The sequence below is a fragment of the Enoplosus armatus genome, chromosome 22 (genome assembly GCF_043641665.1).
Source record: "Enoplosus armatus isolate fEnoArm2 chromosome 22, fEnoArm2.hap1, whole genome shotgun sequence".
Taxonomy (NCBI): domain Eukaryota; kingdom Metazoa; phylum Chordata; class Actinopteri; order Centrarchiformes; family Enoplosidae; genus Enoplosus; species Enoplosus armatus.
Genome location: NC_092201.1, coordinates 6038014 through 6179666, shown reverse-complemented (window position 1 = coordinate 6179666; position 141653 = coordinate 6038014). Strand labels below are relative to the sequence as shown.

The window sequence follows — 141653 nt, the reverse complement described above, 5'->3', positions numbered from 1 at the left end:
TATTCTTCTGGCCCATCATTAATCTCCACACTATCCACCACTGAGTGCCATGTGATGTTTCCAGCAGTTTCTCAGTTTACTTTAATGTATTGTTGTTTGTGGCATTGACCAAAGTGTTTTGACACTTGTTTGTTTGGCTGTAACTCATATGGAAGTGCATTCCTCAAGCTACTTTTGTGAGTGTGTTAGTTTTATACAAGTGAATCAGATTTGTAATGCTTACATAAAGACAAGGGGTTGAGTGAGGGGTAGGCAGAAAATTTAGAAGTTGTTTGCTTCATATTTCTATCATCATATAACGTCAGTGGAAAAGATTATGATTTGCTGCATTAATTTGTTCCTTTTTTCTCTTTGTTTAGCTTTCTTTCTTTCTTTTTTTTCTTTCCCTGTGGCGCTTGGGCAGTCTACAAGCAAATGAGGGGGAGAAAAGCTGAAACAACAATGAGGATTTCTTTGTGTTGGTTCAGCCCATTATTGCTTGTCAAGACTTTGATTTGGAAAAGTTGTTTCTGCTGATTCTCACACTTTCCATTTCAGCAGTTCATTTGAGACTGCAGCCAGACCGTTTTAACCCCAATCTCTTATCTGTCTGCTCTGTCGGCCTGCTTCTTCTCAACGTGAACCGTCTCTGCCCACCTTGGCGTTGGCTGCTGTGTTTTCACAGGAGCAGAACAGGACCCAAATTGCTAGGGGCAACTTAAAGTGAGAGGCTTTGAAGAGGAGATGAAAAAAAGCTGTACCTGGCAACGCACAGTGCCATTAATCCCGTAATGGTACAGCTTCCTCTATCAAAGAGAGGTCTGAAGGCTTCCCGGCAAGCCACCACACAACTCTCAGCTAACTCATTACATCCTTTTTGCCAACAGGGAAAAAAACCTAATAAGGCTCAGCTGCACTGAATTGCATTGAAAGGAGTGAAACTGAACAAGGGGAAAAACTGAGACAAACAAAATAGAATGAAAAGTGGGGCTTATATTAGAATAGAGGCTAAAAGAGGCATAAATGCTGTACTAAAATGCAATGCCGTAAAAGTACTTCACCAGTTCATATTTTTGATTTGAGCTGAGCAGATGTTTAACATTTGAACCAGGAATGAGTGAACGGAAGGTTTGGAGGAGACAAGGCCCAGATTTGCACTCTGGGGCTACATTTTTTCCATCTGGACTTCAACTCTCCAGGTCAAAAAGAGCAAAAGAACAATGGAACTGAATGGACATCAGCCATGAAGCCCCCCCCCCCCCCCCCTTTTGCTCACTGAAATACCAGAAAGTTCCACATGTCAGTCTTTCTGGCCAAAGTTTTAAGGGTCAGACAGAGAAAGAAAATAACTTAAGCTATGGAAGAGGAGCTGGGGAAGGAAGGAAGGAAGGAAAGAGCGCAAAAAGGGAGGAGAAGATGGAAAGAGAAGAAAGGGAGAGAAGGTTGGGCAGTTTGTCCACGTCTGTGCAGTGCAGACTGTTGATAATGGGACTGAGGTTGATGGCAGGCCGACAGCTCTTCTCATGGAACAGCTGAAATGTGGTTTAACCACTCGCTGGCTTTCTCATGCTATGGCTCCAGACAACAGGCATGCTTTAGAGACCCTAAAATGATCTTTCAATAATAGCCATGGCTGGCCATGACACTTTCTTTAATTTTTTCTGCATAAAGACACGATATTGATTGTAGTGGTCAAAAAAGTGTCTTGGGCATTCTTGAAGCCAAAAATGCAGACATAGTTGGGAGCATGGACGGCTCTTTTCCAGACAAGACTAATTTGGCCCACCTCCTATTACAACATTTTGGCTCTGAAATTGTTTGTTGGCCGTGTCTTTGCATATTTTCAGATACACATGTTCTCACTCATAAAATCCCCTGATATATCAGAAATTTGTTGACGACCACCAACTTCTCACACCATTGCCAAAGGAAGAGCTCATGAGATCAGTCTTTTTTTCTTTTTTTTTTTTACATCACAGCATTATTATCGATCATGCTTATGTGTCCGAGCACATGTGTGCATGTAACCACGTGGAAGGGGAGCTCACATTCATTTGCTCATGGGTTAAAAAGGCCACACATGTTTTAAACGTCCTGTGGCCTTGTAAATACCGACCAGTGATTCATTACTGACAGACGCTCTGCAGAGGCTTACGGCCTGTGGAGAGTTAGAGGGGAGGTGGGGGAGGTAGTGGACAGGGGTGGAGGGTGGTAGTTTGTTTCTGCTTTATATTGCTTCCTTCATTGCAACACGATTTGATTTGCTAAAATCATGACACCATGGCGCTTAATATTCAAGTCTGTTCCTTTCATGCTGCAGAAGTTGCAGAAGTTCTAGGGGTGTCTCATTGATTTCATAAGCTAGAAAGTTTCAATGAAAGGCAATGACAAAGAGGAGAAAGTGACAAAGCAAAGGAGGGAAAATTACTTTACTCCCTCATGCGAGCTCTGCTTCCTGTCTGGGAATCATTAGTAATGCTGGGGCCAGACTTGGGGGAGAATGGAGGCAGGGAAGAGAGAGAGATGAGACAAAAGAGGGACGCGGGAGAATTGACAAGGATGCCGCCGCCACAGGAAATGTCAACCTCCACCCCTTTCTTCTTGGTCAGACACGGCATGATGAATCCCAGGTTTCAGAGACACGAGAGAAGAAGATAGAGATGGGTAGTGTACCATTTACCACATGTCCCTTTTCTGGGATGTGGTGGATTGTAAATCTTTTGAAAATACAGGCTAATCTTTTCTAGCTACCATCGTTCCATGTTCAGTACTTCAACAGGCATCTGCTGATCATTCAAAGCCCTTTCAAACCCTTTTCAGATGCATCCTCCTCCAATGAGATACTGTGGGGTGAATGTCTCATCAACGCTGTGTGTTCATTGTCTTTTTACCTCAGGATGACGTCTTTTGTTGTCCTTGTGCGTCAGATTTTGCATTTGTTTGAAGGTTTTTACAGCGACAGTCTGTCTCGCATGGTCCTAAAAGGTCTATTAGTAGGAAACTAGGTTGTGTACCAAGTTTTGCCACATTTGCACTGATTAGTGTCAGTCTACTTCTTGTGAATAAAGCCTGTCCCATTTTCATCTTGTAAGCTGGCATACAGCCGCACCACAATGCGATACTGGCCATGTTCCCCGATTGAAGCCACACTGACTTGATACTTTATGAAAAGACCTTTGGAGAGAATAGTTTACAATGCAATTAATACAGATGGTTGCAAGTAGAGATACAAACAAAAACCAACAGCAAAAATATATGAAAGAGTCATCTCAGCAAAAGGTCATAAAAAGTCACATCATGTTTTCCAAGCTGCAGGGCACTACATGAAACCTTTTCTAACATCAAGGTTGGATTTCCAGCTTGGTGTGATCACTAGGATTCCTCTGTGAAGTGAAAATGATAAGGGGAATACCTTTTCATCCCATAAAAGTTGCAAGTTGCATCTTCTTTGAGGGGATCAGAAATGCTGACACTGATGATGTAGAGTTTGCATGGTCAAGTCATGTTCCAGCATGCTCTGTTGGCAGCCCTCTGGGTTTAGCATGCGCAAACACACACAAGTGTGTTGTTTTAGGAGCCTGTGTCGTGTGTTCAGTAGATTCTTCAGGTGTGTATTTGTGTGTGTGCCTGTATAGAGGTGGGGGCATCTTCTTACAGCAGGCCGTCCTGCAGGGCCTGTGGACGAATCTGAGCAGACTGGTGAAAGAACCGACGCCTGGGGCACAGCAGGTTGTCTCATGCATCATCTTCAGAGGCTAATAGCAGCTGCGAGAGCTGTGAAAAGCCTTGAATTTCAACTTTTTAAAAAAGGCTGCATTTGACCGTAATTATTTTTTTGACCTTCATGTTCACAGACAGATCTTGGTTGACCATGTACCCATTATTTCACCACTCATGTTGACACATAGCAATAAATCTCCACAATGTACAGCCCTGCATCTCCAAATCCCAAATCCCCTAACTTAATAATAATAATAATACCACTTATAGTAGTTTATTCTGCAGCTGTGGTCACAAATTGTGAGTTAAGGTCCCAAACAAAAATCCCTGAAAATCTCTTATATTCCTTTTTCCTGGTTTTATTTCAAAATCTCATCACCAACAACTTCTGGACCTGATTATGACTCACAAAGTAGCAGTAATTCTTGTCTTTACAGTAATGCTGAAGCCATTAAATGCTCATAGAGCTTAGTTTGAGATTGCTCTCTTCTTCTTCTTTTTGCCTGTCTGGCTCACATTAAAAGCTGCTGAAGCGTTTATGGACAAAGGTTGATGGATTGATGGCAGGACACATGGGCTGTCTGAAATCCTGCACCAGTGCACATCTGCATGTATATCTGTTTATGTGCTTGTGGCCATGGGTCAAAGCAGGGAGATAAGGTTCAATAATCAGCAGTGAAACCTCTGTTATTTTGTGTTCATTGCTGTTCCTTTAAGCAGAGCTGGTACACTGGCTTTGTAGATAACTGAATGTTCCAGCCTGAAAGATGTGCCAGATGTGAGGAGTTCACAAGTACCTCTATGAAAAGTGATAAACTGACTTTCAGATATTTTTCCAGCATTGGCAATTAATGTATCATACTACGAGACAAGCCCAACCCACCTGGCAAACGGATAAAACAAACAATCAAAGGCATCTACAAGCACTATTTGACCCAGGAGTGCTTTACATCTCTAAATCCAAGACGACGGCAGAGCGCTGCTGCCAAGTCTGCAGACAAGGTTTTCGTTGGATTGAGCTTTCAGCTGCGCTTAGATAAGAGAGCCTGACATAGCCAAGATTACTCAGTCTGTCGAAGGCTGGAACAACGTGTCCTCTGGATCTACTGTATGTTCAGAACGGAGCTCTTTGTTTCAATGCCTCCCGCTACAGTATGTTTCCATGTTTCCAAGTGAGACAAAATGGCAGAAGTTTTGAATGGAAAACTGCATCTAGACATTAAACATTGTGTGACACCATTCCCGGCTCTAAGTGCAGACTTATGAAATCACCCTTTTGATTGTTTTTCATGTTTTTCCACCTCATAGCAACAGAACAAGAGTAAAAAAGAAACATTAAGAGGCAGAGTTGTCTCATCCAACTCAATTCCCTTTTGAATGGAAGTGATTTCAAGCTTGGTCATACTGTATGCAAGCACTGTAACCACTGGACTGAAGCTGTACAGTGTGTCAAAGTGGTGGCTGTTTTGTGGACAGGGACTATAATTACTGCTTGTGTTGAGAGTCCCTCTGAGCCGTGATCTTTGTGACCTGACGTAACCCTAATCTAGATTTACACTACATCAGCACATCTCTTTCTCTTGCGCACTGGTGGAAACCTTTGAAATTTAAACCTGCGCATTTATTACTTTTACTCACAGATACAGTATGTACACACATAAAGGCACACATGCAACTAGTGCACTTGCTTTAATACACTTAAAAACTGTTATATTCACACCTAAAAACGTGCAAAAATGCACTCAAATAACAGAAAGCAAACATACACAAGCACATAGACCGTATAAACCAGGCCAGAGTCACTCTCAGCTCTGGCCAACTGATGGTTTTGGGTCAGTTTCATCATCCTGGTCATGATGTTCAGGTCAAGGTCCGCTTCAGACCAGCTGCTCCCAAATCATTTGTTAGCAACTGCGGCTCAAATCCGCCCTTCAATTATTGTGGCACCAAGAGGGAAGGAGCAACGTTTGGCTATACGCATAACAAGCAGATTGCTGGGTCTCTGAGACTGTGTGTGTGTGTGTTATGTTGTGTAAAAGGTCAGGGAGTTTGTGTGGATCTCCACAGTGTTTGAGCTTGAGAGAAAGTGTGTATGTGTCAACTGGGTTGTGGTTGTGTTAAATAGAAGACTACATAAGGCAGCAGGATTCTCCCAGTGACTCCACCAGTGCAGTAGATACATGCTCCTCCATTGTAATTTTGACGCACATTGTTGATACTTTAATGGCAAACAAATGATCACTGTTACTTTTGAATAGTAAATGTCATGAAGTTTCCCATGATGCATCCCCTGTGTATTACTGTGAAAGCAAATGCAGATGTTGCTTTAGCAGCAGCCAATATATATTCTTTCACTGCTGCAAATTACATAGGCACATTGTATAATGCTATCCAGATCATTTCGAAGGAAAACAAAACCTTAAATGGTGAGCCAACAGCAAAACATTCACGTTCACTGTTTAATCTCATAGTACAGTGGTTCCCAAAACAGGGGTACTTCTCCAGCTGCAGGAGGTGGAGGTGCAAAGATTATGTAGCTCACCTGATTTTGAAAAAAATATACAATTTGATTAAAAAATACATCCACATAAAATGAATAAATAGTTATGTATTAATATTTAAAAGTTATGGATAAATGGTTGAAACATCCATCTTCTGCCACTCCAAGTGGTAATAACGCCAACTGGCCTAAATATTGACAATTCAAGTGTATAAAAACAGTGTAACAATATTCAGTTTTATATAATTAATAGTGTTAAATTCCAGTTTTTACACATTTGGAGCATGATGTTATTTATGAAGCAGAAACTCTTGGAAACCACTGTTATAGTAGCTATTCCATCGGCAGAATTTCATTTTTCAGACTTATTATATTGAATGGGTCTTTTTTGTTTGCTCTCTATTCATTACTAACGTCGACATTAGGTATCTCTAAGGCTTTTCCCTTCAAAGTAATTGTGTAATTTTCTTGCTCTTTCACCTTTCACCTTCTGCCTAAAACTGACTGGTTAAATAGCTTATTTGACCAAGCTCACTAAATTGTTACACCCACGTGTTTAACCCTCTAGCCCTCCACCTCTCACCTTTGCCTCTCTGGACTTCAGTCAATGTCTCTTCTTCTGTCTTTCTCACACTGCGTCATTCTCTGCGCCTTTGATTCACTGCCACAGTGAAAATCTATTTTCTCTCAGAGTATAGCCGTTTTAAAAACTAATCATAGACAGACTGTTTTTGAAAGTGTATCCACCCAAACCTTTGAACTGTGTCCTCTCGTCCTCCAGGCTCCCTGCTAGCAGCACCATGAGGTCAGCCTGTCTCTCTCTGCTCCTGGTCACTGCCTGCTGGGCTCTGCCCTTCCGCCAGTCTGGCTTCCTAGACTTCATGATGGAGGATGAGGCGGGATCAGGTCTTGCTACCGTCCCCCCTTCCATGCCGGAAGGACCCAGGTGCCCCTTCAGATGCCAGTGCCACCTGCGTGTGATCCAGTGCTCTGACCTCGGTAAGACAAGACACCTCCCACTGATGGTTATTAACACCTATAATTAAAAGTTCAATGTGGAGCATTTTAGCATTAATGAATCATTAACCATCAACTGATTCTGAGGCAAAGATGTAATTACTGGAAACAAAAACTAGCTTAAACCCCATTTATTTTGTGTGTTCCCAGATTGAATTTCATAGTTTTATTGTTTTCAGCATACAAGGGAACAGATGGCAGCATCCTGTGTGATACATAAAGCCCCCAATTATAAATGTGTATCAAGGTATAATGGTAGTAAATCATCTGAGTCCACAGTCTCAGAACTTATACACACACCTATTCAAAATATCAAACAAAAGTTTTTTACAATTGCCCAAGTCAGTATTTATGAATAGAAGACTAGCACTGCATTGTCCTGTAATATATTGTTGCATATTTAACAATTCATTATTATTATTTTTACCTGAATATATTAGGGCTGGAGCTATGCCGATTTCTTTCCTGATTAATCAATCAATAATTTTTCCAGTAAAATGTCATAATATAGAGAAAAATGCCCATCACAATTTCCCAGAGCACAAAGTGACATCTTCAAATTGTTAGTTTTGTCCAACCATCGGTCCAAAACCCAAAGATATTCACTTGCACAATGATATAAAACAGGGAAAAGCAACTGGAAAGACTGATCACTTCAGCTCTAGAATATATATAACTACTAAGATTACAGCCTCAAAAATCTGCTGCTGGTGATTTGCAACTATAATACATACATTAATGTGCTTTTAATATTAATATTATAATATTAATATTATTTAAGAAAAAAATATGTACTGATGCTACATGTCACCCACAATCCCTAAAATGAATCTGAGTGCCTCGATTTGAATTATAATGTTGAGGCTAAATGTAACAAGCCTCATTTTCTTTGTCCACTCCTCCATTTGGGTGTTCTGGCCTGGATTCCTAACAAATGAGCTCACTTTGATGGATCAGATGCTGAGGTCAGATGGGTGTCTGCAGCAGTTTTACTGTACTTTTATTGTGCTGAGTGACATTGCTGGTTTTTAAGAGCAGAAAAAGTCACTGGCTTTACAAGCTCGGCTGTCTCCACCACACACCCAAACCCACAGGGTCAGTCGAGGGGTATACTATATCCTCCAGAGAACATGACACCAATGTTGATACCTTAAACGCTCACAGATGCTATTCTCCTTATTTCACTTCCTGTAACAATTACATTATTTGCCCTTTCTGGGCAAATTGTTTGTAGAGATTACAGGTTAGTCACGGCATAGGAAAGTCCTGAACAAATCCGAAATGTTCCAAAACTTGTTTCTCAATCTAAAGCTTACTCACCAAGGTTGAAAGACTACAATTACTTAGTCTGGTTTTTAATTGAGCACAGTCACAACAATTTACTCAATTGTCATCTTCGTTGTTTGGAGCTTATCCAATCTGTTTGTCAAATCTGATGTATAGCATATACAACAGTTTGAGTGACCTCACAAACTTTGTCATAGAAAGTCCCTGACCTCATTTATTCTTGTATATTACATAAAAGTGCTTCGCTGCGCAGTTGGGTTTGATTTGGTTTTTTGGCTCTGCCTTTGTTTGGAAAGGAAGGGGAGCGAGCTTAAAGGAGACAGATGAAGGAGAGGGGGAGTTACACAGATGGACAAGCTGGGAGGATAAAATGAAAAGAGGAGTAGACAGACATAACCAGCTCATAACCACTTTGGTTTGGTAAGCTTAAGAGGTGCAGGGTGGAGACGGTGAAATGAAACAGCGTTTACAGATCTAGGACAACAGTCACAGAAAGTGTGAAGTGTAAGCAGAGCATGCAGATAGACAGGCAGACCCAGATAGGTAGGTGGCTCAACAATGAGAGCGACAGACAGTTGGAGTGATGTTCAGGAAAAGGCCGGTTCCATTACATCAGTCCTCCAGCCGAGGCCCCAGTCAGCAGCAGCACTTTCCCCCGGAGACGCATCTCCATGGCTAGATTCTCAACTCCTGCATCAGCACTGTTGGCTCCGAGCCTCCATCTGTTCCCCAGACCTGCTGGCATGAGTGCAAACACACACTCACACATTTAGACACACACAAGATTAAAACTTATATGTATATACTTGGACACACACACAGGCTTGGGCAAGAATGAGCAGTCTGCTCACCATCCCAAAGCACCCTTTCGCTTTTGTAGGTTTTTCTCTGTGAGTTTGCAGCTGGCAGGATGACAGCTAAAACATTCAGCAGAGAAAAAATTAGCCTCGGGTTCAAATGAGTTGTGATTATATTTGCCAACACTGTCAGAAAGAGGTTTTTCCAATCCATAGACTGGTACAACAGCCTTTTGTTCTTGGTTACAAGTATTCAGATTTACCCAACTGCACAATCAGCAGCCTGTCGGATTAAAAACACATCTTTTATAAACAGTGATTGTGTAAGGTGTGTAGTTGGTGGGCATGCACATAAAATCTACCCACACTTCTACATGGCCTACCAAAAAAATCCAAAGTTACTCAAAACCCATGAAGCAGTCAGTCCTTTGCTGATGCAGCCAGATCAATCCCAGCCACAGCACCAGACAAGAAGAGAACATTACATAAACACTGGCACTAATGCTTGGAAGTGTTGACAATGAGTACAGTCCAGTCCAAAGCAACCATATGGTTGATATCTCAATCACCACGAGGCGTGTGGAGTGATTAATAGTGACTATGACAGTTGGGGCGAGGCTTAGAATACAATTAATTACAAATTTTCTTGTTAATTTCCTGCCAAGTAGCTATCAGCTGAAAAAGTGAGATGCTGACCGAAACATGACATTCAAATAATTCATATGCACAAGTCAGTTCCTGTTATTGTCATCATCACACTGATTTTCATTACAGTGCGAATCATTTTGTTTCATATGAAGTATTCGTCTGAAAAGATGTAGTGTTGCAGTAAACGGATGTCACTCAGCGCATCAAAAGATTCCATCCTCTCTGTAGTACCAGTATCAGGGGAGGTTTTTGACTAGCTGGTTGTATTTTCAGTTTTTTATTTTAAAACGTCTGAACTGCTTATATTAAAAATGACTTTGCAGTGGAAACATTTTTTTTCACTTATTTTAAGATATTCTGGTGTATAATCAATTGCTCATTTGTGTGTTCCACCTATTTTTCCCCTCATTTTCTGTTACAAGAAGCATTTTTCGAGAGAAAAATATCTCAGTTAACTGTAAATAGTTGTGAAGAGGAAATGCAACAAATTGGAAGCAAGAGGTGTGAAAAATCAGCTTTAAGGCATATTCTTTTTTAAAAATCTGTAAAAACTGCCTTTCATATGGATTTATGACACATCGAGACATGTTTTACTTTGACAGACCCATTTTAAAGTGTTTACAATGGCAAGAAAAAATCTTTTGAAAGGGCATCCAGCTATTTAGTTTTGCATTTCCATCAAGTTTGGGGGCTCTCAAAAAAAAAAAGGAATATTCGAAATTGAGGCAGCAAAGGCTGAGATAGTCTGACTTTTAGAGAAGACCAATAAAAAAGAATGTGTGCAAGTATGGAGGTATACAGTGTGGTGCTGTAATGATGGTGGTGACCACAAACAGCTGTGATGGTTTGTGGGTCATCCAAGCTGACAGAAAAGCAAGCCTAGCTGGAAGTAATGTTTGGGTGAGCCGAACAGAAGTCGTCACAAGCTTTTAGGACAAAATGTGTCCAGACACACGTATGTGGACTGGAGATACAGAGTGCAAGCCTCTTTGTTAAACAGTTTATTCTACGCCTCTTCCTTTGAAATGTAAACTGCCCATTATGAATGGATTTTCTGTGTTACACAATAACTCCCAGCTGTCTTCGCTCAGTTTTTTCTTTTTTTTTTAAACAGTCCACTCAAACAGACAGTCTTTCACTATAGAAGCCATTTTCTGTGTCACATCAGCCATGACGTGCCACGATAAAGTCCAAGCAAAACGATTTAGCTTGAGCTCAGTGTCCAGGTATGCATTGGCTTACTTAGTCCAAAGGAAATTTGTTTTAAGGTCCATTTCCACCATGTGTGCCTCGGAGCACATCAAACAGTTATTCGGTCCCTTTGGAATGTCACCGTAAAACCCACTCTGCTATCCCATCATTGAGACTTTATGTTGCATGCCACGTTGAGAAAGCAGACTTTGTTATTTCAGCATGTCGCTACCGTAAACTCGGTTACTCTTTCCTGCTCATCCAGGTTTGATTCTCTGTCTCTATGTGTGTGTGCAGCAACATAACAGTCCATAACAGTTCTTAAAGCCCCAGGTAACCTGGTACTACTCTACTCAGATTTGGCGGACAGTGCCAGCAGCATAAACAAACAACCAAACAACTGTCATCAGATTTTGATTTAGATGTTGCAAAACTCTGATTGGTATAAACGGTATTGGTTTAAATATGTGACATCACCTTTTTCCAACTGAACCCTGCCCACTTCAAAACTAATAAGAAAAGTAAGAACTGCTCCTTTGGCAGGAAATTTTGTGTTCATTGCTTAAAACAAGAAACTTAATGTGGGCCTTTAACTACAATAGACCTGCTCCAACCATGGCAGTGGAGACGAGTAGGTAGCCATTTTGTATCCATTTCCTGTTGAGGTCAGAGTGTGGTTAACCTCCCGTCTCCGCCTCACCAAGTCAGTTTTCCATCATCCATCATTGTGATGGATTTATTGCATGTGTATGCCTCTAACCTTCACCCCCTACATCTAATTAAACAATGTCTCATAAAATATTCACCATCAGGTATGAAGACAGTTCCTGCGGACATCCCAGACGACACCACCCTGCTGGACCTGCAGAACAACAAGATCACTGAGATCAAGGAGAATGACTTCAAGAACCTCAAAGGACTGCATGTAAGAGACATTTTACTTCCATCTGTAGAGCCTCATTCCTAATATTATGTAATGTGTTCTTATGTAACACTAAGTCCAGCCCTTCTCCAACATGAACCCTTAAGGATCCCCAGGGGGAAACATCTTGTTTTTAAATGATTCATTCATTATCAGGTCGTTCCTGATTCGTTCCCCACTCGATCCTTAGTCACACAATTGTGTGTACCATTACTAATGCATTAATAATAACAAAAGCAATTTCCCATTCCAAAACATGGTCCCCACGTCACCTCCCGTCCTAAAACTCACTTCATCCTCCTTCATATAGCCACCCATAGCACTCTTTTCCTCCCACCATTACCATCATTTCACCACCACCACTCCCCCAGTCACCAGGTGCATGGAAACTATTCACCCGTAGGCCTTATGCCTTATGCTAACCCTCACGCCTTCAAACTCCTGTAGCTCTCTTGCTCGCAATAAATACCTCTGTCTGACGTCCGGAGCTGTTTCCACTGTAATGTAAGTGGCCTCTTAAGGGAACGGACCACATACCTCATGTTGCCTTGTGTGTGCTTACATGAGAGTGGAGCAGCAGGAGTGTGAGTCCTCTGAAAATGCATTAGGAATAACTCCAGAGTGGACTTGAACTTAGCCCTCCATCTTAACAGCACAGGCCCCGGGTTGGAGTATCTATCTGTGGTGGATTTGTAGCAGCAGAGTGGAGAAAAAAAAACAGTAAAAGTTTCATATACAAGTTCAAATTCCATAATAACAGAACTGATGTGAATTTAAACAAGAACAGACTGGATTTGGAAAAAATGTGGCAGACTGAATTCCTTGAATCTTTTGATGCAGTGTTCACGTATTGAGGAGGTACTGGTGAAACCTCTACTACACCATGCAGCAAGAATAAAAGTGAATATTTAACACTAGTATCTCATCTCCCTGCTATTCTTCCTCATAGGCTCTGATCCTGGTGAACAACAAAATCACTATTATCCACGCCAAGGCCCTCAGCCCTCTGACCAAGCTGCAGCGTCTCTACCTGTCTAAGAACGTGCTAAAGGACATCCCCGCCAACATGCCCAAGAGCCTGCAGGAGCTGCGCATCCACGAGAACGAGATCACCAAGATCAAAAAGGCCTCCTTCCAGGGCTTGTCCCATATGGTCGTCATGGGTATGACAATAAAAACACTTTCTGATTTGTTTAAAAATGCAGATATATATTTGGGGGTACGACAGTGGATGGCACATATTTTTCAGCGATAGGTCACATCTTTGGAGGTTATGTCCGTGATCTATCTCCAGAAACAAATTGAGGATTATTTGAGGATTTATTGAAATATACACCTCTACATATATTCTGTAGTGCTCCAAACCCACTCGAATGGTGAAAGTAAGTGTATGCAAACACTTATTTTCTTATTTTCATCTTTAATAGCTGAAGCTGTGGCCTTCACTGGGAAGTCATTTTATCCAGTCGTTTTATTTATTGTTCATGTAGGGACTTGCGTGGGAATGGTAAATTAGATTTTCATTTGGAAAGGAAAGACAAGACCAGAAGGAAAGTTTGCTTCTTGGCATTGCAGTGTTGCGACAAGATTTACACGTCACAGTCTGGAAGTGATGAGAGTGCTACAGACTGTGGTAGCCTGTTAATGCATGATTACACGGCATATGTTTTTGTTTTGTATTTTCATAAGAGATTATTTGTCCTTTATCCTCCTTCCCCTTCTTTTGCTTCACTTGTCACTTTGATAACTCATCTCCGACATGTAAAACTTCCACAAATTAGAAAGTGTCGTTCTGTGATTACTCAACTAAAGCTCACAGTTTGGATTCGATCACTTAAAATGCAATGATATGTGAATTCTGATCCGTGACAAATCAGGGAATCTGGCGTGGAGAAAGGCTGCCTTGCAAACACAAGCTTTTCTCTTGCCCAAGACTTTGTTTACTCATGACTCAGCTCTATGTTCCCGTAACACACCAAGAGAGGAATTAACTTCATAGACGTGATCCATTACTGCTGTTCACTCTTTCTTTATGTGCTCTCAATTGTTTCTGTTTTTTCAGAGCTCGGATCCAACCCTCTAAAGAGCGCAGGAGTCGATGCCGGTGCTTTTGCTGACCTGAAAAGGGTCTCCTACATTCGCATTGCAGACACTAACATTACAGAGATCCCCAAAGGTAAAGCTTTAATATCTATTTCCACAAATAGTTCCTAAATTAGGGAATTTGGCTTATCCTGTCAGGCTCAGCCAAAAACAACCATCTTCTGTCAAAAGAATGCAAGCTTGGATTTAAGTCCACAGCAAAACAATGGGCTCAATGTGAAAAACTAGCCTATCTCAGTGTGGGAACATGTCTAGTAAAATGATACATGGAATAAGGATTTAATAGGCTTGGAAACAGCCATTCCTTGATAGTTGATCTGCATTTTCTCAGCTGAAATTTAATGTTGCAAATTTTAAAAGTGGCCTCATAATGTCATATAAGCTTGCAAAGTGGATGATACATAAGTCATCACTTTGTTTATGGTGGTAATCCCTGTTTTGTGGGTTGTCAGGTCTGCCCAGCTCCCTCTCTGAGCTCCACCTGGATGGAAACAAGATCACCAAGGTGACGGCTGGCAACCTCCAGGGCCTGAAGAACCTGGCCAAGTAATAAGAATCATAATTCTTGTTAACCTTATCATGTTTTTTATGACTTTAAGATTTAAAGCAAGACTATGTAACTATTGCTGAACAGCAGCCACTGTGGCCACAAATGGCAATTACAATGTAATTGTGCATTGAATTTCCCTTCAAATTATATATGAGTCATGTCTCCTTGTGACTTACTTCTTGTTTTACTTTTGTTATATTTTGTTATATAACCATTTAAATGCTTATCTGTAACATACGTGTCACAAGTAGAGAGTCATAAAGTCATCAAATTGATTGAATAATGTCAGTCACACAGCTCTATCTATCTATCTAACATTTGCTAATATTAGCTAATATTAGCCAACATAAACGACTACAAGACCAAGAGAGGTTGTAGCGGTTGAGTTTTATTTCTAATGAATTCAGCTTTTCATTTGTAAGAGGAAGATTGTGATCTTTCATATTTCAAAAGTTACACAGTCTTGCTTTAAAACTCCCCTTTGGAAACATGAGAACATGCATTTCATTTCTTCTTTCTGTTCATGTTATCTCGGTTTTTCATGCTATCTCATGTTTTCATTCTCTGGTTTACATTAGCTTTACTTGGAACGCTAGTTCTTGTATTACCGTTTATGATTTACTTCATGACAAAACCAAAAACAGTAGTTTTTGGATAATGAAAATAACTGGTTTGCTCATAGAATTTGGATACACTGTGTTTATAAGATCACTGCTCAGATTGTGCCAAAGATGGCATACCAAACTGGAACAAAGAGCGCTTTTATGATGGAGAGGATTTGAGCCAAGGATGGTTTTTATTTTCCATTCGCTCATATTTAAGAAACTTGGGAAGTGATGGCCTCAATGTCAGGTGTAGATTCTTTTCAGTATCCTCATTTCCTCAGCTCATCACTGTATTATTAGTTAATAAGTTTGGCAGCCGGAGACAAGCGCTGATGTCACTATCTTGGTTTCTCCACTCGTGCTATTTGTGCTCTTGTGTTCCTTGTTCTTCTACACATTTTGCACATTTCCATGTCTCATCTACTTGCTGATTTTCCCTGCAGGCTGGGTCTGAGCTTCAATGACATCAGCTCTGTGGAAAATGGTACACTGACTAACGTCCCCCACCTGCGAGAGCTGCACCTCGACAACAACGCTCTGACCAGTGTTCCTCCTGGCCTGTCCGACCACAAGTACATCCAGGTACATACTGGTTTGATTAACGTTATAATTACGGCACTTGTACATTTCAGCATTATTAATCCACAACATGATCACAGGAAGATTGTTTTTGTAAGCATTTAGTTCCAGCAAATTAACTCTGCTTGAGCAGTGTATAGTTATGTTTCTCATTTTCTTACAGTGTGATCACACACAGCTCATTTTCTCTGATCTTTTCCATACTGGAAAAGTTTACTCTGTTGCATTTTTGCATTTGGTTTGTTTAGGTTCACACTGCCCGATTATATGTCAACCTAGGCTTCCATAACAAAAGTCACATGGATTCATTTAGCTTGTTTATTGAGTAGAGTGTTGGTAGCCTGTCATACTATAATGTTATATGTTTTAGCAGTAGGAGGGAGTGTAAACAGACCTGATTCCAGGCCTTTTAACTTTAGTATGGCTTCAGTTTATGACACCATTTCAATAGGCTTCCCAAGCCTGAGTAGCTGCCGCATCAATCCCATCCCCATAAAAATCTGTTTGAGGTGATTTCCTGTTGTTGGTTGGGATTATATACTCACTCCTAATGAACAGCAGCACTGAACACCTGTCAACCATCTTTTGGCTGTTATTTTGTGAGCGCCCAAGTTTTAATGGCATTATTCTCAGCAGCCATAACAAACCAAACTATGGGAAGAAATGACCTGGACGTTTGGATAAATGGCTCCCAACAAGCTGTTGTGTTAAATTGAGGTTTCTCAATTTGAATATAACAACTACTTCATGACGTGCTTTTTTTTATATTTTTAGTTCTTTTTGTTCTTTGTCTTCTGTCCTTTGCATGTTTCATTGCATATGATGGCAATTGTAATTCATTACAACCTTTTCTCCGTGTTTTTGGATCTAGCAGCTTTTGGAATCTGTAATTAGCGTTATATTGTCTGTCCCAGTGAGTTTGTGGCACTTCCCTCCTTTTGTTCTTGTTTCTAGGATCCTTCTCATCCCCTCAGTGCTGAATGATGAGGGTTACTCTGCTCAAAACACAGTGCTTAGCTGCATGATCGTTCTTAGCCACTCTAATGTTCATATATGCTTTTTATTCTGTTTTTAATATGCATATACAAGCCGTGCTTGCTCTCAAGCATCAAGCAGCATCAACTCTTTGTTATTTTGGAGTATGTTCATGCAGGAAGTCCTTTTCCTACTGTTTTTAGTTAAACAGAGAGAAAAGAGAAAAAAATCTATTTTGCATTCTTGAGCCGTTATTATTCATTTGGTGACTTATCATTATCTTCTTTATCTGCTTTATTTTGGAAAAATGATTGCCATGCACGTCCCACTCAGTGACTGAGGGTTGTCATTATTTAAATCCCTTCTCTAGGTGGTCTACCTCCATGCCAACAAGATTGCTGCTGTTGGAACAGGGGACTTCTGTCCTCCTGGCCTCAACAGCAAGAAGGCCATGTACTCTGGCATCAGCCTGTTCAGCAACCCTGTGCCTTACTGGGAAGTTCAGCCGATCACCTTCCGCTGCGTCTTCGACCGCTCCGCCATCCAGCTCGGCAACTACAGGAAGAAGTAGAGCGTCCTGCGCGCCTCTGCGAGGAAATGTGTGTTTGTAAATGAGTGTGTGAAAGTTTTGTAAGCGTGCGTGTTTGACCACAGCCCCACAACACTGACCCCCTACCAACACTGCCTCCCCACAAATGGTGATTAATCCACGCACTCATTTCAAAACTTAAGTGGACATGGACCTCAAACACAACATAACATATTCATTATTTAGCTTCAAGGTTGGTGCAACAGTAGTACACACAGCTTACAGCAAACACCAGCATACTATGGTGATGCTCTCACACACAGCACATCATACATAGAAGCAGTTAGGCAAGCATTAACATTAAAAATATGCTCTCACATACATGCTGTAACAATTTGCATGATACGTGCAATTCATTCAGTGGACAAATTGAAATTCAGAGGTGATCCCTAACCAAAAAGATCTGAAATCTCACTCAGTGGAAAATGTTATAAATCCCAGTTTAACAAACCTTTTAGCCATTGTATGAATTATAAGAGAGCTGGCCTGTAGAGCAGGCAGCAAGGGGTTAACTTGTGTTTTACAATACCTTTAACAACTGGTATACTAGAATGTACTAGATATTACCTGTGTACTAGGAATAGCATTAAGAGTGTAACATTACCTCGCTGCACTCCTTGAAAGAACTCCGAGTTTCTATTTGTATTGTACTCAATTCAAGTAGAGATAAAAGCAACCGTGACTTCTATCACATTGTGATTTCTTGTGCTTACTTCAGTGTTGATTTAGTTCTTTTTCGTCATCACATTTCATCCCTTGTTCCTCTCCTAGTGTATGTCGTTCCATCCATAAAAAAAAAAAACAAGGTGAAAATAGCTTCTAAAAAAATGTAGAATAAACCATATATGTTTTAAACAGAAGCCATTCCCAAAGATTTATATGCATGCTCTTATTTTTTTCTTTTCAACTTGAACCTGGTGCTTTCTGGAATCTCTTGTTAATGCGTGTATGTATTTCTCTCCATGTTTCCCTGCCCTTTATTTCCTTTTTTTTAAGAGTCAAGAAAAATTGGAGGGTGTATGTGGACTGGTATGCCCACTGCAACCATGTTGGTGTGAATGTTGTATGTATAGACGCTGTATATAAATGCTGTATAAAAACCTCTCATTGCTTAAAGGCACAAGCACTTACCATAGCTCAGACTTAATATATCAGCTACAAAGGTGTTCCTCTTTTTTTCCGGAGCAGGGGCTCCAGCTAAGGTGTCCTAAACAAAATAAAAATACTAATGGAAAAAGTAGCTGTTTTTGATGGCTGTAATGACCAGAAATTGCATTATTATTATTATTAATAATAATAATGTGCATGGAGATTTGTGCTCCCAGTCACTGGATGGCGCTGCAATAACTACAGCACAAATACAAAGAGGGTAAGCGGCTTCCTGGCGAACAAGGTCAAGAGGAGGTACAGGTAAAATGTACTGAAAAACAGGTGAGACACCTTCACCAATATGTATACACAACAAACACACACATTAGGTGAAAGGGCTTCAGGCACATATTAATGATAGAAAACCTTGACAAAGGCTTGAAATGTCCAATAAGGTCGCCTTGTTGACTCAAAGATATTCAAATGTTTAGAAAATGTGCTATTTCTATGGGATATTAGTGCATTTATTGTTTCGTAAAATGCACCAGAACAACATCCATACAGTAGATTTCTTTCCACATTTGAACAGATATTTCATAAGGTGTGTGCCCAGCAGACGACTGCTTTTTGAAATACAAATACACTTAAAAAGAAAAAGAAATCTGGCCTCAAACACATTTCGGCCTCATGGGCACAAAGTTAATTAGACACTTTATCCGGCTTCTTGTCATCTGGTAACAATAAGTTGCACTACAGATGTTACAAAACACCATCGAGACTAGACTGTCAAAGAGAAAATATGAGTCGGTTTCTTCTTCTAAGTCCAACATGAACAAAAAAAGTATAACATGGGGGCCATTCATCAAGTTCAGTCACTCAGGATATTAATTTCATGGAGCTGCAAGTATTAGTCTTGTAGGAATAGGTGTGTCTTAGCTACTTTTTTGGCTTTAATTAAAACGGCATTGTAAATTAAATCAATGACAGCGTCCTGTTATAGAGCAAAGTTTTGCAAACTAAGCTGAAAAATAAACTTTTTTTAACAGTTCATGTAGTCCCATTGAGCTTTTGAGAACTATTTTTCATTTTTTTTAAAAGTGAATTATATTACCAAAGGGTGACATACAGTACTTGTTCCAAGTGCAGTTTTTCTATGTTCCTTTATCCTGTGCAGAGTTCAGGGGGCTGGAGCCATTCCCAGCAGGTATTGGCCAAGAGTCAGGGTACACTCCATCACAAGGAGTACTGTATACATTTACAGGACACATATGCATCTATATATACAAATAGACAGACAACGCATTCAATTTAGAGTCTCCAGTCCACCGTGTCTATGGATTGTGGGAAGAAACGTTAGCTCCCTGAGGAAATCAAACTGGCACAGGGAGATCATGCAAACTCCACACAGGCCAGCAGGTTCGAAAATAGACTTTCTTGCTGTGGGGAAACAATGTGAATCACTGAGCCACCGTATCAACACATCCAGGTCCCATCGAGAGTGAAAACAGTTTGGTGGAGAGTCTAAAGAAAGTAAAAACTTATGGTAGATTCATTTGCCTCTAGCTAAATCTGAAACTTATATTGATGGGTTTTGTGGACTGAGGCAAAAAAAAATATTTGCACAAGGACCATTTCTGGCCTCTGAGCCACCAGTGATTTATAATCCCTCAGTCATTTTAGAGACTGTAATGGGAATATTTAGGTTAAAGAAAAAAGAAATGTAACTCCCTTGAGATGTGTAGTGGTTAGACTCTTTCCTCTGCAGGCAGGTTGTACGGTGTCTAAAGTGACAAATATCAATAACATGCTATCTAAGTTAAATCAATAAGCTATATGTATTTTTTAATTTACACCCAGAAACTAAGGTAAAATACAATATCAGCATGTTTCTGTCCGCTCTTAGACTCTTTGCTTTTCTTGGTCCCACCACATGATTAATCATTTATCTATGTGACAGTTTTGTCTTTTTAATTGAGCAGTATCAGTGCATTACTGCCACCAACTGTTTACTTTTAACTTATATTTGCTTTTCTTTTTGCTTTCCTTTCCATTTTGCTTTTTCTCATTCACAACTTATGTTATACACACACCTAGATCAATCAAGCAATTCTCATTATCATATTAGCAACAACAAAATTGGGAAATGTGAGATAAAGTGGAAATGTGGGGAGGGAAATGGGGAGAATAAAAACGCATGGGTAAAATAGATTAATGATTGAATGTGTGCTAGAATGGAAAAAGTATGATTGAGTTTTCATTTATTTTATCAACTTAATTAATGATAAAATAAACAGTGAAAGTTGTCACTTTTGGGACTCCACAGAAAACTTTGTAGAGTTGAATTACTAATAATGCAAACGGCCTACCCCAAAAAAAGAAGCTATGGAAAAAAAAAAAGAACATTTAAGAGTTATGACTGGCTCAAAATCCTCCCCCTCTGATATGACTTGGGTCTTTGGGGGTTTTTTCAGACAGGGACAGACTGAAAAGCATCAGTGTTTGAGTGCTGGCGCTCATCCCAGCACCTCAGACTCAGAGTTCAATACAACAACATGAATGTACTTCAATCTGTTGCCCCCATGTGGTAGTTATTAGTACAGCACTTTCTATTCTTGTCGCCCCCCCCCCACAAAAACACACACATGCATGAGCACGGTGCAACCTGATCTCCTGAACAGACGTCTATCTTCTAGACCATAGGCACTTAGACTTGTTGCTTTAGGCCCACTGCCAGTATTTATGTGTGTAGGTGCATGTGGTTTGAGATGTATGTGTGTCTGCAAGGTTTCAATTAATGGATATAAAACTTGAGATGAATAGATAAATAGTTCGGAGAAAATCACTTCAAATCACGCAAATATGTTTCCATGGACTTAATTCAGAGCATATTTGCACATACGCTCATTGCTTAGTGTGTTTTCACGCGCACATGTGAGTGAGTGTGTGTGTGTAGGTGAAGTGCCTGCCTTGTGGTGCTTATGCAACCAAAGTAACCTAAGTTGCTTCACCATGTCAAAAGCAAAGAAGGGTGATATCCTGCCGAAAAAGCAGATGTGTCACAGATATATGCAGACGGTTTGCTCAATCTGCAAATCCAAACTACATTAATCAAATGTGGCCTACACACAAACACCTGGGCTTATACCTGTCTGACTACCTGCAATATGACACTTTATTCCTCAATCAAATCCTCTTATCAACACCTCAGCAATGTGTTAAACCCTGTAATTACTGTGCATGAGACATTTTATATGAAAACTAGTGATTACAAGACTGGTTCTTTTAACCCCCATAGCTCCAGCTGGGAGATGTTCGCTATGTGCCACAAGCTCTCTTAACGCTTAGCCGACACGAACCTTTTTAAGAAATGGTTTTAAATATCCATGCTGTATTTTATGCTCTGTATTAACAATTTCACTCTCCTCCTCCATGTTTTCTTGTCATTCTCTTCTTCTGGGCGGTTGGCAAACCAGCTTAGAAGTGCATTATCACCACTAACTGTCACTCTCACGTCACATGAGAACGTCGCAAGCTGCTAAAATCACATTACCTTGTGAGGCAGCTGCATTCGCAAGATCACCCAAGAATCCAGCCCTGATTTGCTACATAGTCAGCCTTGAATATATAGCAGCAGGATAGCTCCTGCGGTGTAAGCGCTATTGGCAAATCTCTACCACCATATATATATACCACCATCTCTACCACCATATATATATATATATATATATATATATATACTGTCATGTCACCGAGTCCTAGTACTTTACGGCTGGGTCTGTCTCTGAGCAGCAGCTCTCACTCGTTCTCCAGCTTGATGTGTGCAGAACGAATGAGTTAACTTCCGAGTCGGAACAACGATTCGTTCATGAATCTAACATCACTAATGAAAACAATACACTTGGCCTGTGTAATTTACACTATATCCCTTAATTTGGGGATTGTAAGGAAATTATAAGGTGGTTTTGTGATACAGGTAGGTGATTTAAACACACAGAGGTCTGTTGTGTTAAGCTTGATCTTGTCATCTGATTTTAGTGCTGATTCACTCTTGCAGCACATGTGAGCCCATGAGAGACAAGGTGAGAGAATCACTTGGCCTGCCAGGGGATGAGTCTCTCTGTTTTAAGCGCAGTGCTTACCACATGGCCACATGGTAGGAACAGAAGGTGTGTCTGGGTGCTGTCTGAGATTTTATTAGAAGCCTCTGTGTGTCTGTGCCAGAGTCTAAGAATATCCCTGTTTGCTAATATGCTTGCTTGGATCTCCATCTGTGTACCTCTGTCAGAGCATGTGCATGTGTATCTTAGTTGTAAAGTTTTACGTATCTGTGAATGTGTCCGTGTGTGGTGTTGACAAGGAATAAAAATGCAGGGAAGATAGTTTGCACAGTTACTAATCCTGCAAATCAGCTGCTGGGAGGCAAGTGTTTTTTTACTAGAAAGAAAATCAAACCTTAAAGTTAAAATCATCGTAGGTAAGGTAATTTTGTTTAAAGAACGCCTTTGAATGCAGAAAAGATAAAGGTTCATATCAACAACTGACTGTATAACTGACTGCATGGCCTTATGAGATATAGTTTAGTACTGCATAGCGTCAGTGTGCTAAATAAAAGCTATAGCCCCCACTGTATGACAGTATAAACATCAGATCAGACTGTTGCTTGTTTCAAACAGTATATTTTCACTTTTAACACTACAAGAAAAATGGCTTTTATGATGAGGACTAACCGATGTGACTGGCGAGCGTAACGCTATATATGATGTTGCTGGAGTGTAAAACTTCCCCAAATTCAAAAGCAGCTGCTAACATTAGCTCAAACTGTGATGAACATCCACAGAGTAGGGAAATACTATGCAGTGGATGTGCTAGTCTTGACAGAGGTTTTTTATAATATATATATGGACCTTACACAAAAAAAATTGTATTGGACCATTTATACCAAAAGTGCTTTGGTGTGAACATAATTCTTTATCTGTGCAGAGAGAATGGCAGTAATCAGACTTGAAATATGAGTGGGTTTATAACTGTTCATAAAGGAAATTACTGTAATAGGACAAATAAATCATGAGGAAAAACAGTGATAAAAACCAGTGAGAACACATTTAAGGGGAGGAAGCCGACTAAGCGAAATGTCACAGTGTGTGTTCCCCAGCCTCCACAATAAGATCAGCTTGGAACAGCCTCACTCTGGTTCACAAAAACACTGACGGGAACACAGTTAAAGGCAACCCAACCCTCAAAGAAACAAACATTCTGGGCAAGTTACAGATGAAGGGCACAGTGTTGGTTGTGTGTACACTAGTGGAAAGCACCTCTCTTTTTTCCTTTATCTGAGGGCTTTTGTCTATAGTCTCTCTCTTGGAGAGATAAATACATATCAACTGCCATTTCATTGCACCCATACAAATGTCATAAAAAAGTACATAAGTATGAACAGTTTCCAATCAGTCTTGTCCAATTCCCCAAATTTAGGATGAATCCATTTCAAAACGTTCAAATCAATACTCCATTTGTATTTAGTTAAAATGAAATAATATCCTTTAAAGAACACACCGTTACTACACTCAAAAACTGTCCAAGCACCACTAATGACTTTCATGCATTTCCTGCTTTGTTGATGATTATCAAATTATGGTCAGAAGTTGTGGAAAGAATTGTGCACACCATTTTTCTGAACTGGAAAAGAAAGAGAAAACTCTCTCCAGATCACTGAACCTAAAAACAGGACACCAGATGAGAAAAACTGCCTGTGTTTTGTTTACAATACACTGTTTGGCACACACTTTACCTCAGCTGTCCACCATTCACATTATGCTCGTAACGCAAAGTTAGCTTTGTAGATCATGACCATGGAGCTGACTTTAAAAACTGATTGTGCAATTGCATGGTCAGCATCTAAAACTCTAGACCAGTAAACTAAGACTGGAAGCAGTTTAAAGTTGCACAGAGCTGCAGACTGAAATGTAGATTGTCAATCTCAGCAGCACTACCCTTTCCACGTTCACAGTCATTTGATTCAATATAAAAATATGTTGCTTAATGTAGCTTTTAAGCATTGCAGTCTTGCTTGGGGAAGTGCAGGCCTTCTTTAACATGTCAATGCAACAACTACTTGCAACCAATAAACACACGGAGGTCAACAGAAAGAAAAGAAGAGGGGCTGCAAACTGATTATGTTGAATATCAAAAGAAAATAAATACAAAAATGAATAAAAAGTGGTGGATCAACTCTATCTGGGTCTTCCTATGTATGTTTTTGTTTTGCTGTACTGTATACTGTATGTTTTCTGTCCATCCTACATATACTGTAAGTAAGAAAACGTGATTGAAGAAATCCTAAGACAATGTCCGTAGTATCCATTCATTTATGTTCCAATATAATTCATTACTTGGCATTACTACAGTGAATAAGACAAGTTACAGTTGTGTGAAAACAAAGTATGAGGAAAACAGTGTTGAAAGCCAATGTCTGCCATCTGGCCTAATGGAAAGGATATGAGAGCATAAGGCAGACATCAACACATTCAAGGAGAAGAAGCACAGTGACTAAGCACAATGACAAAATGTCTGTTTTCCATCCTCCACTCTGCAAACAGTCTGGAACAGCTTGTCTGGGTTCACACAAAAAACTCTGCCAGTAACAGAGGTAAAAACACACCAACCTCAAAGAAATAAATATTTTGGGCAGTTTCCTGATGAAGGGCACAAATGTGAACTGTGTCTGGACCAATAGAAAGCTGTTTTTATTTAGTATCTGAGGGCTTTGTCCTTTCTTTGCCCTTTGAAATGTACCTTGATCATGATGATCAATGATCATTTATGTGTCTCCTATAGAGAAAGTGGCTTCAATCAATAGTTTGACAACAATGGATTAAATGTGTACTTTGAAAGGCGTTGCTCATAGTGACGAACCCACAGAGAATTACCACCCAACTCTGCAGTTTTAAGCTCATTGTTTTAGTTTTATGGCCCATAGCTTTACTGTTTTGGTTCAGTCTCACTGTTCTCATCAACTCTGTTTCCAACAGCAGTAAACAGCTTTTTTAGCAACAAAAAAAAAAGAAACTACACAGCCTGCCTAGCACTAAACAACAAACAGACAAAGTTAGCAACTGGCTGGAGAACACTGTGGAGAACTGCAGCTAAAGAGCTAGATAGGATAGTGAATATTGGACATACATTGGCCCAGTGGCCAGAAATGCGAACTCAAAATGAATGCTAATGGTGGTCTGTGTCTGCCGAATGTGCAAATTGGCAACTGCTCAACATTCACCACCATCACCAACAACTTTATAAGGTGATAATAGGTCAGTGCAGTATTCGCATCTAGTTGTGCTGTTCCCAGGTGGCCAAATAATCTATAAATGCAGGTTTAAACGAACAATTTGTGTGTTCAAATTTAAAATCGGTTGCCTAATTCCTAAAACTGGCGTCACTGCAGTATTAACTCTTACTGGTTGGTTGGGGCGTCTGCAGGGAGTGCACGATAGCATGTAAGATAACAGGTACAACCTCGAGAAAAGAGAGAAATAATTGCTTCAAAAGAACCTTAATGAGCCACCTGTGCTGTATGGGCCTATATGACACCAGCTGTGGCTCATTCGCTATATGAAAGACTAGCCACACATTTAACTTGGCCCTTTGCACTGGGCAAGTAGCATATTACTGTATAGGTGTATATCAAGGTAGAGAATCAAGCATTGGATCTTTGAAAGTGCAGCCTTCTTTTTCCTGAATTTGGAGGACATAATTAAACAAAAATGCATCCTTTGCAGCCCTCATTATCCCACAGTCCATTGTGCAGCAGTCAGTTCTTTAACAGAGAGTTCAGCAAATCTTTGTCAGCTCTTAAATTCAGGAAATAATACATGACTATTTCATATCAGGAGTTTGTATCAATATACATATAGAGTATCTCTAGAGTTAGACTAAATCCAGTGCAAGTTGTAGATAACAGAAGGCATGAACTTTACTGTTCTTTCTGTTCAAGCACAACATTTTCCTGAATAGGGACACAGCAAAGTAACCTTGGAAAGCTTGTGGCCTGAGATTGACCTTCATATGGTTTTATTACTCAGCACTGTTTTAGTTGCCAGAGACCAGCAATTTAAACTGAGTGAAAGCTGCAGAATGGGGTGTTGATTCTTAGTGGAAATAATAATACAATCCATCCCTGTACCTGACAGACAACCATATGATTAATAATGATTTATTTGTGTGTTTCCAAAATATTGCTTATGTAGAAAATAACTTTACACTGGAGTTTGCTTTCTAATGTTTGACAGATCTTCAATACACTGACTGTCAGTTATAAACAGGTTTCAACTCAAGGTTTAGAATTCACTCTTTCGTTTACATTTTTCTCACAGATTGTGTCAGTGGCTAACTAGAACCAATAATCAGCAGGGCAATGGTACTCAAGGATCTCCACTGTAAGAAACTGTGATTAATGCATGTAGATTAAAATAAACCCAATATCACTACACCGGTTTGTTTTGTTCAAATGAAAACAGAAAACATTTAAAGAATATGATTATATTCAGGACTTGATAAAATGAGATTCTATAAAGTTTTTGATACATGTTAAACACCTTCATTGCTTCTCGGTTGATTGTGTACATGTGTTAAAATACCTTTAAAGGGTTCTAAACTATTGACCCAACAGTACTAATGACTTGCTCATATGGTCTTTGGGGCATCTACTATGACTCTAAAGTCATCTGTCACTGAATTCCAGTAGAGACACACATGTAAAAAGTCAAAAGAGGGGGTCATCTCATGTGTATTATTCATAACAGAAGTTCAGAAGTTCTGAAGATAAAGAGAAATAACTCAGAAAAAGAAATACAGATGGGGAAAAATAATAAATAAATATAAGGCTTCATTGAATGCTGCAGAGAGAGGAAATAGTTATACATAATTTTTTTACCTTCTCACAACAAAAACCTGAGATGCTTTAAGTTTGCTTAGATGACTAACTGTTGGAAATTACCACTTGCTTTCTCATTATGGAGGTTTTGAGATACTTTGTGTACTTAAGTGACAGGTTGTTTTGGTCTTCATTCTGTTTCCAACCACTTTTCCCATGTTTGAAAAGTTCACCATCTACATTAAAGGAACACTCACAGTTTGTGCAATCAATCCTATAATTTCTAACATTTTACTCAGCAGATTTTGGAGATGCATGGGAGTCTGCTAAACACAGTTTTACAACAGCACCCTTTGGTTCAAACAACACAAGGTTAAACCCTTCCCTTCATGCCTCATTCCTCTTCCATTTTGTTATACTCTGTGTAACAGCATGAACTATTGTGAGTGTTATCAGAGGCAAATCGCCAAAGCTAGGCAATTCAAACCTAAACAGAAAACAAAATGTTTTTCTTTTAAATCACAGACCGCTCAAAATGGTGTTTTTAGATCTGTGAGATTGATGATGGTATTTCTTACAAATGCATAAGTCAATGAAAAAGATGATTCGAGTGACACAAATCTTTACATACACAGATTGATTTTCTGCTGTGGGAGAAAAAGAAAAGCATGCAAAATGAGCACATGCATATTTTTCTTTCATATCTTGGGAAATCAGATATCTTGAGTTAGAATGTGAGTTATGAAAGTTTTCCACACACAAGAAATGCGTCCAAGAAGGTCTCTTAGAATGGTATGTGAGTAGAGTAACAGACCGCACTGCGACCAATTAAATCCAGGCGTCAATTCCCGGTTTACTCTGGCGGTGTGATGGACGTCCACCAACAAATGGGAGAAACATTTGGCCATTTATCTCCCCCACCCCCTTCCTCAACTGCACCTATCAGATAAGTGGAACACCACCTTGGGTCCATTTTGTTCATTTGTCTCTCTATTTGTATATACAGATATAATACAGAGGATGATGGGCTTGTGGAGAAGAAAAATGTGGGAGTATAAGAATGAAAAGTGGAAGAATTCATAGCATATGGGATCAATTGGATCTGCTTTAACCTACAGTTACAGTGCCATGCCTTGAGTCAAAAACAGAGGAGAAGAAATGTTTGCGTCAAGTGTTATGCAAGACTTCTCTGGCCGTCTCATAACCTTTCTTGTCAGATTTTCCAAAGCCTTATTCACAGCTCGAGAGGTACAGCTGAATTTCTTCTTCTTCATAACCAGCGTCTGGGTTAAATGGCTGCCAGAGATCGTTTTCACATTTTTCCACACATAGCTCTTTAGACTTTTCCACAAACAGCCTACCCCAACTTCAACCTCAGTTTTTGCTTGCGCACACTTTGGGGTGGCTGTTTGGAGGACAATTACTAGAAGTGGGCAGTTTGTAAAGGTGATAAAAGGTGGAAAAGGTAATATTAGGAGCATCATACATTTTTTACCTTTTTTTGTAGTGTAATATTCCGGTTCCTTATTGCACCTGCTCTTGGTTAGTTAACAGCAGTTTCTGGATGATGCTCCACCAGACATTCATACTGATGACATCTTCAATTAATATGACGACCTGACTCCAGTTTGCTGAAGAGCTCCCCCCCTCCTTTTTTCCCTCTCTGTCTCTCCATCTACCCTTCTCTCTCTCTCCTCCCCCTCTCTCCTTCTTTCTCTCTGTGTTTTTCTCCAGAGACTTCCAGTTTTTGAACACCACACTGTTCTTACCTACTGGCCCTCCACCCCACGCACACGAACAGAGAGAACCACAGGTAAGCTTGCATATGGAGGCATGGATTTGTGATTTCCTGTTTGATTATTCCACTTTATTTCTGTTTTCCGGATGGGATTATCAGCTGTCACTGCTAGGCTTTTTGGGCAGTGGCTAGTGCTGCAACAGAGAAGGCAAGAATACCAGTGAATGGAACAAAAAATAAGTGGTAGAAGTTTGATGATTTGCATATTGTTTTAGGAAAATCAACAACAGTGTATTAGCCTAGATCTTGCATGTTTATATAGATCTACAGTGCATTTTTAGGACTGTTTCTTAGATTTTGGTGACTTTAGACTTGGACTGGAAAACAAGCTGTTGCACTTGGATCCAGTTTCTGTCTGCATTTTTCATGGGTCTGGAATGAATCATTCTGGTTTTGCATTGGCTGCAGTGTTGCTTTTGTAGTCACGATCCTACACTAGTTATGCCTGTTCCTTGTTCACTGTATTTGCTAAATTGTTAATACACTTAACAACGGGCAAAAATCACTTTTTTGTGTTTCACACATAAAACATATGTTGACGATTGGTGTAGTTTATACATCTATTGTGTGCTCTTCGCTAATCTGTGTTGCATTATTGCTCCCATGGCTGGTTTACGTAGTAATATATCAAGTTGATAGATTAAGTGGTGCTGGGAGCAATGCAGTTTGGTTCAAGCTGCAGCTGTAATGATGTGGCTCGACACAGACAATTGAATCAAGGAATCTAGGACTCATTGGTCTCGAATCGGTTGACATGAACTCTTGACCAATTATATAACACTCTATTATACTCTGGGGAGTGGGTGTGGCAATATGGTGTATGTAGAGAGGAAGGGGATTGACATCTTTTTAGTATTATAGTTTAGAAGTTCTAGTTTTGTTTTATATTTCTTTTGTCCTTCAATTTTCTTTATTTTGTAATAAAATAATTGTCAAAATCCCAATTTTCCACCAGAATTCTTACCATGAAACTGGCTTTAACAAAACAAATCCATTTATGTCTCATTTTGTGTTTATGGTTATTAGTTTACATTTTGTTGCTCTTGATCCCTCTAACCTTCCTATTTTATTCCCTGCCTCCCCTTCCTGTCTTTCTATTGGATCCCCAGAAGCCATGTTTCCTCTCCGTGTACCCCTGTTGGTCGCAATGGTCAGCATGGCCCTGTGCCAGTATTATGACTACGACTACCAGCCTGTTTCCATGCTAGGACCCTCAGGGCCCAACTGTAATCAAGAATGCGATTGCCCAATCAGCTTCCCCAGCGCCATGTATTGTGACAGCCGCAAGCTCAAGTTTGTTCCTATAGTCCCAACAGGGATCAAGTACCTGTACCTCCAGAACAACCTGATAGAAGAGATCAAGGCAGGTGTGTTTGATAATATTACTGATGGACTTCGCTGGCTGGTACTTGACAACAATCAGATTACCAATGCTAAGATAGCAAAGGGCACAATCGACAAACTCACAGGCCTGGAGAAGCTATTCTTCAGCAACAACAACCTGACAGAGCCAGTCATCCCTCCCTCAAAGTCCCTTGATGAGCTGAAGATGATGCACAACAAGTTGTCCAAGTTCCCCTCTGGACTCTTGACCGACAAGGAGAATTTGACCTCAATCAACCTTCAGCACAATCAGCTCACCTCTGATGCTATCACGGGCGCATTCAAAGGGCCGAAGAAGCTGCTGTCCCTGGATGTCAGCCACAACAAGCTGAAGAAGCTGCCAGCCGGAGTCCCCAGTTCACTAGAAATCCTCTATGCTGACTACAACGACATTGACAGTGTCGGAGCAGGATACCTGAGCAAGCTGCCCTCACTGCAGTACCTGAGGATCTCCCACAACAAGCTGGTGGACTCCGGACTCCCTGCTGGAGTGTTCAATGTGACATCGCTGGTGGAGCTGGACCTGTCTTTCAACAAACTGCAGTCCATCCCTGAGATCAATGAGCAGCTGGAGCAACTCTACCTCCAGGCCAACGAGATCAACAGTGAGTGGCAATCTTTACTTATTGGTATTTTATGATACTCTCTGAAAAGCATTGTTCAACTCTAAATGTCTTTAAGTTATGTTTACATTTAGCATGTCTCACCAAAATGCCCTGTGTGTATCCTTTAGGTCCAACAAAAGTGTTGAATGCATTTCCGTCCTCATAAAACATAACATGAACATAAAACATAAAACAAGCCTACTTTTTGAATATTTTAAATTCTGCATTGTTTGCATCCATGTTTGCTAGCTTGCAGTCTTCTTCTTCATTGCCTTTGCATTGCTATGCTTCTTTGTGTGTCATTGCCACCAACTGTCGATTAGCAGAATGGCGTATAACCACAGTACACATGCACAGTAAAAACAAAACAGGGACGCATTAGTAAAAAACAGTGCTCAGTAGTGCTACTAGAGGTCCCCCCAGTATAAGGGGGTTAAAATGCATATTATTTGTATATATATAACTTTTGAGTCTTTTGTTGTTCTACCAACTTCTATAATTTTCTCTCTATTTTTGATTCTCTGTAGAGTTTGACCTGGCAAGTTTCTGCAAGTACGTTACACCCTCCAACTTTTCCCACCTGAAGCATCTGCGTCTGGACGCCAACAACGTCACACATAACAGCATGCCTCCTGAGTCCTCCAACTGCCTGCGCGTTGCTTCAGATATCATGTTTGAATAAGGAGGGAGGTCCTTGTTTAATCCATGGCCTCTCCATGACCCACTTATCTAACTGCCATGGCACAGCTCAGCCCATTTTAATGTCATAGTATCCCTCCTTTCATAGTACTCACATGTCCTTGCACATAAGTAGTATGCAAACCAGGGGTACTGTAATGGCCTCTTCATCAATTAAATATATATCTTGAGTAAATCAAGAGCTGGGCAAATTTGAGATACACTAGATGGCAAGACAAGTCATCAACAATTTAGCAAATCAATTTAGCAAATCTTACATATAAACATATCTCGCAAAATATGCATCAAACGAACGTTTCAAATATTTGGCTCTAGATATGAAGGAATATTCTCATTGTTGAAGTAAACATTAAGGAGAAAAAAAGGGGAAAAAAATAAAAATATAAAGAGTTAATGACCAAAAGTTCTATGAATAAAAATGAATTCATAGTAAAACACACACTTTAAACATTCCATTGCATTTGATTGTATTGAATACAGACACAATGGAGTAAACAATGTTTCCAATGTCTCAATTCAATCGTAGTGTAATTTTGTTGTCTGTCTTGTATGTTCTAATGTTTAGCATGTATTATATAATGTGGGTACAATAATTCATCCATTGCTGTGCAAAGGACCAGCAAATAAGGACTGCGTACTCAGATTACAGTGTATAATGCCTAATGTGAGAAATGATGAACAAATGTAAAATAGCAGTTACACAGCAGTCACATTTTCAACATCTTGAATGAATCAAAGTGGTTTTAAGGAAAATAACAGTGCTGTTTCCTCGTGTCTGCCATTGTCTTCAAATTCAAATGGAGCCTTGATGCAAATAGTATGATGTCTTTTTACTTTGCTCAGTTAAACCTTGAGATGATAGGATGATGTTTTCTTGAAATCACGAGTCAAATTGTTTCTTTACCTAATTCCTAGCTGTCCACTGTCATGCGCATTGCTGATTTGTATACAACATTTGCATTACTTGCATGCAACCAATGGTACCATTCTTTGATAATAAACTACAGCTTTTGCAGTTAAGGTGCTTTCATTGTTACGTTGTTGTTTGCCATGTTTGATAAATGCTTCTTACCAATACAAAGTCGACTTGACAGTAGTGTCATGTTGATTGAAGTTATGTTATTAGAATATCACATTTTGTTTAGGTCATTTTTCATTTCATCGTGATTTCTTTTGTGGCCTTTGACTCAGTAACTGCTCTTGGATTTACTGTGAGGAAACCAAACACAGTTGAATAAACTCTATTTCCAACATATTTGTATGATATCGCTTTTTAAGCCTGCTGTAATTAATCTCTAGCATGTACGGAAACAAATTGATAAAGCCATCTTATTTGACTCGGCATAAAGGTAAGGATTGCCTTCTATATTGCTGAGAGGAACATTGTGCTTAAAAAGGTAATTTCTGTACCACTTTTCAACTTTGCAACTAATGGTTTATTAATTGTTAAATCCTACATTCACTATTTATAAATCTGTAATCTGCCACCAGTGAAGACAGTTTTGTTTGGTTGTTGTCATAAAACCATTAGTTCCACAGTATAAAGTGTTTATAAGTGTGCCTTATTTTAAAGTGGTACCTGTTACGGTATGCTGTAAATGAAGTTTGGGTATTCTTTGCAAATCTTGCATTGACGTCGCTGACAGTGAATTTACTGTACCCAAACATAGGATGCTAATGTTATTTCTCTATAATGGTTCCAAACAAAAATAGTAAACATTAGAAATTCCTCCTTAAAGTCTTGTTTAAGGAACAAGCTGAAGCCAAGTGAAAGGAGCCAACAAACAAACAAAATAACAATCTACAGTCAGTTTTGTCGACGGAGATAATACAATATATCAAGCAGTCAAGATATATTGTACCAGATTTCACCTGAGCATTACGACAGGGCATGATTAGTTGCACATTACTGCTTACTCTGTGGAGTGTGCTGGCTTTTTTGGCAGCTTCCTTTCTGGCTTAAATCTTTGGGATGAAGTCATAATGTCTTCCGTGATTTTTGAAGATGAAGATCCAGATATTTATTCTCTGAGGCCTGTTGGTGTGTTTCCGATATACTGTTTACATTCATGGCCCAGATGTTTTCAAGGAGCCGTACATTGTGTTCTTCATCTGTCTCTTGTATTCCTCACACTCCACTCTGTGTCTCTCATTAATTCACAGAACTTACATCTTTGTTCTCTTACGTTTCAAATAAGCTGCAGAGTGAAACAAAAGAAATGCTGGTCCTGGAGGGATGCAGGGGTTGCAGGGTTTTGCTTGAAACCGCAGCTTTAAGATATTTTCTGTGTAAATCTACCCTTCCAACTGTCTCAGACACAAACCACAAATGTCCCATGACGATTTCAAAGTATTTAAATTTTTCAGTGAAGCTTCCCTGTGGAGCTTCAATATGAACAGCTAAAGTTTCCTTAAGAGAGCACTGTCCTAGTGTACTGTTTCCAGTACGATACATTTTAGTTTGCATATTTGGCTTGTCAGGGGATCCTCCCTGTGCGCGTTGCCACCACTTGTGGTCAAAAGTGTTACAATTGTTGTCATTTCTCTAAAACCCTAAAGTTTTCTTTAGCAAGTTCATGAAAAGGTTTTGCATCAGCATGGCTACTTTCCTGCAGAGAAAACCAAAGCTAAACATTTTTGCTCCACTGTTTGTTTTGCATCTCAACAGGTCACTTCAAAACAATTAGAGAGGAATAAGAATTCTGGGGAATTCTGTTCAGGTTTTTGTCTGAAAAATGTGTGTTTCATGTTCTGCCAGAGGAAAATAAAACATGGTTTTAAAATCAGCACATTCCTTTTGGTTTCAGCACCATCTCTCAAAAAGGCAACATTCATTTTACCATTAAGAAGTCTTTATATGAATTGATGTGAGTATATTTTGGCTTAAGTCATTTATTTATTTGAGCACATTAACAGATGTAAATTAGAAACTTTTTAATATTTATAACTTGTATGTTGTGGACACTGATTCTTACTTTGGGAATTAAGTGCAGCTCAAAACAAGCTATTGTGCATGCAGTGTTGTATCATTTAGCCACTAAACTGGACCAAATTGTGCCTACATCATCAAAAAAAGACTCTGGATACTGTCAAAGCCTAAAAAATCTGCTATTCATTATCAGTTAATGTGTTCCAAAAAAGTATCAGTGTCCAGAAAGTCTGCAAGCCACAGCAGACCGTTCTCCAGTTGCACTCTTTTTGGAATCATAAGATTTGAAATAATGACAGATATTTTGCACCCACCCCCTCCCTCCACTGTGTATAGAGACAATTAAGACAAATAACTGTCATCACTGCTGGAGATGACAGAAAAAATATGTTCCCTTGAAACTACTTCCCCCCCGGGGATCAAGTTTTTCTGATTCTGATTTTGACTCTGATGGTCTCACTTACTTTTTACAGTATCAATATTGCCTTTGCAGAGCTGTGCACTAACTGTTACAACACCAATAATCCTGGCTGATGTGCACCACATGTGCTGGAACTACTAGTTTCTTCGAAGAGCATTATTAGAGCAGACACTATTTAAAGGTAGGTTAGTTGATTAGATACGTGGCAAGTTATTATGTAAATGGACTCCAGATGTCCCATTTGATTCCTGCTAGGTGCTTGTAATAAGTTCCAGCTGTGAAGTTCATTTATACTTCAGATTTGACCCACTTATATGAATGAAAGTCAGCAGTAGTCTGTGAGTAGGTGCTGGGAGATCATTTAAACACTTTCCTATGCCATCCAATACAAGTCGAGAGGTAACAGTATTCACAGTATACTCACTGCCATTACCAATACAATGTAACATGTTATTTTTAACAACTTTTTTCACATTTCACATGTTTTTGTACGGCCCTTTGTACCAATTCCCAATCTAGGACAATTTCCTCCTCTTCCTCGCGAATCCCCCTTATTTAAGTCCTGAGTGGAGCTCCTGCTGCCCGAGTCTAGACAATAAAGTCATTTATAAACCCTTAAGCCTCACATCCTCCTGCTTGGGACTGTAAGTGAAAGTATAATCAGCTGTTGCAGCCCAACTCCACAGTCCACAGTCATCCTTCAGTCCAGACCCTCTCCAGCTGTTCTGTATCTCTTTATCTCTGTTTTTATTCATATTCTGTGTCCACCCAATAATACCCTGATCTGGTCTCTAACTTTTCTCTACAGATTTTCACTCAACTTTTCAGCTCTCGCCTGATTGTTGTTGGATATTTCCCTTCACTCTTTTATGTCAAGCCCTCTCGCCATCTCATGTACATTTCTTTTTTTCTCACTCTTGTCCCCAAACTGTAGACATGGGCCCCAGATGTCCCATCGGTGGCGTTAACGCAGACACGCACACAGCTGAGCTGAGAAACAGGGTAAGACATGCATGCTCTCAACCAGTTTGACTCTTGTGTGCATGCTCTAAAAGGCCCAAAAACTTGGACCAGTGAGGAAGCCTATAGCCAGTAAGCAACTTTCATAGGAGTGAATGGGGCACCATTTGAACACAGTATCCAGTTCTTCTTAATGCACCCATGTTGGGAAGCCAGTGAGGGATAACATCCTTGCATTGTTGCATGAGTGACTCCTACTTGAAGCTCTGAGTCAACAGTTACATTAGCAGTAACAAGGGTTGTGTGTATAGGGAACTGAATATTCAAAGTAGCATAAAACATAAGAAAAGAACACCTACAGGAGTATCAGTTGATATATTTGATCCTTATTACTCACCTGTACATATAACAACAAGACTAAGAGTCTGCAGCCAGATTGTGTATGGTTTACTGGAATTACAATTTTCCATGATATCTTAGGGGTGAGCCACTAGAAACATAATAAAGTTTAACTTTTACTTCCAAATATGTGGTTAACTTTAATTGTGGTCTGGGGCTCCTGCTCAACCCAATAGACTGTGTTGTATTGTGAAGCTGTTTCTGGCAATGACCCTGTGTAAAAAATTCTCTACGGTGACGTCAGTGAGTAATATATTATCACTGATAGGCATGATGGGAAAAACTACAAAAAGAAGACTGGGGTTGTTAAAAAAAAAAAAAGGGAATTTTCCTGTAAAAAGTTGGGTGTGAATGTCTGAGTGCAAACCCCTCTAAGCTCCTCTCTACCCTCACCTGACAGCCTAGTAAACACACCCCAAGGCCTGTGAGCTGAAATGAGCCATAAAATGGTCGTGCACCCATCCCCCAGAGTAATGGGTAAAAAGCAAATCCTCCATTGCAAACCAAATGGTTGAGTTGGGTGGAGTGACAGCAGTTTAACCCTCAACAGACTGATGACTTCAATTTCTTCAAAAAAGAGGAGACAAACGAAAGAGGCGGAAAAAACTGCTGGGCTGGCACAAAAGTAGGCAACACACAAACTCTGAAAGGACATCCCAACTCACACACAGTCGTCCTCCCACCAACAACACATGCTCCATCCACTCAGTTCAACCGGTGCATGTCCGAAGTGCAGCCTTGGGGGAATCAAACCAACAACAATACATCTAACTGGGCTGGCTTGCAGCACTAACCGTATCACAGCCACTGACACTGCGGACAATTATCATAGCTAATCACTGGAGAAGCAGAGGAACCAAATCTCACCTGGCTGCATCCACTCACACCAGTTGGAGTTGCAGGTAAAGATGACTTGTCTTTCTTTAGTAATGAATCAGTTTGAGAGGAGTGAAAGTCTTGTACAAAGATGTATTTTTACAAAGGTGTATTTTTCAGTTGGTTTACATCTGATTGAAGTTATCTTTACATTTGATGTGGTGCACCTTGCCACCCTCTGTTACAGAACTTATAGGTAATATGTAAAAGTGGTTTTAAATTTTATGATTTAGGATGCTTAATCAGTCAGGATCAAGATAGATTGGTTGATTGATTGATAGACATGTTTGTAATTAGTCAGTTTAAACAGTTCTGCAATCAAGCTTACACCTGGAAATGAATGAATGATGATGAAGTGTGGCTGTTCAAAGTTTGCAAATTACACACATCTTGGAAAGTCACAGTCAAACCTGTTTTTTTCTACATAATAATTATCCATAAAGACAATTACCTTCTCAGCTCTGGATGCAGTAAGCCATGCAAACTCTTCCAAATGTTTAAAAGTCATGAAGTGGATTTCAACAAAGCCATCAACTGGAACTGATCCCGCAAAACCCATGCAGTGCAAATACAACCCGTTGTGTAATTAACATAGCTGGCTCAGACACAAAGTCCCTGGCAGGAAATTAGCATTATCATATTCCTCTGCATGTGTTTCTCCTTAGTCCTCTCAGGCAGATTGTAGACAACATTTGTTTTCAGTAATATATGCTCCATTTTGCAGAGCTCTGTGAAGCCCTGACTCATCAACAGTTGGGATATTTAATTGTAAATCTGGACACACATTATAAATGACTATTGTATTGGGATGACAATGGAAGGGTACCCATCTGTTGTGTGTGCAAGTCAGTTTCAGTTAAACCAAACAAAAAAACAAAGACTATGTAAGTATGGTTCAGTTCTTCACACGCCATTAATTGTATCTTTAAACTTTATTGACATTTCTAGCACATTGAATAAGTGTCTGGTTACTCACTTTTCCAGTGCCTGTAAAAAGACAGATGTGTCTACCGTTGATCCAACTGTTGCACTAAATCCTTATCATATGGACAATTTGACTGATTCTTGACTTTATCCCAAACCTTTTTATAAGGGTGCCGTAGTAGTAGAAAGGCTGTAAGCAAATTCTTAGTGTAGAGGTTATAAGCTGGCTGTCCTGTTGCTTAACAGACTTGCATGCCAAGTAATTTTAAGGTCAGTTGTCTCTGCAGTCTGACAGCAAACTTCATCGTAATCTCAGAGACAGAGGACATTTGTCTTTTTCAGTTTACTATGAGCTCAAAAAGCCATTATATGCCTTTTACTTCAGGATCAAGGATCAGGCACATTTGTAAATAACGTCATGTTGTCATTAAAAGATAAAGGTGTAGAGAATGGTACGCAAAGAAGAGAAGTCACCTTAGGCTAACCAGATTGGTGTAAACGTGTCAATTCATCTAGTTAGTAATTTGTCTTTGACGTACAGTTCCTGTAAATGTGCTCGGCACTAACTTATGGATTTGTAATTGATCATACAAGATTACAAACATGTGTAGAAGAATGATCGCTGTTCACAAACACACCTTGGCAAACACAGGATGCGCTCTAATGGGATTGCGGGGCTGATCGTGGCTAAGTGTTGCTCCTATCTTCACACAACTCAACTAGGATTATCCCGCTGCATTCAAGCCTTTGCCGTCATCACTGGAAATTAGCGCAATCGCATGCTGGCATGTTGAGAGGTCACCAATCCTGGCACAGGCTAGCTTCTACAAAAACAATTTGCCTGGCCAGCTTGCAGTAAAATCCCCTCAGATTAAGCCTGACCTCCCTCCCAGAACACCATTACATCTCATGTCTGCAGACAATGTTTTGTACTTAAGGACAGTGCATCATCTTTGTGCTGGATGCTTTAGCAGTAGAGCCCAGAACAACGTGCCTTCCCTTCTAATAATGTAAGCTGAGTTACTCATCAAAATCCTCATAATTTACCATAAAACAGAAATACATTATCTAATGTATCTAATAGTCAATTACACTTACTGTATTGCACTTACTATATCGGGCACAGATTTCCCACCAGGACTACCTTGAGAACACTCTCTATGCTCTATGTCGACTTCATAGCATCTTGCAGTTCTTGTAGATGTTTCAGCCAAATATTAATGATGCTCCTAACCCTATCTCAAAAGTGTTTTGGAGTAAATTGACACCATTGAGTTCATAGAGCTGCCTTCAACTTGCTTCAAGCAGTAGCATCCTGCAACTATTTGAAATAAGTTAAACTGTGGCCACAAGACCCGCAGGCCAACAAATAATGCTTAAATATGCTGTAGCATTCAAATTATCTGTCATTATGGGTCAGTATTATGGGATCTAATGTGTGCCAAGAAAACTGCACAAATCTGACCCAAGATTTACCAGACCAAGACAACATCCTCCCATGTTAAAATTGCTGGCACCACTTGAAAATCCAGTGACTTGGAATCATCCATACATCACAATTATACTGAGCTGTATTTGTGTACTTTTTGTTTGTCCCATGTTCTGTGTTGACACCAAACACCGTAAGACTATATAATTCGCATAAAGCAGATTAATTAATCCTGATGGCACCACGGACGACAGCAGTACAAAATTAGCACGAAGGTCAGCAAAGGACTCTAAGGGATTTGTGAGTGGAGTTAAAAAGAGGGACGAAGGGTTGTACATGTGGAAGTCAGCAAACAAAGAACATGCAGGCTTGCGTTAGCCTGTTTCTAAATGGGCCATGTCCCAAGTGCTGAAAAGGCTTACCACACTATAGGTTTATGACCTTTGATCCTGGGAGATTCTGATTGGCCAAGAGAAGCTTTGGTGTCCTCATGAGCGACAGGCTGGCACGCAGTGAATGAAAAAGCTAGTGGTACAAATAGAGGGAAGTGAGAGGTAGAGCCTCATCACTTGGGACTACGCTTGATAACTTGCAGAGGAAGGACAGAGGCAAGAAGGAACTTACAGAGTTTAAGGTAAGAAACTGATACACCTGGATGACAGCTTTGATAGATATTCTTCTTTCAACTTTAGTGATTGGTTTTCATCTTTATGGAAGTATGGATCACGCTTTTATCAATTGTGCCACACGTCGTACCCCAAAGCTGGGTCAAGAAGCTTTTGCCCCTGTACAGTGAGAAAGCAGGGGCACATCTCTCAAAACAGGTGTGACGGCTTTGTCTTTGAAGTGCGCCCATGCCTGGAAAAGCATGGCCTACCCAAAATGAGTTCCAGACAAACGTGGAGTGCATCAAGAATTTAAACAAGCACCAGATGGCAGCTGTGAGGAATCAAGTCGAGGCCCAAGAGATGGGTGGATTGAAGATGGTAGAGCTGACTTCAATTTTTGTTTGTTTCACCTCTCTTTTGTTTTTGCGCTTCTCTGTTACATAGCATTGATTGTGTCCAACCTTTTGCATCACAGTTTTTCTCCTTTGCCCCTATAAGTGGTTAGTACCTGGCTATCTGCTCTATCAGGGGGAAGAATTCAGTTCTCCTCAAGTGAATGTGTCATTTGCATACATCATTTTGTCAGCTGTACAATCCAAAGCAAATGGACTTAAGAGATGTGTAGTGGGCTTAGCCATACATGTTGCAATCAAAGCCTGATAAACAGTGTGCATCTTACAACTGGCACGCAAACTCTTCAAGTCTGAGCTTTAGGTTGTCCTAATGCAATTAAAGTTGACCTGGCTCTGCATCCTGTCTTTGGAGCTTTACCTGTCATTGGCAGGACAAGTAATGACCCGGAAAGAGCAGGTTACCTTGCTCTGTCGCCAGCTGCCATTGGAATTTAACGATAATGACGTTAGTTGTAGAGTAGATATATGCTGGTGGTGGCTAATTTGGGCCAGAGTTTTAACGAGTGTGTAACAAGTATTTTAAGTGACTGAATGTTAAATTTCTAGATTGTGGAAAGCCTTACCAAGACTGTTTTTGGATGACGTAACAGACACACAGGTTCTCAAATGCAATCAACTGTATGGGTCATCGGTTACAGTGTGATCCTAATTCCTCAAATCCTTTACAAATTATAACATCTCACCTGAGCCTCTTCACCTTGGACGTCTAGAGCATTCAGATGTCTCTTTGCCTTATTCTGTCTTAAGGCCTGTGTAACACAGTGGAGCACATTACATAACTGTCTATAATATTGTTTTGTCTCCCTTTCCATTATAGGTTGGGAAGCGAAATGGCATTTCTCCTGAGCCTTCTCTGCATCTTGTGTCTGGTTGGGCCAGTTCTCGGCCAGGACATGCCTTATGAGGAATATATGGCCCAGATCCAAGCCTGCCCTAAGGAGTGTACCTGCCCCCCCAACTTCCCTCGTGCTGTCTATTGTGACAATAAAGGCCTGAAGAGCATCCCCAAAATACCTCCACACACATGGTATCTCTACCTGCAGAACAATCTAATTGAAGTGCTGTCAGCAGATGCCCTGCGTAATGCCACATCGCTGCGCTGGCTGAACATAAACCGTAACAAAATCACAAGTGAGGGAGTGGAAGAAGGTGTCCTAAATGCAATGTCTCAACTGGTGCACCTCTACATGGATGACAACCTTTTGTCTTCTGTGCCATCTCCCCTGCCAGCCAGCCTGGAGCATCTACGTCTTTCTCGCAATCGCATCTCCAAGATTCCTGCTGGTGTTTTCATTGGTCTGGATAAGCTTAACCTCTTGGACCTCCAGGGGAACAAGCTGATGGATGATGCTGTGACCGAAGTGAGCCTGAAGGGTCTAAACAACCTAGTACAGATCAATCTAGCCAAGAACCAGCTGAGTAGCATGCCCCTTGGCTTGCCACCCACCACCACCCAGCTTTTCCTTGATGGCAACAACATTGAGAAGATCCCAGCTGGCTACTTCAAAGGTTTGCCCAAAGTGGCATTTCTGAGGCTCAACCACAACAAGCTTGGCAGCAGTGGAGTTCCCAAAAATGTGTTTAATGTCTCCAGCATTTTGGACTTGCAGTTGTCCCACAACCAGCTGACTGAGGTTCCCCTCATTCCCTCAGGCCTTGAACACCTTCACCTGGACCACAACAATATCAAAAGTAAGTCTGTGACATTTCCCCAATCGACCGACTGCTTTTTTTAATTTCTGTTTTTTATGCATCTACTGAATAGGATTGTTTGTCGGAGAGGGATTCTCTAATGCTATTGTCAGTCTTATAACGTTTCCTTTGTGTATTTATAGGTGTGAGTGGCTCCAGCGTCTGTCCTGTTGCCGTTGAGGCTGTGGACGACTCCGTCAATGAAAGTGTTCCTCGACTGCGCTACCTCAGACTTGATGGCAATGACATTAAGCCACCAATTCCCAGGGATGTCATTCTGTGCTTCCGTCTCCTGAGGTCCATTGTCATCTAAAAAAAAACAATCATCAGCATGTTGTAGGCTAATTCTAATTTCCCACAAATGATGACTTGGTAATGTGGATGCTGATCTGATAAACGACATCTGTGCATCCATGCAACAAAAATGGAGACATGAGTAATGTTTGCATGTTCAACTCAAATATTTGACACTAGTTTGCATCAACTTTTATTGCTGTAACTTAGGGAAAAGTTCATTTCAGTTCCAGAAGATGTGGAATTTGAAAAGAGAGTACAAAATTGATGAGGAACTGATGGGTTAGAAGCTTTATTGAGGCTGCAAACTGTTGACCACTAGTTGTGCCTTATGTTGGTATAAACATCTGCATGTACAATTCAGAATGAAAATCTGATTATAATTTAGCATGACAGTGATTTAGACAAGGAGGACAATATGTATTAATGGCATGTGGAGATCTTTGAGGACTCTTTGTCATTATGCTTCTTGAGCAGGAGGAAAAGCTCATGAATGCGTAGGCAAAATATCACTTAAATTTTTTCTATTGTTCAGGAAAACCTTTGCTTTATATCTGTAGACTTGAAGCCAAATGAATGGTCTTGTGTTCTAGGTTTGTGGTCTTATTTACTTTTTTAACTCTATTGCTCTATTCTACAAATATGCATATTTACTGTAGGTAATTTATTTTTATTTAATATTGGAGAAAAATAAGTAGAAACCTGACAGTCCTGTGAATATTCATGGCCAATATTCCTTAATGTTTTGTATACAAAAAGAAATGTGATTTTAAAAAGTGTTTTTAAAAAATGCCAACACACTTTTTAATTCTGATCATTCTTTTTTCTGAATAAGCTGAGCAAGAGATTTCATTTTAATTGTCTTCAATTTGAATAAAACTTCTGAAAATGACATGTGCCTTGGTGTAATTTTGTAATTTTTTTATAACAGCACACAGTAAATATTTGCCACAATAACCATGATAATATTTGTGGTAGCCCGCAATTTTCATTTGCTATTTTATTGAGCTTTTCCACCAAATTTGATTCAGAATATATGATAACTTTAGGGAACTGATCGTATCATTAGAAAGGGAACATACAGTAGATCATCATCTACATAACATCTTTTGCCAATCAACCAAGTAACAGTAGATTCCCATTAGATGAACTGTGTAGCTATAAAACACATTTTGTGTATCTTGAATGACTTGTTCATACAATTCTGAGCTATGACATTACATTACTGTGAAATAACATGCATGGATCAGTACTTCCTACCCCCTATCATTTGTTCTTCTCCCCAAATATTTGAAGGCTCCAGATAGGGCTTACGTGATAAATACATATTCTTTTTTAGGGCTTCATTTGCAGTTAAGCAAGAATGATAAAAAATAAAAAAAACCTGCCAGGCTGTCATCATTATGCATTTTCAAAAAATACAGGTTATCCCATACCGCTATGGACTATCAAAACCCCCTCAAACATAGTCCATGTTTATGCTAGCATAAAATTTCCATCTCACTGTCAATTACTATGTAAATGCTTCTCCAGAGTGGACCAACTCTGCAGGACTTCTCAGGCTCTTTACAATACACTCTGTCATATGCTGTGGGCATCAATCATTGTGTCAAGATATTTTGGCCAAAATTTCATTCAGTTCTTTGCCTTTTTAGAATGCTTGGCAGAAGAAAAGCCCTGGATATAAATCCCAGCTTATATGGCAGGTGCAGAAGGATTTCTGGCATTCTCACTACGTCCTTTTTTCTCTCACTCATCAAAAGGTCTAGAGTTACCATGGGAGTCAGTGAGAGAGAGAGCGAGAGGTGGGCATGTTGAGACAAAATCAAGGCCAAATATAGCTGACAAGGTAAAGCTAGCCAGTAGCATCCTGTTATTTGTTTTAACGATGGACACTGAAGACAGTCCATGAGTGTATGTAGCCTCTCTTTGAACACACACTGACATCAGTGAGATCAGCTCATTCTCCGTCAAGTCAGACTGTTATGGTATCCAATGACTGAGCTGAGATCTGTAGTTAAGGCAGAACGTTTACCGAGTGACGGTGCAAAGAGAAAGCAGCTTGAACCAAAAGGGAGGGCAGAGGCCTTCCTCCAAGCGGGGACTTCCTCTCAGCACCATGCTAACAGGGGCTCCTCACAGAGGTCCCATTGTGTACAAGGGCCCCGCAGATCCCCCCCATACATGAAAGCAACACATGCCAGAGTTTCACCTCAGGAAAAGGCGGACAAATATTTCAGTCTGATTGAGCCACACTCTTAGAAAAATAAAGGATACTCTTGTAAAGGATAAAAAGGTATTTTGCCATTGGGGGGCCTTTGCTCTCTCTTTCTCTGTGTGTCTGGTGTCTGTATATGTGTGTGTGTGTGGTGTTCGAGAGGGTCGTGCATGTGGGTGTGGGGTGGGTGCACTCCGAGTGACCAAAAGCAATCTGCTCTTGTCCAATCAGTCTCAGTGCCTACCTTCACACATAAGCGGCAGGGCACTCAGGTCTGCCATAGCGCACAGACCTATACACACACACACACACACACACACACACCTACACACTTGTCACATTCACACACACACACACACACACACACACACACACCTTTCACACACTTAACACACCCACCCTCCCTCTTCAAGGCACCCTGCGCGACCTCTCACCATTGGCCAAGTCCCGGAGCCCTCAGCATCTCCATCACGGCTGAAGGGACCATTCGGGAAAGCAGGAGACAGAGGTAAGCGTTCTTGGTGCTATCTATCATGTTGGCTCAATGGCTCACTGGTGCAGGGGTTTAGGCAGGCAGAGTGGCTCGACTTGCCCCTCCAAAAACACTGCTATTCAGGGCTTGCACAGGAGCCACTAATTGGTTGGTGGTGCAGCTGCTTTATGATTTGCTTTGGGAGCTTTGCAGGTGACTGAAATGTGGATGTCTTTGTTGTCCTTTGGCAATCTTGGTGGTTGTGATACGTTGGCTGGTAGTTTTTTGAGCTTTTAGATGTGATTCAGGTATGAGTGATCAACAGGAGTTTTTTTGATTAGTGACAACCTTGGTGATACTGACTTATTTTGCAGTTTTCTTTTGATGCAATATCTAATCACACTAGATAAAACTTGCCTCTAGAGATTTAACGATCCTTGAACTTTTTTGTCCCTTTTTGGTAAAAAAAAATACCTCCCTCCGATTTCAGAAACTGTGTTGAGAATCTTATTTGTTGTTTTGCATAATTTTTACACGTTCTTTCTCAGAACAAAATTATGTGCATATATTATTTTTTTACTTTAAATTTTTGTCACCTGCTTGATTGAGCACTTCCAAGTTCCTTTTACCTTTTTGTGGTACAAATATACAAGTTACCAGTTTGTTCTGCAACCCGTAGCAAAGGTACGCCTGTCAAGTTTGTTTATGGCTTTTGAGGAAAAAAGGTAGAATCACTGGATATCAGGAATGCCCAACGCAGAGCCAAGCATAACACAGAGGTAGTCTGGAGGCTACACTCATACACAGTTTCCACACACTGCACAGTGTGATGGCCTGTATAAAAGCACACCTCTGTCTTTAGTATAGTCCCTCTTTCAGTGTAAAGATGCTGGATTTCATAGCCTCATGACAGAAAGTCTATTTCAGTGGGGATGCTGACCAGTCAGCACACCTTTTCTCAATAGGGTGCACTCAGTTCATTTCCAAGAGAAAATGAAGGGTTTGATTTGCATAATCAGTCTATCCCTCTGATATCAACAAAGATTAGATTCATGACTCAAATAACCCGTGAAGGTGCGTTTTTTTTTTGTTTTATATCTGTCCTCATCCCAAAAATAGCAGCAGAGGTTTCACAATTTTCTCTCTGTGAAAGATATGTGTGTTAAGAGAGAGTGTGCATCTGTGAGAGGATGTGTCTCTCCAAGTGTGTGTGTGTGTGTGTGTGTATATGTATGTTTGTGTGTGTGTGTGTGTGTTTGAGCACCTTCACTGCTGAATGAAGCTTTTCCTTGCAGCCGTAACTCACTGCCATCCTGTCCACAAACCTCGGAGGAATTTGGAGTTTGAGTGCTGAGACAGGCAGCGACCGGGCCTCATAAAGGCCCTCTGTAAAGGGGCGAGGGGTCGAGTTAGCTCAGAAACCTGTCTCTCTCTCTCTCTCTCTCTCTCTCTCTTGCTCTCTCCCACTCAGTCTTTTCCTCACTCTCTCCATCTAACCCTGAGGGCCAACATCTTGTCCACGTCTCTCTCCATCTCACTCTTCTTCCCTTCCCTCGCTCTCCGTTTCTCTGCCCCGGCCTAGAGGACTCTCTTCAAACTCTTCTGCCTTTTCTTGGACTTGACATCGTCTATCTCAGGCCTCCTGGGATGTGGCTACACCTGTGCTATGAAATTCCCCACTGACAGATGATTGATTCATAAACCTAATGTCTGTTCTGCCAGGTAATTAAGCGCTAATTAACATATTATGATCTTATTAGCACTTCCCACTGGGGAGTCACATTATGAACTTAATCAACCTCTCTAAGCTTAGCAGATCTGTGCTGTTGAGGAAATGAACAAGATTATGACCAGCAGCTATCTGGGTCAGGGCAGTACATCTGCACTCATGCATGCTAATTTTAGATTTAAGTAGAAAAGCACCCTCTTGTCTGCGCCCTCATTTCAAGTTTGTTGTCAAGAATTTTGTTGCATGTTTTTTCCAAAGCCTTTTTGATGTGATTGGGAAAGATAATTGAGGCACCGGCCAAAAACACTTCAGGATCAGGACTTCAGATTAATCTTCAACAGAGTTTAATTGGAAAAGAAGCAACCCAAAAACAAATCACCCAAACATCCATGTGAAAGGAGATTTCTTAGAGGGGTTTAGGCCTGCAGACTGATGAAAATGTTCCCATGGCTCCTTATCAGATCAACTCTGACTTCTGACCTTTGACATGCCACAGATGAGCGCTGATTTGAGCCAAGATGGCTGCCTCCTGGAACAGTAAGCCTCTGGCTATAGTGAGGCAAGGGGCCCTCATATTTCGATCCCTTGAGCTGTCTGCGCCTCAGTAATGAATTCACTGACCTTTGTGATGTGACCCAATATCAGGCCCTGGTCTGTAGTACTGTAGACTGGTTATGCAGCCAGTATCATGGAGACATGCCTTGATGAAGTGCACCTATGTGGAACTATATTTTAATACATACATGCAGCTTGTTTGTATGTAGAAGTAAACCAGCTGGTTGTCTGAGACAGTGCCTCTAAGTTTGCCACACATTTGTATTTCAAGAAGTAAAATGTCTGCATGTTTGTTCCTTTTTCAACTTAGCATTTTGCTAGTTACCTGGGACAAATGACAATAAGTAACAAATTGAACACTGAAAACTCACCTTGTGAGAGTTTAGTTTCCATGCAATGTCCTGTGCTGCATCTACTATTGTAAATCTTCGAATGGACGATCCCCCTTTGACTTTACATCTCTGCCCGTGTCAAGGTGGACTATGAGGATGCTCGTGCGGCTCGTGTTGGGACTCTTCGTCCTCAAAGCGGTGGTGGCCAGCCCCAGATTTTCCCGACAAGTGGACTTGGACTCATACGACAGTGCCAACTATGATGTGGATCTAGATCATTTAAATTTGGAGAACCAGGATATCTACGACTACGAAGATGGGCTGACAATTGATGATCCTCAGGTAAGAAACTGCATCGGTCAATCAGTAAGGACAAGAGAATACCGTCCAGATACCCTGGCCTTTAATTGTACAGTTCATTACTAAGGAAACACTTGTGTTTAATGCAGTTATTCCCTGGCATTACGACATGTCACATTTATCTTAATTCTTCACCTCCTGATTTAGAGAGCTGCAGTCAGTTTGTATTTTGTCACCTTTAATTGGCAGTTCAAGTAAATTAATTGGGTCATGGATCAATTTAATCATTTGACGTGGTCTGTTTATGCTGTACACTGCATCATGTATCGCTAAAAGACACATTTCTGAGCTACGTATAATGTTCATGTCACCCAATTGAGTGATCGCTGGAAAGCTTGTGGAGACAGACAAAAAACATAACTTATGTCATATCAACATTGATTGATACACAGCTCACATTTTAAAACATGCAGGCTGTTCCCAGAAGACAAGCTTTCCTTCAGATTACAGAGGGGATTCTGTAATATTGGTGAATTGGCTGGTTTTAAACCAAGGTCACCAGGTTCATGGAGGCAGACAGGCATCCTGTTGATACCAACTACGGCCGTTTGGAAAATGGACAAACTGCTTTCCAGCTTCATGCACTGTTGTGGCCAAAATATTTCACTTTTATACCTTGGCCAGCCACCATTTAAGTTACATGGCCTAGAATCTCCACAGGCGGAATTCTTCTGCATCTGGAGTCGTTTTCATGCGTGGAATCAAACGATATTTTGGACCAGAGCAGATTGCTTTTTTTGGTGTGCGGATTGCATACAAGTTGCATGATTTCATTTTGACTATACATTCAATCAATCAAAATATATATTACCAGCAGTACAGAAAAGAAGAAAAATACAGGAAACACAGATGGAGCATTATCTGTATCATTTTCCTTCACTGAATATAACGTAAACTCTCTTCATAAAGCTGCTGTGGGATCACTTCATTGTACGTGTAACCTGTTGTTACTAGTTACTTAGAGTGAAAGACCTCCTGTAGTGAGCAAAACTCAAGGACTGCTGTGCCTTCTGAGACTTACTTCTTTTCTCATTCAACTCAAACTCTACTCAAAGAACGGAGGCAGAAAGGGTTACAAACTGGATGATGGATTCCAGAAGTGCCCTTTAAATCAACTCAAGTTGAGTGTGATGTGGCAAGCCTGCAGGGCATGCTGGGATGGCCTCATTCATGTTCCCGTTTATACCTCTTTATAACAAGGAAATCAAGCCAAGGCATTGTCAAGATGGCACGAGGAAAATCGTCCATTTTGGATTTTGAACTGGTTTCTTCTGAGCCAGCATTTTAAGTTAAACCTGATGTGGGTTGAACCACTGTTGTTATCTAAGCAAGCCCACAATAAAATGCAGATTTAGCAGATTGGACAAGATGTAGTAGAAGAAACAACATAAAGCAGTGAATCATTTTGTCATCCAGTGTTACAAAAAGGTGCAACCACAGCCTTTTGCCTAAATTTACAATCATTAAAGTCTGGTGTGCAGAGCTTTACAGCTGGGTGTTACACATGACAGAGCTCAGTGTGGGAAAGTTGTAATGTGTCGCAGACGAATGGCTTTGATAATGTCTCTCTGTTTAACAAGACTGGATATGACACAACACATTGCATAAGGTTTTGTGGGAGTCTGTGGGAGCAGGAAGAGGAGAAACAGAATAATTAGAGTTACTAGAATCTTTCTCATCCTGAATAAAGTTGTGATTTGCAGCGTTTGCAAAGTGATACTTGTAATGTGTTGAGACACAACACATTACAAGTATCACTTTGTTTTGTAGACAAAACAGTTAAAGGTGAGTGGGCAGATCCTCAGAGAGACTGGTTGCTTAAGAAGAGTGGGGATTAAATGGATTTTATTCACACACACACACACATCAGATGTCAGGAGAGAAATGAAGCGATGATGAGCTCCATGCCTCTGGAATGCTGACTCTTTACTTTCCACATCCATCTGTTGGTATTTCTCGTCTTTCTCCTCAGGGCCTGTCTCTTTTGAGAGAAGTAAAGGCCCATCTTCGATGTTATCCAAGCAAATCGTCTTCAGTCTGCTGCATTCAAAAGTCTCTGCAAATGCTTTAATCACACAATTTTAGATCCATTTAGACATCCATCTTCTTTGACCAAGACATTCAGTCTGTCTTTCAACCAATAACATCAACAAGTTGGTTGAATTAATTGCAGCAGGTATTTACTTTATTTGTACTAGGGCTGGCTGACAAAATAACATTTACACCTGTACACTATATATGGTAATCCAGTTGTTGAGACTGTGTCAAAGAAATTATCTCAGGTATTAAAGTCAGTCATGTCTGAAGCTGTTGTTTGTGCTGTAGTACTTCGTTCGTTCCACTTGGAAAGCAACTAAATAAATACATGTTAAATGTGCATGTTAGCTTATCCAATAATTAGTATCATAATCTTATATATAGTACTTGAAATTGTCCCTGCGTTAGATATGAAGCTACAGCCAGCAGCCAGTTAGCTTAGCTTAGCATAAAGACTGGAAACAGAGGGAAACAGCTAGCCTGGCTCTGCCCAGCTGCAACAAAATCTGCATACCAGCACCTAATTAACTCGGTATATTTTGTTTGGTCAATTAAAAAAAGACGGAAAAAGTGTAAAAACGATACGTTGCGGTTTAACAAGGGGTTATGTGTTAGACTATTTCTTGGTTGGGCTCAGTGACTTCCTGGAGTCTTGCCATCGCCTAGGAAGTTACTGTAGCTGGCATTCATATATTTCATCCAGACTTGAGTGGTATCAATCTTCTCATCTAACCTTCGACAAGAACGTGAGTAAGCGTATTACCCTAAATGTTGAACTAATCCTTTAAGCTACAGTGCAGAGATTCTGTTGGCATCTGTTCCAGGCTAAAGACCTCATAAATGTGGCTCAAAATTTGACACATTGCTTTTCTTTGGACTCAAGACTTTATATGAATCAACTTGATATTGTACATGCTGTACAGTATGTGGGGATAAACCATGAGATGGGTGATGTCCTGGTGCTACAAATTTCATTGTGATGATGGATACTTTAGCAAATCATTTTGTCATTTTGTTTGTTGTAAAGGATGCAGCTGGTGAACCAAGTCTTTTATTATTTTAGCATTTTGAAGCTCCCCTTACCTTGTTGAATGCATCCACTGATTGATATACTTTGTACTGCAGCAGCAACATAACATTTGGCGTCAGCCTGATGTTCACATTCAACATCTCTCCCTGTGCATTCTGTATTCCCATGCCGTTTCCAGAGCTTTTTTTTCAGTATTTTTGGTTGCCAGCCTTTCGCCTCTTCTTTCCCCTCGGGTGTATATGTTTGCTTTGGGGAAAGGGGGAAATGAAGGGGAGAGCTGCAGTGAGCTAACTCTGTGCAAGACTTTTCAATGCCCTACCTTGTTGTATCCCAAACTGTGTCTCTGCCAAGCTTTAAAATGTGCTGGACATCTCTTCATTGCTGCATTTAATGTCTCTGCATGACTTTTAGTCAGTTATATTTCTTGTAACCTATCACTTAAAGGCTGTACTTAGTTTGACTTGATGTGATTGTACTGATATGCATTCATTTGTGATACCTCTTGGCTTATTGACATCTGGTTACCGTGGTTGAAAGTAGCTGAAAAGACTAAAATATGGATTCTTGCTGCTACCATGTGTGTCTTGGTTCCACAAGGACCATTCCCTATTTGGAGGGTTGACTCAGCCTGTCGGGCGTCAGAGAGTGTCAGGTATTACCTGTGGCGGTGTGTGGGGGTTCATTGCCCTCGTCTGGCGAAAGATAGAACTGCAGGTCTGATCAAACACCAAAACATCAAAGAGCAACTGCTGTGACGGTAGATTTAATCATAATACTATATGGATAAACCTAAAGCTTTTAATGAAGAAACCCAAAAGCACTGTAATTCATAAAGCTTGGTTGGTTTGGCAGAGTTGTCTTTTAATTTATTTCCCAACATAAACTGAAATGCTGGCTTATTTAATAAACAAAGGTGCTAATGCTTTGTTTGTAAAGTAATTTGATATTTTGAAATGAGATTGTGCGCTTTAGTCCTTAGATGTACCCTCTGCAGTTTGTGTGGTCCTTAACTTTATCCAAGGCCCCCTAAACTGACTACCAGGTTGAGCATTTAGCACAATGCCCAATGTGTTGAAGTAAATATGTAAAACATATATTGCTTATTCACATTGTGGAATGATTTGAAAACATTTTAGTAAAAACGACAAAATTAAATGTCGGAAGTTGAATTAGTTGAACTGGATTAAAAAACGATCATTTCCTGTAAAAAAAAAAAAAAAAAAACCCAATTGATTTGTAAGAATCCCTCCATTATTAATTAGTTCATAACCAAGGAGATATACGGCTATTTTCCCTGTGGCACATTGGATGGCAAGATATCTGTCAGTGTTCTTTTGTTACCCTCTGAATACTTAAATATGGACCCTTTGCTGCCATCTAGTGGTGAAAATAGTGGAGCTGCAGATCTTCTCATGGGTCTCGTTTTGGTTCATGATACAGTGATGTCTCAGGTCTGGATACTTCTGTTTTGTTTTACTGTTTTGAATTTATTACATGATGAGATGCACTAAGGTCCAAGAACAAATCTGACACCAGCACTTCACCCGTGAATAACACCTTGCTGTGAATGGAAATGAATGAAAGGGGAAAATATCTGTGATGAGCAGGCCGACGCCTGTCCAGGCATGCTTTGGGCATTCATTTGTGGTCTAGACTTTTTCAATCATTCTGGCAAATTAAAATCTTTGTGGCACAATTTACCTGATGACAATGCCAAATTCATACACATCATACTGTATCTGTCCTATGATGATCACAGAGGTCATAGATTATTTTTTTACTTAGTCAAGCCTCCCACACTCTGTCATGTTTTCTACCTGAGTGGGGTTAAATACAGGAAATTTGCTCTACCTATCCTCTTTCTCTTGCGACATCACAAGCACCATTAACGTCAGTTTGACTTAAATCTCAAATTTGGTCATGGTGGAGCACCCAAAAGGGAATTATAGAAAGATACTTTACTAGTGTCAACGTACAGGACGGGACATTGGCTTTTTTCTTTATGTATCTCCATGCAGTTACACGATTGTACAGTTCTATTGAAGTTGGTTGTCAGAAATGACTGTGAGATGTAGATTTTGACAAATTAACAGATGCAAAAGATTCAGATTTTTAACACTTACTTTCCCTGTCAACATCTTGCATACATAAATGCCAATTTTGTCCTATAAAATGTTTTTAGAGTTGTATTTCATGTACAGACTAAGAAAAACATTATATCAGACTAAATATTACTTTTCTGATGCTTGATCTCAAGTCAAATTCTCATACATTTTTGATTCACTGCTGCTGTCTTTCCCTCAGATAGAGATTGGAACACTGGCCCCACCTGACTATAACTACCCCGTACCCGAGGCCTCGTTGGAGGAGCAAGAAGCAGAGGAGGAGGAGGAGGAAGAGTTGCCCCTAAAACCCCAGCTCATCCCTCAGGGTTCAGGGGGATCTGGGGTTCTCATGGGCCCAGACACACAGAAAGGTCTGAAAAAGCACACACTTTTAGGGCTACACACCCATAAACACTTGATATCCAAAGTTCACTTGGCTTAAGAGAGGGTCTTGCTCTTGGTTGGGCCTGTGGAGTTGTAAAAGCAGCATCACCCATAATGACAAAACATCCAAAAGAAAGATAAATGAATTTAGTCTCTAAACTCATCGTCTGCATCTTCAGCAAACATCTTTTCCATGTGCATGTCTTCCATTTAACTAGCTGTCATTGGTTAAATGTGTCCTTTTCAATCACTGTGTCCATTTTTCACCAACCTAATCATCATTGTGAGCTCCAAACCCAATTAATGATCCTTTTCAGTTTCATCTGTCTGTTTATTAATACCTAATCTTGTCTCTAACAAGAGGTGGAGCTGCATCTGACGCCCATTGACATCCTTCATGTCTCCGGCGATTTTGGGGGCTCGGTAGGGTCTGGGGCCTCAGGAGCTTCTGGGGCTTCTGGGTCTGGAGGCTCAGGGGACCTACTGGTCTCCGGTGCCTCTGGGGGTTCTGGTGACATTGTCCTGATCTCCGGAGCCTTTGAGGAGCTCCTCAGCTCTGGGGGATCTGGGGAATTCTTGGTATCTGGGGATCTCTTGATATCTGGGGATCTCTCAGGATCCGGAGATACTGTGGGATCCACAGCTTCCGGAGCCTCTGGGGACCTTGGCTCTGGAGGGATTTCCATTGAACTCGCCCTGGGCTCTGGAGCGTCTGGGGACCAGTCTGGTTCTGGGTTCTCTGGAGATCTCTTGATCTCAGGGGCCTCCGGAAGCTCTGGGGCTTCTGGGGACTCTGGTGAGTCCGGGGACTCAGGGATAACATTGTTGTCTGGAGGTTAGTACTTTTAAAAAGCAGATGTCTGTTAGTAAGGCTTGTGGCAACTCTATTTCTGTGTAGCAATAACCTGTCTTACTCTGTGATTTATGTTGATTTATTGTCTTAAATTCCATTTAACTGCGTTAAATGTTGATGTTTTTGCTTGTTATCTTACTTATTTGTTCTACTGTGTGCCATTGTACTTGTGTTACCCATAGTCTCCTAACCTCCTGTCTCATCTAAAATGTGAGTGTGACTGATTGGTTAATGGGTTGATTGATTGTCCATCTCACCCCTCACCCTCCTAATCTCATGTCTCCTAACCCCAACCCTTGGCTCTAACAAGAGGAGGAGCTGCCCCTCATTACCGAGACTACCCCCAGCGAGGCATCAGGTGCTTCTGGGGAGTTCTCAGGAGCTTCAGGAACCTCAGGGGCCTCTGGGGATCTTGGAGCCTCTGGAGATTTAGGGATCTCTGGAGCCTCTGGGACTTCTGGTGTCTCTGGCTCTGGAGACGCAGAGGTCCCTGAGGTAACTCTGGTCCCTGACACTGATAAAGGTCAGTATCTAATCTAGACTGGTGTGAGATATGTTAAAGGCAAGGTGAAAACTAAATCTCACACACCAAAACGTATACCAAAAAGTGAATACTTTTGATGAACAAGCGGCCAGTGCCAATGCTGGGCCAGGGAGCCAATAAACCATTTTATGAACCAGCCCTTGTCAGTTTTGTCTTGTTTTGTATTTGTAAAACTTCCCTTGAGCCTAGAAAAGCAATTTTTATGTGCATGACGTCATCCTAATGTAAGGCCTATGGGAACATTTGGGCGGGGCCAGCAGAAAAAACACCAGAAGCAAAGCCGGCATGTTTGTTAAACTTCAGGAATACACAATATGTGTTTTTGTGAGAAACAATAATGTAAACATAACTTTTGTTTGTTTACAAGAAACTCTACAGGGCACCTTTTAATCTTTTGAAAATGCTTAGAATGATGCAGGATTTATTGTGGGAACTGGCTCCAGCATTGGCCCTTTGTCTGTGGAAAAAGGATAGTAGCATTACTTGAGCAATGATTTGAGTTATATACTACAGGACTTATTTTCACATAAATGTGTATACCAATTCCACTGTGATTATCTAGCCTCGTAGACCACCATGGAGGCAACTGAAACAAAAGCCCAAACCCACAAGAGTGTTTTTTGTTCTTTGCTAACCAGCATATTGTTTGTAACCACTCAGCAGATCACATTTCATGTTATTAACATCAAAAGGTCATTTTCATTTAACTTCCATTCATCAGTTAAATGCCATAAACACTTGGTTAACACTAATACACTGTATGTAACTTATCACTGCGGCAAACAGTGGGCTACTGACTGCCAAACTTCCTGTTCCACGTCCATGCTGATCTAACCTGTTTCTTTAACACCTAATCTTGTCTCTAACAAGAGGAGGGGCTGCTTCCAGTTACACCAGAAACCCCTCAGGAGGGTACTGGCAGTGTAGAAGGGTCAGTTAGCTCTGGATTGCCAGAGCCTGAAGAGCCTGACGAGCCTGATGAGCCTGTGATTGACAGGGAAGGTCAGTATTGAACAACACAGGCATTGAATGCAGAAAAGCATGATAAAAATCTCACTTCCCCTTTGAACAATCTGCAAAACCCTGATATCCTGAATCCGGATTTGACTGACTTTTCCCTGGCGTAGGACCTGTTGGGTTTTTTGAGTATTAACTACCAACTGCCTCTTACTTTTTCATGTTTTATTCCCTCCCTCTCCTCTTCCCTTTCTTCTTATCCATGTGCTCCAGGTATGCCCACTTGCTTGCTGTGCACGTGCCTTGGTGGTTCGGTCTACTGTGATGACTTGAAGCTGGATAGTGTACCACCTCTTCCCAAAGACACCACTCACTTCTATGCCCGCTACAACAGAATCACCAAGATCAACAAGTCCGACTTCGCCTTCATGAGTATGTTTCCTGTTTGAATGAAAATGTAGGAATATTAGAGTGATGTTCAGAACCAAACATGAAGGTGAATGTCAGGCATTTAATCGTACCCTCAACTTGACTGATGTTGGAGTGGAGCTGTCAGTGAACACTGATATCAGTGTTTCAGAGTGTGTTTTTTTGCCTCCTTCCAGACAAGCTGAAGAGGATCGACTTGACCGCCAACGAGATAACGTCCATCGATGACAAAGCATTCTTGGGTCTGCCTGAGCTGGAGGAGCTGGTGATTCGAGAAAATCATATCTCACAGCTGCCTGCTCTCCCAGAGACCATGAGCCTGATCGATGCCAGCCATAACAACATTGTCACCAAGGGTATTCACAATGAGGCGTTCAAAGTATGTACACCTTTCATACTTAAAATTACTGTCACACACTCGAGCCCAACCAATAAAGCTTGATGCAGATATACAGTGCCTATATATTTACACTAAATCAAGTTTAGTAAGTAATATTAATAGATCATAATGGGATTTTATTCATTCTAAGATATCAGTATTTGTATAAACCTCAGACATCCAGTATCAGACAGTCTCCCTCACACACAACATAGTGCTGCTTTAGTGCTTTTAAGGATTCTGTTTTGTGTTTATATCATTTCAGAGTACTTGTGATACTGGTATTCAGTCCATGACAACAATACTATCTTTTAAGTGTGTTAGGAATTCTGTCCAAAAATGGACCAATAATGATTTATATCTTTTCTCTTTGTATCCAGGATATGACTAGCCTGCTGTACCTGTACCTAACAGACAACCACATTGATTACATCCCTGTGCCTCTACCAGACAGCCTGCGATCTCTACACCTACAGGTATATCTGCTTTGCCTCATGTCTCATCACTCCCCACCCCTGGTCAACACTGAACAGTGAAATGTTCCAAGCATAATGCAGGTTCTTTGCATTCTTGGAGTTAAATGTCTGTATAGTTCTAATTTGAAAAGATGAAAAGATGATTTAAATGATTTAAAGATGAAAATCTGGAATCATAAATGATTACAGGTGTTGTGTCTGATTAGATCTCTGCTCATGTTGAAGTGGGTGAAGCTATGTTGAAATTATATGATGTCACCAAACTTCATGAACCAATAAGAATGAGAAAGGTGTAACTTCTCCCAAACAATCCTTTCAGGCAGTCGCAATAAGTGTGGCCTCTGGAATACGATCGTTTTTTGTGCCAGTGTCATATTGTAATAATTTAATATATTTTTTTAATTTAAATAGGTTTTGCTTACAACAAATTGAAATTGTTACAAATAACTTAATATTTAAGAATTAAAACTCAAAGACTGACATTCAAAGAGCTAAACCTTAAGTTTTACCATATTTGATACCTAGCTGAATAACTGACTGAATAAATCCAGATATTCTTAGGAACCTGGATTCAGTTCAATTTTGGAATTGGTTCTCAGCACCAAACTGGCCTCTGAGATATGATAACTGTGTAACCTCACAGTATTTACAAAGAATCAGAATGATTTGTCAATACTCTCTACATTCTCTATTCTATAATTTCTCCATTATGAGTTTCATCAAAGCAAGTCTAACATGGATGGAGATTATGTCTCATTGTGTATCCTGCTCTATCTTCTATCGCAGCGTAACAATATTCAAATGATGCACGAGGACACGTTCTGCAACCTGAAAGATTTCAACTACATCAGGAACGCACTGGAGGACATCCGTCTGGACGGCAACCCCATCAACCTCAGCAGGACCCCGCAGGCTTACGTCTGCCTGCCTCGTATACCCATCGGGGATCTCATCTAACCACACAGACACATACCTACTCTCTTGCACACTGACTCCCACAAATACAACCACATGCACACATCTTTGTACATATTGACACATTAAACCACACACACAGACATGCATACCATTTATGACTCCTCAAACAATCAATGAATTACGAACATGTATTTCAAAACTGTCATAAAAGCTGCTGACGTAAACTACAGATCAGTAAACTCTGTGTGGAAATTCAAACATCCACAAACACATGAATTTGGTGATCAAGCACATATACACCGCTCTACTGCCCCTTCTTCCTGTTGTTCAGATTTTTATGCCAGGTGCAACACAACAACACACATACATACATACTGAAACGATCACACTCATTCCCTCACCTAACAAAATGCATGTACACACACATACAAATACACACACATACAAACAAGAACTTTCTCAAAAGCCAAACTGTTCCACAACTTGATTAAGAGTAAACAATAGGCAGCATTCGGAGAAATCAGTTTATTAATACCCTCAAATGGCATGTGCGTTTCTGTTTAGTGTCTGTTCATGACTGGCAAAAACAAAAACAACCAGTAATATTGTTTAAATATGTTTGTTTTGTAAAAATAAAATATTAATATTAATGACAAATCTAACACTTTGGAAATGTATACTAGCATAAACTTATTGAAGCTGGAGCTTAATGGAAGGTAAATTGAGTATCTAATGCAATAAAAGACGCATTTAAACACAATCATTTGTTGTAAAGTCTGTACTGTAATATAAAAATATATATTCTGAAAAAAAGATTTTTTACATGAACTGCAATATTTGGTATATTACAAAAAAAGTGATGTTTTAACCATGCACAATAGCCTATATCGAAGACTCTAATGTCTAGAGTGAATCAACTAAAGACTATTGTTTGATTTGGGAGGGGGGTTGTTGATTTTGATTGTGGATGGGTTTAAGAATAATGCTAATAGCTTGCTATTGTGTGCTCTGTATGGAATAACCACAAGTGAATAAAGTTGTTTTGAAGACCTCTCCGAACAAGGAGTGGCTCAACGTTTTCATTCACAACTTATAGGTTAGAATTTAAGTATATTGTACATTTTGAAGCAGAGGGGAAAACTCCTCAGAAATATGAAACATGTTTTGTCAGGGAAGGTTTTGGGCAGAAAAACCCCATGAATCAAAAATTATTGATAAGTTTTTCAAACAAGTTGAAGAACCGCTCCTTCCTGTCCGTGCCATCTGAGTCTTTCACCATGCTGCTGTCCTCTGTAACCTCCTCAGTCTTTTCTTTGGGGGCAGAAAGCAGACTGGCTCTGGAGCGAGAGAAAGCCAGGCTGGCTTTCTCTCGCTCCAGAGCCAGTTGGTCGTGTCTCACGGCATCTCTGTCCTTCTCCACCAACGCCCTCTCCCTCTCCATCACTGCCTTGTCTCTCTCTATTGTTGCCCTCTCTCTCTCCAGCGAGGCTCTGTCTCGATCCAGAGCGGCGACCTCCCTATCCAGCACCGCTCTCTCCCTCTGAAGCACCAGCTGCTCCCTTTCCATCACCTGTTTCTCCCTTTCCATCACCTGTCTTTCGCTGTCCATCATGTTCCTCTCGTGCTCCACCTCTTGCATGATGCGATCTATCTCCTGGCTTCCCGCGTGCACCGCCTTCTCCTCCCCATCCTCATCTGCAGTCAGGGAAACCTCGATCTCTGGCCCGTCTGCTGACAGAGCCGCAGGGGAGTTTATCACCATGGATACCTTCCTCTTCTTGGGTTTGGAGAAGGGTAAGAAATCTTTATCGTTGGGGAAGGCCTTTAGGATGGGGGCGTTGCCTTCCAGCCGACCCTCCATGGCATCGTCCATCAGACTGAAATAAGGCCACACTTCAGGGAGCGCTTTCCCCCCATCTGGAGAGTTCTTCAGCTCCTGAGGAGGCAGAGAGAGCAATGAATCAAAATGGAAATATAGTATCATAATGCTTGATACTGTAAATCTCAGGAAAAAAAAACTGTACCTTGTATCTCTTCTTCATGTTTTCCCATTTTTTGGATGCTTGACTATGGGTCATCTTGTGTTGCAAGCCCAAATGTTTCAGGATGGCCCTGAAAATATAATCATCTTAATAACACACATAAACATTAGATATACAATATATATGAAACAATTAGTTGATCTGTAAAATGTATCGTCAGCTATTTAAATAATCTATTAATCGTTGAAGTAATTGTTTTAAAAGTAAAAAAAAGAAAGAAAAGTCACTGTTTTTTGATATGTCAACTTGGGCTTTGAGAACTTGTGATGAGCAGTTTTCACATTTTCTGACATTTAAAAATTAATGATTAATCAATGTGGAAAGACAGCATGAAAAAACATCATATTCCTATTCATGCAACTACATACTTTTTATATTTTCACAAGTCTCAGAGCTTCAACTTGCTGGCATACCTCCATGCCCACATTGAAGTATTTCTTCTTCCAGAGAAGAGGTAATTATTCGAAACCCTCAGCTTCACAAAGTCTTCAATTTCTTTTGAGCTCACTAAAAAAAGAGAGTGAGGGGGAAAAAAAGTTAGAAATGACTGAATGGAGGTGGCTGAAAAATGTAGTTTAAAAAAAACTGCCAGTCCACAATTCTCCACTTATAAAACATAAGCATAAGCATACTATGTATTTCAGCCTATTATATTATGAACTACATTCCAACTCCTCTAACCAGCTCACCCTTTTAGAATAACTTGTCACTATCAATCCACTGTTAGTGCATTAACTTAGTTTAGTGTTGTTTGTTGCCTCAGCGTTGCTTTATGCTCTTTTAGACAAATACAACCTACGTTACAGGTGGAAACGTGGGTTCACAACATTCACTTGATGAATGAAAGCCTGCATACAGTATTTCACAGAGGAGCACACTTGCTAGGCGCCCTAGCTAACTCCAGTTAAGCTGTGTGTACGTTAGCTAGCTTGATTAAAACATGACATTTCGTGGCGCCTATACTTACTTTTATATGTGAACTCCAAGGGGCTGACTTTATCATAAATGGTGCTCGTGTAACAGTGATCCCGGAATTCCATTGTTTCTATTTAGTGTTCCTCGTTTTAGCCTTTTCACCAAGTGCCCTTCGTAGGAAAAGACAACTCGTTCCTCCTTTAGAGGGACCCTATCTTCTTCTTCTTCTCTTGCTTTTAACAGAGCGCTTTACCGCCACCTGTAGAAGCGGGGCCGGAATCAGCTCTCTATCGCCATCGAGCGCTGTGGAGGTTTAGCACACTACAATATACACTTTACAAGGAACTTTGCGGACAAATAAAAACACATTTATTAATTTATTGATTAATTTAACCTCTATTAGGGTTATAATAACACTTTTATTGGTTGTACAGATACCATGCTCCTCTGTTGAAGTGTTTGTTGGCTGAAAAATAAAAATAAATCCTTTGGACAAGTTAATTCCGTGTCTTGGATTCTGGAGATTGGAGGTACATCTAATATGTATAATCAGTGCTCACGGTATTACCCCACTTTATGATTTCTTCATGTCTTCATCTCAATTTCAGCAGGACCAGGCTCTTGGCAAACAAGGGGTGGGTGCGGCGGGCTTGGATATATATAGAGAGTCAGCCGATGAAATCGAAAGTATATTGTGGTCTGCACAATGGCGTCTGCTCATAGTAAGTAACTGTTGAATATTATACTAATATAGCTATGTACTTGTATTTAACTGTTGTGTTAACTGTGTTTTAACCACACGTGGCTTTTTTGTCCTCATAAAAAGAGGTGTTTGTGGCCGCTGTATGTCTGAGAGATTTAGAGTTATGGTAGATCCTGATACCGAACCAAAACCCAATAGGTTTACTGATATAATATCATATAATAATAAAAAAATAAAACAATGGGAATAGGGCAGCTCTGAACACTCGGGTAGATCACAGAGATTTATCATAAGTGCGATCATAGTTTATGTAACTTGTTGTAAAAGTAGTTTCATTTTCGTTTATGGATCATCTACATCCAACTAAACTATATATTAAAAATCACGCTTTACTGTCATTTCTCATTTAACGGCGTTAAATAGCAGGTACGCTTATAATCTAACTTAAATTATTCAAATATTTTCTCATATGTAGATCAGGGCCACATTATACACAGCCAGCAGGGGACAGCACATAAACACATTACGGTATTGTAGACCTACACTTAAACTTCCTTTTAAACTCGGTCTCTAAACTCTAATTTATTTGTTAACTGCTTTACTACTATTTGTTACTCAAATTAATAAATTTATATATATATATATATATAACGGATAGTAGTTCAGTGAGACCACAGAGCAGCCGGACAGCAACAGAATAAGAGGGAAGGTATAAAGTTCAATAAAGGTAAATAAATCAGTTCATCAACCTCACTGTTGACGTTATAACCTTATTTGAAGGCATAAAATCAATACAGGACTATGCCCGCATCATTAATTCGTTTACTCTAACTATTTGAGAGTCCAAAGTTTTGAGCCCAAATTGGCTGAAAATGCCTCTGTACCTGATGAAGAGACAATATGGGCTCGAACATAACACCCATATGTGACTGTTGAACATCTCATTACGAAAAACATGAGCATAAATATGCATCAACAACAGCCTCTGCTCTGCTGATTTGGGAACCTGGCTTCAGGGATTTGGCAGCCGCTGATGTTGGGCGATAAGGCCTGACTCTCAGTTGGTGTTCAGGGGTGAGGTCAGGGCTCTGTGCGTGGTAATCAAGTTCTTCCAAAGTAAACAAACTATTTGCCAATGGACCTCTCTTTCCACACAAGGGCGTTGCTTTGTTAAAACAGGAAATGGCCTTCCCTAAACTGTTTTCACAGAGTTTGATGTGCACTCCTGAAAATATCATTATATGTTGTAGCATTAAGAATTACTTTAGTTAGAGCCCAAACAATGAAAACCAGCCCTGCTGCAAACGTTGGAAAAGTATCTGTCCTTATACTTTTTGCCATGAAGTGAATATTCAGATTGTATGTATTGGATGGGAAGTATTGTAAGTGTTCACCCTTCACATGTAAACATTTTGATGTGTTTTTCATTCTCTCTAGACTCTGACGAGGAAAGCACTTCTGAGAGTGAATCTGACATCAGTGATAAGTCGGACAGTGACGAACCTTCAGATGTAGAAGTGGAGTCTCAGGTTTGTTTCTGGACAAAGAAGACGAACCCACTTTAACCATGGGTTTACTGCCATTTTTTACCACCATTTGTTTTTCAACTTACATTTTTACTCTTCTTCTTCTCTTAAATCGTCCATATGTTCCTTTTTAAGACTAACAGGAAAGAGCCCTGCAAGTATTACAACAGCGGTGGCTGTCGGGACGGAGGAAGGTGCAAATACTCGCACGTCTGCAAGTATGCCCTGGAAAACAAATGTAAATACGGGGCCAACTGTAAGCTGAACCACCCCGGAGGAGGGAGGCCGTCCTCTGGTGGCAGCAGCAGGGCTTCGCACCCGCCAACATCTGGAGGTGAGGAAGAGCAAGAGAGAAAAGATTGAATGGATGGTCTTTGCTTCTGATTCACAGCCTAATTTCAAACACTTTTACACTGGAAGCCCTTTAACTTATTATACTCAATATGTATTTAATAATATATGTCTTATACGTTATTTGCCTAATATTGTAATTCTATTTAACTACTGTTTCCTCTGTCTGTTTTCTTTTTTTGTTTTCTGTCTGAGACGTGTTTGAGCTATATAAATAAGATTGACTTTACTGGACTAGTTTGCTCCAAAAGGGGCAAAATGTAGTTTAAAGTTTGAAACCTCGATGTTTCTTTTGGATCCCTGCTATAATTAGCGAGCAAAAATCTCTCCTGTAGTAAAAATGAAAGGGGAAGTGGTTAAATCAGAGGTTCATGCATGAGAGAAAACAAACAATTCATATTTAGAAGGTTTAAAAAGCATATAAAAGCTAAATTGGATTACTTAAAGCTGCTGTCATTGTTTTTTTGTTTTGTTTTTGCCACTTGGGGGGAGTGAAACAAGCTAAAAACTAAATATCTGATATTATCAAAATATCTGATTAAGTTGTTTTGGTGAATGTGTCAGCAAGCATTGTTGTTTGTGTTGTTCAGTAGATAAACTGGCTCAATGTCAATTTAAAAATCTATATTTTGTCTCTTTTTTCTTTTACCAGACCTGAAGCTTACTGATGGCCGATTCTTCCAGTGGCAGCTGAATGACGGAAAGGGCTGGAAGGATGTTAGTAATGATCACGTTATCGAGGCCCAGTACGCGCTGCCCCACACCAAAAGCATTAAAATCTACAATTCACCTTACGGGTAAGAGCTAAAAACACAGCGCTTCAAGGTTTTCTGAGAGCAGACGGACAGAAACTGGTCCATGATTTGTCCCTCATTCCCTGTCTCCCTCTGTAGGGCAGTGAGTATTGATTTTAACAGGATGAGAGTGTATGGAAAGAGTCTGAGAGTGAGACGTTTGGATGATGGAAAAACTATGTGGGCCTGGTACTGCACCTTGCGTCGTAAGTGGATCAAGTATGGAGACAAGGTAGATGGAATTAAATAATCAAATCTTTTTTTTGTGTGTGAAAAAGTACACTGAGTCCTAACTTTGTAAAATAAAGTGTGACATAATCAAAATGCTTAATATCTTCTTGGTCAGTTTGTTCATGAATATTTATTTTATTTGACAGGATTCGAAGGGCAACCAGAGTCCTGTGAAGAACGCTGACATAGAGAGGAAGTTCCAGAGTAACCCAACAGGCTCCTTTACTTTCAGCATCGGTGGTGATTCCCTTGAGATCAAATTCAGAGGTGAACTATACTCACGAAACCTTCACACAACTAAATTCCACATGTAGAACATTGTGAGTTTTATTTTCTTTTTGCTGTTTGTTAGACATGCAACAGGTGGGTAACAAGAAAAAGAGGAAGGTTACTCGTCGACCACTGTACCGCCAACAGTCTGGGTGAGTTTGGATTTTGTTCAGTGGGCAAACTGGGCAAATTTAAGTCTAGTTAGTAATAAATATGTAAACATTATTGAGATAGTTAGATAAGCTGCATCAGCGTGGAGAGCGTTGAGTTAAAATAAAAAGATTTCCAAATGATTTTAAATGAATAATTTGACATTTTGGAAATTCGCTTATTCGTTTTCTTGCAGAGAGTTAGATGAGAATTGATACCACTCTGAAGCTACAACCAGTTAGCTTAGCATAAAGACTGGAAACAGGCTAAGCTAACCTGCTGCTGCTGGCTCCAGCTACATTTGTAGCATACAGACATCTGAGAGTGGTATCAATCTTCTCATCTAACTCTTGGAGAGACAGTGAATGACCGTATTTCCCCAAATGTTAAACTGATCCTTTTAAATGTTGTGACAGAATCCGTAATTTGATGTTGTCATTACAGAGCTTCTCAAGCACAATCAGTTTTCCAGAATCTTTCAATGGGCAGCAAACCACAGTGGGAATTTGAGGGAAAGACTGGATGGCATGTGTTCAAACACAGGGTACGTTATCTGCAGAGTGGAGGGTACATTTATCGGAGAATCTTTGTGCTAAGATAAACCATGATGGTTTGAATGGCCTTGTTTCAGCAGAAAGGAACTTCAAGTGAATGCTCAATAAACAGTGAGGACATTGAGAAGAAGTACAAGCAAAATCCCCGGGACACCATGATGTTCAAAGTGGGCAGAGACCCCTACAAGTTGGACCTTGGAGGTGGAGTTGTGTTTTAAATACTGCGCTTTATTTTACGTGCTCACTATTTCCTAATCATTTCTTGAAACCTCATTGGAAATAACTAATTTAGTTCTAATGATGTGGAAAATAGAGACAGTTATTAGTGTTGTATTATTAGAGACTTTATTCCGTACATAAGTTGACTTGTATGCTAACCTGTAGACACATTTCACATTTTTGCATGTTCAGTCTCTAGACTACACCCGAACATAAAGGAATAGTGTGATATTTTGGGAAATATACTTATTTGCTTTAGATTAGAAGATTGATACCACTCTCACATCTGTACGGTAAATATGATGCTAAAGCCAGCAGTAGGTTACCTTAGCTTAGCTTAGCATAAAGACTGGAAACAAGGGGAAACAGCTAGCCTGGCTCTGTCCATGATTAATAAAAAATCCACCTACCAGAACCTCCAAAGTTCACTCATTAACACATTATATATTTGTTTAATCAAAAAATGAAGAATGAATATGACATGTTCTGGTCACTGCAAAGAAAATAGGCAAAGAAATAGATCTAGCACATAACCCCTGTAAAACCGCAAATTTCTATTTGTTTTATTGGAATTAATTAATTCAAAACTGTCTCTATTGTTACCCATTATTAGTGCCAAGTTATAAAGTTCTTTCCACAAAACTTATGAGGAAATGATGAGGAATTTATGGCCCCGTAAAAGAAAGCGTTACAGAGAAGAGTATGAAGAATCTTGAGAACTTCCTTAAATAGTAATCCTGAAACACGAAATAGAGCATTTATTTATCTTTTTTTTTTCTCACAGCAATGACCCAAACCAACCTCACAACCAAGCGTACGTGCAACGTCAGACGTGTGCTGGTATGAGCATGAACGGGGACCCCGAACACCTCAAGGAGAAATTCTACAATCAATTGTGCAATACCATGCTTTATGCAATCATTGTAATCAGAGTTTCATTCATTTGGGGGTTTGGAGCATCCTTTTTTATTTTTGGCTCTAGCAGATTTGGCTCTACATCGGTGTCCTTATGGGATACTTAATATTCACATTAGAAAGGAATATTGAAGGATTTTAGTTGCTATGGGGGATTGTGTGAAAAGGCTTTGAAGTTTACTAACTCGCACCTAAATGCTGTCTGATAAACTTGCACAGGTTATGTAATGTACCAACTTGCCTGATACAAAATCATTGTTTGGCACATACATACACAGACTAACTGCCATGGGGGGGGGGGGGGGGGGGGGTAATCATTGTTTTGTGGCCAAATCTGAAGAAAATAAACTGCAGGATTAATACACTTGAAATAACCACACAAAATGTTTTACATTACATATCATGCTGCCTCTTATGATATCACAGCACTGAATAATTTATAACCTAATCTAATGCAAATTGAATTTATAAACGACACAATGCTGCTTATGCTCGTTGCCTTTGAGGTGTTTTACATGTCTCAGTTACATGTTTACATTATGCAATAACAAATACCTATAATCTGCACTTATTCATTTAATTGATATCATTTTTATCATTACGATTGGTCAAATCTTGGATCGTGTGGTTTATTCGTCTATTAAATATTCTGTAATGGATATCAAAAATGACTGCAAATAAAAAATGCACCCAATGTTTGTTTTGTTGTTGTTTATTTTTGAAGCAATAAGACATGATATCAGTACTTTGGTGAACCTACATTTATTTTTGCCCTACATTTTCATATTTTTAATTAGCTATAGAATTTCCACAGCCATGCCATTCTGTAAACAAATCCATGTAAACAAAGTAATCACTTAACTGCGACAATGACAATGAATAAACAGATAGAAAGTGTCACCGGAAGTCAAATATAGAATTACAAAATCACCTCATATTTGCCTGTTAGAGGGTTTGTTTAGAGTCACATGCATCATTATGTGACTTGTGTGCTGACTGGCTGCAATTACGATTCATTTAAAAATGATTCTACCAAAATAAAGGCCAACAGACGACCAGCAAAGCTTTTCTTTTTAAAATGACAGATAGTCACGTTGTTGGAGGTTTCGTTGCCGAGAAGAGAAAGTGAAAGAAAACCTGGTGGAATGAAACCTTCACACCGGTTTCTGAGTTGGAGCAACTAAAGAGGATTTAAAGAAACTATTATGTCTTTATCTAAATGACAAGTCGATTTTTAGCTTTGTTTACGTTTGTTTAATTCGCCTTTTTGTTGTTATTCTTACAAGGTATTTTCCTGACAGCATGGTGAGTCGACATCACTTTGGACTAAAGAAAGTGGCGTTTCACACTTTGATGTTTGTGTATTTGTATTTGTTGCTTACAGAGTGAAGAGGAGGTGAACTCTTCGTTGGGGGCTTCAGGTCTGTGTGACACGACGCTGTAGTTTATTTGTTGTTATTATTATTATTGAATTACTTCTTTGTACGTGAATGACTGCATTTTAGCATTTTAGCTGCCTCTCTGGTCAGAACTGACTCACAGTGAGTTTCCAACCAACTAATACATCAAAAAAACAAAAATGATATAGAGTTATAACGAGGACACTTCTTGGACATTTTGTCCACGACTTCAGACATTTGCTTACATTAACTTCCGGTTTGTTCCTGTTTTTATGATCCGAGGCAGTGCTGCACCAGCGGAAGTATCCAGATCCTTCACTTAAATAAAAGTATTAATACCACACTGTACAAATACTCCTGCGTTGAAAATGTTACTTATGTAAAAGTATGTAAGTATCACAGAAATGTACTTAAAGTGTTAAAAGTTAAAGTAATGCAGAACAATGTCCCCTGTGACTGTTACTATACTATTATATCATTAGATTATTATTACTCAGGCATTCATGTAAACGCAGGATGTGACTGTTGTAGCTGGTTATGGATGAATCTGCTGATTCTTTTCTCAATTCATCTATTGATTGTTTTTTAAAACTTAAGGAAAGAGACAGAACTGCTGTCACAATCACCCAGAGCCCAGAGTGACATTTAAATGATTAATAAAACAGCTGCCAATTCATTTTCTGTCAGTCGAATCGTTACATTCCTCCGCTGGCCTTGACTAACTTAATTAGCTCCACACTGTCCCAGACAGTAAAGGTCGTTGGTCATTAAGAGAGTACATAAATGCATAATAAGATCCCATGTTCTCCTATTATACAGTCAGTGAGAAACACTTTGAGTGGCAGCTGTCAGTTGGACATCAGTGGCTGCGAATTGACAACGACCACGTGATCGAGACCCATTACTGCCAACCTGGAGCTAAAGGAATCACCATCAACACGAGCCATGGGTCAGTGTTGTGATTTTTACTGGTCTCGTCTTCATCTTCATTTGACTTTGCGTGAAAGGATTATTTGTTTTTCTTTCAGTTTGTCATTTGTCTGACAATCGTAGAAAATTCATCTTAAGGTTGAACTGTTTTATTTAGGAAACTCTTACGTATAATCTGGAGGTATTTGAATGGAAAGTTTGAGCATTCGTTGCAGAGTGGAACAGCCTTTGAAACAGTGTTTAGATTATTAAGGGTTAATAAAGCTGTCCATTGTGTCTCCACAGGCAGGTGTACATAGACTTTGATAAGTTACAGACTCTAAATGCAGCTCTGAAGGTGCAGAGACAGAGCTTGCTGCCTCAGGGCCAGGCGGAGGACATAGGCTGGTACTTCAGGGATGACCAGCTGTGGCGTGAATATGGATCCCAGGTGAGGAAAATCTAAAAAAGCATCAATTTCATTTGATACTCTGGGTTTTTCACACTCTGAATGTGTTTTCTCCTCCTCTTCCTCAGAGCTCCGGCATGTTAACCTCCTCTATCAGCAGTGGAGATGTCGAGCGTCAGTTCACTGTGAACCCTCGGGGGATCTTCAGCTTCATTGTGGGCTCGACTGGCTACACACTCAACTTCTCTGGTATGTGATGTATATCATTTTGAGTGTGTGAGCTTGTTAATTTCAATAAATGTGTCTTTAAACAGCTAAATCTAACTGGTGGTGTTTTACTCTGCAGCCATGACCCAAACAAACATCACCACAGGTCTGTGCAGGAATGTGCGCAGGCGCCCGAAATTCACTTCCAACACAGGGAGGTAAGACTTTCCATCTGTAACATTCCTATTTTTGACCATAAATGTTTCTTTCCTGCATTCAGACAGTATGTTATGCACTCTACAGCCTTACCTGGGAGGATTTTTGTCAATAAGTTGTGCCAAGCCCCTGTATAAAAGTTTGTCTCTCCATATCTCTGCAGCTTTTACTCCACCTCAGCTGCTCCCACAGCTTCCTCCTCCCAGCTCACTGATGGAGGCTACAAGTGGGAGTTCATGGCAGAAGAAGGGGAATGGACAGAATACCAAGCGTATGTAAGTAGGGCATCCAACAATTTCAGGTGGTTGTAACTTTCTTTTTTCCTGGTAAATAATATCAATAATGTTCTAATGAATTCAGTATAAAATATGTACATTTCCAGCTGTTTCCAGCTAGCTCACATACAGGATTTCCTTCACGGTGGTTTGTTTAAAGTTCAGTTCATTCCTCTATAAGGTGGACTTATTTGTGCATATTTGTATTTGTGTGTAGGTATGTTCATACGACAGTGCGGCCATTGAGAGACAATATCAGCTGAATCCACAGGGTCAGCTACGCTTCAAGATCAGAAGATTTTCGTACACCCTGGATTTTTCAAGTAACGCACACACACACACACACAAACTACAAAGCTGCTCTTCGGTTTAACCAAAACAGTCAATCGTTTTGCTTTTGTTGAGGACAGTAGTTTAATTTGCCACTAAAACTCTGCCTACACTGGTTTATCGCAGGAATGTGTCAAGTCAACGACAAAATTGGGACTAAGAGAGCAGTGAGGAGGACTGCTGACAATGGGAGTCAACAGCACAGCAGGTCAGGAGAAACATTTCACCATGAGACGAGAATTCCTTAAAACACCACAAATGAATCCTTAATTTGCCCCTGAAAAAATACCAAACATGAATTCATTCAAAAAGGCGAAAATCAAAACCCTCAATTTGAAAAGCGCCTATATAAGAAATTAAATTAATGAATTTAAGGTGTTATTAAGGCATATTAGGGGTTCTTAAAAGGCAAAAACCCTTGATTAGCAACTTTAAGGTGTATTCCCTATCCATTTGTAAATTCATTGTCTGCTAACTAACGTTATATATCTATTTTTGTCTGACTCTCCCAGATCTGCTTAGCTCAGTTCATTTGACAGTAGTCAACATGCAAACAGTCTGTATAATGAATGTTTTCAACTTGAATTCCTCTGTTCTTCAGTGGGGGCACACAGCCACGATGGCAGTTTCTGGATATTGATGGAACATGGAAAGATTATTCCAAAGTAAGACTCGACTTTCTTTTGTTGATGAAAACCAGAACTGTGAAGCACTAAATCCTGTAAATACCTTAGTAAGATTAGTATCCTCATGCAAGCAGCTCCGTGAGGCTGAAATACAGCTTATTGCCCTCCTTAGAGCCGCGCTGCTAGCATTGCTAAAAAAGCAGTAATATGAGTCCAACATGATACTTAAAGAGTTGAGTTCCTCTCATTATAAGTATCACAGTGTGTGTGTCATGTTGTTCCTTTGTCATGTAGGGCTGCCGTCTATGCAGCGTTTCCAGTCAGGACATTGAGCTCCAGTACCAACAGAACCCGTCGGGCACCATGACGTTTACCACCAAGCGCTTTAAGTATGAGCTTAACTTCTCAGGTGAGCTGGAAACATGGACATCTACAGTTCTGGTCCACGTTTAAAAATCTGTATTCCAGGTTATGTAGAACTCTCCTTCCCACTTATAAAGGTGTTAATGTTACAGTCATGGATCATTCTGTATATCAAAAGTCCAGATTTATTTTGAATCTGTCTTTTGCAGCCATGACTCAGGTGAACCTGTCCACAACCACCACCAGATCAGTGCAACGACTTGACCAGTGACTGTGGGACGACAACAGATTAGGAGGTCGGGGATTAATTTAATGTTGATCCTCACAATAACCTCACTGCGTACCCCAGGATGTCATATTTAGTGATTCAGTACTGTTTTTCACAAGCTGCCTCGAGTCTTTGCTGATTTTGTGACCTTTTATCTAATTATTTAAACAAAATATTTGAGCGAGTCTCTTAACTTCCTTTCATCAGCAGGGTCTATATTTTCAATGTACTTGCGCCTTTTCTAAAAGCATCTGCCAATTTGTTGTGAGTAGACGTTAATATTTTATGTTGTATTTTTTTTTTTTAAAAGATTCTCAACCTTTCCTGTGCTGAAGTGTGTTTCCCACCAGTTTCAATAGTGTCTTCCTGTACCATTGCTTTCTGCGGTTGGGTTTAGGGCTTGGGTTAGGTAATTGTAATATTGCTCACAAATCAAGGTCTGTTTACAGGTCTTTGGGAGTTCAACTACATATGTGAAAAAAGTTGTGTAAAGCCTTTTGTGACTCCAGAGGGGGCTGCGCGAAATCTGATAAAGTGTCACTGGAACACTCTCCATCCAAATTGGCAATCAGCAGTCAAGTTACATTGAGGGTAATGTAGGCGTCAGGTTTTTAAAAAAAGGCAGAAGAATGCGTGGAATAAAAAAGACATCAATTTTTATCCCTTTTGTTTGAAACTGTCCATCATGACATTGTTTTAAGAGTGCAATGACTTCAACACACCTCTTTTAACCTAAAACCAAAGTGATGTTTACCAATGTTTCATATAATCCTGCCTCTTTTTTATGCATGTGACCGTCAGTTCAGTAAATCTGAAAATGTTCATGATTCATGAGCACTGCCTTGTAAAATGTAATGTTTACCTTTTGATAAGATACCTCTTTTAACCTAAAAACAAAGGAAAGTTAACTTTGATGTTTCATTTAACATTTGCATATTAATTGTGCATGGAAATCTTGGAAATCACTGGAAGGGTTCATTAATACTGCCACAAATGTGCACTGTCTAAATTGTCTTGTCTTTCTTGTCTAAATTGAAGTTACATACACTCCACTGTCAGATGTAGTGTTTTAAAGCCATCACACAAACAACAAACCCCCTTTGAGAGCATTAGATTGTGTACTTTCCTTTATATGTACAGATTTTCACTGAACCACCTCAGAGAACAGCACCTTAACACATAAAACAAGGGCCACACTACACATATATGACAGCAGTGGTATACAAACAATCTTGTAGAAGAATAAGCTTTAGTTTCCTGCTTTGGGGTTCTGCCAGGATTTGTGACGCAAGCTTCACAGATCACATCCACTTTGTGATGAAATCAAAACTGCCACAAATGTCGATCTACAGATGAAAAAGCTGCAATCACAGACACGTTTGTAGTCTTGTGTGACAAAAATGGAGAAATGAACAGAACCTGAAGAGTCAAATTCACTAGCGAGTAACACTGCCATGCGGCTGGAGAGAGCTCACCCTGTATAGGTGGCATTATTATACAAAAACGAACCCAATAAAAGACGTTACACTTCAGCATGTTAACAATCACTGTCAGCAGAAACAGTGTGATCAAGGTGCATCTAAAAACCCTAAAATGGTGTAATTCTCTTCAAAAATTACACATTAATGTTAAGCTGTTTAGAAAATCTGACGAACCCGGGTAATTAACGTAGGTCAGTGGAGATGAAGGTAAGGACACATCGACGGCTGCTTGAGCCAATCAACATGCACCCTTAATAACCAATAAGGATTATTGCACACGACTCATCTAAGGCCTCTTAACCAGTATCACAAGGACATAAAAATGCCAAGGCCCTCACAGAGCAATCCATTTTTAAATAACTATATATTTACACTTCATAATATGTCACCAGCACAGGTCCTCTGACAGCTGAAAAGTGCTGAAATCAAAATATATAGTGAAAATCTTCATCATTGTACAAATTGATCAACAGAAATGGTGCACAGGAGGATTTTGAGCCTCTTTAAAAATCTCATCAGAGCAAAATCCAGCTGGATATGTGAAATAAAATGGTCATTGGTCACTGGAATCATCAGGAATCATCATTACAAAAGATGCTAAAAATCAAACTTTAGATCTTTTGTGGTCAATTTCAGTAACATGCAACAAAGCAAGTAAATTTGAGAAGCAAAAGCCAGACAGCTGATTAAAAGGGAAAATATATTAATACTTGAGTAACAGATGAGTGCCGTCTGTCTAGTTACACTTGTACCCATGTAAGGCACAACAGCCTAAGCAGTGCATATGGTCCTTGTTCATTGCCTTTAGCATTAGCGTCTTGTTAAAAAGGGCACTGCTGCAATAGTTACTCCACTATCATCAGACACGGATATGTCATTCAAACTGCCATTTACAGAAACTGATACCAGGTTTTTTGTTACCAAAGGAGGTGAAATGGTCGTCAACAACCTTTGACCAGACAAAACTAACCCTTCCCTTTTCAACATGTTTGCTTAGATGTCAAATTTAAGTAAAGAAAAAAAAGCCAAAACCGAAAACCAAAAGCAGGAAAAGAATGAAGACCAGACTGGATCATCAGTCTACAAAATGGTTTCTGGTGCTGCAGAGAAACGGTTACCATGGAGACGGACTGCAGTGGGGCTACTTGGTTCTCCTGGTCTAAACCGCAAATGTGGGACTGTCAATTTTCTACACCCCCTTTCAGATCGTCTCCACTGAGGAGCCTCCTGGATGCAGATCAGTGACTGCAGGCTTGTCAGTGCTACACTTCAAGCTACCTCCCACTGGGCTCAGACATTTTGGTCTATGCAGTGTTTGTTATTAAGCCAACTCTCTGATCACTTTAGACATGCAGCAAAATCCTAAAATAGTCCGGAGAAGCAATAAAAAGCTACAGAAGCCTGAAACTGAGCAGATGTGAAGCGTGGAAGCCACTCTTTCCGTCTTTTTCTGCCAATTTTAAGGGGTGATTTGGTTGCAGTGAAATCCACTCCATCCATTCAATCACTCATGATATGAACACAAAACCTTCCTGAATAAACTGAGTTGGGATTCATCTCAACCCATGACATTTGGACTCCCAAGAATGTCAAGTACAAAACGGTAGGAAACCCCCAGCATTTAAAGAACACAGCGTAGAAATGGAATTCAGGTGCAGGTTAATTTGCCAGCTGAATGTGAGCGAGAGTCAGAATTTAAACCAGGTCGGATTAAAAATACAGACCGCGACAGACCGAAAGGATTTCAAATATTCACATTCAATCAGTGTCTTGTTCTGTGAGAATTCAAGGCTCTTCTGTCCAAAGTTTTTAAAAGAATATACTTAACACGGCATCTTTTCTAAATTTACGTTTAGCCGAATAAGTCTTTCAGATCATTGTTGACAGATGCGCTATGTTTAATTCCACTTTGGTTCAGGCTAGGGGCAGCAGCAGGTTGAGAAAAGTTCTGCGGGCTGAAAAAAGGGTTTGCTTGCATCCCAAACCCACTAGGCACTCCTCCCATACCTACTGGCGCACCCTGCATCTGAGTCTGAGCGTTCTGGGCTGAACCAAACTGATTGAGCCAAGGGGTGCTCGGGCCAGGTGGAGCCTTTGGACCCATTTGGTTGAGGGTGACTTTGGGCTGGCTGGGTGTAAAAAGACTGTCCAAGGCTGACATGTCGGGGGCTTTATTTGTCTGCCCAATGGGTCCTTGATTCTGCGTGAGGGCTCCAAAGTTTGGGGTGCTGGTGGCGGTGGCCATGCCGCCGTAGAGGCCGGGGCCTGTGGGCCGCATGCCCATCCCCATGCCACCTGTCTGAAAGCCCATTGGTGCGTTGAAGCCGTTGGAGACAGAGGCGCCCATGGAGCCCACCATGGGGCTGGGGGAGGAGAAGGCAGTGATGGTGGTGCCCTGCACTGGGGTTGCTCGTGCTGTATTGGCCAAGGACATGCTGTTTAGAGATGTCATGTTGTTGAGAAGGCTGCTCGTCAGATCCTTAGTCTGCAACATAACATGGGGTGAGATTTATCATCAAAAGATGCAAGTGTTTGAGCATGTGTTTGTGCACAGAGACGTCGTCAGGCGTTACCTTTGTGTTGGTGGTGGTGGCTGATTTGATAGTCTGTGGTGCCAATGGCTGCTGGTTCCTCAGTTTGGCTGCCTGCTCCTGCTCCTTAGCCAATCGCTGTTTCTCCTCTAGAGTCAGAGACATCTAGGGAGGTGCAAAGGAACAGAGAGCATGAACAAATTGGACTGCATGCAAAATGAACAAAAGGTGAAGATTTGTGTAAATGAGGTGTGAGATTGTTTTCATACTCTATTAGGCTGTGGGGCTGTGGCTGCAGATCCATTCTCTTTCCCATTAACCCCTGTGCTGCCAAAGATATCATCAATCTGAAAGCAAGGAAAGACATAAAAAAGGCAAAACATAACATTCTTTTTCAGGAGGTTTTAAGGCAAAAGAAAAGAAAGAACACCCATGTTCTCTGATCTGTTCCTTTGTTGTCATGGAATTGACTTCTCACCTGGTTGCAAGTGCTAGGTGGGCTCTTAGTCTCCTCTGATTGGTTCCCTGGGTTTGATATGTTAATACTCCTGTTATAAGAGACAACAATGAACAAAATCAGAAAGCAGAAGGAATTTGAATGCAGACATTTATATAACCCTGGTTAGCCAAACCATTACCATATTCATGTGGCCAGTATCCACTGCTAATTGCTTTCACAGACAGATCCAATTACTAAATGTTCTAGGGTATAAAACCCCCATTAATATGTATAACCATTTTATATTTAATCAGAGAGAATAGAAAGGAGGCTATAATACAGGGTGATTTAACATTGTGACAGACACCTGTGCTGCTCTTGCATGACGTGCAGCTGCTCCAACTTGGTCTTGTGTTCAGCCTCCATGCGACTCAGCATGTCCCGTATAACCGCCATGAACGAGTTAAACTGAAACAAGGAATATATCAGATAAGATTAGACAAGAGCGAACTTAAAAAAAAAACTGAAATTACATTAAATAGAATTAAGCAGATGATACAAAATGTGTTAACGGAAAAATAATTTGCAAGTAAATTAAATTAAAAAAGGTATGCATGTGTGTTTGTGTGTGTAGTACCTGGTTAAGGTTGAGGTTGCTGTCTATACTAAGAGAAACTAGGTGGGGAAGGGTCTTGGTGGCAAGGTTCTCTTTGGGGATGCCCAACTTCTTGTGGCTGAAGGTGCACTTATATATTCCTAAAGTGAGAAAAGTCAAATAACCAATCATGAAGCAAACCAAGAAGGTTGCTCAACTGTATCAATCGCACAAGTAGGAAGTGTGTCCAGTTTCTTTACCTAGAACGCCCATGAGTACTGCTGGTTCTCTGGAGGGTATCTGTTGTAGGAAGGGCAGGATCTCATCGATGACAAACCACTTGTCTAGATATTCCAAAATCTTCCCCAGACACACCAAAGAGTTCACTCGCACCTACACAGAAATAAAAGGAAGATACATACATAGACAAAGTAAAAATACATTCACATTTTGAAAGACGGATTCAGACATTTCATTTGGTAGTAGACAGTAATGAGTAAAACAGTGTTAGAGAAGGACAAAAGTACAGACACCTAAAAGGCATAACTACAGATTTTATTTATTTATGCATAGGCAGGCTGAGAGCAGAAAATGACTGATGGAGACTCACAGCAAGTGAGGAGGTCTGCAGGCAGGCTGATTTGATTCGAGGGATGAGGGAGTTCTTCATGGACGGGTAGTCAATCAGGTTGGCAAACGTCGGGATGATGTTCAGGCACAGCTCCTGCTCGAACACAGATAAGACGTTATGAAATCTGACATTTTTAAGATGCCAAGTGCATTCATTCTTACTGTGCTCTCAAGGCAGCACTGAAAAGAGAACAAGGAGCACAGCCGGTGAGAATAATAATGTTCCAAGCTCTCCAAGTGGGATGCTTAAAGTGTACACTAATGAAATACAAATTGACAACTATTGTCACAATGTTTTAGACCACCTGTTTGAAGTACAAAGCAACCAGATTTTGTTTTGTTTTTTAAATCATACAGTAGTTCCTTCAGTCATGACCTATTTGATGATGATGTTGATGAGGATGATAACGGCTGCTAGACAACTTGCCACCATCTTTAATTGATCTGGTGGTCACTTCTCTGGTTTCCAAAGTTTACAGCTGACTGTGTTAAATTAATCCCAACAGCACCTCAAACACTAAGCAGCCCCCCCCCCCCCCGCCGTACCTGGATCTGTACAGAAGGGGCTTCCAGAGCCCTGTAGACCATAGGCAGCACACTGTTCTTAATGTCCTCCGCTGGGGTCTTGGTCAGCAGTAAGTCCATCTTCTGCAGGAATATCAGCAGGATCTGCACAGCACAGGGACCCAGTTAAGAAAACAAGAGTCAAATCAAGAGAATGATGCACTATTTTCTACAGATGAGTGAGGTGGTGAGTAGACAACAGAGACAGTGCTTTCAGTGGTTTTAGAAATGCTTTTAGCACTACAGACAGCACAACACACAAACAGGCTGATGTGACTGGAGCATTTTCACAGCAGAGACCACTCACCATATTACTAGCCTGAAGACGCATGGGAAGAAAAATACAAAGAAAGACAAGAGCATGCTCTTTAGTCGGTTATTTTGAACTGATTAATCTCACTTTCAAATCTCAAACACACAAAAGCCAAAAAGAGAGAAACATGCAAAGGTTTAAAGAGGAAAATCACACTTTTAGGAATGTTTTTCAAAAAGGCAGAGCACATCACCTGAGTACATGTCATTACTTGAGTGCACTGCTAGCTTGCCAACGAATGCTTAGACTACAATAGTAATTTTAAACACTTGAATGACCAACTTTGTTTCAGACATGTGCATAAGCATACTGCCAAGTTCTGCCTTTCTGTGTGTGTCTACCTGAACAGGCTCCTGTTGCTTGAAAACAGGCGTGAGGTCAGGCATGATGAGGCGAACATACTCCTCCTTAGTGCACTCCTCGGCGATCAGCAGCACGTTGGGCAGCACGAAAGGGACCATGTCCGGGTTGACAAACTCGGAGGTCAATGCCGGCAAGATTCGATACACCACCACTCTCTGAGAGAAAGGAAAACAGAATGGGTCCCGTGAGAGAGTATGACTTCAAACTGTAATGCTGTATGTCCCTGATGAGTTTATTAGAGAGCATTTTTAACTAACTAGAACATATATATATATATATATATATATAAGAAACAGTGTCAGAACTTGTCTCACAATCACTTGTCTGTGTTTGTGTGTGAGAACTTATACACAACTAAACATAGAGCATGTGAGAGCATGTAGTCTAATAGATATGGGAGCACTGAAAGGACTATTTGACAGTAACATGAGAACTCAGTTACTGAAAAAGGAGGACTGTCAAACTGCCTAAACTTGCTGTTACTGCACAGTAAACAAATCTGGAAAATATCCATACTTGTACTTGATTCTTTGACCGCTTAGCTCACCCTTCATACCTGACATACACCACATTTCCTTTACAAAACGTACAAGCAATTACCTTGGGTAGTTTGGGCAGGACTTTGGGGAGGCCTTTGTAGAACTGGGACTTCTGTAAGTTGTCCCTCTGGAATAGGGAGTCAAAGTACTGCAGGGTCATAGCACCCACGTCGTCAAAAAATGGAATCTGAATTTTACACAAAAACACAAACAAAAGTCATCAGACATTACCAACATAAGCACATGCTATGAGAATATGCTAATTCTTATATAATAATAATAATGGGGTAACAATGCAGACCTTGGTCATCTGGTCGGCATCTGGTCGGACGTTGGGTGTGACGCTGAGCAGCATTTTGACATGCTCCCGCACCTCCTCTGGGATCTTGTTCAACAGTGCTGGACTCATGCTGCTCAGCTACAATTGAAACACAGAAAGAATGGAACAGAGCAGAAAAGAGAATAAAATCAGTGTTTGATTGTTAATAGTAACACACTCTTGAGCTACAGCACATCATTTTTTACTGTACTATAGATGTGATCTGCTGCATGACTTGGTTTTTAAGAATACATCAAGGCCACATTAGCTCAGAGCAGCTGATCCTGGAGTGTGTCAAGTCACAATCATCAGGATTATTTCAAACATGTTTGTTTGTTTAGCAATCAAATCAAATCTGGACAAGGTATCCGCCTGCACTCAGAGCTGGATAATGACACAAATGTCAGCAGCTGCCAGAGAGATGAGCACGAAAAAAGGAAAAAAATAAGCATGTGTGGAAAGAAAATCACACATCCCAAGTTCAAGCGACGTTCATAAAATTGCTTATAATAATTTTCTGAAAGATTTATGATCCTTTGAGTCTATCCAGTCATTCGTCTCCACTCACCTGGTCCAGCTGCCTGCTGAAGCTCTTAAAAATGTCATGCTTGTTGACTTGGAAAACAGGCTTGCCCTCATTGAAGACGGCATGCATGACCACGCCCAGCGAGTACATGTCAGAGGCTGAGTCACAGCTGACGGACAGGATGTACTCAGGCGCCAGGTACTCGGGGTTGGGGAGGCAGAGCGGCGGGAGGTTGGGCTCCCACTCTTTACATGTGTACTTAGGCTGAAGAGGATGAGAGAACATGAGAATATAAAGATGTGACAATACTGCTGGACATGATTATTTTGGTAGAGCATCTTGACGGCAGTAAGCTTAGGAGGGAGCCCTGCCTGACAGACTGTACTAAAGGAACAGAAGTCTTCAAACACACCTCAGCATCTGAGGGGTTGGTAGAGGAGATGCTGAAGTCAAAGCCCATGATCTTCCAGGCTCCACTCTTGTTGAGGATGATGTTCTCAAGACACAAGTTGCCATGGACCATTTTCACCCCACTGTGGAGAAAGGACAAACCCTCCGAGATCTGGAGAGATAGAAAAAGGAAAATGTCACTGTCACAGATAAATCAGTGTGAACAGATTATGCCCTGGATTTAATTTGGATCTGACACTTCTCATCTTTGGAATGGAAAGGTGAAAAGGTTACAGGTTACTGTAATAACTACAGGATTAATAGTTGTTATGGTAGACATTGAAGGCATTTTTCAATCAGCCATAAATGATCTCCTTTCAGTAACTTAGATAAACTGATCTTTATTTCTTTCATCTTGCCTTTTTCCACAACGTGGGTGTGTATCAGAGAAAAAAGGATGAGGCCTGATATCAAATTATTTGACACTGCAGCATGTTGCAGCAACAGCAGAAAGGTGAGGCAGGGAATTGAGCTGGTTCAACTGGCTACGAGAAGAAACAGCATACAGTATGAATGCGTACAACGAGCAACAGTGTAATTACTGTGTCATACATAATGTGTCCAGAGAAAATACAATTTATACACTAAATAAGCACTTCTTTAGCTTTATTAAAATTCCTTATGTGTTTTATTGTGTCTGAAATGTATTTTGTGTGATAGCTAGTGCTTTTGTCAAGCAAGCTAACCTGTCTGCACTCTCACCTGTAGCAAGCCATACTTGGTCTCCACATCATAGAGTTTGTACTCCTTGATGTCGGTGGGAATGGGGCTGGGCAGGTTTTCCCACTGGCCCAGCACGTTGGACAGACTGGCAAACACCGGCTCTGTACAGAATGCCAAGCAGTCTCTGAGGGCCACATACACAAAAAACATCAGTATCATTTGAAACAACTGCTTTTCAAGTGTTGAGTTATTCTTGTCAGGCAGGGACAATTAACAACATGAGAAAAGGCAAAAACAGAGCGAGAGACGTATTTTGAATTTAGAGCTGCCCTGGGTGAAAGTTAAAGACAGAGTGGTAAAAAGAAAGTAAGCACAAGACAGCCTTAACCTTACGTTGTCCTCAGGGGTCATACATTATTCAGTGACCAGTCTTTTGATCATAACAAGCTTCTGCTCACATATGCACACACAGAGGTAGATAAACTGATTTGTTAGGCAATTCTACCCTTGAATGCAAAGCCCCTCTTTGAGTTGTGACTCATTCAGTTTGTCCTCGATATACATGTTTGTTATGTTTGTGTGTGTGTGTGCTAATCACCGTGACTCTTCCAGAGGATGCTGCACAGTCAGGAGACGGGGGTGACGCAGTCTGGTCAGCTGTTGCACCCCTCTTTTCAGCGAATCAATGATTTGGTCCTTCTCAAATTTCTGATACTTATCAATCATCTTCTTATCAAACACAAACACAGCCACTTCCTGGAGGCGCAAAGGCAAACTACAATTAGCAACAACTAAAATTAGCTTTATTAAGCCCAACAGTGACTCCTGGGCTATCCATTTAAATCTAAACTTTTATGAATTGGAGCAGGTCTGGTCAGGGGAGGATATTAATACACACACCTGTTTGGTGGACTTCTTGGTGCCATTGTAGATCCTCCAGCACATGCCAGGACCCCCGCTGGCAATATGTCGTCCGACTTCAAACTCCCGTGTCACCGGGTTTCCCATGACAGCGCTGGTGACATCAGCAGTCACCTTGGTGACAGTGCTTTTTAGCTTGTTTAACATAGACTCCATATTCAGGTCTAACCTGGCAGGAAAGGAGAGAAGTGGATAACAGACCACCCAGGACAGGTAAGCAGTCAAACAAAAATACAGTTACAGGAGGTATAGACCAGTGAGTCAAATGTCAAAACAACAATAATCACAGAAAGAGGTAGCCTAATCCTTTCTTGCTAAGCAAAAACCTTCAACAATCCATTAGACATGCACTCTAAAGCACCTGCTTGAAAATTTGCACATCAAAGTGCGCAGTGTCCTGCCTGTGCTGGCTGAGGAGAAAAAGCACCATAACAGCCCAAGCTGTCCTCGAAAATATAAAATGACTCAGAGCAAACTCAAGCACACCACATTAAGCCTCTCTTTCAAAATACTTCAGAGTGACTTGACAGCATGTTAGGCAACAGGAAGTCAGACAAAAGAACATGGCTGGCGGTAACATAGCCAAATCATTTCTATATGAACAGTTTCTTGAGAGTTTTGTCAGTCTTAAGTGGGCTTCTAGTACTTTGAGGTTTATTTCACCGCACGGCAACCAGGCAGACTAAGCTTTTGTCCATAAATTGAGATGCATGTGATACAGTTTGCACAATTAATTGATTCCCACGTAAAAAAAATGCATCAACATTAAATGGATCAAAGCACACTGAATCTCAATCAAAATCGAATTACAGTATTACACAACTGAGTGAATAGCCACATCGAGGGTGCACAGAAATATGACATCTATCAATAAAGCATGGCTCAATCTGATGCTGTCAGCTTTGTCAGTGTTTATGTCAGTGTGACAGTCTTTCTCAGTCCTCTTCATTTCCTAATTTTCTAAAACAGCCAGATCTACTTGAGCCTAACCCAAAACAATATAGCTTCATATGAAGAAGTGGAACTGTGCTGAGAGATATTGCAGGATTTATGGCCTGATATACTCAACTGTAAGGAAATTGTCAATATTGAGGCATAACCGTGTCATTGCTCATTATTTAATGTACTTCGTGATGGATAAAAGGTCTAAGCCAAAAATGCATGCCAAAGGAATCAATATATACTAGACGCAAATATATGACCACCGAGATTGTTATATTATTGAGTCAATTTACTTAACACGAGCTGACATCTGTCAACATTGGTTATTAGCTAGCTAGTGGCCAGACAAACAGAGGTAAACTGACAGCAGCGTTTTGGACAGTCACCTCACCAAAACCACCTGCACAGCGCCTTCCTAGCACAGTCGTTAGCTTGCTAGTTAGCCATAAGGACACCGGGCAGTTTATTAACACCAGCTTGCTAACATGGTTATAATTTGACAAGCTATTCGTGTGAGATTACACTTATTTTCAGCGTTGGGTTGAAGCATTTAAATGCTACATTCGTCGCTTAGCGTGACTGATATGTCTGATTGGGAAATAGCTTTGATGTTAGCTAAGTTAATCGTCTTGTTTAGCTTGTTCGTACACATCAAAACTAGCACAGCACTGTGGCACTATAACTTAGTTATCAATTAACAGCTATGTTCCGAAACCTTCTTTTAACCCCTTATCTGCCTATGTAGATCTAGATGACATCATCGTTGCAATCTGTTGGCTACCGTGTCAGACTTTCTTACACAAACAGATCACGGTAGCTACCTACCCAAGCTAACTAGCCAACAATGCGCAAGTAGACAGTGACGTTCCTGTTATTACAGTCAAAGCCCGTTTCTTTCAATCCAAAACTGTCACTCTGAAACCCTCCAGCTACTTACCTTGATATAAAAGGGGCTCTCCGTTTTGTTTCTTATAATAAGTAGACTCTCAGCTGTACCGCTGTCAGTGATGGCTGTGAAACACAGCCCCCATGTCTTCCAGTAGCATACGAAATGAGGTGGTCTAGTACGCTAGTGAACAGACGAGCTTACTTCCGGGTTTGTTAATGAAGTCAGGTGCATCAACGTCATCCGAGTTTTTTAACGAACTATTTTGCAGTCAGTCTATGTACAAATAAACTGTGCATCAAATCCCTTGATTCAGTTTACACAAACACTCATTCATTCATTTTCAGTCCAAGACCAAATAGAGCACCAAATTATGATGCTCACAACGTTCAGTGACCCAGGTAGGAATCACAGCTGCAGTGCAATGGATTTTATATATATATATATATATATATATATATATATATATATATGTATATGTATATGTATATACTGTAATTTGTAAGCTGGCCACTGAAGGACTCCACTAGTTGCGCATGCACAGGAAACAATTACAGCCAAGTCTTGATTGTGAGAATCAATTAAACTTTTATTAGATACGTTATTCCAACAGAAAATAAAGCATGTTTCAGCATCATAAAGTGCATTCAGACATGATTTCAGTGTATGTAAAGAACAAAAGATGCTGACTGTAAATTACTTTATTATGACCACAGCTTCATGAATTAAAATAATAAAATCCAACTGAGACATCATGCTTAACCAAAGATTAAATCAGTAGTCTAAAATAATATTAAGTCATCATTTATTACGCATCAAAAGGCACAATATCCACCTAGTAAAATCCTAAAATGTTATTAAAATCAAAAAGACCAGGATTTGACCGGGATACTGGCATGAAGAGCATGCTTAAAACCCCTAAAATATTAACCTGAGCTATGGTTGGCCTAACACATTATTGTAACCTCTCTGCTTTCATTTCATATTAGCTTTCATTTTAAAATCTTCACAGGAAGATCTGTCTTCTAACAAAAACAAGTTACAAACTGTGTTAAACCTCATTCAGCTACATTAGTGTTGCATTTAACAGTGTTCTTCCTCAACCACACTACAGAATGCTACAGTAAAACTGATAAAAACAAAATGGCTGCTATAATATTGTTATTCTTCATTTGATATGTAGAAATATCAATGCCTGATCAAAGTGCACAGCGTTATTTCTGCAAACCACAGTCCCATTTCCAAAGCACCAATCAACTTAACTTAAATAGCTCTCAAGGATAACACATTAGCTTTGTCCAAATACAGTATCATCAATTAGTCCACATGCTGTTCATTAATTGACGCCTCAAAACAGTAGGTTAAACAGGCTGATATTTAGATTTTTTTAAGTACTCCCTCTTAAGTTTTTATACTTTACACATAATGTATAATATAGTAATGCCAGAACAATCTAGCACACCAAAGCAAAAAAACCTCTTTGAACATTATTCAGCTTTACAACTCAAAATCAGTCACAAATGCACAATTGAAAAGTTACTGTCCTGCTGATATCATAGATGAGCTGATATTTCATTGTTTATAAACTAGTGCAAAACCATTCATAACTATAATTAAGCCTATGGCTTAAACACACAGATCTCAAAATGCTCCATCAAATTGCAATGTTTATCAGATAGATAATGCATCCAGTGCTACAGGACAGTAAGTACTAAAAATATACAAACTAGACTTAACAGCATGACGACAAATAAAACTTCAACTTTTGTAGGCCTCTTGTGACTTAAAGGAATTTAGGGATGCTACAGCCATGCCATCCTGCTGTAGCAGCACCATTTGTATTAGCTATAGGGGTATCTGCACTGACAGTCACCCAGGGTGTCAATCCCTCGCTACAACTAGACATTAGGTGGGATCAGAGGTGTGAATGCATGTCAGTTTTCAAGTATCCAAAATGATAAAGACAGCATGTTTAATTAGACTCATGATGTGCATTAAATGATTATCATTCATCAGTGTAAGCACCGTACCACTGCAAACTGGCCTTGTGAAATTAACCTAGGAAGTCAAACCAATACCCTTCAGTTGTATGTTTCAGAAGGTGCTGGAGAAATGCTGGATGAAGACCACGGGGTGATGTTTTTCAAACTCTTTGAGCAGCCTCCTCCTCTCCTTGGCAGGTATGGTTTTGCTCGAGGAAATGTCACGAAGAAGCTGTTTGAGGCTCTCCAGGGTGGTAGCCTCTCGCTGGTCCTCGTACTCATGTGGCGCCACCTGCTGGCAGAAGGTGAATGCTGCAACACACAGTGGGGAAGAGGATAATAGTTTCTGACTGGAGCATTAATGCACAGGGACTAGTGATTAACGTTTGGTGTGCTACCATGTGGTCCTTTATAAAGCAGCCTTGGAGGAGACAGATTTGGGACCGAATTGTATTTAGATGTAGTTGTATTTGACTTACTGGCAATTGAGTCAGGGTCTTTTCCCTGCTGCATCGTTCTCAGTGTTCTCCTCACGGCTTCAATTAGGGATGTAGGAGTCTGCATTCATTACAGGAAGAAAAGGCAAAAGCAATTTTTAAAAACTTGTGAATAATGAAATTGACTAACCGCTAACAGGTGTCTGTAGGTCTACAGTCTAAAGTTTCGCTGATGTGATACGTTCCCACCGTCTTTAAAATAGCATTAGTTAGTGACACCTAAAATAAATCTAAGTGTACCTTGAAGAGCTCAGTGCAATTGTCCATGAGAAACAGCACCAGGGTTTCACTTTGGGATCGAGTCAGTTCATGATTCTGGACAACTGCTCTCTGAAAAGTGCGACAGACCAAGGCCCTGTTGTCAGTCTGAAAGGAAACACACCAGAAAGTCAACGATAGATTCAAACCAACCTTGGATGTAACACTACAAAATAAAGCTACACTTGAATATAAAAAAAGCAGCTGAACAATGTACAACATGGGCTATAAACACCCAACAGTCTTCTGGTCTGTTGGACTCACAACATTTTCTTTCCATTATTGTCAATAAATTGTATTTCTTTGTATGATACACTACAAGTGTGCACAAAAAAGCAAGAGCTGACAGTGTGGTTTGGTGAAGGAAGCGAATCACCTGTTTCTGAAGACGGCAAGCATCTGTGTGAGCCGCTGTGGCCATAAAGGCCAGCAGTCTCCTGAGTTCATCCCTCACGCTCGTCTCCAGCAGTCGAAAACACAACTGAGATGCTGTGATGGCATCCTGCACCTTCCCTTCATCTGGAAAGAAACAAGATGTTGTCAAGACAGGAGGCGGAAAATGATCTTAATGGAGAGATCAAATGTCAAAGTCTCACCCAGCAAATTCAGAATGGCAGCATGTATGTCCAGATGACGTCCTAAGAGAAGCGGAGCTTTTTCCTGTCCACTGTAGTACTTGGCAATGGTGTCAAAGAGCAGTCTCTTTTGGCTTGCCATCTGCTCGGCCTGGAGACCTTCAGAAAAGGCATCCCCACCTTGTTGGCTGAGCTGTTGCCCTGCAACCACGATCAGCTGGTCGGGAAAGAGCTCCAAGCAGTCTGCCGCTGCAGACAGCCATCCATCCAACCTGTATACACAGCGTGAAGAAACAGAACATTGTACACTGTACTGTAGAGGAGGTGGAAAACAACAACAATACATGATGGAACAGGATCTAGTTTTCTGTCCACTGTGCAAAAAAGCTTCAAAATACTAATCAGAGCACTGACTGGGGCAGATTAAGGGTGTCGGCCAGCTCTCTATCCAGGCATGTGTTAGAGATAACCAGGTCCTGGGTGGCCAGAGGAGCTCTGCAGACCTGGAGCTGAACCCTGGCAGGAGAGGTCAGGATGCAGTCCAGCATGGGCAGCTCTACTATCTGCAGCAGCTGCAGCAGCGTCTGCTGCTTCCAAACCTCATCCACCACTGGGGAGGGAAGAAATAGGAAAAAATATTTGACAGAAAAATATTTGTCCACCATAAACCGTCATGGACTGTTGTTCCCTTGTATAGGGCACCCACCATACTGACAAATACTGACAGATTAGCTCCGTCTTACCAGCTTTGGAAAGAAAAGCAGAACTAGTGGGGGTTGTGTTTAGGGCTGGAGATAAGGTCGGTCGCAGGTTGATGGTCCTCAGCAGCCTCTCAACCCTCCTGTCTGATGGTCCAACAGCAAGGGGATTAGAGATCGTCCTTAGTTCCTTCAGCCTCCAGAAACAAGAAGCATTTTGGTGATTATCAAACATTCTGGGTAATAAAGCTGTGCAGTGTGCAATGAAAAATCAAGTTATCAGAATACTTTTTACTAAATAAAAACCTTGATATATAAAATGCGATATGTGGGTATGACTTTTGGTGCTCCATGAAAGATATAAGAAAATTAACCAAAATCAAAGATGTAGAGCTACATATATGCTAATATAAATATCATATCAGATACATTTATGCATCTCCCATGTCTGCTGTGTATACGAGTGTTTCATTTCAGTGCAGTGTTACTTTATTTTGCAATCGGGTTTCTATACTGAAAAAGATTCAACACCACTTTAACATACCAGAAAGGGGATTTTAAGTAAAACCAACCTCGAGCTCTTCTTCCTCCTCATCTCCTGTTCTTCTGGTTGCATGTTTTCGGTGTCACTATTGCACTCCTTCATGGCAGAATTGGGTAACACTTTATATTCCAGAAAACGGTAAAGGCTGCAGCTGCTGTCCTCAAAGGTCACTTCCTTGTCTCTGCGAAACAGCTTCGTACCCACCGGTTCGAACACCTTGGCCTCCATCAGAGCCTGGCAGAGTCGAGCAGCTTTGAGGCGAGACACTTCACTTGTGCAAAACACCACGTTCTGCATCAAATAACTGAGGACGGCGTCCACCGCGTCTGAGCCCGTGAAACATTCAGCATGAACACGTAAGTGCCTTCTACAGCGGCGTACCTCCACCTGGTTTTGCAGGGCCTGGATGATGTTGTGCCACAGCTGGGTAGCACCGAAGGGCCCCGAGAAACCTAATAGGGGACACAGGGTTAGAGGGCAAGGGGTCAAAACAGGTTGAATGTTATGATGGACTTAATATAGGTCAAACTGGTTGGATAAGCCCATTTACCTACAATTTACTAACAAACATGTTCTGTTCATTTACATTTACATTGATGCATTCTTACTAATTATTATTATTATTATTACTAACACGCTGCTACATAATGTAGTTAGAATAGCTCCACCAACTACAACAGTAAAGTGCTGCTTACACATCGACCCATTTATTTTAATGAATGAGTTTTACTTAATTTTTCCTTAAGATTCAGAATACTTGCTCCATCACTTCTGTAAACCATATGCGGACTCCTTAAGCAGGGTCCCTGGGGGTCAATGTCCCTCCAACTCTGGTCAATGAAACATTTTAACCAAATAACGTAAAATCAACAGCACGATTGATCCGTCAATGCTAACGTAGACTCCAGCGTCTTAGCCTTTATTTACCGTTTACTTTATCTGTGTTTGTATTTTATAAAGGGGAGATTGGCTAACTTGTAACTCATTTGGCGTTATTGCTCAGATCTTACCGTGCTGTACATTTTCACGAAAACTTCTTGTTTGGCTGTTCAATCTTCTGAACCGAGGAGTCAAATCAACCGCCATCACGAGCTCTCCGTGTGTGACGTCTTCTTCTTCTTCTCTTTTTCTAAACGTAACCGACAGGCGGCAGGCTGCTGCCCTCTAAAGGCAATACGACGTACTGCAAGTCGTTTCTAATTTTATCTTACATAAAATCAGTTATATTAGTGCTTAAAATTGATTTTTCGACATGTTGGTCATATGTTTTAAAAGAAAACAGTGTATTAAATGTAAAAACACACACCAAAGAACGATATTTGGGTTTTCTTTATTTATTTTTTGTCTGCCCTGCAGGACGTTATTCTGCACTAACTCCATCTGCCACACATAAACCATCAGGATGTTTGCTCATGATTTTCATTTTCAGCCCAGTTGTAAAATGAATATAACGACTTTCTCCCTGCCAAGACTCACATTTTTTAATTTTACAACAGTCACATCCCTGATATACGTACAACTTTCTTGGACGCTATTTTAAAATTTGATCAAATCCTCAGAAGACACTTTTGATTCCTCTAGAGGCATTCCATCTTTATGCATGCTTACAGACAATTGAAATATTCTAATGATATTATTCCCTGGTCCTTGAAATAAACAAGGAAAAGGAAAAGAAAATAAAAAATATATAATTATTAAAATGCTAATGATAAATTGACATAAGATACAACAAGAAATGTAGGAGGAAAGCAGAATGTACAAAGTAGAAATGTGCCAGATTTTCCAAAATGTATCAAACTTATTTTTTGTAAAATAGCTTATTTACTTTTCTAAAGTAAGACAAGTAGTCATCCCTTTCAGCCACTGGAAAATTCCACAGCATTCTTCTTTTATATAGGGCTATACATGTTTATGCTCCTAACAGGCAAAATCGAATTAAATATCTTTCAATTCTTCAGGTCACCAAGCTGTCAGGACAAACATTTAGAAGGCATAGTTTGGTGTTACGAGGAACCTGTACCATGTACAAATAATTCAACTCATGTGTCTGGAATGTTTAGGGAACTTATTTGACATCAATGACAATGTGCATATGGCAGTGACATTTCATGACCTAGTTAATGACAGGATTTTCTACATGCATGAGAGATCTGGCATAGCATATACCACTTTGAATGAATAAACAACAATACAATACAACAAACATAGACACATAATAACCAACTACTTTATTTCCTCTTCAGCCTGTTTCTAGAAAGGAACGAAAAGTCCTTTGTGTTGAATGGTATTTCGTCTGTCTGTTTTTCTCTGTATGCAAATGCATCAAAATATAGGACAGAAGGCCATAACAATACAGAAGAATGTATTCTTATTATTGTAATAGTTTACAGATCCTGTAATCATTTGTTCATGTTTGTCTGTGTGTGGTGTCTAAACAAAACGATTTAATTCAAAATCAGTCCAGAAAAATGATTGTATGATAAATTTCATAACGAATGATAAATCAAGAACAGTGGATTTTGTAGTATCCTTATTAAAGTTATTATAAGACAATATTGCATTTTGTAAGGGGCACAGTAGAAGACAATTGGCCACTGTGATCTGTCACAAGGTTATTTGAGGTACCATTATTTTCACATGGCTGCTGCCACCCCAATACAATGTTTACAGCATTGATCTCTAATATCTAAAAGCTAGTCTGCCCTTTAACTGCATTTTATGCACATGGTAATCAAGTCTTTAGTTATTTTTTTAGTAATATTTTTAATTTCTGTGATTCTATCTTGTAAATATTGAATGTTATTGATAATTTGTTATGCAAAAGTATTTTGAGATTTATATCTATAATTTCATATGTCAACATTTGAAAACCTGTATTTTTCACCAGGAAGTGTTTATATTTTATCCATGCAACAAGTTAAGATGTTTCAGGGGGGCATTTTCTTGTGATTGTGAACTGCGTCTTGTCCTCATAATACCCTTAATATGGTTCAGACACACACACACTGCTGTGAACACACTAAGGTCACATCAGTAAACAAATACGTACCTCGTGAAGCAGAGCGGAGCGTACCATTTCAACCGAGGTTGATACAGTGCCGAATATTGCATTACATTGCCTTTCCCGAACTAAATGTGCGCATTTTGTTTTATGTATACCAGTTAAACATATATTGTTATCAAAACGCTTGTGTTCACCTTTGCTTGGCCGTTCAACACCCCTATGTACGAAATGGTTTCGCCTGTTTTTCTTGAGAGCCAGCTGGGGTAAAGAAGGACCTTTAAACAGAGAGACGAACAGTACAGGACAACGACGAACCTTCTTTACAGAGCTGAGCTATTTTTGGTGTCAGTCTCCCCTTTCCGGAGACTTGAATGAGGTAAGAGACGCTTTTATTTGGCATATGTTACTCTATGTGAAACTGTGAATCACTCGGCTGGTTCTGTTGCTAACTTTTACGTTGATTTGAGTTTGGCTTTGTTGTGGAGCGGAAACTTGGGTACAGTCGTCGAAGGTTTCAACTAGCATGTCACGTCAACGCTAATGTCGAAGTTTAGCTAGCTGCTATGTAGCATTAACCCATTTCTTGATTTCTATTCAATTGTTATTGCCAGAGCGTGGGTCGAGCAACAAAGACTAAAACGCTGTTATAATGTAAACAGCAGGTATGAGTTTGACAATTAGGCACAACAAATGTCTTAAGCAGTCAGGGTGTACTGCATTTAGTCTTACTGCACGTTTTGTTGGGGGGTCTGACGTGGACAGAGACATAAAATGTACTATTTTAAATGTGCATGGAGTTCTTGTTTTGGTCTGCTGCTCAGATCACGTGTACCCTCTTCTTATGCGTGTGTGGATAATTTTTTTCTTCCATGTGCATCGCTATGTAACCAAAGATCTTCCATGTAGGGGTGAGAGACAGGGAGCTGCAGCCAATAACGAGAGTCCCCGTGTAGTTAGCCCTGCCTCCCTGATCCACTGCTTTGTTTACATTACACTGCAGTCAGATCTGGATCCCAGAAGGCTGTCTTTGTTTCTGCAGGAGTTTACTGTAACACCATGTAGCGTATATCACAGCACCTATACATATAGAAACGACATCCCCTACATTTTCTCACGTTTTTGCTCATATGACGTTCATCCAAAACAGCTGGGCAAGTTATAAGGGTATTTATGCAGATATATTGTTATCAGCACATTGCATTCCAGTGCTCAGTCTACAATAAACAGTATATTTCAAATCAGTCAATATCATGCTAAATGTCAAATGTTTAGGATCTGTTTTTGTATTATGGGTCTGTCACAACAGTGTAATGCATTTTTATTTTACCAAACATTCAGACTGCTTAAAGAGGATTTCTAATAATGAAGCAGCAGATGATAGAGTAGACCTAATCCGTAATCAGTTTTCTGGACTGCACTGCTCCCATCACTCAAGATAATCTCTGGAAATTGGCCTGCTGCGTTGCTGTGACCTAGCTGTCAAGTCTAGCAGATGATGCAATGAATGAGCTGCGGACACAGCAGGGGTACGTGGAAGTCACACACTCCCCACACCCATCCTCACCCCTTGAGCTATCTTTAAACCAAAAGAGCAGCCAGGGAGTGTGCATTCATTTTTGGCAGCAGATAACTGAGAATGGGGACAGGAACACCCAAGGGTCACCCTGCTAGCACTGTATGTCTTAGATAATATTAGAAAGGCAGAAGCCTACTTAATTAAAGGTGTTACTGTAATCAAGATACATTTTGGTGTTTTTATTTGGCCAAGGGTGATGATTTATAAATTTTGATTTTATGTGTTTGTAATTATAAGAGCAGGTACACAACTTCCAACTTTGACTTTATCTCATACTTTATGTAAATTTCTGTCTTGTATTTATATTTGTGTGGTAGACAGACACCACAGGGACAGGTGTAACAGGATTGTTTTGACAGTTGAGAAGCCCTTTGTTGTCCCGTGTTGCCCTGGAGACACAATTGATCTCAGATAGGCCTGAACACATTGTCCCTTTTTATCCTCAAGGAATACAAGCTTTTGTTTAAACCTCGTTGTGGAAATGGTTTCTGTTTGTGTCCTGACTTTGGATATTGTTGTCAACCCCTGTGGCAGTAAACACACACTGATTCAAGTATTTTCCAATTAATTACTTCATGCACCATCAGGGAGTTTAAGATTGTGGTGTTGAGCTGTGCAATAAGGAAACTATCTCTGTTTCCATGGAGACTGGCTTGCCAAATGTTTTATTGAGTGTGACTGGTGTTTTTGTTACACTCTGTTAGCTGCCTTGGCAACAGCAACTATTGCTGAGGTGAAAATTGAATGTTCTCTCACTCACCGACTTTTTCTCCCTCTAAGACAAGCACAGGTAACACTAAGATTGGTTTACTTACTTAGAAATTCCCTTTAAAGGATATGGCAGCTGATAGTTCCTTGAAAAGACCAAAACCAACAATGTCTTAGTCTGTCAATACTTCCTAACTTCTGTACCCTGCTTCTGCTAAAGTTATGGTCAACAAGCTAACGGTTAGAACCAACTTCTCATGTGCAGCTGTAACCCAAGATGCCTTTAAATGATGAGCGACCTACCTCCACATCCAGTGGTGAAGACCAAGGCAGCGATGTGGAGTCGTCGTCAGAGCGCTGTGACAGCATGACGTCGACCAGCGACCTGGACTGTTCCCGTGAAAGCTTCACAAGCGACTGCTCCAGCAAGCATTGCACACCCTCCTGTGAGTTTACTCACCGGACAACCTCTGACTTACTGTTTTCATTTCTGTGTCCATGATTGTTTTCTTTTCTCAGGAAAGGCCTGGTTTGGCTTCTGCACAGTCTCAGACTTCACTGAAAAATGATATCTATTTTGTTCCGTGTTTTAGTTAGGTATCAAAACTTGTACTTTATCTTTTATCACATTCCAGGAATAACCACCCTCACCACAGTCGTCATGCAACTTCAACAGTTGATTTTATGCTCCCACTTTTTTTGTTTAAGCTCTGATTTGTCTATTTACAAAACTTGTTCAATATTTGGTTCCCACAGCAAGCCCACCCAAAACCTTAACCCTGGATGAAGTCATGGAATCTGCCAGAGACCTGTCCAATCTCAGCTTTGCCCATGAGATCGTTGTGAACCGCAACTTCCATCTGGAGCCAGACAGCCTACCTCAGGACAGGTATACTATGAAAAATAATCTTGGGTCTCTGTTGACAGAGATTTTCCCTGAAATGTGGAGTTTCACAGTATTAACAAAATTATGTGTACACCTCCTGGAAGAGAACACAAATGAGAGTCTTGTTGTTCTTGTTGTGGAAAGAGTGAAAAAGTTGGAGAGGTGGGAGAGCAAAGCCACAAGTCAAAGCCCTTTTCATATATGGCCATTTTTCCTGACAGATAATGTACTCAGCTAAACTAAATCCTCCATTTCCATTTTTTTTTAGTTTATGGAAGGTAGTTAGAGATAATGTCCACAAGGCCTTCTGGGACATCCTGGAGTCCGAGCTGAATGACGACCCGCCTGAGTATGGGCAAGCCATCAGATTATTGGAGGAGATCAGAGAGGTCAGCACACACAATCTGATGGTTACAGCTCTGACTGACATTTTCCTGACGTTTATTTGCAGCACTTTTTTTTTTTCATGATCCATATGAGTCCTCCATCTACTCCTTTGTGAGAGGTATATGTTGAAAACCAGTAACAAATTAAGCAACATCACTGATTAACGACAAATGACAATCATTTTCCTCTTTGGACAGATCTTACTGTCATTCCTTAATCCGGGTGCCAATCGGATGAGGACCCAGATCATGGAGGTGCTGGACATGGACCTGATTCGTCAGCAGGCTGACAACGATGCTGTAGACATCCAGGGGCTTGCCTCTTACATTATCACCACCATGGGCAAGATGTGTGCTCCAGTTAGGGATGAGGAAATCAAGAAGCTCCGTGAAGGCGCAGATAACATAGTGACACAGTTCAGGTAAGGCTTAAAGCATTTAGAAACATTTCAATGCTGAGAAAACAGATTGTATTGTCTGTCTATGAGAATACATGAACTTTGTGTCACAGTGGCTCTTCTTTTTTACACACCAGGGAGATCTTCCGTGTGCTCGACCTGATGAAGGCGGACATGGTCAACTTTACAATTGATAATCTGAGGCCTGTGCTGCAGAGGCAGAGTGTTGAATATGAGAGGGCAAAGTTTCAGAGCGTCCTGGACAAAACACCCAGTGAGTGAACAAGAACACAGTTTTCTCTATAGCTTTTGTGTGTTTCAACATTTCTGTTGTCAGGTAGTTACAGAATATGTAATCTGCCATATCATAGGAAATATACTTGAGATAAATCAGATATTTAGTCAATGGAATAAATAAATAACCTTGGCTATTCTGTTTATTGTCAAAAAGAGTACGAAGAACAAACTCCTCTATCAGTGTAACTGTGTTAAACTTCCTCAGGTGCTTTGGACCACACCACCTCGTGGATCAAGTCAGCACTGGAGGAGCTGCTGTCGGCCACTATCCCCACAGAACAGACTAAAGGTCAGGGGAAAGGACAGCGAGCGATGCCTGGGCCCTTTCAGGTTCTCAACGCTGCCTTCCTCAGGATCCTCACGTGGGACTACGATAAGAGCCCACTGCCTGAGGTGAGTGTGTTTTGAATTTGTGTATGTAACATGGAAAGAGAGTGAGAGAGATTTTATTACCGTTTGTATATTTGTAGTCATAATTTGTGAAATATATATATATAAATATATCATATATATAAATATATCAAAATATATTTTTTATATTATTAGTTTTCACTCAGGCACCCAATAGTGAGCTGTAGAGGTGCTGGTAGGTGGATTTGGTTTCCAGTCTTTATGCTAAGCTAAGCTAAGCTAATCACCTGGTATCCATCTTCTTATCTAACTCTCAGCAAGAAAAGAAATAAGCGTATTTCCCAAAACAACAAACTGGTCTTTTAAGTCTCTTTGGGTTCTCCTTTAGACCTGGATGACTGATGAGACACGTCTGCGAGAGATTCAGTGGCAGCTCCTGCAGTGTCAGGCGGTGAACGAGGTGCTGCTCATTGTCTACAGCACCATTGGAGGGCCTATCCAGGGTCTGCCCTCCCTGTCTGACCGTCTGAAGAGGATGACCAGTGTGCTGCTGGATGGGATGCACAGCCCGTCAGTTCACTTTTTTTATCCATCCATCCTAAATCCACAATCTGTATTCAAACATACAACTGATTAACACAAGTTATTTACTACCAACTTCATTTGAAATAAAAATCTCCTCTCATTCTATCTGCAGGGACTTTAACCAAGAAGAGGCACTAGAGGGCGTCAGTGCTCAGATCTGCTGTGAGCTTAACAAGTCTTTAACAGAGAGGAGCTACCCTGCACTGACCCCAGCGCTGCAGGCCACCCTTAGAGGCCAGATCTGCAGCATCACTCAGAAGGACAATCCCATCCGCACTCTTGTTGGTAAGACTGAGTGGGCAAGAGTGACTCTGCTTATTTGAGACTTGTGCTCGACTGTGAAGATGTTTTCACATAATTTAATTGGAAGAGTAATATCCATTGTTGTGAGTGACATTGTAAGTGTTAAGAGCAGAGTACCCACAATTCTTTTTCACTCAAACATGGAGGTTTGTTTGGCATTTTCTAACCTGTCATTTCCCTTTCTCTTATTCTCTTAATTTCTGTGCAGAGGATCGTGTGCAGCAGTATTTCATGGCGCTCATTGTTGATCCCAAACCCCAGGCCAAACTTGAACAGGTACCAGCCGGCCTGACTGTCATCAAACCTGAACTAGCATTGATGGGAGCAAAGTTCATCTCCCTGGTCAACTACAACAAGACTATCTATGGACCTTTCTACGCAGATATCATCAGGAAGCTGATGTTCAGCAGCAGCCCACCAGCAGCAAACCCTCCTCAGGACACCGCTCAGGACTCTGTCTCCTCCAACTAAAACCAAAGTTTGGCTCATGCACTCAAAGGAGTTTATTTTGCTACTAGACATGGCTAAATCTAAGGAAGTACTACAATAGCTAGGCAGTACAACTGCTTCGCTCAGCCAGTGTACTCCAATAGTTGGAGTTACCTTCAATGTATTATAAATGTAGTTTTCATCACTACATTTAGCAGTGAAGGCACTGCAGTGTAGGCACCATGTGGTCGACATTTAATGTGACCTGTGATAAATGCTCTAACATATGCTCTCCTGTGAACATTTACAGCTTCAAACCGGAAAACCGTTATTACAACGATCCATTTCTGAACCTAATAGTGATTCCCACAATGTAAAGTTGTCTGCAGTCAAACTCCTGTTATTGTGGAGGGAGTCCACAGGGAAAAAAGGGCAAAACATCAGTATGTCTAAAGCATACAGTAAGCTTTATGGAGCAAAGAGGAAGAAGCTTATATATTTAGAAAAGTAGCAGAGTAGCACATCAGATTCTTTACATATAACAAGTTATGTATCACTGTTGAATTCTAAGGTAACTATACAGCGTAACTACAGTTAACTATGACCACCTTGAGCATGAACATGAGATAGCCCTTTTCCTATGGAATTAGTCCTTTTGATTGTTCTCCCTTTAATGTTTTTATCAGCCAGATACCTAAACTTTCTGTATTCTGTTTAATCCACTGATATTACTATACAGAAAAAAAATAGAAGTAGAAATAAAAATATTTTTCAATCATGATTTCACAAAGAAAGAAAGAAACTTTGTCTGCATGAGTAGCTTTGTGTTGAGGTTAAGTCATTTTAGTTTTTACTTGAGTAATTTTGTTGTTGAGTATTTGTTGTATGTTCTATACTTCTACTTATTCTCTGCCAGTGGAATAGTTATATTGATTTAGTGGCTATATTTGTTACACTTTGAGGTACTGTAGTTGTTACAGTATTTCTGTGTTGGCTGTTTGAACCTGTGGGGAAACGAAAGGTGCTGAACTCAAAGTGATTTTGCGTCCAAAATTTCCATTGGACTAATTGATGCTCAAAGAAAAGCAGTTATGTACTTTTACAAAAGTTTACTTGAAAATGTGGGAAGTTGTTGCACTTTGCTTCTGTACCACAGTCAATATAATAAAAATTAAAAAAGAAAGATTGACCATGTCTTCATTTATTTGAGATTTGTACTCTGACAAAATGATATTTGTGTCCTGCCAAAACATGACATAGAACACATCTAATATATACGATTTACTAGTTGTGAGGCTATTAAATAATGAAATGTCTTGGTATAGGTAGGTACATAACATTAAACCAGAATACATAATATTCATGCAGAGGGATTTTCCTTTACAGGAAATAAACACAATAGCTGTTGAAGTTAGGACAGAAAGTTATGATGCCTTGAGAGACATTTGAGATTTACATCCTTACTAATGAAATATGGACCAAATTCATTCCAGGTAACTAATATTTCCTCTAAATGGAGATACAGTGGTGGAATTTTGATTCACAGACTTCCACCATCTAAATTACATTTTTATTCAGAAATTGCGATTGCTTTGGAGGTCCAACAACAAGCTGATTTGTTCACAGCAGTATACAGTTAATCTATTTATGGCTACTTATAATTGCATTATCAGTGCATCACTGTACAGTGGAATAAACAACATGCTGTCATCTCTTGCTGTCACTAGGCAGCAATGTTACCTTTAAATGCAATCTGGAAATTTTGAAAGTAGGAGTTGCAAATACAAACTTGACACTTTTTGGATTACCAAAGCGATGTAATGTTTAGCAGAAGGAAGCAATGAGACTGTGTTACGAATCTACAAGAAAAGTGCTATATACAACAAATTTTGGGGAAATTATTTGCGGATTAATAAATGATTTGAAGGAATGCGTATTTCTCCAACTTATCTTAGCAGCAGCGCATAGTGGCTCTGTGGCGCTCAATCTAACAAATTAAACTACTGTAACTGGAACAAAATCTTCTTATGGGGATATTTTTAATTAGTACTACATGAGACAAAAGACATTTAAATGACCGGACAGAGTTATTTCCGAGCAGAGGAGTAGTCCGTGGAAGCAGCATCAGTTTGCCTAGCGACAGATTCTTTAAACGCGTGACCTCACCAGTCACGTGATTTAAATCTCGCCACGCAATTGGCTGCTTCGCACCGGGGTAGTTGTTTTTGTTGTGAATAAGGAAGCTCTCTTCTTTCAAAATTGGGCGTGTAGCACACCGTGAACACAGACATTTATTGCCTTTTTACACATTGGACCCTTTAAAACGGGACGTCACCTTACAACCATATAGAGTTCAACAAATACATTCCTCGTTATTGAAAAGAGGATATTCGTAAGTATCTACTGGTCGTTACTTTCTTTGTTTCATTTTCCAGCAGGTCAGAGTGAGTGAACTTGTCGAGACAAGTATTTGAAATGAGCAAAGCGTGTCAATTAAGAGATAAGAGGAAAGGTCACGATAAAGTATGTAAGCACAGTTAAGTTTAGCTCACACTTGCAGTGTTTATGTTCACATTTAGTGACAGGCACCGCAAAGCTGTCGAAAAGTAGCTGTTCACAAAACATTTTGTTGATACTAGATGCTGTTGAAATGAATATTAGACGTTATATTATCCCGGTCGGTAAGTCAAGCTATCTAAATTTTGACTGTTACTTTACAACAAACTATTATAGCTGTTTAAACTCTGTGACTGTCACTTCTGTATTGCAGAGTTTTCCCTTAGTAAGGCCTCATTTAACAGCTGTTAAGCTCTTTTATTTTCACTTTTAGGACCTTCCTGTTCCTCTTTTTTCTTTTTGTCTTCCGAGTTACAAGTACACTAATGGGTGTCGACATACTGTTGTCTATATTGCAGTTTATCAAAAACAATTATCAATTAATCTGACAATAACTTTCTCAATTAAATATAAATGTCCAAATGTATAATTTAACAAGGTAAAGTCTTCTAACAGCTTTTCAAAAAAAGATGAATCAATTATTAAAATATTAGCAGAGTAGCCACTCAATGAATCGACTAATCGTTTCAGCTGTAGTAAGTATGAAAATCCCTGCTGTTAGATTCCAAGGTTGTGGAGTGAATAATGTATATGGTTTTGGAATGAAATGTTTAACAATCACACTGTCAACATACTTTTGGCCATATTGTGTATATCACTATATCTTCTCCATTAATTTGCAGTGTAACAGGATCCTGCATGGTGGGTGTGTTGCGCAGAGATGGCGTTGCAGGAAGGGGCGCGGAGCTGTCTGCTGCGCTTTCGCCACAGACTGGAGCAGGACATCAAGCCCTCCTACCTGATGGACCACATGATCAGTGATGGTGTGCTGACTGTGGATGAGGAGGAGAGGATCAGGACCCAGGTGAGCCTCTGCTCAAGGTGGGAAGGTGAAGGGGAAATGATCCATAATTTGGAACCAGTGTTATTTAATACGTGTAAGTCGCTGCGTTTTCTTCCTGTTTTCTTCAGTTTTGCGTTGGCTTTTTCCAAAACTGACTCACACGTGTTTGCCGCCAAATATTATCAAGATAAAGCTTTCGTCCAATATTTAATCAGTTTTTAAATTGTTCTTTTGTTTACCCCCTGTCATATTATGAATATATTTTTTTTATCTTGCCCTCCTTTCCCCCTCTTGGACTTTGTCATTGTGCATGTAGTGATTCGCCATCCTGACTCACTCTGTTTCTATGTTTATTTTGCCATTTTATTTACTCTCCTCACCTCACCTCACCTCTCACTTGCTGCTCTCTGAGTCTTTCAGCAATTAGCCGACACTGTTTTTCAGAATGACCTAATGATGAATGAGCAGATTTACTTTTGGAGTCTTACTGAGGGACACATTGACTGAATACATATTAGCTGCTGTAGGAAGTGAATTAGCAGCATAACCAATATGTTAAAATCTTGTGAATTTTTAACTTCCCCCCTGTCTTTGAATTGAGCACCAAGAATCACAGGGATATATGCATTGAATTTCTTGAATATCACTATATGACAAAAGGAATATTAAGGAAGTAATATACCAGTGTTTTATTTTTTTGCCGTTTTTTTTTTGGTGGACTATGACTGCTATTTTATACATTGTTATTTGTACTGTAAAAAAAACGTACATATCCCTTTAAAAACCTTCTCTGTCTTAGTTATGGCAAATCATGGATGCTTTCACCAAAATAGCAGGATGTAAATTGCATATTAAGAAGTCTATCTTTCTCTCTGCAGCCCACCAGGAAGGATCAGGCTGTGGCTCTGCTGGAGCTGCTGCTGATGAAGGACAACCGTGCCTACATCTCTTTCTACAATGCCCTGGTCAAGGAGACATACGATGATTTGGCCAATCTACTTCATGATGATCTACCGCGCATGTCACCTGATGCACATAAGAGCTCCTCTAATGTCTGCACACCCTATGGTGAGAAAGGGGAGCCGTGGGTGTTTTCACTAGTGGAGAGAATGGAGGTTTGGAGGTTGTGCTGTCAGTGTGGGAGTCCTTGAGTGTTGGAGAAAAAAGAAATTATGTGCAGGTGGTTGTGTGTGCTATTTTGGTTAGACATCTTGGGTTACAGTAGCTCAAAACATCATGAGATTTTTTTTTTAAGTAAAATTTTCGAAGGTGTTGTTATGCAAGCTTGAAAACTTCCACACACTACTTATCTGCCCTTATTGTCTCCCGTCCTGTCTGTCTAACAGTCCAGACAGTGCTCAGTGAAGGCGGCGTACCACAGAGGCCCGTGGTGTTTGTCAGCAGACCAGAGCTTGTGAACCGGGTCAGGGAGAAACTCTACCGGCTGCAGAAGGAGCCTGGCTGGATCACTGTCTTCGGCATGGCTGGCTCGGGCAAATCCGTCCTGGCTGCTGAGGCTGTCAGACACCACGAACTCATTGAAGGTGAAACAGTCAAAGACTACGTTGACTTCCACATTCAAAATTTGTTGTAATCCCTGACTGATTTCTCACCTCTTGCCTCTTTTCCCTCCCCCTCCTGCCTCCATCTGCAGAGTGCTTCCCCGGAGGGATCCACTGGCTGTCCATCGGCCAGCTGGACAAACCAGACTTGCTGGTGAAGATCCAGTCATTGTGTTTCCGTTTGGAGCAGAGCCTGGATTCTCAGTCCCTCCACCGCCCCCCCAACTCTCTGGATGAGGCCAAGGAGCGCCTGCGCTTCCTCATGCTGCGCAGATATCCAAGGTATCCAATGTTCTGATATAAACACGATCTGCTTTGTGCTTTTTAGATGGATATTAGGGTTGTTCAAATTCTACTTTCGATTCAAGATTCAAAACTGCAACACAAGAGTGTTTGTTGACTTTAGCATTGACAAATTGCTTAAAGATGTAAGCAATAAATACCATGCAAATAGCAACTAGTTGATAACACTCCATTATTCTATATAGACATGTATACAGAGTGTTTGCTGCTTAATTTGTTGAAAAACAAGTCAACAATAAATTAAATTCTTGGTAAAAGTAAAAAGTTAAATAAAAAAAAATTAAACATGTTAAAATACAAAACCGATGGAATTACTCCATTAAAAGACAGCTTTTTAATAATATATATATATATATATATATGTAAATAAATACATGTCGATCTGTATTTTAATATATATAAAATACAGATGGATATTTGAATTGGAAAATAAATGCTATTGTTGAAAGTGCTAATAAATGCAAGAAGATGAGATAATACATTTTGTATATTATTTTCTTTTTTATTCAATTGTGGCTACATGCAGTGCAAATACATTCTATTAAGTCTGTGCCACTGTAGGTGCTGTGGTAAACACTGTTTCATCGCGTCTCTGATCACTTGTCTGTTTCTGTTTGGGCTTCAGAGCTCTGCTGATTCTAGATGACATCTGGGACAGTACAGTGCTAAAGGCGTTTGATATCCACTGTCGGATACTTTTGACCACCAGAAATAGAAGCCTTGCTGATTCTGTTAGTGGTATGTACCCTGTTTTCTTTACTCTGGTTACTATTTCACATGCAAACTCCAAATCAACCTTATTTATTTATTTTTATTTACACTGGAAAAGACTGTACTGTACTTTACTTGTGCTTTTATTTTGTAGGTGCTAAATATGAGGTGGAGGTGGAGAGTGGTCTGGATGAAAACAAGGGATTGGAGATCCTTGCTCTGTACACTAAAACTCAACTCCATGGACTTCCTGAGGAGGCTCGCAGCATTGTCAGGGAATGTAAAGGTCTGCAAACAGAAGCATTCTGTACTATACAGGCACTATTTCACAATGTAAATCACAGATATTGTTACATATACAATTTGGCATATAGATCAAAATTTTGGTGATACAAATGACCATTTAACCGCATTAGAAAATATCAGTAACTTAGATTTAGTTGTTAGTTGTTCTCTTGCAGGTTGACATCTTGTGTTTTATGGGGATATGCTTTTGCTCACATATTGTGACTTTAACTGACACACTGCTTCTCTGTGCCACCATCCCAGGCTCTCCTCTGGTAGTGTCCCTGATCGGGGGTCTACTCAAAGACAAACCCAACCGTTGGCAATACTACCTCCGCCAGCTGCAGCAGAAGCAGTTCAAGCGTATAAGGAAGTCGTCGTCTTATGACTACGACGCCCTCGACCAAGCCATGGCTGCGAGCATTGAAGTCCTACCTGACGAACACCGAGAGCTCTACAAGGACCTTACTGTGATAGAGAAGGACATCAAAGTGCCTGCAAAGGTTTGGCTACACAGCAAGAGCTATGGTCACATGACCTTCTTCATGCATTTGTCCTTAACTGAGGCTCTTAATTTTGTTTCGTTTTCTGTCTGCATACGTGTCATAACTGGTCTTACACATGCCTTCAAAAGTGTCTCAACATGTTTCATTCTGCTTGTGTTGCTTATACAAGGATGTAACCTTTCACAGATATGATCCCACTATGCTCCAGTATTTGGACAAACTATCAGGATACTCTGATCACTCTGAACATACACAGGTTATAATGTTATTCCTTCTTCCAGGTGCTGTCTGTTCTGTGGGACTTGGAGCCGGAGGAAGTGGAGGACATTCTCGAGGAGTTTGTCAACAAGTCTCTGCTTTTTGTGGACAGTCACAATAAACCCTTCCTGTACTACCTCCATGACCTCCAGCTTGACTTCCTGGTGGAGCAGAATCGCACCCAGCTCGAGGTTAGTTTGGATACAAGCTCACAAGAGCTAAAACTATTGGATTTCAATTTTGTTAGGTGGGCAGTGCTAGCATGGTGGCTAACATACCCACATGTGTTTACTATGCTAACTTAACTCTTTCTATAAAATAATTTCTAATCTAAGAAATTGAACCATTTGTTAATTATTAATTCTATAATTATGTTTCAGAGCCTCCACACTAAGGCGGTGCATCAGTACCAGCAGCACTACAGAGATGGTCCCCCCACCTCAGGAGATGAGGAATGTCTCTACTGGATCAGATTCTTGACCCACCACATGGCCAAAGCCAACCTCTTCCAGGTAACACACACACATATCATTTATACATTTCTGTTGTCATTTCACAAATATCTCTCGTTTAAATTCACTATTATCTGTTGTATGCTTTTTCTTTCTTACTCACCGTGTCTCTCTTTGTCTCTTTCTCTGTTGGTCTCTGGCTGTCTCTCTTGATCTAGGACCTCTACTCGCTCATGTTTTCTCTGGACTGGGTCAGCATCAAAGCCCAGATAATGGGCCCAGCTCACCTCATCAATGACTATGTGGAGTACGGACCCATTCTGGACAAAGAGGTCAGCAGACAACAAAACTTTACTGTGTATGAAACAAAGCAAGTGTGTTTACTTCGTGTGGTAGATTTTTCATTATCACAAGAAAGATTAAACTTGTACTGTGTGTAACACAGTGTCTGAACAGTTTACTGTGTGTAAACTGTGCAGGCATGAGTCCCTCCTCGGGGAAAATGCAGATTTAGAAGTCGATCCGTCTTTTCCACCCTTGCCCTCGCCGTGAAACTTTGAATTAAATTAAAAGTGTCTTCCTCTATTATCTTCCCCCAAGTTGTTTTTGATTATCTCATAAACATAAGTTTATTACCCTTCCATGTTTTTGCTTTCCCCTGTTCCCTTTCCAATTTTCATCATTGCAAGAGGGCAGATTTGATAATTGGCAAATGGTTTATCACACATGAGCGGGGAAGCGTGGGGCAACACCGTATAACTCCCACACCTGTTTTACCAGGACATTCATAGTAAGAAGGCACTGCCAACAGTAATTTATGATTTAATGCCAAAGTAACAATTTAATCTATATATATATATGTATAATCAAATACAGTATACTGAAAAAGTTGTATATATGGATTCAATTCTTGGAAAAGACTGAGTCACTCCTGCAATTATGCAAAAACAACCCTTAAACAGCACCAGAAAACAGGCTTAATCTAGATTTAGAATATGGATTTTCATAATCATTTTCATAATATTTGACAGTTTCTCTTTCGTGTAACATGCAGTGGACTTTAGTGTGTTATTATTTTCTCTCCTCCTCTCAGAACAGTGAAGTGCGCAGTCAATTCCAAGAGTTTCTGTCCCTGAACGGCCACCAGCTGGAGCAGCGTCCTTTCCCTGACGTGGTGCAGCTCGCTCTGTCTCAGCCACAAACCTCCGAGGTCTACAAACAGGCTCTGCTGCAGGCGCAGGACCGGGCCAGCAGAGGGAAACTCTACTTTGACTGGCTGTATGCAAGCAAGCAAATATTTTACTAGGGTGTTCTGATGCGTGAATGCATGAATGCTTTTGGTGCATTGACCTTGTTGTGCATCTATTTCTGCGGCTTATACATTTTGAGATAAAAATTTAATTAGATGCAGTTTTTTCATTTTCACATACTGTACATTTCTTTTGCGACTCTCATGTATGGCCAGCATGTTTAAATTGGCAAAAATCAACTCTCATTTTCATTGAAACCTGCAGTTATTATGTGAAACATTCATAACACTTCAATGCATCTGAAAAGGAATAATGCAGTGGCAACCGTCTTAGTCAGATAAATGCATTCAACTTGGTGCTTCACTTCTACTAGGATTTGGATCCCAGGTTGAACTTTTATTTGTGGGGTTTTTTTTGTCCAGGAATAAGAGCAGTGTTGAGAGTCTGTCCCGTCTGGTGATCCACCCCCACCAGGGCTCCATCTACTCCGCCTGCTTCTCCCACGATGGGGCCAAGATCGCCTCCAGTGGGGCCAGCAAGACAGTAAAGGTATCAAAGCAGACATTTTTCTTAGACTGTATTTGTATATATGTGTGTGTGTGTGTGTGTGTGTGTGTGTGTGTGTGTGTGTGTGTGTGTGTGTGTGTGTGTGTGTGTGTGTGTGTGTGTGATTAAAATCATGAAAGGCAAATAGTTTCCATGGAGACCAAATACTGGAAAATATGGAGGGCGATCCACTTTTATTGCTAGATGATGTTTATGAAATACATGAAAATGCTGCATTGTTGTTAGAGAGACTACATCCACATGAAATACACTGCAGAGAGTGTGCATGTATCTTTATGTGTAACCATATTATATCATTCTCTCCAAAATGATCCAGTGTGAAGTTCAGATGTCTGATTCTAGACATCTTCTGCGCAGCACTTTTACTGAATATACATATTGTCGTCGTACCTTTCGCACTCAGGTGTTTAAAAGCACGTCAGGTGAGAAGCTCACAGAGATCCAGGCCCATGATGACGAGGTGCTTTGCTGTACCTTTTCGCCCGACGGCCGTCTCCTAGCAACCTGCTCTAGTGACAGGAAAGTCAAGGTAAGCAGATAACTGTCCACTATTGTGACCAACTTGATTACTGCCACAGACAGGGACATTGTTTTTTAATTTTTCTGCCATTTGATCATAAAATTTTGTCTTAGGTGTGGAACGTGGAGCGAGCCATGCTGATAAGGGTCTTTGAGGAGGAGCATGAAGAGCAGGTCAACCACTGTCAGTTTACCAACACAACACGACGCCTCCTGCTGGCCACCTGCTCCAACGACAAGTTCTTGAATGTCAAGGTGTGCAAGATTGTTTTGAATGCAAATGCCTGCCCTGTTACTGATTTAAATTTGATTTGATTTTATCTTCCCTCCTTAGTGTGCTCTGTCTCCTTCTTTTTAAGTATACATTTTTGCCATACATTGCACTAAAAGAGTAAAATAACCATATACAGACATTAGAGAGAAAAGTAAGTTGGATTTTCTTTTGTTTCTTTGACTGTTTAATTTCTTTCTCTGCTCCCATCCTTCTCTCTCTCTTTACTCTTCTTTCTGTCTGTCTTTATCTCTCTTTCTCGCTTCATTTTTCCCTGTTTCTGCAGTTGTGGAACCTCAACAAGCCTTCCTCCCAGAACACCATGTTTGGCCACTTCGAGCCAGTCAACCACTGCTGTTTCTCCCCTGATGACACCTTCGTGTCCACTTCCTCTAACGACGGTACCATTAAGGTGACTGCCATTAAACTAGATACTTGTAAAGTTGTCCTTTCCTAAGGCAATGCACATCAAGCTGTACTAGATTTATGTGAGTTGGATGCACAAACTTATTTTTGTTTCATCAGTGCAAAAAAGTACAGAAGTAACAGATTTTGCCAGTAAAAAAGTCTACAGCTGTATACTGGTGGAATATGTAGACACCAACAGCAGTTGTAGTATCAGATACTAAACATTTTTTGCTCATTTTATAGACAACTTTTACCTGCTTTTGCATGTTGGATTGAGAGCATAGTTCTTAATTTGACAGAGTAAGACAGCGTGGTTTTCTAGTCAAAATTATCCAAACTCCTCCATGAATAGAAATGTCTCAAATATTAAAGGTATATTACATTATGTACTGCCTGGGAACACGCATACAAAGTTGTTTAATTGCCCCCAAATTAATTGCTTCATAATGTACTTGGCTATTTCATAATTGACTTAGTTACTTAGATATTTACTTAGTTACTTAATAGTTTTGGTAACTTATTCTCTACTGACATGCTTTCCTCTGTGTTTCTGTGTGTTCCTGCATGTATGCAGCTGTTTGAGGTGTCGTCGGCCAATGAGTGGAAGACAATCAATGTGAGAGACATGTTTACAGAGAGCGATGACGAGGTCCTCGTGAAGTGCAGCACCTGGACTGCTGATGGCAAACGCATCATATGTGCAGCCAGGAACGCAGCTCTGGTGAGGAAATTGAACATTTGTTCGAATGTATATTCATATTTTACTGAGAGGAGATGCAGGCTATTGTTTGCTGCAGTGTGGGGGGGGCGCCAAATGTGTGATAAAGGTGTAGATGGTTTTGATGTGGGTCTGTCTTGTTCTTGCATGTTTTAGCTGTATAGATGAAAATCCAACACCACAGGGTTCACTTCGTCCTCCCTGACCTTGTTGTTGGTGTGTCGTTTCATTGAAGGAGACAGGAAAGACAGGCTGTTTGTCAGTTTGTCTTCCTCAGAGTCTAAAGAGTGTGTGTGTCCTGGTTGTAAATGTGAGCAGACCCACCCCCTCTCCTCTCCTGAGCTTTCCAAAATCAGTCAGTCTTGTCCTGTAATCAGTCTGTCTGTGTCCTCTACGTCTTCATTCGTTCGTATTCTGAGAATCAACCCAAACACCGCAGAGATGTCTGAGCTTGTTTCTTTGTTTTTAAGGAGACGGAAAAAGAGACTTTAATGTTGCAGGTTTGCTTTAGGTTTTAATCTTCAGGCACAAGATAATAAAAGTACAAAGTAGAGTACAACTCAATGCACTCAATGTACAATACATAATGAATTTATGCAAATATATAGTAGAGCCAACCTTTACATTGGAATGCCCGATATTCAGCTGATTTTAGCTTGTATATTGGTATCAATGTATATAAATTGCAGTATAAAAATGCGAAAGATACTTTTGAGGTCAACAGTGTCCATAACAGGGCACTGACAAGTTTATTTTTCAGCTGTAAAATGTCCCATTGAGTTACGTATGTTGGTCACAATTCTTTAATAACCAAATTTTATATATAATAATCATAAGTTATATTTGTTAGAAAATAACAGCCTAATTGTCACTGCATTTCTTAAACTGTCAAATGTTGATATTGGCCTCAAATATCTAGTAATGGTCAGGCTCTTTTTAAAAATGCCTGAAATGGTAAAGGTAGCCATGTTGTTCCCAGACCGAGCAGACTCTGATTTGTTGTCTTTCTGTTGCTGTTTCTCAGGTGTTTGACATAGAGACATCGGACATGTTGTTGGAGATCAGAACGAACCGTCTGAGCACGGTGCAATACTGTCATGCCTGTCCTACAAGTAACCTGCTGGCAATCGCGTTCTCAAACTATGCTGTGGAGGTATAATACACACTTACATACACACAATCACACTTTTATTATTTATTTAGTGTCCCTTTTTATCTAATATGCTAGCATTTACCTATATTAAGAAGTAGATAATAGACCATGTTTTTAGGAGATTTTTCATTTGAATATGTTATATTTTAAATTATTTTTATGTGGAAAAACGTACATTTTAACACATTTAAAAATGTGTGTCCAGACATGTTGCTCTGGTACCTTTTTATAAATTGCTATATAAGACTGAGGGTGTCTAAAAATAATACTATATTTAAATATACCGGTGAATAAGTGTACAGTATGTCTTCCAGCTGTGGGACTTGGAGGCCAATAAGAAGATGGCCGACTGCAGTGGTCACCTGAGTTGGGTCCAGCGTGTCCAGTTCTCTCCTGACGGCTCACAGCTGCTCTCCTGCTCTGACGACCAGACCGTCAGGGTAAGACTGAGTCTACATTACTGTGTCACCTTGCACAGATACTGTCGGTATTGTTCTAATTACTCTTGTGACTGTAAAATCAAAGTCATGCTAACGCTGAACATCACAAGTTGACTAATTGCACTCTGTTCCCCCTCTGCCAGCTGTTGTTGCCTTGACGTGCTTTTGTTGTTTGTCTCCATTATTGAGGTTATGTATACTGATTTTAACTGTCCCGACTCATTGCTCCCTTAAACAAAGCAATATGTATATATATATAAAATCTCTCTGCAGTTTAGCCTTTTAGGATGGTCTTTACGGTCACTGTTTTATATCAAGGTGGTAAAAACATGGTTTTTATTCAGCTAAATAATATTTTTAAGCAGGTTAAAGCTGTTAATAATACACTGGCCTCATCAATCTAAATGACAACCCAAAGCTGCAATAGAGCGTTCTGTACACACTACTTTAGATTCTCTATTTCACCCAAATTATCATTATTTTGGTGGTAGGAAGTTATCTATTAATACGGACAGTATTGTACAGTAAAGCTTTATGTATGAAGAATTATTAAAAGAGTAAGAACTACTCGGGGCGAGGGAACACCAATAACCAGAAGCCAACATTAGATTGAAATACAGTACAGATCTTACTTCTAAGGGTCGGATTATACTTGATGTGAACTAGTTCATATGACATGTTGTCCGACCCAAAGCTATTTGACCATCTCACAAGCAGTTCTAAGGGAGTATTCTGGCCTCTTAAACATGACCAATGAGGCTACATCCACCCCCAACAGCTGAAACCAAGTGAAGAAGAAGAGAAACCCCACCTGACCTGGTATATGTTCTTCCAGAGGATAGGAACCCTTCTTGTTCCATTAGCAGTGTGTGTATTTGAGCTGTTAGATGCCAAACAAAAATGCATGAGACAGATACTGATGACTTATTTATTACCACAGACAGGTTATTCCCAGTTTGTCTCTGCAGCATAACGATGAAAAGTCAGGCACAAGATAAGTATGGAACATCGCTGACTAATTTAGGGATGCAGCCGAGGTTTTCTCACCCAAGATCAGCTCCTCCTCCCAAACATGAGAAAAGTGATAAGTAATGTTGGCTGCAGCTCTTTCACAGGATGTTTTCATTGTGTTCTCACTCAAGTCTGTTTCCTGTCTTATATTTCTTGTAGTTATGGGAGACCAAGAAGGTGCACACTTCCTCAGCCGTCTGCCTGAAAAGAGACTCTGACGTCCTCTTCAATAATGAAGAAATCATAGTGTCAGCTGCAGACAACTGCAACCGACTGCAGGTGAGCTGGAGGGAAATGAAGGCAAGAGACTGAATGAATGAATGAATAAAAGGCGGTGGGCTGGTTGAAGCAGGAATGTGTTTTCTTTGAGTGTGAATTCAAGTGCAGACAAGTATTACTGTACTGCAATGTACCTGTATGAGGTTGTCATGGAAAACAATGCATGTGTGTGTGTGTGTGTGTGTGTGTGTGTGTGTGTGTCAGGTGCGTGATGGCAGGACAGGATCAGTGCTGTTCCAGTCGGAGGAGAAGTCATCCAGGATCCGGTGTACGTGTATGTGCAGGCAGCCCTCTGCTGTGGTCCTGGGCCAGGAAGATGGAACTGTACAGGTAGAAAACACACTCAGACCTACAGTACACACTGCATGTGTGTGTGTGTGTGTCTCCAATCTCCAATAGCCTCCCAGCCCTGATCTTATCATCTAACTCTGAGCAACAAAGCAAATAAGAACTATAACAAGTGTGTGTGTGTGTGTGTGTGTGTGTGTGTGTGTGTGTGTGTGTGTGTGTGTGTGTGTGTGTGTGTGTGTGTGTGTGTGTGTGTGTGTGTGTGTGTGTGTGTGTGTGTGTGTGTGTGTGTGTGTGTGTGTGTGTCCCTTCCATGTTGCTGTAGGAGAGGTTTTTCAGACCATGTTGAGTCATGAGATCTGACATTAGCACTGTCACCCTTTTTATCTGTCCTGTCAGCTGTTGGTCAGGTCAACACCTCTTTCATCTTCCTCCACGCCTCGTTGTTCTGCCTCTCCTTTTACCTGTGATTTGTATTCTCAATGCTCTTCACCCCTGCGCTCTATTTTTGTTTTTTTTTACAGTCTCTGTCACATACTTTACTTTTATTCCCTCTTTTGTTTTGTTGATCTCTCTCCCTCCTTTTGTTCCGTCTGTCCACCTCCTCTCCTTGCTTCGCTGCTCTTTGTCTTGGTGATAAATTGTTGTTTGCAGGCGGAGAATGAGGTCCTCGTCTGCATTGTGGCAGGTGTGTGTTTTCGTGTATGAGCGCATGTGTTTATTGCACGTATTGCAACGGTAGAGGACATCCCGGAAAGATCCCGTCTTATAGTAAATCATACACACGCACACATGTCTTCTGACTTATCCGTGCTGCGGCCAGGCCAGCACCCTACAGCAGAGAGCATCTCTAATTAATTAAAAGGTCCTACAGTCTTAATGAATACTGGGGTTAATTATTTTAATTACGGCTCTTCTCCTGGCCTCAGAGATATGAGAGGGAAAGCTTTAAAGAAGCAAGGATGATTAGAAATCTGAGTTCTTAAAACTTGAGAGAATAATCAGATACTTGTAGTTGATGCACACAATAATCTATTTAAAGTTTTTCCAGAGTGAAGCAACTTCTTCTAGCCCTTCAGCTACCCCCAAAAGATTTAGATATATTTTAACTGCTTTTTAATTGTCATAGAGTAAACACGTTTTGCTGTTGCAGTCCCCTGAGTAAACACCAGAGGGAGCCCCGGTGTTAGCTGGGGGTGTTACTGGTACCAGTGACCACTGCAGTGGAAGGCATTCATTTCCTTTTCCCTCATCTGAATTTTTTTGCAACCAGTTTACTTAAGGAAAAATCTGTAATAAATAATCAACTTAAAGGGACATTTCGCCACGTTTTATGTGGATGTCCTATCAGTGATGATGGTAAATGTAGTCAAGTGAAGTAATAAATTCCTCAGTCCATGTTATATTGACCGAGAAAGCTGCTTCTTCTCCTGCTTGCGGAGCCGTGCAATGTCGTGCCTACATGTCCCAGGGTGCATTGCATGTGAGTTTCTGACGCCCAACCCCCAAATCCTTCCAAAAACTGCCCACGCTGAAATTCATTGCAGCAGAATGATTCAGTTTATGTTTGCATCTGCAAAGGCACCACCAATCGTTGGTTGGTTCTCATCGGGCTACATTCTCCTGCACTGTAAAATGTATCCTCGTCCATAACCTCCTCTGCACACATATTTTGGGATGCCATTTTCGCTGTTGGAAATGTAGCTAGTTTGCAGTTCCTTGCCACCAACTACGTCACTGTACACGCTGTTACCACAGCTGCACTCCAGAGACACAGAGAACAGGCTTTTTTCACACCATATCCCTCACTCGGCTCGATAGAGATAAGGTTGAAAATCTGTGAATTGTCCTTTAATTGTCAGTCTGACACACCAGCTAATGTGAGGAATATCTGACTTCATGTAAGATGCGCTGACAAGGACAGAAAGTTTCTGTGTGTGTGTGTGTTTTTTTTGTTTTTTTTATAGATAAAAAAGTGCAATTGTGAGTGTGCGCTTGTGTGCATGTGTGTGTTCTGTGCCAGGCAGCAGGGCTGACAGCTAGTCAGGTACTGAGGACAGTTGGCTGCAGGATCCGACGACTGTTGACCTCCTTCAGGGGGTTGATGCTGGCTGTAGGGCTGTGCACAGGCAGCGTGCAGGTATGGTAGGGAAAGAGTACAATCTGTTTGTATGTGTGTCACCCAAAACAACACACACACATGTACAGCAAGTACACTGAATGTGTGTGTTTTACTTTTTCAAAATGCTCCTGGTGACTGTAAGAGGAGAGGCAGAAAGGATCTTACTGTTGTTACTGTCATATCAGTATCATCATGCAGGAGCAGCTTCAACACTGATCATCTCATTCCTTCACCACTTTTAGCAGTTTTTCTCTGATTTCATGGGTTCTGCAACGCTTCAGCAACTTGTTTACTCCCTTGGTAGTGGTGTTTAAAACGAGTGTTCCCCGTCTTTCCTCTTTACATTAGCCTGCTTTTATATTTGTTTATTTTTTTACCAAACACCCTCAGGCATTTTTCCTCACTGCACCATCCCAGAAATCCTTGAGCCGGATGTGTAAAGCTCTCCAAAGCGTTCTCTCTCAGGCTTTGAAACTTGCGTCTCAGTACGCGGAGCTTGACAAACATGGTCGGCGTGCCCCGAGGCTTGTTCTGCTCAGACATTTCAACCCTCCCCACTGAGATGTAAATATTTTAGTGCCTTGTTAAATCCCAAGCGTCACGGGCCTTTCTTTTATACTTTCAAAACTACAGGTGCTGTGCTGGACTGAAGATAATGTTATTTCATTTTATTCATTCAGTGGCCAAAACATGTTCATAGAGATTTATGTGCTTTTTTTAAAAATCAAGTTGAATGAATGAATTATTGTTTTTGTGTGACTTTCAGAAATGTATTGTTTGTAGTTTGCCAAGTTGTAGACTCAACTTTAGCAAGGCTAAATTGGACTATTTTATCATATCACTGGATAAATCTATCTGGAGGTTAATTACAAAAGTCCCACAAAAGATTTTATAATTGCAGTTGTAATCTATACCCATGTTGTCACCTCATAATACCTTAATTAGCCTTCTTTGTACTAGTCATTTCTAAGTAGAATAAGTTCATTTTAGTGAGAAAATAAAGTTTTGTTAATCAACTCTTTGCCAAAACGTATTATTTCAGTCTGGTCCAACTGACCAACTGAGCGACCGGCCATCCCTAGAGCTACGCCACTAGCATGACTAAATACTTTCTTATTTTGCTACAGACCTCCCTGGAACCCCATTAAGGACCTCTGGAAGACTCTGGGCCGTAGTGTTAGCAACCATCCAGTTGACCTTTTGGAGACATTCACAGTCTTATGTCTCGCTCAGCTTAAGCTTAAGTGAAGCAGCTATCCCAGCTGAGAACGCATGATGACATTTCTTTTTTCTTCGAGCTGGATCTTTTGAGCATCAAAGCTGTTTTGTTCTCTGGCTCCCCCAGTAATGTCTTGAAGCCTGCCAGACCCCCTGACAGCCCTCCGCGGTCTTGACCGAACTGAACGGTCGCACTCAAAGCTCTCACTTTTTCAACCTACTCTACTTTCTTTTTGATGTGCTTATCACCATCTTGCCAGCAGTGGCATTTCACCTCTCTCCTTCTCAACTGCTCCCTTTAAAATGGGACTTTTTGTCAAAATCTTTTAATAAACTTTCTGGGACACTCTTCCTCCCCGAGTATATCTTGGCAAACATAGCTATCATTTGAGGCTAACATAGATATTCTAGACACAGGGTGTGAACCTAGAGCTCTCAGTGCACTGTATTCACTTCTTTTTTTGACCAAGTTCTATCTTTACACACAAGTATACCCATGCCATACAGTAGTTTTTAACTTTGCTAGCAGCGTGTCTCTATGGATGGCTACGTCGGTCTGTCTTTCTGTTGGTTGGCCAGTCCACACTTTGGTCCAGACTGAAATAGCTCAACAACTATCGGATGGATTGCTATGACATTTTGTACAGACATTCAGGGTCCCCAGAAGATGAAACCCATTGACTTTGAAGATCCCCTGACTTTTCCTCTAGTACCACCATGAGGTTTACATTTTTGCCTAACTTAAGTGTCACAGAGCTGGCTTTAGACTCTTAGTCTTGCTGTTATTTATTTATATACTTATGGTGCTAATGTTTGTTTCTTCCTTCCAGGTGTTGGAGGTGCCCTCTGGAAAGCTCCTAGCCACCCTGCTGGGACACACCAAGACGGTGCTGCACTGCCGATTCAGCCAGAACGGCCAAACACTTATCACATCCTCCGAGGACACCACCATAAGGGTAAGCTAAAGTCCTCTCCTCTCCCTGTTTCCCCTTCCTTTCTCCTCCTCTCTTTATGTTTTCTATGTTTGTCTTATTTCCATCCACCACCATCTCCCTCATCCTCACTATCTTTTCTTGCCTAATTCATGGCATGTTCTTTCACCTCCTCCCCCAACCTGCCTCCCACTTTTCATCGATTATTCTTCTCCCCCATCCCCATTCCTCACCTGTCAAAACTGCCTGTTCTGCTGAATCACTCATCCTCTCAGTGTTTCGGGTCTCTTTGGTGCTTTCACCTTCCCCTACCTGTTACACTCTAGCAGCATCTCTGTCGGCCTCTTCACCCCTCCATTCTTCATCCCCCTCTTTTGTCTGCTCTCCTTCCTATTTCCCTCTCTTTGCCTTTGGCTATGCCACTCTCGATAGCTCTTTATCTCCCTCCCGCTCTTACCGTGTGCAACTATCTATGTTTGTGTGCGAGTATGTGTGTGTATTTCAGGCTGTTACGGTCTGTCAACCCCCACCGTTCATGCTCTGTTGCTCATTTCCCCTTTCCTCTCCTCCCCTCTCATCTCCTCCTCCTTCTTCTTTATCTTTTCTTTTTGCTGACAGACCTGTCCACTGCAGCACTTCCTTCCCTCTCCGACAACGCAGCACCTTGTTCCGTATTCATGCGGCTGCTGCCTATGCCATCACTATTCTCGGACCGTCCGCTGCTTATTCAGAAGCTATTCAAATTCATACTGTTTGACATGTGCTCGCTAGGAAATGAGAGTGTGTATTTAGATGTTAATGCAGACGCAGAGTGAATGTAAAGAGATCTAATAACACTGATGTTAGCTGGTGATGGATTCTAACCTTTGGACCAATGACCAATGGTTCTATTCAGAAGGAGAAAAGGTGCAACGTTGCACACGAGGGCATGAGTGATAGGATGATCTGGATGATTCTGTCTGTCCTGCCCACATCTTTGAACTCCTGTCTGGTCATTTACCTGCCTGCACGCTGTCACAAAACAAGCACTTAACTCCTCAGATGCATTAGCATACGCAGAGCACACCTGAGCAGGGATGTGATCAGCACAAAAATGTACACAAAGAACAGTACAAAATACTGTGATCTACTGTTCCATTGGCGATGTTGTACAGTTGAATTTCTGCTCTCTAAAAGTTACTGAAATATTACATACACATATACTGCAGCCTCCAATGCTCTCTGTGAAATGCTTGGTGGATGCTACTTGGCTACTACGGTCTTGTGCCAAAGAAACTGTTATTGGAATGCAATTTTTTGAGAGATCTGGAAATTCGTCTTTGTTTCTCATGTTTGCCTCTGCTTTTATGTCCCGTTGTTTAAATGGATCCTCTTGAGTAATGTTGGTATTTAAAGGAAAATAAATATGAGTTTTATTCTCATAATTATGTCCATTCTGACTTCAGCTGTAAAGATTGGGGGAAAACGCAAATCTGACCCAGCTTGAAATTCGAAACAAATCAGAATGGACATAATTATGAGACGACCCGGTTTGAAAAATACCAGAATTTTCCCTCCGTAGCTCATCTGTACTTGTCATACCTTTCACCTACAAACTCAAAGTTTAAACCTAAAAATAACCACATTGGAGAGATTGTTATAACTTCCCCAACTTACATAAACATTTTTTTTGTTATTGGAAGTACAGAGAAGTTTGACTTTTCAATTCCAGTGCCAATGTCCACCCTAAGCTTTAGGCTACTAAACCCTCACAGACTTTAATCGATGTCACATGCATTATCAGTTTAAGAGCCTGAGTGAAAGAGGGTGCAAGGGCTACAAATGCTGTATGAGGATTGGGACAGCACAGACATCACATATTACCTGCATGTACTGAGGCATTTTGGTGGCTAGAGTGTGAAGCTCCTATTAGACTGCTGTGGATTGGGAGTAATTCTCCCAAGAATTGTCTGCACAATTGCATACACATGGAAAGTTTGCACAAGCACTTGCTGATTTCACATATTGGGGCTGTTTCAGGAACATAAACAAAGTCTGTGGGTCTGTAAGGGTGGAAACAGACTGAAGTAAAAAGCATCAGTGGCTAAGGGTCCCTGTTTGTCTCTGTTGTCCCCTGTAGGTGTGGAGGTGGCAGTCTAGGGAGTGCAAAGTGCTGCAGGGTCACAAGGAACAGGTCAGATGCTTCTCGCTGCTCTCCAGCTCACCGGCTGACACGAGACTGCTGTCCTGGTCCTTCGACGGCACTGTCAAGGTGAAGATCACACACACACACACACACACACACACACACACACACACACACACACACACACACACACAGACTCACTATACAGTTAACAGCTGCATGAAATAATCTCTCTCTTTCTCTTGCTCACTACAAGATGTGGGACACAGAAAGTGGAGAGAAGCTGCAGGACGTCGAAGCTCATCGGGGAGCCATTCTGTCCTGTCATGTCTCGCCAGACGGATGCCTCTTCGCCACCACCTCTGCTGACAAGACTGCTAAGGTTCATCACTTACACACACACATAGTCATGGGATGAGGCATATCTGTTTGTGCTGCCAGTAACAACGTGACCTATTACACACCAGCGTCTTCCCTCAAACCTCCTTCGGAACTCATTACTTACAGTACATACACACGGACGCATTGCTGCTGGTGATATCCTAGGCTAAAAGTTTCTCCGAGAGGGAGGCGAGGGACCTCAGAGATTAGCGTGCAGCAGATGGCCCTGGGCCTGGTGAGTTAGCTGCAGGTCAGTCTGTCCTCCTACACCCACGTCCAGTGATCATTTAGTCTGACTGCTGCCCGTGGACGTGCTGACCCACCGGCCTGGCAGGCTGGCTGGCCCGCAATCGACCCACCTCCCTGTCTGGATGTAGTTTTTTGCCAGGTTGCCGCTTACCAACACCGCTGCGCTTGACTTTGGCCTGACTTTGACTGACTCAGTGGGCTGGAGATGCGGTTTTTAACCTTTTCCGCTTGCAGCTCTAAAACCGTTGCTGTTCCTACTCAACATACACAGAAAAAGGAGCTCCATTGCACGGTATATACTGAACTGTACTGTTTGCTCTTTGACACTGGCCCCCTCTCAGTGCCATTCATTTTCTTGGATCATGAAAACGCCTGCGGGTTCTATGTTAGATTTATACATCTCTGTCCAATATTCAACCCTGGATGACAACTGGTGTTCCTGAGTGTCCCGCATTAGAAACAATTCAAAGCCACTCTCTCAGGTATTTGTTAAAGCAGCTGATGTAGAGAAACTGCCACCGAGTTTCACACGGGAATTTGGGATTTGGTTGACTGTCACTGTAGAGAACAGCCACTGGGTAGGCAGCCAACCTGGCTTCTGTCAATGGATGGTAGTGAGAGAGAATGTGTGTTTTATGGATTTGGCAAAGATGATAATTGAGGTGTGTGTGTGTGTGTGTGTGTGTGTGTGTGTTGTGGGGCTGGTTAGCAGCCAGTCACATAGTCCTTGCTCTCCAGACCGAGTAGGGGCTTTTGGTAGCTCAAAACACACACAAACAGAAAGTCCCTGGTCTCCATCTATCTAGAGGTCAAACCAAAAGGTTCAGCTATGAGTGTCTTTGTTGAGAACCACAAAAAAGGAGGGTTCTCTGTTCGACTCATTCCTTTTCCTCTATTTCTTTTTCTTTCTTTTTCTACTGACCTTCAGATGAATGGGACTGTGTGTGCAGACATAGTTAGCCAGCTGCCAAATGAAGTGTCTAATTATGAGCTGTGTTATTTTCTGTGTGGCGCCGGATGTGACCGGGGTAAGGAAGGAACGCAGAGAGAGAGAGAGGAAGAGCAGGAAAGGGAAGAGAAAGGATGAAGGGATACAGAGAGAACAATGGATGAGAGACAGAAAGTAAAGAAGGGAAATCCAAACAAAGAGAGAGAAAACAGCAGAGAGTGAGAGAGCACTCATTAACGGCTTCATCATTCTGATGCAGCACTGTAACAACATTAGCTCCACATTTAGCACGCTTATTTGTCCTCATAAGACCTATTAACCGGAGATGACTGGTGTGAGCAACAGAAATAAAGCTTCTTTATTATTGATATTATCTGTTATTCCCACACTGCTACATTAACATTTATAATTACATTTGATCTACAGTATCTCACCTGTGTTACAGGAACAGGTCTTCTAAATGGGTTACTGTAGAATAAGAAAGCATTAGTCGCTCATTTCAGTTATACTTCGATGTGATTTTTTCCAATAACCAAGTCAATGTGTACATTTCTGTTTTTGGCTCTCATTTTTTCAAGTTTCCTACACACCGATTTTCTGCTTTTCAGCCTTCTTGATGCAATACTTTCTGCTCCTAGTTGTGGCACTGCGAGTCCTGGCAGTGTGTCCACACTCTGAGTGGCCACCAAGACTGCGTACGAAGCTGCCGGTTCTCCTGGGACAGCCGGCGCCTCGCAACAGGAGATGACAATGGAGAGATTCGGGTGCGTGTTCATTCAAAACATTCAGCGTTTTCTTAACCTTTGCGTTTCTTACTCTGTGATCATTAGACTTGTTCTGCTGTTGCCAAAATGCAAAAAAAGTGGAGAAAGTGGGAAGTAGAACATTTTTAGAGTTATGAGGAGAATGAGGTAGTTAAGAGAAGAGTGGAGGGATCGATGGAGGTAATTTAGAAGAAAGGAGGAAAAACTTCCTGCTGAGCATCCTGCCTCACGTCAGTGTGTCCACACATAAAATGGCATTAAGTTACTAGTATAAGAAGTAATGACAATGCCTTAAACCATCTAATTTGCCGTGCATCATACAAAAATGCAATTACACCAGTCAACATTTATTCCAGAGATCACCCCCTAATTACATCCCATCACTCATTTAGATAAAGTGCTTACTAATACGTCATGATTGCTGCAGTGCACAGAGGAGGGGTGAGATGAAAGGAAGGGGGCAGGGCACCTTCTCAGATGGGGGAGTGGGAGCTGGAGGAGGTGCAGGTTGTGTTGGGATGAAGAGAGCAGGAAGAGGAGGAGATGTCTGGCAGTGGGAGGTGAAGGAGAGGACTCAGGCTGCCAAATTGGATCCCCAAGGCTTTGGAATCTGCCCCGCTCGTACACCAAAACACACTCACACACACAAAGTGAATGAAAAGTTAAGACTGTGTGAGGCAGAAGTCATTGAGCGCTGTTCAGCCTGCAGCGACAAACGGCAGCACTGCAGCGGTCAACAAGGGGTTAATGCCCTCTGGTGGCCTCTGAGCTGAACTGCTCCGAATCCATCAGATCCAATTACATAAACCACACTGAAATCTCACCCCTGTTTCTATGGAAACAAATGTGAGTCATTCCGCACAAAAGCATGCCAAGTGTTAAATATAGCTGTACGTGTGATGTGTCATTGTCAAACGGACATGTGAACAGTTGCATAACCGCTGCAATCGACATGATGTGCCGCGCTAGTGATGATGCCTTCACAAACCCATCTTTTCATTATATATGTGGTGCATTATGGGTAATTTACAGGATATATACACTTTGTGTATCTGTGCAAATTCTCTTAATTTTTCCATTTTAGCTTTTAGCTTGAAGGTTCATCTTGACCTTAGAAATAGCTGTCCACTTGTTTTTTGTTTTTTTTTCGCCAGAACTTTCTGCCACATCTCATGACCTTTATAAACAAATGCTGTATGCTCTGTTGTCATGGAGATGATTTCGTTTTTATCACATGACCTAGGTTTTAGTCACATCTGATGCCAGAGACAGTTCTTGAACAGAGACCCTCATATACGACCACCTGTTATCACATGATCAAAATTACACTCTTGATTCGTGTGATAACAACTAAACCATCTCCATGGCAACTGAGCAAACTACATCTGCTGATACAGGCCACAATATGGAGCTGAAAGCTCTGGAAAAACCAACCAAGTAAGTAAGCTAGGACTGTCTGTCGACAGCACAGGCAGCTAGATATGTAAATGCAAACACAGCGCACATCAAGACAAGCTAGCATGAATCCAAAAATGATGCTTGAAATTGAGTAATAATGTAAAACATGCAGTTTTATTAATCTGTAAGTGGGGTCTTGAGTGTTTAACTTGCTACGTCCGGCATGTCTGTTGTTTATCAGTGACATTAACTTAGTTGGTTTGCAATGTGTGATCGTCCATCACAGCTCTGGCGTGTGGAGGACGGCTCTTTGCTGAAGATCTGTTCCCGGGACGGTAAAGACGGCATGGACTCGCTGCACGGAGGCTGGGTGACCGACCTGCACTTCTCCCCAGACAATTCTCTTCTGGTCTCGACTGGCGGCTACATCAAGGTATGTTGACACATACTAATACATTCACACTCATATGGTTACTCAAAGTCTATGTTTGTTGTATGGACTCACACGGAAGAAGACACAGTTTGGTAGGTAGAAATTAGTCTGTTCCAAAATGATATATTCACGTTTTTTAAAATGTATTTTAGTTGGCATTTTATTCTTCATTAGAGTGACACATGGGGAATAATTTGCAATAAATGTGTCCAGCCGGACTTTAAACGGGGATGTTGCCGTCTATGGTTGGTGCCACATAATAACCTTTTTTCTTTTTTGAAAGGACAAATAAAACCCTGGCCAGGTTGGGACCAGTGATGTTTAGGTGTCCTGGTGTGCATCTTAGACCCCCAGGCTACCAGAATATTTACTTTCCAAAGGAAACAAGAATAGTATTGTTTTCTAGTCACCACGTTCTTATATGTAGTGGCAAAATAATGGTGCACAAACATTAAATAATGAAGAATAAAGACTTAAATAAAAAATAAAATGACCTTTTAATATATGACTGTTTTATAATGCATTGCTTACAGTGCAGTAGATACAATACAGACTGGTAGTTGGCACCTAAATGTACTGTGAGCCTCTTCCCGCCCACGTTTAAACTTGACATTGTACACATAAAGACACTTCCACAAAGTTATGCAGCACAACTCCTTCACTCTACAAGCCTTTTGCTCTTTTCAACAATATATCCACGTGTATGTGAGAGGGAGAATTGTTGATTGAGGTATGTTTGATGTGTCTCAGTGTAGAAACAACACAAACATGCCCCCAACATGCACCATTGTTCCATTAACTGGAGGAGCTTTGCAGTGGTGCAGGTTTACGTAAAGACACTCAATACCTGAGAGAATGATATCCATGCCTCCCTGTGACGTGACTAGAATAGTGTGTGTGTGTGTGTGTGTGTGTGTGTGTGTGTGTGTGTGTGTGTGTGTGTCTGTGTTTCTTATTGGCTTTACTTTTACAGCAGATGGGGTCACAGAGCGGGCAGTCTCAGCTGTACTCTGATTGGCTATTTGCTGGGCAATGATGTAATCCTCGAGGGAGAGCAATTCTGATCGATGAGGCTTTATATCTCAGATTACTCCTGATACTGTGTGTGGGGTTGTGTTGTGTGTGTGTGCGTGAATATGTGCATGTGCGCCTTTGTGTGTACCTCCCTGTGTGGGTCGACGGAGATGTTACTGTTGAAGACAGAGGTTGCTACTGTTCAGGCTTTTTATAGACAGATGGCCAAAAACACATCATAATCTCGTCTGCTGCAGATTCTTGTTGACAAGATCATAAAACCTGGAAATGAGCTCCAACATAATGAGAGCCCCAAATGTACTTCTTTTACTTTTCAGAAAACTCTCAGCTGTCAGACCCATAATTTTACCTCAAGGTACATATAGCACATTCAGCTTAAAGGGCAGAGTGAACGCCCTCTGTAGGCTATTAAAAAGAAAGATGAGGCGCTAGAAAGAACACCAGACACAGCAGCATGACATCATATGTGAGAATAGAGACTTAAAGGTTTGAATTCACTGCCTCTCTAACAGAAAAGAGCCTAAGGTCATACTTGAATCAATATGAAGCCAACAAGCTGCTGAGGATACAGATAATAGCGGCCAACAGGGCTGGGCAATATGGCAAAACATTTTATCACAATTCTAATTAATTTATATTTATACCAGCACCTCTAAATTTGACTAACTGACATGTTGTATCTTGTTTGTTCAATGCGCACACAAAGAGAAATGTGGTGATTTTATTGGGAGTTGCTGTAACCATTTCTTGGCTGGGTGCAGTGACTTCCTTTCTTTATGCTAAGCTTAGCTACGTTCCCTAGCAGCAGATTCAGGATGTCAAAAAAGACTACAAATTTTATAGACTGCAAACATAAAACCTATAAATAAATTATGCAAAAATGAACTAAAATATATTGTAAATTCTTATAAATCCTAATCTTTAGCTAACTCATCCGACCCTGCTGTGCATTTTCTTAGAAAGTGGGTTTCTGTACTGTGGACATTTTAATTTCTATTGCCCCATATGTTGTTGTGCTATTTTGCTGCCACTTCCCACTTTGATGTGTTCAGCAGTATAGATATATATATATATATATATATAAACATATTGTTTTGTTACTTTTTCCATTGTTTATTCCAGAATGACGGATCTTTAGTGTTTCTTTGCTATTTTACTGCTTTTTTTCATAGCGTTTATTTGTTTTTTTTAATAGGTTTGTATCAGTTCCACCCTTTAAAACTGACCAAACTGGAAACCAAACTGTTACAGCCATTGAAATCCACTAATATACCCTTCGATTTGTTTATTAATAAACGTTACAGACAGGGCTGCTCTGCTCGAAGCACTAATGCAGTGCTCATCAGCTTCCTTTTCCGTTACATCATCATGACAGTCATAATTATTCTGGGAATCGGCTAACGCATCAATCCATTACTCTATTTCACAGACTTTTTCCTGCTCTCTCTCCTTCAGCAAGGCGTGTTGACTGTGTTGATGTATCAGCTTGTGGAAGTGAGGAGCAGTGATGGATTATTATGCCTGTCTTAAAGGGTGAACCCCCCTGAGTCGCAAGCTTTGATTGATTAATCGTCCTGTGTGTCGGCCGGACAGCTACGAGAGGCCATCCTGTCTGTCATAGTAATTACCATGACAGAGTGTGTACCTCTTGTGACAATAAGATAATATAGCCTACAGAGTGAGGAAGCATGATAATAATCTATCTGTCTATCTGTTTGAATGATTATTGCCAAGGCGTGTCTCCATGCTCTTCTGTTTTGCTATCAGCAAATGTCTTGAAACTAAAACTGGACAATTAAGCTTAGACACAGTACCTTAAACATACTTGTTAGTAAGTAAGTTCATATTTAATAACCCTCTCTCATACCTTAGCATGTTTCTGAGTTGAAGATATGACAACTAAAAAGGAATGGCATTTCCATATAGATATGAAGCAAGAATACCAGTGTGGTCGAATGAAATACTTTTAAAAAATCATGGAACATTTTAATTATTTTTCTGTCAGTCTTGGAAAAAGGCTTGGCAATCGTCTGCACGTCTTCATAAGGGTATTTGGTTTGTATTTATCCTCAGCTGGTGTAAGGGAGAGATTTCATTATGGGGGATCAGTGGGATTGTGTTAAATGTGCATTTGGATCACAGATGAAGACTAATTGATATTGAAGTTTGGCTTGAATACCATAAAAGCTCTGAACAGTGGCTTTGCTGAGTGGTGCGAACTTTTTTTTTTTGTTCTTAGAAAACTTCACCACATAACTTGATGATAAAATAATAGAAAACATAAATAAAGCATCATTATTATATAAACAAAGCTCCTGTTGACTTACTGTACTCAGACTGATGACTGAACAAAAACACTGACGTAACAAATGGCCTTGAATTTTTGTGTTTCTGCTTCCAAGACTTAAATTACATTCAATTTCCTTCAGTCTCTTTGGAAAGAGCTGCGCTAATCAATATCTTTAGAATAACGGTGGATCGAAAGACCATGTAATGTGAACGTACAGAGAATTACCAGTTCCCCTCAGCTTTATGGAGTGTTTCAGTATCTTTCAGCTCATTGTTTTAGTCTTACGGCCCACAACTTTACTGTTTTTGTTCCATTCTCAGCATTGTTTCCTGCTGCCGCCTGTACGCTACCTGCCCAGTATCGATCAGCAGACACAAACAAATTAGCAACTCGCTGGTGAAGATTGTGGAGCATTTAGCTGCTAAAGAGTCAGATATTTCCCTCAGGAGTTGGTGGAGACCAAAACAGAGCTAAAAGAGGTCAGGTGGCTAGAAAATGTTTATGTTTTCAGAGCATGTTGTGGTGTTTGATTGTATCCTAGTTACTGTGTTTTAATATATTCTTGTGGTGTGAGATGGAGGATTCAGGCTTAACTTTATTAGATGGCACAAATTAACAGTAACATACAACTCTAAGCTCCAGTGAAGTTTTTTGCATATACAAAGGGACAAAGAAGGTATCCATGGCAAATCCATTTTAGGGGCTATTTGTAAATACCAGCAAGATAAGATTAATTTGGATTACGTGTTAACATAAACACAGCCCCTTTAAGCATTGTTTGTGTAATTACTGCAATGATTATTATATCGATTGTAATCTACATCCATTGAAATTGTCTCCTCCTGGAATATGCACCATTCAGAAGTGGTGCTGCAGTCAAATACTAACTATAGTATATGTAAGTATTCACCGATCCTCGTTGCTTTGACAGTATTCCTGGAAGAGAACTGTAAATAAAAATAAGCTGAGCAGAGAAGGCATGTTTTTCTTATCGTGATGTGATTCAGTGGAGAGTTTCCAGCTATCGGATCGTCTCTGATCGCAGCTCCAAACATCAGAAGCCTTTCTACAGAATGACTCAGTGTGCTGTTGCTGCTAAACAGGATGATGTTGTTATTGGTTGGATAAGAGCAGGAGAAGTGACAGCGGGTGATGTCTCCCATGGTTCTGTCTCTCAGTAGACGGGTTGATATGATGCAACGTGAGGCTTGTAGCGTGAAGAGTCCTTATTGTTTGCCTCTTTCTATTTGTCTCTGTGGCTCCCCATGTAGAATGATGTTTTCTCATTTGTCCCAGTGGCTTTTTACTCGTCTCTGTCAGTCCTCCTGCCTTAATCATCTCTCAAGCTCCTTTTTTCTTTCTTTGTCTCTGCCTCTCTCTTTCAGTTTTATCGCTCCCTCCCTCTCTGTATGATCGGGTGAATGGTGTGAGTGTAATTAAAAGCAGCAGGCTATTGTGCGGGGGTATATTTGCTTGTCCAATCCCCTGTTGTGTGTAGGTACCTGTGTAGAGTGTTTAATTAAACATTTCCTATGCTTTACATAATAAAAAAACACAACATATGGGTTTGTATTGGTGCATTTGGTTGTAAAATTGTAAACATACATGCCTGCGAGCAGATAAGTGTGTGTGTGTGTGTGTGTGTGTGTGTCAGGGCTTGATGAAGTGGTGCGGTCCAGCCCTCTGAGAGAGGCTGTTACATCCTACACTGACTCCCATCAGCCCTCTTTCCTTCTGCTCCGGGTCCTGCCAGAAAAGGCTGTACCTGTCTCACACCTGGCCTTGACACACACACACACACACACACACACACACACACACACACACACACACACACACACACGCACACAGTCTCTCTCCAAACACCAATGACACAATCTGTCACAGTGCCATGATCCAAGAGGGAGGCGGCAGGTGTGAAAAGGCTCATCCTGACTGCACAAAGACACACACACGCCCAGCGGCCCAGAATAATTCACACCAAGTCGTCAAAACCGCAAAGCACTGACCAAATTTCTTTCTGTAACTATTGTCACAGATGGACCTTCGCCTGTAACAGCTTCTCAGATTCGAAATTGTCTTTACTGAGTGACGTGCAAGGCTTGTCCTTATTTAGCCTCAATCAATATCTCGGGAACTCTCAAGCTTTGTCTATTTCACTAAGCCAGCTGTCAAAAGCCAGGCTCAGGTGCCACCTCATCAGCGGGGACGGCAGATCTGCTCTGCTCTGTTAATCCTCCTATTTCAGTCTGATTGCACCAACCATCACACTGCTGTTGATTTTTTTGAAAAAAAGTAATTACCTGTGAATTAAAGATGTGGGAGAGAAATCCTTTAACCATGTGTGAAATTCATAAAAACTACTAAATAAGTCTCCTGATTTGTTAAGTTAACCTTGAGAAAGACCCTGAACCCCCACTTTTTTTTGTTGTAAACGTGGTTGTACCAGGCAGTCCTCAGCTGTGAATTTGTGTAACTGTGTAAATGTGAACACAGTGGTGTTAAAATAGAGCTGTTTTACTACATTTCACACAGGCCTTTTAACTTTCTGTGTTTCTTTGCTGCTTCTGTAACATATTTCCTTAAAAGGACAAACACGTTAGTTTGGCCTTTCACTTATTCCACCATCTGTTGCTACAAAAACAGCCCATCTCTGTTTGAGCAATCCAGCAGATTTCCTGTCAGATCAGGCTCACAATATACAGTGCAACGCAGCGCAGAAGCTGGTGAAGGTTCCCAGTCTTCTGTCTCATTCAGTTTGGTAATAATCTGTTGATGTTGCAGTTCAGCAACTGTTATCCTCCCCCACATTCTCACTTTGGCTGCCTGAAAATCTGATGTACAATTTTAAGTTATAAAATGATTTTGACGCTTAAGTTTTGAATGATATCTTCAGTCATGAGAGGTCTGCAGCAAACATGTTGTGAGGTTGTTCCTCACCTTCCTTGTGAAGACGCCTGCATGCCATTTATTTCAGTCAGCCACAGCCAAACTTGAAAATGTGTGATAACGCTGTACCTTGCCTCCCAAGGGTTATGTGGTAGAAGAAAAACAAGTTTACTGTTGTGGAAATGCCGGAGAGTCTAAAATGGAGGAAGCTAATGTAGCTTATTAGTATAAGGAGCTGGAGTATATAGCGCCCCACAAAAGAGGACTGTAATTGCACATATATAAAACCTAGGTTACAAATTGCTAATTACTTTTTACTTTAAAAACATGGAAACAGGAGACATAGCACAATAAATTAAGAGACATGAGTCGATCGTACTGATACGTCTCTTGAGTTAACTGTGTGAACTTATTGTCCTGATAGCCAACGGGCTGGCAAGCAAGCTAGGTCAGAGAGCTACTGTGACCATGACTGTGACTGACTAGCGCTAGCATGTAGATTAATAGATGGTGTTTAATTCAGTCAAGAACATGTCAACTCTGCAACAGGACCCTTGCTTTTCTTATTCTCTTTTTTTGTTCACACGCTGACATTCGTAGTACACAGACACACACTTCCAAACAGTGTATCCCCAGATGGATGGGAGTGTTTTAGATGACAGTTCTCCCCTGCCACCAGTGTTGTCAGACATCACTTATCAGCGAAGCCTGTGATGGAGGAGAAAGAGAGAAACACAATTTCACCTTATCTCACCTTCTTACCCTCGCCTCGCTTACATTCTGTTTTTCTGTCTCTGAGTTCCCACCAGACCTGCTCTTTCCTTGTTCTCCCTTTATGTTATCTCTCTGTTTCACACCATCATTTGTTTCTTTCTTTTTTTCTTTCTGCTGTCATTTTCTTTGTCTGTCCACTTTGGTGAACTTGTGTTTAAAGCCGCCACCTATCGCTGGAAGCTAACACTCACAACCTTTTTGGATCCTCACACATGTGCACTGTGGTTATCTCCATGATGCTGCCTTTAAAATGATGCTCGCTTTGTACAGTAGGTCACAGTAAAGCCACTTCAGAACACTTGAGATTGCTTTCACCCATCAGGTCTCAGTTTGTCTCTCTTCTGCTTTCTCAGCCTGAGCCATCATCCTTAAAGCGCATCCTAACGAGGCCTCAGCGGCTAATGAACTGTTACAGTCAGTCATCTCTCTAAGCAAGACTCAAAGTACAGCGGGAAAGGAGGGCAGGGAGAGACGTGATGAAATGAACGAGTGAAGGTTGCGCTGACCTTCCCTCAAGAGACATTTGATGGACAGAGAATCTGTAAAAGATTAAGAAACAGTTGCACGGCAGCGAGCAATTCGGGACTGAGCGAAAAGCACAGAGTGGAAAGTAAATGCAGTCACCTCTCTGAGGGATGGATGGGGCATCGAGCAGTCAAGATTCTTGTATAATGAGATTGACCGAGCCATAAGTAAATGTGTCTTTATTCTCCCTCGCTGGCAAAGACCTCTGTGATTTCTCTCAAGGCTGAACACCAGTCAGTCCAAGGATTCATTAGTCTTTCTCAAGCTATAGTTATGTTGCCCCGAGCTGATCTTAGCTCTTTTTTCTTTCAGAACTCATAAATATGACTTGTTGCATATGCAAGTACAAAAATTGTATTTTATTTTGGAAGCCATGTATCACAGAGTTGTATCACAACGCCCATAAGAACCACAAAAAAGTCTGCAAATGTATACATGTATAGTTTGTCCCATCCTCGTTGCAGTTGAGCAGCTACACCTAATGTATATCCATATAGACACAACAAAAGTAGCACCTTTCACTATTTACAACCACTCAAACACTTACAGTAAAGATCCTGTTTGCACTAGAACACATTAAAGCAGCAAAATGCAACTTCACATATGTACAATTATATGTAGTAATAACTCACTATTTGTCAGAACACTTGTACAAGCCCGTACTTACACTGACATTCAGACCTAAGTGGTTTAAGAGGCTTTTAAAGTCAGATATACTGTAAAACTGCCACATCTGTATTGGGCTCGGCACAGTTCACCTTTCATTGCTGTCACAGTTTTACAGTATTGCTGACTTTGAGTGCCACATATATTTCTTCATCCCCTGTGGTCTAAAGTGCAGCTGTACCGGACAGGTCTGTAGGAGAGTTTTGACACATGTCTAATGCTGGAGCAAAGGAGGATGTACTGCAGTGTCTAGTTTATTTTGTATTAACCACATGATGCTTTATGAATAGTCTATTAATATACTTTAAAACTTTATTAATAGCTTCGTCAGTTCTTGTGGCAACCAGGGAGTTAGCTGACTTTCTTGTTTTCCCTGTTTGTTCTTTTAATGTTTCAGCGCTGCTTTGAAGAAAACTTCCTGGACGCATTATTTGCAACAACAATTCCCTCAAAGGGTTCATTAACCTTTCATCTGATCTCCCAGCAGCACTTTTCTGTACATTGATTCTTTTGCATTCATGTAGCAACATACTAGTTGCATCCCTTGGCTTTGACTGTTTCTACCTCTGCTCCCCCGCCTCCTTTGTTGGTCCAGAGATGGAAATAACACATTTTGATGACTGCTGTTTCTGAGAGGACTTGTATGTAAATGAGGCAGCGTAACAGGCCACTGCGTTGGTTCAGGCAGCGTTCGCAGTTTTGATATCATTCAACGCTTTTCTCCTGTCATGCTGTTTATGAAGTAAGCGCCCCGCAGTGCTGCTCCAGCCTCTAAAAATACCTACACACACTCATAAGATGCAAAACAGCTTCTGAACGTGCATTTATCTTTTTCTCAGAATCTATTCATCGTTTTCTCTTTTTTCTGATTCCAGCGACTGTAAAAAAAAAACAGCGTATTTGTGGTCAAAAAGTAGATATGTCTTCCATAAGTCCTTCACAGTTCTTTGCTTCCGCATGAGACAAAGCAAGAGTGAAGAACTTTGAAAGAGTTAAGCTCGGAACGAACATTGGCCTGGTTTCTGTGCGCTTGTTGTCAGGCTTGGGGTATAAACACAGGCTGGTGAAATATTTATCTGTCTCTAGGAGGCAGTTGTTTCCACTGCGTTGCTCATTAAGCCGGGGTTAATTGTCTCTCTGGCTGGAGAAGAAGGGCCTTTGTGTGTGCGAATCACAGCGAGACGAAATGAGGCAGAGTTGAGATGGGAGATCAGTGATAGAGGAGGAGGTGGGGGGAGCTGGTGATGGTGTGTGCTTTGTAAAATGCGTGGATACACACACATTTGACTCGATCTTTGTCTTCTTTCCTACTCGCTTTTTCACTCTTTGTAATAAACTCTTTGTCCCTTTGTCATACTTATTTTCTTAACTTCTTTTTCAGTCTTATTTTGTCTGTTTGGCCCGTTTTCAAACTGGATTCATTGATTTTCATCTCAACCTTCCACCCTCCATCCCTCCAAACCCGCTGGGCTGCTTTCATGGTTGTTGTTCTGATCCGTGGTGCATTAAGTGCAGCCGTTTACTACTGTTGCCAAAAAAGTTTTGGTAGGGAAAAAATGAGTCTCAAAACTGGTTGACAAATGCATGTTTTATGGTCCACAAATACAAACAAGATCTACGAATGTGCATAAAAGTGTGTGAATAAATGATGGCCTCTTCTTATTTACTTATTTGCTATTTCTTTACAAATAAATACGACCTATTTGTACATATATGTTTCCAACTTCAAGTTAATTAATCTAATAACATGAATAGAAATTTGCATTTGGGTTATTATTGTGTGTGGAGTTTTGAGACCCTGTTTTTTTATGTCTTCTGATCCACAAACAAGTGTTTTGTTAAAAGGAATAGTTTGACTTTTTATGCCGGGATCAGTTGCCAGGCAACAAGCGGAGACTCCAGGATGTTACTGGTCCAGGCCAAGAAAAAGTCTGGCACATAACCACCTGTAAGAGGGCGAATTGTTCATTTTTACACTTTCCTTTTTATAGATTAAACAAACGAGATGGAGCGTGTCAATTAGTGAGCGTTGGTAGGCAGATTTTTTACCTTTGGACAGAGCCAGGCTAGCTGTTTCCCCCTGTTTCCAGTCTTTATGCTAAGCTAAGCTAACCGGCTACTGGCTCCAGCTGCATATTTACTGTACAAAGATCCTTTCTTGGCAAGAAGAGTTATGTTTTCTTGTCATCACTGCGGGGATGCCACCAATGATGTCATGTCATGCCTTTATCTTTCCGTGGTCGTATGGATTGTGTTCTGACTGCCAACGAAATCACTACAGTTTGACTGAAACTGCCTCTAGACCACCTGTTTCAGTGGTCTGAGAGCAGTTCTCCTCCTTTTGATCTGCATCTGGGTCCATGATTCAGAGTAAACTGCTGGTGTGAAAGAGCTCTTACTCTGTACTTTGCCGTCTTTGTCTTCATCATTTCCTTCTCTCTCCCATCTCTCACTCATTTTTTCTCTTTATATATATTTCTGTATGTTTTTTTTACTCCCCAGCTCCTCTTTTCTCCACCAGCTCAGTTTTTCTCTTTTCCCTTGCACTTTCGTTGTCTCTTGTTCTCTCTCTGTTATGGCGTCTCTCTCGAATGTTTTCTTTTTATGGATCTCTCTCTCCCTTTCTCTTGTGTGCGGTAAGGACTGAAAGAAAAGAGAGAGGCGTGTGAGAGAAAGGGAAAAATAAATGGAAAGAGTCACAATCTCTCTAATCCACGGATGTAATGTCTCTGTTTCTCTTCAGCTTCAGTTTTCCTGCTCCCTACAATCCAAATTAATTTGCGTTTCCTTGCCTCCTGGTCACATCTGAGATGAAAAAGAGTTGCCGGTGGACATAAAGGAATGTGAGTGAGAAAAAGTAAAGAAAGAAAGAAAGACAGTGTGTGAGGGAGAGGATTGTCTGAGCATCAATATTTCAGAGGATGGAACCTTGGATGAATAATTCAACCTTGGTGTCACGCTGTTTTCCTCTCCGCAAGACTCTTGGCCTGGTCTCTCACACACACACAAACACACTAAATCCCTCACTTTTTCTCTCTGAAATGGAGGTGGCCTTACAAAATCGCCCGAATCTACTGCAGCTGGTATCCCCTCTTCCTTTAATCTCTCTCCCCTCCTGCCTCCATCCATGCGTCCTGGAGGCAGCAGAGTCTTTGTGTTTTTTTACAAAGCGTATAAAACTGCACCTATTCCCCTTCTGCACTCTGTATCGGAGCTATTTATGTAAGAGGAAGATGAATTGCTTCCCTCCACCCCGTCTGAAAGATGCAACTGCGCGCTCACTCACACCTCAAGCGTCGCTCTGGCCCTCACAAGAACACACACGGACAGGTATTTCCGTTATGTAAGCGGCGCAGTAGCCTGAATAAGCAAGACCTATTTAGCTTCAGGAGAGCTAACGGTGAGGGCCTGTCGGAGCAGATTTTGTGCTCCTCTTCTGTTAGCCGAAATGAATCAGGGTTACGCAGCTATCCCGGCTTCCCCAGATGTGGTTTTGACCCGTGTGTATGTGAGCGTGACACTGAGAGGGGAGCTTATCTGAACATGCAGAGTGCCGTGGCTTTATAGATAAGGGCTCAGTGGCCCTTCTTGTTCTCTGTCATCTCCCTTCTTCTGGTCTCTTTTTATGATACAATGAACGAAAAACATCCTGATTGAGTTGCAGACGTTTTCACCCGATCCACGTCTTATTGAGTCAGCTTCTCATCTGACCCATAGATGCCTTTGTACATGACACAGATCTGTCATGTTACCATCGGGCTTTATGCTGCTATTTTAGCATTTCCTTTTGTCTCTTTTATCAGTTTTCTGTCTGCTGGCTCCGTATTATATTTAGAGATCCCTTGTTGGTTGTTTTTTAATGTTCTTTCGCACATTTTTTTCTTTAAGTTTTCTTTTACTCTTTTCATGCTGTTTGGTGTCATTAGTGCCCTATCTTGTTGTTGCACTTCATTTTACCTTTCACTGGAACACAGTTTTTGTCTTTCCTGAGAACTGCAATATAAATAAATACTATTATTAGATTACAGTAGACCAAACTCTTTGCAGATGTAAAACAAAAACCGTTAATTAAAAAATCAAACATCCATTTGTAAAACAATAACACTGCATTCCACTGAAAGTCGATAATCAATAATACTGAATTATCTCTCACCCTTACTCATGTTTTCATCTGGGATTGGTGTAAATTGAATAAAGGAGGTCAGTAAGGGATACTGGCTGTTATACGGAATAATCTCCATTATATTTATACTTACATTCGCCTCATGAATTTTTAATTATAATCCATACATTTTAAATTAAGAGTGTGTCATTTTTATGCTAATGCGTTCATGTCTTTCCTCAGTATACTTCCCCTGAATCCTGTGTGTGTGTGTGTGTGTGTGTGTGTGTGTGTGTGTGTGTGTGTGTGTGTGTGTGTGTGTGTGTGTGTGTGTGTGTGTGTGTGTGTGTGTGTGTGTGTGTGTGTGTGTGTGTGTGTGTGTGTGTGTGTGTGTGTGTGTGTGTGTGTGTGTGTGTGTGTCCCTTGCATTAGTATTCACGTAATGTAGAGAGGAACATTGTCGTAAATCCACTGAGTTAATTCCAGCTGCCTCAGCACAGAAGGAAGCTACACTGGATGTTTGGAAAATATCTCCGGCCACCGTAAAGAAAAACCAAGACGAGTCACTCAAATACACTCAGTAAACACGCTCAGGGGTATTGTCCTCTCAACAACTACTCAGAAACACACACACACACACATACTGTATAGTCATTTAGCGTCTAAGTGCATCACTAGCTCTCCCATAAATCAATGGTCCCACAGTGATGGTGTTGATATCAGCACATCAGCCATCTGCTCTGAGGATGTGGGCACACGGTGTCACACACAAACACACGAAACACTGCTGCGTATTCCCATAAGAGGGAACAAACCCTTATGGAAAGAGACTTATCTTGTGTGTAGCTGCTGTTGTGATAAATGTGTTTTTCTATTTGCGGCGTCTTTAATCTGAATTCCTTTGTTTAGTTCACCTTTCTGTGTTCTCTCTATCTTTTCCCTCATTGGGCACCTTTTCCCCACCTTTCCTCTTCGTCTTCTTCTTATTTCTGTCTCCCTCTCATGCAAATGCATAAATAAGCACGCCGTCCAGTCTAGTCTCGTCTCCGTCGTCTTGTGTAAATGATTCAACATAGTGATTTTCCGGCCCTTTTTTTCCCATCCCTCCATAGTAAATCCAGTCTCACTCTGAGGCTAACATAATTTTCACACTTTCCTGTCCACACATCTCTCACCGCCCCTCCATCGAGCCAACTGAATCTTTTAAAACATTTATTCTGCACCAGCACTTTTCTCCATGCGTCGCATCTCTCTGCTAATCCTTTTTTTATAAGTTAAGGAGTGTTTTCCACCCGTCTTATTTTCGGTTTCGTCACACAGTTTCATCATTCGTCTGTTGCCCTTGTTTGTCGTGGGATTCGGTCTTGTTGTTCCTCGACTCTACTTGTTCTCTCACGCGTCTGTTAGGCTGTTTATTTCTGTATTTATAAGTGTGTGTGCAGGCATCTGAGTATTATTTCTTTGTTGAGCTGTCAGTGTTTTGGCAGCCGGCAGCCATCTTCCCTTTCATTCCGATGCAATTAGACTTTAACCAAGTGTCTCATTCCCTCCTCTGGTATCTGCTGTATGTATCCTTGTTTTACCTCTCCACCTCTCTATCGATTTCACCTTTATCTTATCTATCTTTCTTTATCCAGCCACACATCCACACATCTCTCCCCCTCTCTCTCTCTCTTTTATGCTCTGTGTTATCAACCTTCACACTCAGACTACTTTCAGAATCGCCATTTGTCTTTGTAAGGCCAACAAAACCATACATGGTGACATTAAAATGGATGCTGATATGATGCTGTAGGTATTATTCTGTGACCTTGACAAGCTTTGCTAGGGCTTGAGATGAAAACCGCCCATTATGTCTTTTTCAGATTGTTTTTACTGAAGTTTAGCTTCTCTGTTGTTACTGGTGCAGCGACTCTGTATAATAATCTGATTTATCTTTATTCATCACACTGAGTCCACCTAAAAATTGCATCAGCCACAGGGTAGGTCATTAGCTTGGACGTCAAAATTGTCCAAATAGAGGTTTTCCTGCAGTATTTATAAGTAAAATAGTGCACGTTATTGGGGATTTTTCCAACTTGAAATCAGTTGCCGAACAAGCACTGTAGAGCTGTTGCATATTTATGTCATATAATATTGGGCTTATTAAGTTTTAGGGCGTTGAATGAGAGTAAAGGCCTCAAATTTAATGAGTGAGGCGTCAGTGTCTGTGTGAGTCCGCTCAGCAGGTGATTGATCAGAAGCATGTTGCGATGTCCGGGGGGAAAAGAAAACCTTTTCAGTTTTTACTAATTGTGTCTGATTGGGATAATTGTCTCTACTTCTGGCAATCAGGTGCTGTGAGAAGAAGAAAACATTAACCGCTGCACTGCAGCTCAGACAGCAGGCTGAAATTAGACACATGTAATGCAGACTGTGTTGGGTGCTGGACTATCATTAAAGGCTGTGGTCAGAACAGTGGGGAGTCTGATCACCAATTCATTTGGGGAAACCCTGATATACATGTGTTTATATGTATGTCAGCTTGTAGACACAATATACAGGATGCTGAAACTGTTTCTGTAAACATAAATTATCACCATGCAGTTGTATTGCACCTGTTTCTCACCCCGTGTGTATCAAAGACCTCATGCTGTCCACTCATCTTCAGAGGATTAAGCACCCAAAACAATGATTAATCAGGTCTATATGTTTATATTCATGAGCCATGTAGAAACATGAAATTAATTAGTTTGACTTGAGGGCAGCGGCACCTTACATAGCTCTGATGTTGATATTTCATTTAATGTTTTCTTACACTAATTTATAACAAGTATTTTTAATAGCGTGCTGTGTAAAATGTTGTGGTTCCTGGGAGATTCAAGGTGGAGGTCCAGAGGAGGACACATGTGTGAGGAGAGAAACCATGATTTCTCTTTGCACAGTGAATTATAGATGCCTGTGGGTTAGCAGGTCTCTGACTCTTACTCTTATCTCAGGCCTGAAACATTTATACGGGTTTATTGTTGGTTCTGACCTGTGTAAAAATGTCAAACCAGGGAGCTTTAACTCTGGCCTAAATATAGTCTATGAGCTGGGTCAGACTGTTATGTTCTTTGTTCCATGTAAAGCTGGTCCAGCCCCTATAAAAACCATCTCACGTCACAACAAATGTTTCATACTAGTAACTGAGCTGAGTGTAGCTGAACCAGTAGGAGCCTGGCAGTCTGAGGTGAGGGAGTAAATCAATGCAAGCTTAATGCTGATTAGCAGGAGTGAGAGAAGAAGCAAATTAAGGGATAATGAGTTATTTTTGGAAAGGGAAAGTAAAGAAGCAAGTTAAAGGGACTGTTAGAGTGTAATATGAACACGACTAAACTGTTCAACCACAGGTTAAGCTGTCAAAACTGTCAACATGTAGGAAAATGTTTATTTCAGAGATCCATCGCTTCCTGTTAATCCCTCGGCCTCAGCACTCTCACAATAACTGGAGTCCAACATCTTGTTACTGGGGCAGAACGTAATATAAACATATTATGGTAGCATTTATTCCAGGTCATTGAATATGTTTCCATTTACTTTCTCTTCTTTCTCTCTCAGTAGCGGCCATTTGTTGTGGCACAAGTATGGCAAAGTCACTGTGAAGCCTTTCCATTTCCAGTTAACCAGCTGCATCGTTTTTAGGCACGCAAACATGAGTGTGCGTGTTTGTGTGTGCATGTGTGTGTGTGCTGTGATGGTTGCTGTGTCCAATCAGCAGAAGTATGGCCAACCCCCTGCAGCAACAGAAAAATACTGGGCCATTTTTCAGCGTACACACACACACACACACACACACACACACACACACACACACACACACACAGTATATTTACGCTATAGCATGACTGTCTAGGGGGGAAGTGAATGTAGAAAGCCTGAGGCGTATAGCGTGTTTGCGATGCCATATCAGGAATATGCAAATGAGCTCCCCCTTAATGCTGTTACCGTTTGTGTGATTAATGGACTGTTTGTGTGTGTGTGTGTGTGTGTGTGTGTGTGTGTGTGTGTGTGTGTGTGTGTGTGTGTGTGTGTGTGTGTGTGTGTGTGTGTGTGTGTGTGTGTGTGTGTGTGTGTGTGTGTGTGTGTGTGTGTGTGTGTGTGCTTGTTGGAATTATTCTGTAAGCTAGACATCTGTTGCCACCACCTTTTCTGTTGCAGTCTGTCTGTCCGCCGGTCTGAGACTGAGGAGCTGGCCTGCTTTCTTTCCCACACACACACACACACACACACACACACACACACACACACACATACTTGCAGAGCCACTACACATACTACAGTACACCACTAAAGCTTCACCCTATTGATTTAATTCATGTCGTTTTTTAATTCAGACGGACGAGGTACAGTTGTGATGCAGCTATCGTGGTTATTATTGTCAAAGTTGAACGAGCACACACTCACAGCCTCACACACTCCCGCCAGACTGTAAATGATTGACTTGATGTGCCTTTGATGATTCATCCCAGAGAGATGGAGCTTCAGTGGAAAATGTCAACTTTAAACCGAGATTAAACGGAATCACTCAGTAAAGCTGGTGGGGGGGTATGTGTGTGTGTGTCTTCTGTATCTATGTGTGCCCAAGGGTGTGTGTGTGTGTGTGTGTGTGTGTGTGTGTGTGTGTGTGTGTGTGTGTGTGTGTGTGTGTGTGTGTGTGTGTGTGTGTGTGTGTGTGTGTGTGTGTGTGTGTGTGTGTGTGTGTGTGTGTGTGTGTGTGTGTGTGTGTGTGTGTGTGTGTGTGTGTGTGTGTGTGCTTGAGTCTGGTAATGTTATGCTATTAAATTCATCATGGCCTTCTTGGCAGTGAATATAAAGCTCTCAGTCAGTCTCCCTCTTCCTGTCTTTGTCTCAAGTCCTGGTTCAGATAGAGCCTAGTGCAGACTTCACGACCTCTGCCGTTATTTACGAATCCCTGAGAACTTATTTAGATCTAAGACAAAGATTGATGCCACTCTCATGTCTGTATGGTACAGCCAGCAGCCGCTTAGCTTAGCTTAGCTTAAAGACTGAAAACAGTAGGACACAGCTAGCCTTGCTCTATCAAAAGGTCACAAAATCCACATGCCAGCACCTGTGAAGCGCACTAATTAACATGTTGTTTTATGTATGTGTTCGTCACCCCAGTATTTCAATGGTTTCTTTGTCTGTTGGCCAGTGGTGGGACGTGGAGAAAGGCGAGGCCCTGCAGACCTTCTATCCGACGGGGACGACGTTGAAGAGGATCCACGTCTCATCCGACTTCTCCACCTTTGTCACCATTGACAGCATCGGCATCCTCTACATCCTGCAGAGGGTGGTGTGACGATGCGAACACTGCTCTGAAAAGACCAAAAAGAAAGACACAAACAAAACCAAACACTACATTCTTCTTGCAAAAACCTTTAGTGTCACAGGCTGTTTACAGAAGTAAGACATGTTGTGTTGCATTAGGGACACTTGCAGAAGGCTAAACTGAAAGCTGCAGCAGTTTACATTTCCACTGCACTCTTTCTAAAGTGACTCTGCTAACTTGAATTAACCAGTTTACACCAGCTTTAAATGAAAACTGCGTAGATGCACCATGAAAGCTCAAAGAGTGTAAAGATTCCTGCTCCCGTCTCTCTGTTTTACGGATTCAAACGTGTGGTTTTTGTGTGGGAATCTGGCATGTAAAAAAGCAACAGCTCTTCTCAAGCTGAACTTTTGAATCATTAATACCTAATTAAGAGATTAATATCAACAGGCTAAAGATATGTGATCCTTGCATCAGTTCAAATGTGAATAATAAATGTTAATCCATATTGCATTAGGGCTGAACATTATTGCATGTGACGTGAGAGTTTTTCCACTCTGCTGTATGTAAGCGATATAAGCTATCGTCCGCTGATCCCTTAGAATTGTTGAGGAGCATCTGACTCGTCTGTGCTGTGATGTTTCTTAACTTTTTTCATGTTTGTATTCGAGGGTAAATCTTCTGCATCTGGTCTGAACCTGGTCTGAACCTGGTCTGAACCTGGTCTGAACCTGGTCCTTGGTGTGAACAGTGTTGAGCCTTTTATTTGCACTGCAGCCTAATTCTGAATGGGAGTATAGTACTGGCAGGTAGGTACTAGAGGGTATGTATGTCTTGTGTACATGGGATTCTTGTTCCACCAGCATAGATAGAACTTCTGCTGCACTTTGATACGCATTAAAAATTGATAGATTAAGTTTTAATGATTTAATGACGCATTTAAAATTGAATCCAAAAAACTTCTGAAAGCCTGTGGGTCTATTTGTACATCCGAACTATTTGTACTTTTGCAACTTATCAAAGGTAAATGTTTTCTACAGAAAAAAATTACAGTATTTATAATCAAAATCATCACTTGATTGATTAATTAAGCACTTTTTGTGCTTAATTAATTGCTTAACTTTTTGATTTTGTACCAGTCCTTTTTAACTCTGTATACCACTTTTTAAACACATTTTTATCTGCAC

At 40.7% G+C, this 141653-nt stretch overlaps 11 protein-coding genes across 12 annotated transcripts in view; 8 read left to right on the top strand and 3 right to left on the bottom strand.

Moving 5' to 3' along the window:
* Positions 1 to 18702, top strand: part of dcn (decorin) — a 19377-nt gene extending 675 nt beyond the window's left edge. The window contains exons 2-8 of the mRNA XM_070928879.1: positions 6981 to 7198; positions 11952 to 12064; positions 13011 to 13224; positions 14124 to 14237; positions 14617 to 14710; positions 15763 to 15901; positions 17244 to 18702. Of these exons, the coding sequence (XP_070784980.1) occupies positions 7000 to 7198; positions 11952 to 12064; positions 13011 to 13224; positions 14124 to 14237; positions 14617 to 14710; positions 15763 to 15901; positions 17244 to 17444 (1074 nt within the window). The 5' untranslated portion in view covers positions 6981 to 6999 and the 3' untranslated portion in view covers positions 17445 to 18702. The remainder of the gene's footprint in view (positions 1 to 6980; positions 7199 to 11951; positions 12065 to 13010; positions 13225 to 14123; positions 14238 to 14616; positions 14711 to 15762; positions 15902 to 17243) is intronic.
* Positions 18703 to 29180: 10478 nt separating this feature from the next.
* On the top strand, positions 29181 to 33160 carry lum (lumican). Its single transcript, XM_070928976.1, has 3 exons — positions 29181 to 29233; positions 30328 to 31206; positions 31734 to 33160. The coding sequence occupies exons 2-3, from the start codon at positions 30333 to 30335 to the stop codon at positions 31886 to 31888; spliced, it is 1029 nt and encodes a 342-aa protein (XP_070785077.1). The 5' UTR covers positions 29181 to 29233; positions 30328 to 30332; the 3' UTR covers positions 31889 to 33160.
* An 8528-nt stretch (positions 33161 to 41688) lies between these two features.
* On the top strand, positions 41689 to 42869 carry kera (keratocan). Its single transcript, XM_070929239.1, has 2 exons — positions 41689 to 42556; positions 42700 to 42869. Exons 1-2 carry the CDS (start codon positions 41695 to 41697, stop codon positions 42867 to 42869), a joined length of 1032 nt encoding a protein of 343 aa, XP_070785340.1. The 5' UTR covers positions 41689 to 41694.
* A 5443-nt stretch (positions 42870 to 48312) lies between these two features.
* epyc (epiphycan) lies at positions 48313 to 58667 on the top strand. Its single transcript, XM_070929143.1, has 9 exons — positions 48313 to 48498; positions 53888 to 54059; positions 54434 to 54907; positions 55236 to 55448; positions 56340 to 56471; positions 56700 to 56858; positions 57032 to 57234; positions 57615 to 57710; positions 58497 to 58667. The coding sequence occupies exons 1-9, from the start codon at positions 48313 to 48315 to the stop codon at positions 58665 to 58667; spliced, it is 1806 nt and encodes a 601-aa protein (XP_070785244.1).
* A 1162-nt stretch (positions 58668 to 59829) lies between these two features.
* Positions 59830 to 61710, bottom strand: LOC139305385 (M protein, serotype 24). Its single transcript, XM_070929357.1, has 4 exons — positions 61638 to 61710; positions 61084 to 61177; positions 60653 to 60740; positions 59830 to 60564 (listed from the first exon to the last, which is right to left on the bottom strand). Exons 1-4 carry the CDS (start codon positions 61708 to 61710, stop codon positions 59830 to 59832), a joined length of 990 nt encoding a protein of 329 aa, XP_070785458.1.
* A 556-nt stretch (positions 61711 to 62266) lies between these two features.
* On the top strand, positions 62267 to 67603 carry LOC139304996 (protein mono-ADP-ribosyltransferase PARP12). The gene is made up of 10 exons (XM_070928930.1): positions 62267 to 62307; positions 63726 to 63817; positions 63950 to 64148; positions 64818 to 64962; positions 65059 to 65191; positions 65337 to 65457; positions 65543 to 65612; positions 66055 to 66154; positions 66245 to 66365; positions 67168 to 67603. Exons 1-10 carry the CDS (start codon positions 62292 to 62294, stop codon positions 67227 to 67229), a joined length of 1059 nt encoding a protein of 352 aa, XP_070785031.1. The 5' UTR covers positions 62267 to 62291; the 3' UTR covers positions 67230 to 67603.
* An 853-nt stretch (positions 67604 to 68456) lies between these two features.
* On the top strand, positions 68457 to 73310 carry LOC139305269 (protein mono-ADP-ribosyltransferase PARP12). Of its 2 annotated transcripts, none has more exons than XM_070929217.1 (12): positions 68457 to 68603; positions 68683 to 68719; positions 69518 to 69647; positions 69914 to 70058; positions 70145 to 70265; positions 70363 to 70441; positions 70603 to 70714; positions 70932 to 71037; positions 71171 to 71252; positions 71646 to 71709; positions 71965 to 72079; positions 72243 to 73310. In XM_070929217.1, the coding sequence occupies exons 1-12, from the start codon at positions 68601 to 68603 to the stop codon at positions 72302 to 72304; spliced, it is 1056 nt and encodes a 351-aa protein (XP_070785318.1). In that variant the 5' UTR covers positions 68457 to 68600; the 3' UTR covers positions 72305 to 73310. The 2 variants fall into 2 exon arrangements, with proteins under 2 accessions (XP_070785318.1, XP_070785319.1); XM_070929218.1 differs by having other exon boundaries at positions 69518 to 69651; positions 69918 to 70058.
* A 2324-nt stretch (positions 73311 to 75634) lies between these two features.
* On the bottom strand, positions 75635 to 82791 carry scyl2 (SCY1 like pseudokinase 2). Its single transcript, XM_070929087.1, has 18 exons — positions 82615 to 82791; positions 82313 to 82470; positions 81754 to 81898; positions 81014 to 81163; positions 80644 to 80865; positions 80058 to 80174; positions 79818 to 79943; positions 79196 to 79372; positions 78849 to 78860; positions 78524 to 78646; positions 77958 to 78071; positions 77608 to 77740; positions 77390 to 77508; positions 77120 to 77220; positions 76792 to 76861; positions 76583 to 76660; positions 76356 to 76478; positions 75635 to 76267 (listed from the first exon to the last, which is right to left on the bottom strand). Exons 1-18 carry the CDS (start codon positions 82789 to 82791, stop codon positions 75635 to 75637), a joined length of 2778 nt encoding a protein of 925 aa, XP_070785188.1.
* Positions 82792 to 86557: 3766 nt separating this feature from the next.
* Positions 86558 to 90103, bottom strand: depdc4 (DEP domain containing 4). The gene is made up of 9 exons (XM_070928753.1): positions 90028 to 90103; positions 89046 to 89469; positions 88519 to 88670; positions 88190 to 88385; positions 87797 to 88047; positions 87577 to 87719; positions 87183 to 87308; positions 86925 to 87003; positions 86558 to 86757 (listed from the first exon to the last, which is right to left on the bottom strand). Exons 1-9 carry the CDS (start codon positions 90101 to 90103, stop codon positions 86558 to 86560), a joined length of 1647 nt encoding a protein of 548 aa, XP_070784854.1.
* Positions 90104 to 92314: 2211 nt separating this feature from the next.
* tcp11l2 (t-complex 11, testis-specific-like 2) lies at positions 92315 to 99113 on the top strand. Its single transcript, XM_070928752.1, has 10 exons — positions 92315 to 92397; positions 94571 to 94751; positions 95062 to 95194; positions 95460 to 95580; positions 95776 to 95999; positions 96113 to 96249; positions 96478 to 96665; positions 97012 to 97193; positions 97321 to 97493; positions 97720 to 99113. The coding sequence occupies exons 2-10, from the start codon at positions 94583 to 94585 to the stop codon at positions 97980 to 97982; spliced, it is 1590 nt and encodes a 529-aa protein (XP_070784853.1). The 5' UTR covers positions 92315 to 92397; positions 94571 to 94582; the 3' UTR covers positions 97983 to 99113.
* A 1090-nt stretch (positions 99114 to 100203) lies between these two features.
* Positions 100204 to 141436, top strand: apaf1 (apoptotic peptidase activating factor 1). Its single transcript, XM_070928796.1, has 27 exons — positions 100204 to 100332; positions 101180 to 101361; positions 102219 to 102408; positions 102687 to 102884; positions 102995 to 103184; positions 103831 to 103943; positions 104071 to 104202; positions 104466 to 104704; positions 104989 to 105156; positions 105346 to 105477; positions 105636 to 105749; positions 106511 to 106695; positions 107090 to 107216; positions 107638 to 107763; positions 107868 to 108002; positions 108311 to 108436; positions 109007 to 109153; positions 110175 to 110303; positions 110618 to 110743; positions 111914 to 112033; positions 112238 to 112363; positions 116492 to 116617; positions 118713 to 118844; positions 118975 to 119100; positions 120936 to 121061; positions 122746 to 122892; positions 140350 to 141436. The coding sequence occupies exons 2-27, from the start codon at positions 101218 to 101220 to the stop codon at positions 140494 to 140496; spliced, it is 3771 nt and encodes a 1256-aa protein (XP_070784897.1). The 5' UTR covers positions 100204 to 100332; positions 101180 to 101217; the 3' UTR covers positions 140497 to 141436.
* The last annotated feature ends 217 nt before the right edge of the window (positions 141437 to 141653 follow it).

Excerpts from the sequence above, each read along its gene's own strand:
- lum (XM_070928976.1), top strand. The coding sequence starts at position 30,333 with ATGTTTCCTCTCCGTGTACCCCTGTTGGTCGCAATGGTCAGCATGGCC. Across the intron at positions 31,207-31,733 it reads CCAGGCCAACGAGATCAACA|AGTTTGACCTGGCAAGTTTC; the intron begins GTGAGTGGCAAT and ends GATTCTCTGTAG.
- kera (XM_070929239.1), top strand. The coding sequence starts at position 41,695 with ATGGCATTTCTCCTGAGCCTTCTCTGCATCTTGTGTCTGGTTGGGCCA. Across the intron at positions 42,557-42,699 it reads GGACCACAACAATATCAAAA|GTGTGAGTGGCTCCAGCGTC; the intron begins GTAAGTCTGTGA and ends GTGTATTTATAG.
- epyc (XM_070929143.1), top strand. The coding sequence starts at position 48,313 with ATGCTCGTGCGGCTCGTGTTGGGACTCTTCGTCCTCAAAGCGGTGGTG. Across the intron at positions 56,472-56,699 it reads GCCTGTGATTGACAGGGAAG|GTATGCCCACTTGCTTGCTG; the intron begins GTCAGTATTGAA and ends CATGTGCTCCAG. Across the intron at positions 56,859-57,031 it reads GTCCGACTTCGCCTTCATGA|ACAAGCTGAAGAGGATCGAC; the intron begins GTATGTTTCCTG and ends GCCTCCTTCCAG.
- LOC139305385 (XM_070929357.1), bottom strand. The coding sequence starts at position 61,710 with ATGGAATTCCGGGATCACTGTTACACGAGCACCATTTATGATAAAGTC. Across the intron at positions 61,178-61,637 it reads CTTGGAGTTCACATATAAAA|TGAGCTCAAAAGAAATTGAA; the intron begins GTAAGTATAGGC and ends CTCTTTTTTTAG. Across the intron at positions 60,565-60,652 it reads ACATGAAGAAGAGATACAAG|GAGCTGAAGAACTCTCCAGA; the intron begins GTACAGTTTTTT and ends CTGCCTCCTCAG.
- LOC139304996 (XM_070928930.1), top strand. Across the intron at positions 65,192-65,336 it reads GGATCAAGTATGGAGACAAG|GATTCGAAGGGCAACCAGAG; the intron begins GTAGATGGAATT and ends TTTATTTGACAG. Across the intron at positions 65,458-65,542 it reads CCTTGAGATCAAATTCAGAG|ACATGCAACAGGTGGGTAAC; the intron begins GTGAACTATACT and ends GCTGTTTGTTAG.
- LOC139305269 (XM_070929217.1), top strand. Across the intron at positions 69,648-69,913 it reads ACCATCAACACGAGCCATGG|GCAGGTGTACATAGACTTTG; the intron begins GTCAGTGTTGTG and ends GTGTCTCCACAG. Across the intron at positions 71,710-71,964 it reads CATGGAAAGATTATTCCAAA|GGCTGCCGTCTATGCAGCGT; the intron begins GTAAGACTCGAC and ends TTTGTCATGTAG.
- scyl2 (XM_070929087.1), bottom strand. The coding sequence starts at position 82,791 with ATGGAGTCTATGTTAAACAAGCTAAAAAGCACTGTCACCAAGGTGACT. Across the intron at positions 82,471-82,614 it reads CCAAGAAGTCCACCAAACAG|GAAGTGGCTGTGTTTGTGTT; the intron begins GTGTGTGTATTA and ends TTGCGCCTCCAG. Across the intron at positions 76,268-76,355 it reads CCACCACCACCAACACAAAG|ACTAAGGATCTGACGAGCAG; the intron begins GTAACGCCTGAC and ends GTTATGTTGCAG.
- depdc4 (XM_070928753.1), bottom strand. The coding sequence starts at position 90,103 with ATGGCGGTTGATTTGACTCCTCGGTTCAGAAGATTGAACAGCCAAACA. Across the intron at positions 88,671-89,045 it reads AGGAGGAAGAAGAGCTCGAG|GCTGAAGGAACTAAGGACGA; the intron begins GTTGGTTTTACT and ends TTGTTTCTGGAG. Across the intron at positions 87,720-87,796 it reads TGCCATTCTGAATTTGCTGG|ATGAAGGGAAGGTGCAGGAT; the intron begins GTGAGACTTTGA and ends GTTTCTTTCCAG.
- tcp11l2 (XM_070928752.1), top strand. The coding sequence starts at position 94,583 with ATGCCTTTAAATGATGAGCGACCTACCTCCACATCCAGTGGTGAAGAC. Across the intron at positions 96,250-96,477 it reads CGTCCTGGACAAAACACCCA|GTGCTTTGGACCACACCACC; the intron begins GTGAGTGAACAA and ends AAACTTCCTCAG. Across the intron at positions 97,194-97,320 it reads CTGGATGGGATGCACAGCCC|GGACTTTAACCAAGAAGAGG; the intron begins GTCAGTTCACTT and ends TTCTATCTGCAG.
- apaf1 (XM_070928796.1), top strand. The coding sequence starts at position 101,218 with ATGGCGTTGCAGGAAGGGGCGCGGAGCTGTCTGCTGCGCTTTCGCCAC. Across the intron at positions 105,478-105,635 it reads CCAAAGCCAACCTCTTCCAG|GACCTCTACTCGCTCATGTT; the intron begins GTAACACACACA and ends CTCTTGATCTAG. Across the intron at positions 108,437-109,006 it reads CTAACGACGGTACCATTAAG|CTGTTTGAGGTGTCGTCGGC; the intron begins GTGACTGCCATT and ends GCATGTATGCAG.